The sequence below is a fragment of the Aquarana catesbeiana genome, linkage group LG03 (genome assembly GCF_042186555.1).
Source record: "Aquarana catesbeiana isolate 2022-GZ linkage group LG03, ASM4218655v1, whole genome shotgun sequence".
Taxonomy (NCBI): domain Eukaryota; kingdom Metazoa; phylum Chordata; class Amphibia; order Anura; family Ranidae; genus Aquarana; species Aquarana catesbeiana.
In genome coordinates, this window is record NC_133326.1 from 316,095,145 (window position 1) to 316,239,323 (window position 144,179).

Genomic DNA, 144,179 nt, shown 5'->3' on the forward strand with positions numbered 1-144,179 from the left:
TGGAAATAAATATGGCCTCAAGGTTGGTGGTCAGTAGGAGAAGCAGTAGAGCCCCTATTAGTAGGAGGAATAGTATCCCATCATTGGTATCAGTGGAAGAAATAGTGCCCCCTTGTTGTTGTCAGTGGGAGGAATAGTGCCTCAAATTGGTGGAAGGAATAGTGCCCCAAGGGCCAGATAAAGGCTGGCAAAGGGCCACAGTTTGGAGACCACTGTTTTAAGACCATAGCAGGTTTTACTTGTAATAACCCTTTGCTTTTCCTCATGTATTACACCCTTGCCAGTCAAGGGGTTATGGGTTAATACCCTTTGAACCTTTCTGTGTTTTATTAAAATGAGTTGCCTAAACTGTTATTATAGAAAAAAAATTACAATATGTGAAGATATACTTAAAAGCTTGCATCCCGATGAATGTTTTCCATTTTCTATCAATTAATCAGAAAACAATGATTGTAACTTTTTATTGATTTGAAAATATATATAAAACACACAAAAAAATTGTTGAAATGGTGCAGTATAATACTTAAACTATAACATCTCCGCATCCAGTACAGAGCAGTGCAAATTGTAAACCAGCGGCAGTAACATTGTTAGTTGGACTGGTTAACATATATTAAAAATATTTAGTCAATCTATAACACTGTTATAAGGCTGTAGTCAAAAATCATCATGAAGTTCTGTTGAAATCGTCAAAGTTACAGCCTGCAAAGAAAAAAGAAAGTGTACACGTCAGAAAATTTTTCAATACCAACAATTCACTGTGAAAGAGTTCTGAAAACAAATTTGCAAAAAAAGCGAATACTGTGTAATAGAGGTAGAAGTTGCACTAATACATATGAAGTAGACAAGCACATAAAATACAGTGAAAGGAGAAGTATTGAACTGATAATCTTATCTCTCTGGCACTCTGCTCTCTCCTGCTATCAGCATGCTGCTTGCACTGCGGAACAACTGATTAGCTCATTGCACTGCTTCTTTTTCCCCCAGTCTGAGCGCTTTTGTACAGGGGACTGAGAGAGGCTATTTCCAGGTCAGATCCAGGTACATACACTGCCTGCTTTTACCAACCTGCTTTCATTTGTGTCTTTTGTGCCTGAAGTTAGGCTTTAAAGCTGAATTTTACAGTTATGTATTTATTGATTATCATTAAATACATTTTAATGTAACTAGTGTAAGTACCCGAATCAGCCTCCTATAATCGCCTATACAGCAGCACACAGACTGGGAGAGGAAGGAGCAGTACTAGTTGCCAATCAGTCTCTACTGCATGCACATATGTCATGGGTGCTCAACCTGTGACCCTCCAGCTGTTGCAGAACTACAAGTCCCATCATGCCTCTGCATTTGGCAGTCATGATTCTACTGGCCCTTTGAGCACCCATGACATATCAAATAGAACCAAAAGAAGAAAATATTGGGACTTTTTTGGTGCTTCATAAAAGATAGAATACATTTCATTAAAAATTCATTATTTATTAGAAAAGACAAATCCATATAAAACAACTGGCAGTCTTGACAATATTCTGGTTATCCTTAATTATACAGCGGTAGTTAGAGTAACAATTCTTGACATGTTTGGCCTGTGGGGCTTCTTCAGGGGATACATTGTCTGCTAGTGGTCATAGCACTATATCGAATAGAAAACAAGATATGAATATCTACAACGTGTATGATATTACAATAGATTTGTTTTTTTACATATATTCAACAATGATGGACCAACATTGTTAAATATATGTAAAAAAAAAATACTGTAATATCATACATTCTATAGATATTCATATCTTGTTTTCTATTTAATATAGTGCTATGACCATTGGCGGACAATGTATCCGCTGAAGAAGCCCCATGGGCGAAACATGTCGGGAATTGTTACTCTAAGTACCGCTGTATAATTAGGAATAACCAGAGTAAAGTCAAGACTGGACATGGTTTTATATGGATTTGTCTTTTAGCATGTTTTGTAATAAATAATGAATTTTTAATGAAATGTATGCTAGCTTGTATGAAGCACCAAAAACTCCCAATATTTTCTTCTTTTGGCTCTATTTGTACGGGATGCTGTGCTGTATCTTGATGATGACTCGCCCACAATAATTAATGCCCATCCATGATATATGTTAACAGTAAACATAAATGGGGGGGGGGGGGGGGTAATTCACATATGTGCTTCTGCTCGCTTAACAGGCTTGGTAGTGTTTTTTAGGCAGGCTGCAATGGAGCTCAGGGACCCCGCTGAATTCCAAGACTGGCAGAGCAAAATTGCTAATTCTGTGAAACATAAAGATTCTCACAATGTATTTGAATTGTGTATTTATCTACTTGCCTGGAGTTCTGCCAACGTGAATCTGAAGACAGCTAAAGACTAGAGCTGGTCCATGCATCTGCCCCAGTTCTAAAACCCCCTTTGCCCCAGTGATATATTTACTTGTTAGCTCCAGGTCTGGCCAGTCACTGCGGAATCCCTTCCACTTTCATCTTTGCAGCAGGTCTGCTCAGGTAGAGTATTTTAGTGGTGATAGATCAAATTTTAGAAAGATAGCAGACCTATGGATTAGTGAACCTAAAGTCAATGTTTTTAGGTCTACTTTAACCACAGTTTTTCTGTTTGAGGAGTAGGGGTGTAATTAGGAATACTGGGAACCCTAGGATAGATAAATATTTTGATACATAAATAACCTTCACTGTTTTACCCCCAACATGTACTATATTATATAAATCTCTTTCCAGTCTGTGGGTTATAATTTTCCACCGGGTCCACCATTTTCTCCTGATTTGACAGAATTGGTATCAGTTTCTGTTCTCCCCATGATGTTTCAATTGTTGGCTGCACTATTCTTTTGTTTTTATGAATAACCCAATCATCTACAAGAGGTATGATATAGACTTGTTTGAGTACACTATTTTGACATGCATATATTGTGTTTTTCTTCCATATATTTTGAACTATATGGTCTGATATATTCTTCTATAATTTCAGAGTCTTTTTTTATTGCTTGCCTTACTGATGAAGTGGGCCCATAACCAATGAAACACGTTGAAGAGATAACAAGCAAATTACTCCATTTATGTTACTGAGAATGGGGAAATAATTATGCAATGTTTGCACCGAATGGCAGATGTATCTGTATTAGGCTATGATATTTACATGGAATTTTAACTTCTACATGTATTTTACCCACTTGCCAATAGGGATGAGCCCAATGTTTGCGTAGAATGTAAGTTCGACACGAACATTGGGTGTTCGCCTGTTTGCCAAATAGCAAACAATTTGGGGTGTTTGCAGCAAATTCGAAAGCCGCGGAACACCCTTTAAAAGTCTATGGGAGAAATCGAAAGTGCTAATTTTATAGGCGTCTATGCTTGGTATTGTTTGGGGACCCGGGTCCTGCCCCAGGGGACATGTATCAATGCAAAAAAAAGTTTTAAAAACGGATGTTTTTTTCGGGAGCAGTGATTTTAATAATGCATAAAGTGAAACAGTAAAAGTGAAATATTCCTTTAAATTTTGTACCTGGGGGGTGTCTATAGTATGCCTGTAAAATGGCACATGTTTCTCGTGTTTAGAACATTCCCTGCACAAAATGACATTTCTAAAGGAAAAAAAGGTCATTTAAAGCTACTCGCGGCTATAATGAATTGTCTATGGGAGAAATCAAAAGTGCTAATTTTAAAGGCTTATATGCATGGTATTGTCATAAAAAATGTTTGGGGACCTGGGTCCTGTCCCAGGGGACATGTATCGATGCAAAAAAAAGTTTTAAAAATGGCCGTTTTTCGGGAGCAGTGATTTTAATAATGCTTAAAGTGAAACAATAAAAGTGAAATATTCCTTTAAATTTCGTACCTGGGGGTTGTCTATAGTATGCCTGTAAAGGGGCGCATTTTTCCCGTGTTTAGAACAGTCCCTGCACAAAATGACATTTCTAAAGGAAAAAAACTAATTTAAAACTACTCATGGGCGTGACTTACGTATGCGTTCACTTCTTTCTCTTATTTATTTTACTTTTTATTTTTTTATTTTTACACTGTCCTTTAAAAAAAAAAAAATTGGGTCACTTTTATTCCTATTACAAGGAATGTAAACATCCCTTATAATAGAAAAAAAAGCATGACAGGACCTCTTAATTGTGAGATCTGGGGTCAAAAAGACTTCAGGTTCAGACTCAGACGGCCCGTCCATAGGGGATGTTCAGGCGCCCCCCCCCCCCCAATCTGTTTAAAGAAAAAAAGAAATTGTCACTTTAAGAGTGACCAGGCGCCGGTCCGCGGGGAATGAGGAGAGGACAGTGGGCGGTGAGTGTGTCTGAATCCTCATTCACTGACATCATCATGTGGGGGTGGAGTCGACTCTGGGATCAGAGGAGAGGACACTGAGCACTCGTCACTTCTGGGTCCCGGCCACAGTGGGGGGTGGACTGGAGTTGACCGGTGGAATCAGACGAGACGAGCGGCGCCGCGCCTTTGAACTGGTAAGTGTTGGGTGGCAGTGGCGGGCTGGGCAGGGATGCATTTGGCAGCATTTCATATGGCACAGTGGCTGCGTTTGATGAAGCACAGTGGGAGCAATTGATGGACACAGTGGCGGCAATTGATGGGCACAGTGGTGGCAATTGATGGGCACAGTGGCTGCGTTTTATGGGACACAGTGGCTGCATTTGATTGCACAGTGGCTGCGTTTTATGGGACACAGTGGCTGCATTTGATTGCACAGTGGCTGCGTTTGATGGGACAGTGGCGGCAATTGATGGCACAGTGGCTGCGTTTGATGACGCAGTGGCAGCAATTGATGGCACAGTGGCTGCATTTGATGGCACAGTGGCAGCAACTGAAGCACAGTGGCTGCGTTTTATAGTGGCACAGTGGCTGCATTTGATGGGGCACAGTGGATGCATTTGATGGCACAGTGGCTGTGTTTGATGGCACAGTGGCGCCAATTGATGGCACAGTGGCTGCGTTTGATGGCACAGTGGCGGCAATTGATGGGCACAGTGGCTGCGTTTTATAGGGCACAGTGGCTGCATTTTATGGGGCACAGTAGCTGCATTTTATGGGGAACAGTGGCTGCATTTGATGGCACAGTGGCGGCAATTGATGGGCACAGTGGCTGCATTTTATTGGCACAGTGGCTGTGTTTGATGGCACAGTGGCTGCGTTTTATGGGGCACAGTGGCTGCATTTTATGGGGCACAGTGGCTGCATTTGATGGCACAGTGGCTACGTTTGATGGTACAGTGGTGGCAATTGATGGCACAGTGGCGGCATTTGATGGCACAGTGGCTGAGTTTGATGGTACAGTGGTGCCAATTGATGGCACAAAGGCTGCGTTTGATTGCACAGTGGTGACAATTGATGGCACAGTGGCGGCAATTGATGGGCACAGTGGGAGCTAATGATGGGCACACTGGCAGCAATTGATGGCACAATGGCTGCGTTTGATGGCACAGTGGCGCAATTGATGGGCACAGTGTCTGCCTTTTATGGGGCACAGTGGCTGCGTGTTATGGGGCACAGTGGCTGCGTGTTATGGGGCACAGTGGCTGCGTGTTATGGGGCACGGTGGCTGCGTTTGATGGTACAGTGGTGGCAATTGATGGCACAGTGGCTGCGTTTGATGGCACAGTGGTGGCAATTGATGGGCACAGTAGGAGCAATTGATGGGCACAGTGGCGGCAATTGATGGGCACAGTGGCGGCAATTGATGGCACAGTGGCTGCATTTGATGGCACAGTGGCTGCGTTTGATAGCACAGTGGCGGCAATTGATGGGCACAGTGGGAGCAATTGATGGGCACACTGGCGGCAATTGATGACACAGTGGCTGTGTTTGATGGCACAGTGGCGGCAATAGATGGGCACAGTGTCTGCGTTTTATGGGGAACAGTGGATGCATTTTATGGCACAGTGGCTGCGTTTGATGGCATAGTGGCGGCAATTGATGGGCAGAGTGGCTGCTTTTGATGGGCACAGTGGCTGCGTTTGATGGGCACAGTGGCTGCGTTTGATGGCACAGTGGCTTCGTTTGATGGCACAGTGGCCGAAATTGATGGCACAGTGACTGCATTTGATGGCACAGTGACTGCGTTTGATGGCACAGTGGCTGCGTTTGATGGCACAGTGGCTGTGTTTGATGGCACAGTGGCTGCGATTGATGGTACAGTGAGGCTGCAATTGATGGGGTTTTTTTTTCAGAATTTCTCAGTTTGTTTGCGCCCCCCCCAAAAATTTTGAGCACCAGCCATCACTGGATCTCATATTTACACTAAAATGCAAATAAATAAATAAATAAATAAATAAATAAGTAAATGTAATTAAAAAAAAAAAAATTCCCCTTTAAGAGCATTGTGCGGAAGTAACTTTTGACGTCGCTTCCGCCCTCCAATGCTATGGAGCCGAGTGGAGGCCATTTTTCCCTCACTCAGCATCAAGGCTGTGAGGGGAGCAGACGCGATCGTCTCCACCGCTGCCGATGGCTACAGTAAGTGGCGGAGACGACCGGAGTGCGGTGGGTGGGGGTTCCCCCTTCCCCCCCCACTGATAAAAGTGATCTCGCCGCAACTCCACCGCTGAGACCACTTTTTTAGAAAGAGGACTGCCAGCCGTTTTTAAAAATACTGAGGTTATGGCAGCTAGCTGCTGCCATAAGAATAGCATTTAGCGTCAAAGTACCGACGTATAACGACGGCGGCTGCTCCTTAAGTGGTTAAAGTCTATTTTTTACCAAAAAATTGTGTTTGCAAAACCACTGCGCTAATATCATGTGATATAAAAAATTGAAACAATCACCATTTTATTACCTAGGGTCTCTGCTAAAAAAAGATGTATTATGTTTCGGGGGTTATAAGTAATTTTATAGCAAAAAATACTGATTTAAACTTGTAAACAAAAAGTGCCAGAAAAAGCCTGGTCTTCAAGTGGTTAATATTTGTATACTGCAAACAACACCCTTTAATCAGCAACACACTACAAATCTTTAAGAAAGCATGCCATAAATTCAAAATTTCCTCCTCACCGGGTCCACTAACACCCATCCACAACAACCCAGAATTCCCACCAGGTCTTTTGGATTCCTTCCTCTCAGAATTCTGGCCTCACACCGATGTGCTAGCTGAACACTTCTTCTCCAGGAACACTTTCCTAACCCTACCTGCACAGATGCCAGGACATTCCTTTCCGTTTTGGACATATGTCCAAATACGGCACTTCCTGAATAACCCCAAACACACTCCGATTCTAGACAACACACACCTTTCCAAGTTCTTTGTGCCAGAAAAGAACCGCAAAAGGCACCTGATCTCAGACATGTATTCCATACTGTTCTCAGACCACAGCCCAAAATCCAACATAGCAAGCATTAGATGGTAAAGGGAACTCTCCCTCAACCTCTCAGATGAGGAATGGGAAAATATATACTCTTATATCCATAAAGGCTCAATCAACGTTTCTGCACAGGAAAATGGCTTTAAAGTCTTTTCTACATGGTACAAGACACTCCTTTAATTACACAAAATTTCTCCCATCACACCCCCCAACTGTTGGAGATGCTCAGATGAAGAAGGATCACTCCTTCATTTATACTGGTCGTGTCCCTTACTCCAAAACTTTTGGAAAGACGTCCATCGCCACATGACTCAAATTACCACCTATCTGATAGACTTTACCCCGGCTCAAATGCTTTTACACCATTTCTCCATCCCCCAAAAAATCATCATCGCTCCCTAGCCCTGCACCTCTTGAACGCTGCGAAAATGTGTATTCCAGTCCAATGGAAATCGACCAATCCCCCAACCAATGTGAATTGGATCAGACGCATAGATAAAATTGCAGAATTGGAAGATCTGGTGCATCAAGCTAAAGACACGCCCTCCAAATTCCGGAAAACTTGGTCTTGCTGGCAGCACTTCCAAACGACTGATGAATACTCCCACTTACTTTCTCAGTATTATCTGAGGATATACCTTGTCAGGTCGGAGGAGGAGGAAAGACCCACCCTTTTCCCCTCTCATCTTTACCTTTTCATCTCCCATTTCCCTCCCCCCTTTTCTATTTACCATTTTAACAGTCCCCTCTATAGAGACAGATATTTCACCCATCCCCTCTCCGCACTTACTACCTCCCCGGCTAATTATTCCCAATATCTTACCCCTCTCCCACAAGGAGTTTCTTCTGCTAACCCACCTACCTCCCCATTCACATAACAGAATCCCCCCACCAGCTTACTTGAGCAATTTGACCACTGATTAAGCCTGCTAGAATCGCCTTTCTCTGTGTGGGTTGCTAGAGGTCCGGTGACCGCAACCCTACAAGGAAATAACCTATAGACAATAGGCTACTAATCACCGAAAACACAATGTAACCAATATTTAACATTAGACAATCAACCCAGGAAAACACCCCACACAATGAGCCCGCACATGATTGTTCCTTACCCCAACATTCTACACGATCTATACCCCGCCTACACAGCTAACACAAATGTTTTACACAAGACATAAAGGTTAAAAGTTACTCTCCCTAGTAGGCTGAGGCACAACCATAGGGAAACTTCAACACGCTGTTTAAACACAGTATCCAAGACCTCCATGTAACTACTCTATGTCTTTTGGGCACAGTCACCCATATTGTCAACTGTTTTTGCCACACCCTGTTTATGTATATTGTACACTTACTAATGTTAATTCTGATATCTGGTATTAATACGTTGTACACAAGAAAAGAGTTCCCCTAGGTGGACTTTACCGGCACTTGCATAAAAAAGAAAAAATAGAAGTAAAGACTATAGTACATAATAAAAGAATATATATTTTATTCAATTGGAAAATACAAATATTAAAAACAAAGTGGATATCATGGGTAACAAAGCAGTACTACTTAGTAAACATAATGTACAATCAAGCAGTAAGCAATGATGAAAAGGAACCAGAAGACTCTTATCAAGCCCGACGCGTTTCGGGGTATTTAATATTTCTAGGGTCCTTCTTCAGGGGCATAGTTGAAAAGAGGGGTTCATCTAAATTAATTGAAAAAATGAAAAAATGAGAGTGTGTAGACAAGGGTCAAATGATGGAAGAGTTGTCACTAGATATCCAATAGAAGGTTTGAATGATCCATTGATCACCTACCTGGAAGAATTTTCAATAACTGCTTATGGAAGGGAGTCTAAAACGAAAAACCAATGAGAAAGAGCAGGGTGTGGAGGTGGGCAGTTATGATGTAACAGATATAGGTGCTAATTCTTAGATGGTACAAGCTGCAAGAAGGTAGGCAGCAATCTCCATAAAGGAGTATGACACTGTGCCCATCCCGCCCGACCCGGGCGTGCGCAAGCCAGAGCGATATGCTGAGGTCACAGGAAGGCGCCCCTATGAAATGAAAAATTAAGGTACCTTAAAAGGAGTTCAATGTATGTGAATGGATGCAAAAATGACAAACCAAAATTAGTATGAAAAAAATATATATTACAATAAAGTGCCTGTTGTCAAATTTTCACATATAAGTAACATGCTGGTTAAAGCAGTGCAGCAGGAAAGGCACTGAATAAAAGTTCAAAAAAGATATAACTTACAGAAAACTGGGGTAATAAGAGTATATATATATATATATATGTGTCATAATTGTAAAGTAGATGTGTGCATTATAAAGAAAATTAATAACTAGAAATATATATTGAAAATATATGTCCAGGAGTAAGTACATAAATCGTAAAGAATTTATGGTTAAAAAGCTGGAGTACTATAGAAAAGTTTGGCATAGTAGTATATAGCCAGTATGTAAAAGGCAAATGTGGTGCTAAAGAAGCCATATGTATAAGTTCCCCATAGCCTGCAGGAAATGGAATAGAAGCCATGGCAGGTTAGGAAGTGGTAAAAAGGGCCAAAACAATGCAACCATATAGCTGAAAATAAATGAATACTAAAGAAGAAAGTATAATGCATTTATAATACTGATCCTTGGAAAGGAGAAGGAGGAGGGAGAAGTAAATAGACATACCTTGGGAGGACAAAAAATGTGAGCACGGCCGACCACGCAATCCGGCATCCGGCATGTAAAACGCCTTGGCAGGGGATGAGTGGGGCCGGTTTAAGTATAGGACGGGCTCCAATCAGCTGGCGTCAGAATGACGCACAGCTGTATAGTAGAGACCGTCAGTGCCTTTCCTGCTGCACTGCTTTAACCAGCATGTTACTTATATGTGAAAATTTGACAACAGGCACTTTATTGTAATATATATTTTTTTCATACTAATTTTGGTTTGTCATTTTTGCATCCATTCACATACATTGAACTCCTTTTAAGGTACCTTAATTTTTCATTTCATAGGGGCGCCTTCCTGTGACCTCAGCATATCGCTCTGGCTTGCGCACGCCCGGGTCGGGCGGGATGGGCACAGTGTCATACTCCTTTATGGAGATTGCTGCCTACCTTCTTGCAGCTTGTACCATCTAAGAATTAGCTCCTATATCTGTTACATCATAACTGCCCACCTCCACACCCTGCTCTTTCTCATTGGTTTTTCGTTTTAGACTCCCTTCCATAAGCAGTTATTGAAAATTCTTCCAGGTAGGTGATCAATGGATCATTCAAACCTTCTATTGGATATCTAGTGACAACTCTTCCATCATTTGACCCTTGTCTACACACTCTCATTTTTTCATTTTTTCAATTAATTTAGATGAACCCCTCTTTTCAACTATGCCTCTGAAGAAGGACCCTAGAAATATTAAATACCCCGAAACGCGTCGGGCTTGATAAGAGTCTTCTGGTTCCTTTTCATCATTGCTTACTGCTTGATTGTACATTATGTTTACTAAGTAGTACTGCTTTGTTACCCATGATATCCACTTTGTTTTTAATATTTGTATTTTCCAATTGAATAAAATATATATTCTTTTATTATGTACTATAGTCTTTACTTCTATTTTTTCTTTTTTATGCAAGTGCCGGTAAAGTCCACCTAGGGGAACTCTTTTCTTGTGTTTATGTACTTTTGGACGTGGCACGGCTTTCCTCCTAAACAAGTTGGTCTCCCCTTTCTCTGTCCATTAATACGTTGTACTGGACTTTATATACCATACAACCGTTTCTCTTTATGTACCCTATCTCTTGTTTACAATCAAAATCGGTTTGGGGAAAAAAAAAAATTATAAATAAAATGTTACTTTTTATTCAAACTTTTTTGTGGTAACAATAAAGTCCTATTAGTGTTTCTTAGGTTGTTTTTTTTTTTTGAGGCACAAAAAGAAGTGAGAGGAGATTTCTTCAAGGCGGGAGGAATCCCCCTCTTGGAAAACTGTTACCAGAACAGGTGTCCTCGTTTGAAGATTTCAACTTTATTTCTGTCACTTTCTATGACAGCTATAACATTTTGGATTTCATATCCCTTTCTGCTTGGGTGACATTGGCCACCTGGACAAATAAAGAGGTAAATCTTCCTAGTGAGAGTGGGACACAAAACAAAAACTCACTAAGGTTTTAACTTTTCTCTACTATCTAAACAAGAGAAACGTTTTGGCTATAAGTATACTTTAACATTTTCTTTATAAAAAGTTTGTTCCACACTTCAAACATCATTGCATGGACAGTCTATACCAGTTATACCAACCTGAAAATCTCTGATGAATGTTAGGAAAAATGTAACAAAGCCAAAAGCTACAATCCATTCACAAACAGCACTTGCTTGGTGATACGGGGATGGCTAGAGAGGGAAAGAAGAGTGAGAGACGATTATGGGGGGGGGGGGGGGGGATATGCATCAAGGAATATATAGTATGTTCATAATGTTCATGAAAATGAAAAGCTATTCTACTTTTTGTCAAACTGAACAGTTATTTGCATTTCCAGTGCAGCCTTGGTCCATAAAACCAGGAGGTCTATCTAAAAAAACGTTTTGCCTTTTTCCCTGGATTTAGCACTTTTGATTTTTGGGCCATTTAGAAAACCTTTTTTTATAGCATTATTTTGCATTCCACTCCACTTTGTTGTATGTTTTGTTTTCAAACATGTTTTTTTTTTTTGTTTCATGAAATTTTACAATTTTCTCATATTTATAAATCAACAATTTAATTCTAAAGATAAAGCTTACAGCTTTTCCCCTACTTTAAACTGAAGAAAATTACTGTCTTTGATAACAACCATGGTAAAACACGTCCCCCCTTTCAGGGCACCATAGGAGAGTAAGATATATATTATATATATTATATATATATATATATATATATATATATATATATATATATATATATATATATATATATATAGTCATGACCCTATGACCAAGAAGAGACAAGTGAATCACATAAACACGCGACAAGACTTACAACATAAATATACCTGAAGTGTGCCTTGGTGGTCTGGTCGGTATGCCAAGAAAAGGGAGCATACAGAAGATAAGTAATGGGTAGTTTGTGAAGAAGGATGTGTTGAGAAGTGCCCTGAAAAAGGGAAGGGCGGGAGGGTATCGCACACTGGAACCAACAATGAGTATGGGCGAGTGGGCTGCTTAAATACCCTCCGGGCTCCTCCTATAAATTCAGCCCACCATACTGTCCTTCTTATTTATGGTCGAGGCCCTATGACTGAGAGAGATGTGAATCACATAAACACGCGACAAGACTTACAACATAAATAGACCTGAAGTGTGCCTTGGTGGTCTGGTCGGTATTCCAAGAAAAGAGGGCAAAAGACTCAGATAGGGAAATAACTCTTTATTGATTTATTGTGGTTATTGAGCCAGCTTGGTGGAGGCTAGTGCCATTTCTTCTTGAGGATTTGGGATGTAGGTGGCAAAGCAAGCAAACTTCCATCGGCCTAGTTTCTTGATTATGTGGTCTGGTACTCCATGTTAGGAGGCAGCTGAGGCTGCTCCAATCCCGAAGGAATGTCCAGAGAACTGACTGGGTTTGAAACCCAAGTTGCTTAGGAGGATCCTGACATGCTTGACAAATTGGCAGCCACTGAGGGGGCTGGTTAGAAAGGGTAGCAATCACTAGGCACCAGGCGTTGTTAGTCTGAAATAGGTTGATGTCAACCCCTGGCCGGTTTGTTGCATTTTGCTGACTGTGAGATGAAGGGTGCAATGGTTCGGAAAGCGAGTCAGGTGGCGTCGGAGCAATGTCTGACTGCCGGAGCCGATGACGATAAATTCGCTAGGTCGTAGGAAACCATAGATGGCCGCTCGGATGACTAGGCTGGGCAAAGCCCCAAAGGGGGAACAAGTAAGGATTTCAGACATGTCCCTGAAGATGGCACTCGTGATAGGTAGGCATTTGCCACTGGCTTCAGGTTGGTGCTTCTGTATGCCTCGTAGGATTGACTTGACTGCGTGGGCCGAGAATACTGACGGTTTACTGGGGGCCTGTAATGGTAGAAAATGCTGGACAGCGGCTAGGTATAGTATGATGGTGTTGTGAGCAAGGGCTAGCTGGGTATGGCAATATGATATGAAGGCTAGGACGTGTCTAACGTCGCCTATCGCTGCTCCTGGGCAAGAGGCCAAAAACTTGCGGTAAGTGTTTCAAGCAGTGTGATAGGCCTTCAATGTGTTGCGTGCCAAGGATTGGTTGATGAGCTGGGTTGCATTGGCAAGGTGCGATTTTAATCCATCGACAGCAACAACCAGGGTGGGACAGGAGTAGTCGTTGGGTTGGCTCCAGGCTCCTGCTGGAAAAACAAGGTAAGGTTGAAACGGGACAGCGCATCAGCAGCGATATTGTATTTACCTGTAATATGTCTACAGTGTTGACGGAGTGACAGCTGCACGAGCCTGTGCAGGAAGGACATGATGGGGAGTGACTTGGATCTACCTTTGTTAATGATGTTGGCCGTGGCCTGATTGTCTGTGGTGAAAAGCACCGTCTGTTTTGTCCACATGTGGCCCCAGACCTGGGCAGCTGCGACATTAAGATTAAGAGAATTTCTGGGGGCCAAGATTTGGCAAACCAGTGGCGGCCGTGAAGCCGGTGGAGGCTGCTGCATCGGTGGCCACCTGTGGTGACTTATCTGACACTGCCGGAATGAACATTGAAATGCCGTTCCAGCTGGTGAGGAACTTGTCCCACATAGCCAAGTCTGCTACTGCTGCTTGATCTAGTTTGAGAATTCGGTCTTGTACTCGTGTGAGAAAGACTAAATGCTGTGATATGAAGGACCGTCCTTGAGGAATAATCCTCATCGCAAAGTTCATCATCCCTAGTAAGGACTGCAACTGCCTCCTGGTGTACCCTTACGACTGGGTGAAGTCGTGGATAGTTGCCCTAATATGTACTAGTTTGTCAAGAGGCTGGCTAACTTGCATAGCTTGTGTGTCAAGAGTGACACCTAAAAAGGTAATGGAATGTGCTGGTCCTTCTACTTTGTGCTCGGCTATGGGCATGTTGAGGTTGTTCAAAACTATTCTTAACTTGTCTAGATCTGCCGGGGGTGTGCCTGGTTGCTCGATAAGCAGGAAGTCGTCAAGGTAGTGGATGACCAAGTGACAGCGGGCCTGGTGAGAAAAAATACACGTGAGGGCCTGAGCGAAAATGTTGAACAGCCACGGGCTGCTCTTGGACCCGAAGGTCAACTTGGTGGCGAAGTAGTAGGACTCCCTCCACTTAATACCGTGCCACCGCCAGAGGGAAGGTTTGATAGGGAGGAGCTTGAACGCATCAGATATATCTGCTTTGGATAGCCAGGTGACGGGAACTATCCCAATGATGGTTTGGTTGGCCAAGTCAACTGAGGCATACTTGAGGGAAAACTCCTTGGAGGGAATCAGGGAGTTCAGGCTGGGGATGTGAGAAGAATGAGGCGCAGACAAGTCATACACTAAGCGGAGTTTATTACTGAACTTGCCATTGACAAGCCCAATAGGGCTGACTCTCCAGACTGGGAAAGGTGACTGTGCGAAGGGGCCGATAATAAAGGCTTTATCCACTTCTGACTGCAGTAAGTAGTCAATTGCTTGTTTGTCGATGGCTGCTGACTGGAGGTTCCTGCATTTGTGTGTAGTGAGGGGTAAAGTGATGAGACTGGTGTGGAACCCTTCTGTGAAGCTGTGCACCAGGAATATGGCCAGTGAGGGAGTGGGGTGTGTAGAGAGGTAGAACCCCAACCAGCTAGCATCTATGCGGCCTAGTCAGGACTTTCCCTCCTGTTTGACAGGTGGTGCTTGGATGAGCTTTATGGCATGCTGTGCAAATATGGAGTAGCCTGCACTGGCTATGCAAATGGGGGCTCCTCCTAGAGAAAAGATAGGCCATCCTAGTCTATCCGCTGGTCGTGACTGACCGGGGGCCGGGAGGCCTTGACTGGTGCCAGAGGAGAAAGGAGGGAAATAGGGGTGTCTTGTAGTCACTTCAGATCACCAATTCGCCATGTGGGTAGCGTACTGGCAAATGGTGCACAGCGGTGAGTGGAGGCCTGTGAAATGGTGGCAGAATAGCTTTGTGTCAAAAACGCTCCAGCCTGTCTTGACCTGGAACTGGCTGAGCTTGGCGGCTGCCTTGGCCGAAAATGAGCGGTGGTAGTCATAAAAGGCATCCCCTCCATACTTGTACCCTAGGTCTGTGACAGAATGGAGATATAAGTCCAGCTCTCCCCCCCTGTTGGGGATGGCTGAGCAGACAACATCCCTGAACATCCCGAAAGCCAAAACGAGTTTGGTGACTGTAAGTTTGTGGGTGAGCCTGGGGTCTTTCGACTTAATGACCACCGAGATGTCCCCCCAGGCATATGCTTTGTTGTCGGCTACATTGTGCACCAAAATCAGCAGAAATGCTAAATTTACGTCCTTGCCCTCCAAGATGTCCTTCCTGAGGCTGGCAGGGACAAGGTGAGCAGGGTGGACAGTAGAAGAGGATTCTGGCGTACCTGCAGGAGGGGATGCCAATGCCCTGACCACGACTGGGTCAGGGAGGGTCGTGGGAGGGCGAGCCTCCAGGGCTGTGACTCTGGTCTGCACATCAGTAACTGTTGTGGACAGTGAGGAGACCATGGAGTGCAGCTGGGAGATTGCCCCGGATATGGACTGCAAGGATGCCTGAGGCAGCGCTGGATCCTGTAGCAGCTGTCGGCGGGAAGAGTAGCCTGAATAGCTCTGCCTTCCTGGCCATAGCAGGGTAGGGGATGGCGTTGCATCTAAGCTCAGCTATGATCTTGGGAATGGTCCAAGTTCAGAGGGACTGCAGACTGCCATTCTCTGAGCCCGTAGAGGGTGACAGAGGGGCGGGTGTGAGGTCATCACTGCCAGACTGCAACATGACTCCGACTGTAAAAAATAAGAGGGATGCAAGTGTTATGAAGAGATGTAGTTTTGGATGGAAGGCAAGTGGGGCACAGTGACTGGTTTTTGGAGAAGGATCGGTGAACTACACACCTGAGTGACACCCCAGCAGCGAGGTCCTGGCACGGATCGAGACTGGGCCGACCGGAAACCTGTGATGAGGGTGACATAAGAGTAACATGTGTGTTCCTTTAGCTGAGAAGAAAAATGACCTACCCTTGCTATGGTATTGGCCTTGGTGGAATGCGACTGTATGTTCTTCCCCCTTTTTTTTTTACCTGAGGATAAACAACCAACCTGGTGTTGGATGAAAAACCTGAACTCTGCTCATCCAGTTATACATTTATTAAAGATAAATGTATAACTGGATGTTGTTACGTGTATGCAAGGCTGATTGGGTGCCCCCGTAGTGTGTTTGTGATCTGGTTTGTGGCCCGAATGTTTTGACGCTACTGGAGATGAGCTGACGTTGCGTGCTTGCGAAGGTCACTATGAGTGCTTTAGGCTGCTGCGACGAAATTGCGTGATTGCAAGGGTCTCAGTCTGGTGTGCTGCGACGATATTGCATGGTTGCAAGGGCCTCAGTCTGGTTTGCTGAGACGATATTGCATGGTCACAAGGGTCTCGATGTGTGTGATGTTAGTTTTGAGATGGTACTGGGTCCCGGTGAGTGTCCTGCTGCTGGGATGATATTGCGTGATTGCAAGGGTCTCAATGAGTATGAAGTTTGTTTCGAGATGATATTGCGTGGTTGCAAGGGTCTCTGCGAGTGTCAGGGTGCTGAGACGGTATTGCGCTTGCAAGGGTCTCGTACGAGTGTCAGGTTGTTGGGCTGAGACTGCGTGGTGGCAAAGGGGGTTTATATATCATATACCGTATCTCACAAAAGTGAGTACACCCCTCACAATTTTGTAAATATTTTATTCTATCTTTTCATGTGACAACCCCGAAGAAATTACACTTTGCTACAATGTAAAGTAGTGAGTGTACCGCTTATTATATCTTTTCATGTGACAACCCCGAAGAAATTACACTTTGCTACAATGTAAAGTAGTGAGTGTACAGCTTGTATAACAGTGTAAATTTGCTGTCCCCTCAAAATAACTCAACACACAGGCATTAATGTCTAAACCACTGGCAACAAAAGTGAGTACACCCCTAAGTGAAAATGTCCAAATTGGGCCCAATTAGCCATCCCCCCCCCCGATGTCATGTGACTTGTTAGTGTTACAAGGTCTCAGGTGTAAATGGGGAGCAGGTGTGTTACATTTGGTGTTATTGCTCTCACTCTCTCATACTGGTCACTGGAAGTGCAACATGGCACCTCATGGCATAGAACTCTCTGAGGAGCTGGAAAAGAATTGTTGCTCCACATAAAGATGGCCTAGGCTATGAGAAGATTGCCAAGACCCTGAAACTGAGCTGCAGCATGGTGGCCAAGACCATACAGCGGTTTAGCAGGTCAGGTTCCACTCAGAACAGGCCTCGCCATGGTCAACCAAAGAAGTTGAGTGTACATGCTTAGCATCATATCCAGAGGTTGTCTTTGGGAAATAGACGTATGAGTGCTGCCATCATTGCTGCAGAGGTTGAAGGGGTGGGGGGGTCAGCCTGTCAGTCCCCATACCATATGTCGCACACAGCATCAAATTGATCTGCATGGCTCGTCCCAGAAGGAAGCCTCTTCTAAAGCACAAGAATGCACAAGAAAACCCACAGTTTGCTGAAGACAATCAGACTAAGGACATAGTTTCCTGGAACCAGATAAACCTATTTGGTTCAGATGGTGTCAAGTGTGTGTGTGGCGGCAACCAGGTGAGGAGATCCCTGTTCTGTCTATGTTTACCATGATTCCGGGTGGCCAGCAGACTCCCGCAGCATGCGGCGGGTGTGCGCCCGCTGTATCTAATGCATGGACCGATGTACAGGTACGTCGGTTCGCGCAGTCGGGCCACCCTGCCGCAGTATATGTCCGGAAGTGGTTAAGGAAGAATGGGCTACATCCAGGCTCACCTGCCCTCTATCTATCCATTAGAATGCATGTGCTTCCACTGTGGAGGCTCTCATAAATTTACAAGAGTTAGGACTGTAGAGAAATTGGGGGTACCTTGGAGCGGCATGTATTTGCATATGTGTGCTAACTAAATCCCTGTTTTTAATGCAAACTGTTAGACAGAATAATTCAGTTAGTAGCAGATTTTATGAGCTGGGAATTTTGCCTGAAGAATTGGAATGCTGAATTACTAGTTTAGGATAACAGAGGCAATATAACTACCGTTATATCAACTTTAAATCCTTCTTAATGAAAAAGCTTTAAAGTATAACTAAAGGCAACCATTTTAGATAGAGTAGGGGAGGGTTTAACCCCTGTCCTTTTTTTGCCATCTGTGTCCCATTGTCTACCGGAGTACAGACTGCAATAACAACCTGACTAGTGTTCTAATCCCACTCCAATCAATCCGCATATATAAAATATGTTACCTTTAGTTATACTTAAAGTATACAGTATGTGAACCCTCATCTTGTAAAATAACCCTTTCAGTTTAAAATACAAATGCAAGGCAAAACATTTGTATATATATCTATCTATATATATATATAGATAGATATATCTATCTATATATATAGATAGATATATACACACACACACACACACACAGTATATAAATAATTATAAACACTTTTTTTTCATTTCTTATATGTGATGACATAACCTCTCTGTTCTCAGCAGCATAAGGGACTTAGAGAAGTTGGGGCAGAGACTGCAGGTGGCGAGGGGTGTCAGTAGGAGGCAGAAAGAGAGCAATACATTGGTCTTCCCTGTGAAGAGCTGTGCAAGGGGGGGTGTCAGCAGTGATCTTGCCCTTTGGAGGACAGGCAGGGAGGCTGTTCTCCCAGCACAGCCAGAAAATGGACCATGCTGGGATGGTTGAGCTTCTATATTTAAAATAGGAAAGCAGGAGGACTGACAGGATCACCAGGTATTTCGCACAAAAGAAGAAATACAAAGAGAATACTTTTTAACACGGTGGACATGGTGCAGCAGACATAAATCAGCAATATGAAATGCTGGGGTAATAAACACTTCAATGTTAATGCTTACTAAATATAAATACACACCTGTACTCCATATTCACATTTAAATGTCCCAATGCCTGCAAATGATGCACATGCAATCACTGTTAGATGGATTCACTAAGGAACAATACAGGAGAATGAGTGTTTCTTATAGATACACAGAAACATTTCTACCCATAGAAATGAAAGGAAATCTGTCAAGATAGAAATATTATTGAAACAATTTCTGTCTTAGTTCTAAAACTGCAAGCTCAGGGCTTGCCATCTATATCTTGGATTTACTAGAGATCCCTAACACTGATCAAAAATGCAGGATCAGAGTTTTCAGAATTCTTTTGTTTGTTCTAGGTTAGTGACTCACTAGAAAAAGGAAAATTTATTATCAAATACTTACCGTAATTTTCCTTTCCTGATGGACTCCATGGCAGCCTACGTGTGGGTTAACCCCGCCTCCTCTCCAATGCTATAGGACCCCCTACCCTATAAGATTGAGCTCGCCTGTACAGACTGTGTTCCGTAACTAGCCTACTCTTTGACCGATGGGTGGGAACTCCGTCTGCCATGGAGTCCATCAGGAAAGGAAAATTACGGTAAGTATTTGATAATAAATTTTCCTTTTTCCTGACAGACTCCATGGCAGCCTACGTGTGGGAAATAACTAGCAATTCCACACGGGTGGGTATGCTGAACAGCAATAAATATAATTTGACCCGTCAACTGACAGGATTTATAAACCAGAGCTCACAGAAGAAAGCGAAGCAGGCTCAGTAAAGTAATCTGACACTAAGGTTTTAATAGGGGCCCTTGAGGCAGCATGCAGATAACGCCTGAACACACGTACCGGGCTGCTGCCCATGAAGCCGCTATACCCTTGGTGGAACATGCCGTCACCGCCTCCGGAAGAGTCAGGATCCTATCTCTATAAGGCTGATGAACGAACTGTACAGTTCTGGACGAGGCTTGATTCAGTTTGTTACTGCCGAAGTGCAGGATGGACAGGTAGACAGAATGTTCAAAAGGAAGGAAGTAGCTTGTAGGTATACCTTCAGAATTTCGTCTATGACCAGAGGATAGGACGATTTCCTGGATCCTATGGAACCTTGCGGTAATTCTTGGATTTGAGCTGAGCATGGGAATAAGGACCAACTGGTCCGGGAAGAAGGACAGAAAAAGTTTCTTCGTAACCTAGGAACATGACCTCCGAGATCCTCTAGCCAAGGTAATGGCTACTATGACATTGATTTTAGTTAAAAAGGCCTCCAATAAAAAACGGGGAGGACCCCATATTACTGAGTTCAGACAGTGAGCCAATGACAAGGGAAGGTCTCAATTGGGAAATCTTGGTCTCCTTTTTGAGGGCTAAGCTTTAGCTGCCCATGTAACGACTGGTGGACTAAAGGGTAAACAGCCCGCGAAGTTCTGGAGAAGGCCGACAAGGCTGAGACTTGGACCCTAAGAGAGCTGATGGATAGAGATAAATCTAGGCCGAAAAAGCTGAAGATGTCCTGAGCTTTTGGATTTCTACATGACCTGCTCAGAGAATGAGAACTCAACCGACTTGCCCTGAATTCTGCTGTCGACCTAATTCATGCTCGTCCCAGTAGAGTTCATGAGAGTGGCAGTCACCCTTGGAGGGCATCTGAGCCGGACAAGGGTGCAGAACTGTCCCTTGAGAAAGAAGGTCCAGCCTGAGAGGGAGAGGCACCGGATCCCGGAAGCTGAGCTGGCTCAGGAGGGGGAGTCAAGGCCGATTGGCCAGTAAGGGGCTACTGCCACCACTTTGACTGCTTCCTCATGAAATCTTCGTAAGTACCTGAGGATTATTGGGAGTGATAGAAAAGGCGTATGCCCTCTTGAAGCTCAAACGATCTGTCAGGGCAACCACTCCAAAGGCCTAGCTGTAATGGCCCTGGGTTGTAACACCTCACCAGCTTGAGGTTGCCTGTGAAGAAAAAAGAAAAAGATCCACTTCGGGATTGACTCCTAGGAACAGAATTCACTTGAATGTCTGCACACGAGAAGACAATTCTTTAGTGTCTGTGCGCAGGAATCCAATCAGACGATCTTGATTCGGGGAATATAGGCCATTGAAATGCCGTTCAGGCTCTTCTGGGCCCAAGATATGATGGGCTCGATCTTCCGGCATAGTGTGGAGCTTCGAGTGCCCCTATGACTCTCCACATAGAAGATCGCTATTGTGTCGTTCATTCTTTATAATACTGACTCTCCCTTCCGGAGATGGGAGAAGAACTGAAGGGCACACTAGGCTGTCCGAAGATCCAGGACATTCTAGCCCGGGTTGAGAAGACGCGTACCCAACTTGCCTTAAGCCAGATCCTAACTGCAGAGGGCTCCCCAACCGGTACCGCTGGCATCAGTCGCGACTTTGACCATGAGATGGGGCAACGAAGTGGCAATTGAGCAGATTTTGCGCTGAAGACACCAGAAGAGGCTGCTCCACGTCATTGATATGTAAATAGGTTGACTGTTGCCCCTTGATCTCCCTCGCTTCAGAAAACCTGACTGGAGCGGGTATAACCTCTGCAGGGACCACTTGACCATAGGGGTCGTGTAGACCGTTGAGGCGGTAGTTTTTTTTTTTGTTTTTTTTTTAGGAGCCACCTGAAGCTGGTCAGGGTGGAGATAATCAGTTCCCTGAGAACCAGCAACTGGTCTTTGTGTTAGGATAGCAAGACGAGGTCATCGAAATAGTGATAAAGATGTACCCCTCTCGTTTAAATGAGGGCCACTATGGCCGGAGAAAATCTTTTTTTTCTTTTTTTTTTTTTTTTAATGAGAAGACACGTGTGAGGTCATCAGCCCGATAAGGAAGAAGAAGAACTGTAGATGGTCTCGCCCAATTTGGAACTAGAGGTAAACATATTTTAAGTCGATTGGGATTAGCCAATGTCCTGGCCGTATAGAAGGTCGACAGAGCCTTCCAACGTATCTACAAATTTTATATACTTGTATAGGTAAGATAGATCTATTACTAGACACAAAAACTGTTACTTTTGTGTTCAGAAGAGGGGAAAGTATACCCCCTGGAATTCTTCGTCTCTCGGGGCGTGTACAGTAACGCCTGCTCCTGCTCTTCCAACTGAGTTAGCAGAGTGGAATAAATCTGGGGAAAGGGGTATTAGTGAAGGACCATGTGTGGCTCGATAAAACCATCTTGACAGCCCAGTAACCAATGATGGAGGCCACCCAGACGTGCCGGAAGAGGAGCAGACGAGCCTCCCCGCCCGAACTGCCTGGACGGGCGTAACCCAAAAGATTTGGCTGGTTCCCGACCATCAGACGCCTTACTCTTAGCGGGTTTTATGGAAGGATGCTTGCACTCTACTCCAGTTCTTTGGGAAGACCCAGCTAGGCCTTAAAACACAAGCTTCTCACGAGCGTTCAACACCTCCCGTACTGGGGACTCTTCCAACCGAGCAGATGCTTAATCTGGGGAAGGCGTATCTATAAGGCCCGTTGAACCATGACCGAGGATCATTTAGTCCAGGCCAACAGGTGAAGCAGATTGACGCCAGCTTCAGCTCCTTAACTGCTGAACTTCTGGAGAACTCTTCCGAAGCTCCCCTGAGTACGAAGACTGCAATCTCTGTCCAGGCTTCCATAACCTTTGGACATAGCTGCTAGGGCAGGGTTACAAGCCATACCGGCAAACCTGTAAGCTTCCTTGAGATCTTGATCTGACTTCTCTCAAGCCTGTCCTGCAGGACATGGCATCTTCTAAGGTCGAACAACCTGTAATGTCAGACGCAACAACGCTGCATTTATAAGGGGAGTGTTTCCCAGCCACTTCACTTCTTCTGTCTTGAAGGGATACACTCTGGAGGTATTGTTTGATGTGGAAGTTTTCTTGTCCACTTAGTTGCATTCCTCATCCTTCAGTCCGTGAGGAGCAGAAAGAGGTGCTTAAAGAACTACTATGCTTAGGGGGGAGGAAGGGTCTACTCACTTAAGGGCTTCCTTAATCGCTTTGACTCGTGGAGGAACCAGAGAGACATCAGAGCTTCCGACACATTCATCCCCTTCCAACTTGATGTCAGAAGAATCCGGAGAAGCAGCGTAGGGCTGGGAAGGACCCGAAACCTTTTGGCTATGCCAGCCAAGGAGCCGAGTGGGATGGACAACTCCCTCCATGTGAGGGATGTATCCCATCTCCTAGGGATTGCTTCCTCACCCCTTTCACAAGAGACTCCATAATCTTGTTTTCCGTCTCTTATCCCCAACCGCCCAGGCATAACAGTGGTCACATATAGACTTGCCTTCCGAGACTCATGTCCCACATCTCCAGCAGGCTCTGCCATCCGAGCGGCTGATAGGGCGGTGGGTACGGTGACTGGAGGAGGAATGGCAACATTTCCTCTAGATGGAGGAGGAATGGCAACATCTCCTCTAGATGGAGGAGGAATGGCAACATCTCCTCTGGATGGAGGAGGAATGGCAACATCTCCTCTGGATGGAGGAGGAATGGCAACATCTCCTCTGGATGGAGGAGGAATGGCAACATCTCCTCTGGATGGAGGAGGAATGGCAACATCTCCTCTGGATGAAGGAGGAATGGCAACATCTCCTCTGGATGGAGGAGGAATGGCAACATCTCCTCTGGATGGAGGAGGAATGGCAACATCTCTTCTTGTTGCAGGAGGAATGGCAACATCTCCTCTAGTTGTAGGAGGAATGGCAACATCTCCTCTAGTTGGAGGAGGAATGTTGACATCTCCTCTTGTAAATGTTGTGGCCTGGCAAGGTCTCTGTCATCTGATCTGAAAAGGGCTGAAAAAAGAATGGGGGGGGACAAAACGCAATCTCAATCCCTTTAACCAACACCGACCAGGCTGGGGGAAGTTGCCGCTCACTGAGGGAAATCCTGTTCTTGACAGGAGATGACAGACAATCAAATCCCCCGCCTGAGTGACGTCACTGCTCCTCCACCACGCGCCTGCGCCGTGGGAGACAGCCGTACGGCGCCTGTGCGGCCGCCGGAAGATTCGCCACTCCGCGCACGCGCAAGCCAAGCCTCGTTTTCACGAAGGCCCAGCGCATGCGCAGAACGACCTCGGCGGCCGCTACCCGGAAGCACCGCAGCGGCCTGGAACGCAGAAGCATTCTGAATGCCATGAGGGGACACAGAGGTACCGGGGAGTACTGCGGAGAACCGGGAGACAAACAACATAATAGTATAGACAAAGAAACGACTGCCATGGAAGAAGTAAGAAATTTGCAGACCTTGCCAGCCGATGATGCATCCACCTTCAGGCATAATGAGGCATCCACCCTCCACGAGTGAGGTATCTTAGTGCCATGAAAGCTACTCGCCCGCTCATAGCTGGGCCCTGAACCACACCGTACAATGGTATGCTAGATTCTGGAACAATCCGACCGGACGCCAACAGGAACAATCGTGATGTAGGTCCATGGAGGAGGACAAAACAGGAACACAGTCTGTACAGGTGAGCTCAATCTTATAGGGTAGGGGGTCCTATAGCATTGGAGAGGAGGCGGGGTTAACCCACACGTAGGCTGCCATGGAGTCTGTCAGGAAATCCAGGTTTCGAATCACAGCCCTGGTAATTGCTTCTTAAAAACAAGTTATTCATAACATCTCCCATATTTCTATCATCATACAGTAAGTTCACTTTAAACTGTGAAGGAGCTCAGGCAAAATTTGGATTCTCAGAAATAGACATACGATGTTACCCATAACTATTCATGTTTTTGAATTAGCTGAAAATGCCATACAAATGTTAAGGGTATATCCAGTGGCATAGTAACAGGGGTAGCAGATGTTGTAATTGTAATTGGGCCCCTATTACCTTGAAACTGTGGGGCCTACTTAGCTATATCCAACTATCTTAAGCAAGTATGCAGCTAAATCACCTTTTCTAGAGAAGAGGGATTATGCTGTGCAATACAAAGAAGCTTTAGGTTGTTATGAGGATTGGTATTTTATGTAAAAGGAGTAATGAAGTGGCCATATCAGTTTCATGGGAATTTACTGGGGATCAGAATATTAAACATAAAGCACTGTGTATGGGGTTCTGACTCCTTTCCTTCACTGGGGACTAGAGCCATCAAACTGTGCCACTGGGTACAACTACACCTGCTGAGACCAATACCTTAGTATGTAGCCACTTGGTCTGCTGTATCATAATGTCAATCTCACTAATGCATCTTTAAGCCATTATAAAAACTGTACCAAATGTGGTATATTGCTTTCAGAGGTCATAAGTAAGCTGCATAGCAGCTAAATGGTTGGCTAAGACTATAATTATGCTAACTTCATACCCTATTGATAAATATACCCCTAATGTGCATAGGTGTTATCTGTGATAGCATGTCCTTATTCAAAAGTCAAAACCAAATTGCTTTAACCACTTCAGCCCCGGACGGTCTTACCCCCTTCCTGACCAGAGCACTTTTTACAATTTGGCACTGCGCTGCTTTAACTGGTAATTGCGCAATCATGCAATGCCGCACCCAAGCTAAATTTGCGTCTTTTTTCCCCACAAATAGAGCTTTCTTTGGTGGTATGTGATCACCTCTGTGGTTTTTATTTTTTGCGATATAAACGAAAAAAGACCGAAATACTGAAAAAAATTATATTTTCTACTTTTTGCTATAAAAAAATACAATAAACTCAATTTTAGTCAAACATTTAGGCCAAAAAGCATTTAGCCACATGTCTCAGGTAAAAAAAAATTCAATAAGCTTATATTTATTGGTTTGCGCAAAAGTTATAGCGTCTACCAATTAGGGTACATCCGATTTTTTTTTAGCTTTTAGTTTATGACTGCCTATCTAATTTCTTGAGATGCTAAAATGGCAAGGCAGTACAACCCCCCCCCCCCCCCCAAATGACCTAATTTTGGAAAGTAGACACCCCAAAGAATTTGCTGAGAGGCATGTTGAGCACATTGCATATTTTATTTTTTTGTCAAAAGTGACTGAAAAATGACAAAAGAAAAAAGAAATTTACACAAGTTGTCACTAAATGATATATTGCTCAAACATGCCATGGGCATATGTAAAATTACACCCCAAAATACATTCTGCTGCTTCTCCTGAGTATGGTGATACCACATGTGTGGGACTTTTTGGCAGTCTAGCCGTGTCTAGCCCCAAGCTATTGCAGATCTCGCTTTTTGTCACAAAGTTTTGAAAATTGAAAAAAAAAATTCCCAAGCAAATGAGAGCTGCAAAATACTCACCATGCCTCTTTGCAAATAGCTTGGGATGTCTACTTTCCAAAATGGGGTCAATTGGGGGGGGGGGGGGTTTGTGCTATCTGGGCATTTAATCGCCTCCGAAACTGTGATAGACAGTAAGGAGTGAAATAAAAAATATACGCCCTTAGAAAGCCTGAAGGCTGTGCTTGGTTTTCGCGGTCTTGTACGGGGCTAGACTGCCAAAAAGTCCCTCACATGGGCGTACTCAGGAGAAGCAGCAGAATGTATTTTGGGGTGTAATTTCACATATACCCATGGCATGTTTGAGCAATAGATCTCTAATATCTAAGATCTCATCCCAGTCTAAAGCTGGATACACACTATACAATTTTCTGGATACACACTATACAATTTTCTGTAGATTTTTTCTTTCAGATTTACCAAAACCATATAATATGAGGTCAAACCTTAAGAGTTTCAATTTGTATGCAATCAGGCAGGCCCTTGCACTACATTGGTTTTGGGAAATCTAAAGGAAATCAGACAACAAAAGTTGTATAGTGTGTATGGGGTCTTAGTCTGTAGTTTTCAATATTGAGTTGGCCCACCCTTTGCAGCTATAACAGCTTCAACTATTTTGGGAAGGCTGTCCACAAGGTTTGCATATGGGAATGTTTGACCATTCTTCCAGAAGCGCATTTGTGAGGCCAGGCACTGATTTTGGACGAGAAGACCTGGCTCTCAGAGGTGTTCTATCAGGCTGAGGTCAGGACTGTGTGGGCCAGTCAAGTTCCTCCACCCCAAACTCGCTTATCCATGTGAAGCTAATATAGCTGCAACGGGTGGGCCAACTCAATATTGAACACTACCAACTAAGAATGGGATGCCATTAAAGTTCATATGAATGGCAGGCATCCCAATACTTTTGACAATATAGTGTACAGTCAACCCCCCCCCCAAAAAATTTTCAGGGGTTATGTTCCTAGAGCACCCGCAAATTGTAAAAAAAAGTGCAGGGTGTTTGGGCTGCATCTTAGGACTTTATGAAGAACAAAACAAAAAACACAAGAACACTCAGTGAAACACTGAAGATAGTAAACTGTTATGATGCGGGAATGCTGGTTCGCATCTGCCAGATGCATCACAGGGCAGCAGCAAGGAGAAATGAATAACGCTCTCGGAAAAAATACGCAAATGACGAACGAGGCAAACAAGGCCACAAACTCTGAATATATATATATGAATATATAAAACTATACCCATAACTGACAAACACAACAAATCAATTGCTAGAGTAAACTAGAAAAATTAAACACAGTGTATTTAAAGCAAAACTATACTGCATTTGAGCACCACAAATGCTACTTACTAGATATATACTTGAGTATAGGCCGACCCGAATATAAGCCGAGGCACCTAATTTTACCACAAAAACGGGGTATAAGCCTAGGGTGGGAAAATGCAGCAGCTACTGGGTAAACAATGCCCATCTGCAGCCTCACTGTGCCCATTTGCAGTATAATTGTGACCATTTGCAGTCTAATTGTGCCCATTTGCAGTCTCACTAAGAACATTTGTAGCCTAATTGTGCCCATCTGTATTCCATATGTATTGATTACTAAAACTGCTGTGTTATGCATTCTGTTCGGCCGTCCATTGTAACAAAGCCCGTCTCTTCCTCATCTGTGATAGACGGAATGCTGATTCAGTTTCCCAGCATTGTATCAGTGTTCCTCTATCACAGACCAGGAGGAGGCGGGGCTTTGTTACAATGGACAGCTGAACAGACTGCATAACACAGCGGGAGACACACACTGTTATGAAAGGTATGGCTCACTCGAGTATAAGCCGAGGGGGGGGGGGGGGGTTTCAGCCTAAAAAATTGGCTGAAAAACTCAGCTTATACTTGAGTATATACGGTAATTCATTTTTAATATTCAAAGCAAACTCCCTCATCCATCCATGTCTCCATGCTCTATTTTGCTTAGAAATCACTGTGAAAAACACCCCCTAGCATTTCCAGCCGTGGCCATCTTGAGTAAGGGCAGACGATTTTTGAAGCATTTACTTTCTGGAAATCCATCTGCCCTTAGTTCAGGCTTGCAGGCAGAAGGGTGTGCTTAGGTAAGAAACCCCCTCCTGAAGACTCCTGGGGTGTATTACATCATGTGCCTAGGCCTGGAAAGCAAAAAGCAACTGAAGAAATGTAAAATAAAAAAATGTAAAGCTAGTAAATATGATATACTTTCCTATCTATTTACTAATGCTAGCAGCTTAACAACTTGCGGACCGCCCGCTGTCGTTATACATCGGTATTTTGACGTAGAATACCGGGGTTATGGCAGCAGATAGCTGCCATAACCCCGGTGTATTCTTAAATGGCGGACAGTCCTCTTTCTAAAAAAAATTGGTCTCCGCGGCGGATTCACCGCAAAATCACTTCTATCGGGGGCGGGAGAGGGCCCCCTGTTGCGCTCCAATCGTCTCTGCTGCTTACCAGAGCTGTCGTAGCAGCAGAGCCAATCATGTGCTCTCCCTTCTGAGACATGGAGCTGAGTGAGGGAAAGATAGCACCCTCTCTGGATGATGGAAGCGACGTCAAACGTCACTTCCGCCCAATGGTCTTAAAGGGAAAATTTTATTTTTTATTTTTATTGCATTTAAGTGTAAATGTGAGATTTAAGGTCTTTTCGACCCCAGATCGCACATTTAAGAGGTCCTGTCATGCTTTTTTTTCTATTACAAGGGATGTTTACATTCCTTGTAATAGGAATAAAAGTGACCCAAAAAATTTCTTTATAAAGGACAGTGTAAAAATCAAAAATCAAAAATAAATAAATAAGAAAAAAATTAAAAATTTAAAGCGTCCCGTTTCCGCCGAGCTTGCACGCAGAAGCGAACGCATACGTAAGTTGTGCCTGCATATGAAAACAGTGTTCAAACAACACATGTAAGGTATTGCCATGATCGTTAGAGTGAGAGCAATACTTCTAGAAAAATACCTACTCTGTAACTCAAAACTGGTAACCTGTAGGAATTTTTAAACTACGCCTATGGAGATTTTTATAGGTCAAAGTTTGTCGCCATTCTACAAGCAATTTTGAAGCATGACATGTTGGTTATCAATTTACTCGGCGTTACATTATCTTTCATATTATAAAAAAATTTGGGCTAACTTAACTGTTGTCTTATTTTTTAATTCAAAAAAGTGTATTTTTTCCCAAAAAATTGCACTTGTAAGACCTCTGTGCAAATACGGTGGGACATAAAGTATTGCAACAACCACCATTTTATTCTCTAGGGTGCCTGAAAAGAATATATATAATGTTTGGGGGTTGTAAGTAATATTCTAGCCAAAAAAAATTATTTTACCTTGTAAACACCAAGTTTGAAAAATAGGCATGGTCCTTAAGTGGTTAAGGATTAAAAATAATTAATGTCGATTGAGAGAGTGAAGTTCCACTTTAATGAAGTTATTTTACTATCTATCCAAGCAAGTACATTGCTATAGAACAAATCCGGTTAATAGAAAACATGTTGTCTTCAAGTCATTTTTATATTGTGTATAATATGATGATTGATATTACAATATAATGGAAAGGATACTGGGAAATACGGCAAGGCATGATAGTACAGAAATAGACATTCGTATATGGCATATTACTCTTCTGTTCCATTCTGGACATGACTTGTAGGAGATAATAGACTGAAGCAAAATGTAGATGACACCACAGCCAAATGTTGCAAGGGCTCCTGCATCATGAACTTTTGTAACAGAAGTCTCCTGAAAGAAATTGAAATGTACATAGTTATATGGTGTTTGTAGTGTGCTAATATATTATAGTGTAGTCATCTAAATGTACAGTAAAAAAATACATAAGGTGATTATTATATTAGAAATATTTTGGGAAAAAGTGAGAAATACTGTGAAATCCTCATTTAGGGCTGGTAGAGGGTGCTGCTTCTAAATTTTAGAAAATTAACAAATCATAGGAATGTTAAGTATTAAGCGGGAATAACTGTAACATCAACACATAAAGCAAGATTATATGGGATATGTCAAGAGAGACTTATGGAAGCTGCCATAGCCAGATTGGTTTGAGAGTCTGTCATACTGATCCTCCATTGACTACACATTGTATCCTTGACCTGGAACAAATAGATTGATAAGAAAAAATATATGAACCCCTTGGAATAAACTGGTTTTCAGTAGTAATTTGCCATAAAATGTGATCTGATCTTCGTCACAACCGTGGGCAAACACATTGTGCTTATAGCAGGGTTCCACCCAAAAGTGCAACTTCTGCTTTAAGGTATCCTGACTCCCTGACAGGATATCTTCCCAAACAATTCAACTTTTGTTTCATCAGTGCCCAAAACATTTTCCAAGTAGCGTTGCGGTTTGCAAGGTGCTCTTTGGCAAACTTAAGGTGCGCAGTAATGTGTTTTTTAGAGAGCAGTGGCTTCTATGCAGTGTTCTGCCATGCCGTACCTGTTCAATTACATACTTATGGTAGACTCATGAACAGGGATGTTTGCCTGGTAGCGTCTTTCTAGGCTGTACCCTTCACCCAGTTGCATTTAAGGCAACGTTTGCCTGAAACAAGCAGGCTTTGTTTTTCAACCTCCCTATGCACCTCTCCGGCCAAGAAAGTAACTCCTTAGCTTGGCGAGTTTTCATTCCAGCCTTCACAATCAGGAAGTCATTTCTACCACACCCATGGAGGGTGATAACAGCAGATGCCAGCCTCTCAGGCTGGGGAGGAGTGTTCTAATCCCTCACAGTTCAAGAAAAATTGTCACCCATAGAAAGCTAAGCTCCCTAACACTGTCCATGCCACCCTGCTGTTCACATCCTGGGAGTTGACAATTGGAAGGCAGGCAACTTCAGCCGCCACTACCTGGACCAAGGGGTATAGGCCCTTGATTCCAACATCTTCAGTTTCCTATGTAAGAAATGGGGAACACCAGATGTGGACATTCTGGCTTCCAGGTATAACAACAAGTTACCCCTGTTTGTAGCCAGGACCAAGGATTCTCTAACACTGGTATCGGATGCTTTGATAATTCCCTGTACCCTGCCCCACTTCATAAACGTCTTTCGTCCAGTGCGAATCCTGCCTTGCCCGTATTGCATAATAGAGCAAGAATAGAAACTGATGATTATCATTGCACCAAACTGACCCAGGAGAACCTGGCACACAAATACAATCCCAGACTTTTTCCAAACAGGCCAGACCTTCTGTCTCAGGACCCTTTGTACCATCCTGCTTCTCAGTCACTGAGTTTATTGGCATAGCTGTTAAAAAACAGGTCTTGAGCAACAAAGGGTTTCTCTGATTCTTTCATTCCCACATTGCTCAAAGTCAGAAAATTCACTTTCTGAAAAATGTACTATCATACCCGGAAACCTATACACTTATATACAGGCATTTTAACTCCAGATAATTCTCTGTGCCTTACATTCTGGTCTTGCTTTAATGGGGCTTAACTAGAATTTGGTCTAAGTAGTCTTAAAACCTCTGGCTTCTTCCTTCCTTGTAAAGACCTTTATTCCAGTTTTTTCTTGGACTACATCATCCTTACAGCAACCTGTGCTTCCTTGGGATCTTACTTTGGTTCTCTCTGTCCTGTGGAAACCACCCTTTGAACTTATCAGGAAACTCTTTTAATAATCTTTCCTGCAAAGTGGCCTTCTTAGTGGTATCACGTCTCTCAGACATATCTCTGAACTAGTGGCTGTCTCTAAGGAAACATTCCTGATCCTTCAAATAGAAAAAGTAGTCTTACATCAAGACCTACCTTTCTGTCTAAGGCAGTATCTAACTTTCACCTTCATGAAGACATTGTCTTTCCCTCTTTTGTGTCCTGCTCCTAAGCATTGTTCTTCATTGTGTGGATGTTGTCAGAGCTGTCAGAGTTCATTATTATAATTGTTTTGCTCTAACTCTTGTATAATGGTTTGGGGTTGGGATGGGGGTCAAAGGTGTAAGACAGTAGGGAGTCTTTTAGCAACATTTCTTAATCCTACATGCCTGAACTAACTCACTGCCATGCATGCTTAGGAACCCTTGCTACTCAGTCTGGGCTGGTTTCATTAAGGAAGGATGGCAATAGTTTTTTGATGCAATAAAATGTAAGAAAGTGTGTGTGTGTGTGAGTGTGTGTTGGTGGTAGAGGGGTGCACACACTCTATGAGATATTTGCTTAGGGTCCCTTATTGTTTTCAATGGTCCTGGTAGAACATCATTCTACAAATCTTAATTACAAATAATATACCATGCTGTCAGTGTTTTACTGATTGGTAACAATTACATCTTCAAATGTCTTTTCCCCAAGGTTTTAGTTAGTATAGATGACATAAACTATCTAAGAGAAATATATTACACACGTATCCTGTTAAATATTCCTAAAGTAGTCAAAACTTGTGGTTCTGTACCTAATTTCTATGAAACTTACCTGAAAAGAAGCCACAATGCCCATTCCAATGCAGCCAATTATTCCAATTGCCAAAGACACGGAGTTGAAATATCTACACAGAAATGCAGATCTATTATTTTGTTCCAGGACTATCTTATATCGTACATACATTGTTGCTGCACCTGATGAAAGAAAACACAATAACAATTCAAAATCCATTACAAAGAAAATCATTTTTAGCAAAGTTATAAAACATGCAAAATATACTGTATGATCAAATAAAATTGACCATGTGTTAAGAAACATCTAGTACTCATTAGAGAATAGCGGTCACATTCACCTGTTCTATACTCCAGTGTCATGTCTTTACCACTGTATGAAGATGCTGGCTTCCTGCTTCCGCTGACACAGCAGCCAGTCACAGAGAGGGTGCTTAAAGAGCTAGCATATGGGATGCTCAGTGTTCAAGCAACACGCCAGAAAGCTAGCAGCTAGACAAATTATTTCTCAAGTGTTTCCCCGTGCCTCCTAGTGTCTTTTTGACCTCTAGTGTTGCCAGTGTCCATCCAGCCTGTATCCAGTGTGCCTCCAGTGATCCCTCGCTTTCCCCAGTGTCATCAGTTTCATTCCAGCCAATTCCAGTCTTGGGTTTCCAGTGTATCCCAGCCTGCTTCCAGCTTTGTGTTCCCAGTGTATCCAAATCTGCTTTCAGCCTTGTGCTCCCAATGTATTCTAGCTTTCACCCAGCTGTGCAATCCACGTGAACCCTGAACTATACATTGTGCCTGTGATCCCGAGCCTACTCCTATGATCTTTGGGTTCTGCAGCCTGTATCCTGCTTCTGGGACCCCTTGCTCTCCTTCCAGCATCCAGTCTTCTTTCACTACCGCATCTCCCTCTGCATGCTTGTCAGTCTTCTGCTCCTCAGCACAGGTTTCCCTGTGAGCTCCTGCCAGCCTCTCAACACCAGCACCTGAGCACTCCTACCTGTGTTTCTCCTTTGTGCCTCTGTGTGCATCCATGCACTTCTATCATTTGGGACTGTGTTACCTACAGCCTTGTGAATCCAGTGCTGTAAGTAACTTTTACCTGTGCTCAGTAGCTGCCTACTCAGGTAAGTCAGAGGGCCGCTACCTAGGAATTCCCAGCAGCTTAACATCTCCACCTTTTAGAAGTTCTGTTGAAGACAAAGCAGTTCCTGTACCTTGACCCTTCCTAGGGCTCTCGCTACTGCTAATCAAGGGGACAAGGGACAGGAGTGTGTAATGCATAGTAAGAGTCAGGAGTACAAAACAAAAAGAGTGTAGGACTCAGAGGCATGTAATGCACAGTGTAGGGGTCAGGAGCATGCGAAATTCGCCCCACAAGCAATACTCTCCCCCACTTTACCCTTTCAGAAAAAAATCCCACTCCCTCCTCTCCAAAAACAAAGCCAGCACTAATTTGCATACTGACCCCCCCCCCCAGTAAATCTTCTTTCCCCCTCCCAGAACAAATCCCACGCAAATCTTCTTCCCCCTTTCTCAGCACAAGTCCTCCTCCACCCTCCCCAAATCCCCAGTCCCAGTACAATTACCCCTTCTTCCCTGTCCTAGCACTTATCCCCATGTCCCTCACAGCACAAATCCTTTTTCCCCCCATTCTCCACTCCCAGCACAACAAATCCCCCCAAATTTCTTTTCCCAGCAAAAATTCTCTCACGCTGTAAGCACAAATCCCCCCCCCATCCCTCTTCTAGCACAGATCCTTATCCTCCCAGCATAAATTATTTTCCCTCTTCTAGCACAAATCTTCTTCCACCCCCCAAATCCCCCCTCCATCTGCATTTCCATGCTCGTTTCCTGCACCGTGTTAAAAACACACTGCAGTTGGGATTTGCAGCAGATGTTAATGTTAACTTAACGACACCCCAAACACTGGTCGCAAATGCAGTGAGTTTGCTCACATGGTAAAGTTATATCATGCAATCCAGTTGCCGTGCGGTATTTAAAGCAGTGCATGCACTACTTTTGGTGCGGTCTGGCATGCTTTCAGCCCATTCAAATGAATGGGCTAAAATCGTACTGCACCCAGGTCACATGTGAATTGCACAGAATGCACAGCACGATCCTGTGTAAATTCATGGTGTAAACCAGCCCTGTGCCCTGGAGTCCACACTTGGCTCAACTAACTTGGCAGGGGGGCACTAGTTTGGGCAATTGCACTGCATCTCTTGTGGGGTGCCTGGGGCCGTCCCCTTTGTGGCAGCCAGCATCTCTTTGACTTGAGGGAGAGAGAATATATGGTAGGGGGTGCTTTGGGAGGGGAGAAGATTTGTGCTGGGGGGGTAAAGGGGAATCGATTTCATATCCAACCCCCCTTGTTACACAAGTCCTCTTCAATCCTAAATTGTCTCCTTTAACATATTCTCTCCCCCACCCCCAAATCACTCCAAGTGAACTTTGTAGGCTTGCCATCCATACATAAATATACTGTAAATATCCAAGTACAATTACATATAAAAGTGGTGTTATGCCGTGTACGCACGAGCGGACTTTCGATGGACTGAACTCCGAAGGACTTTTTGACGGACTTTCGATGGAGTTCCGACGCAACGGACTTGCCTACACACAATCACACCAAAGTCCGACTGATTCGAACATGATGATGTACGATCGGACTAGAATAAGGAAGTTCATAGCCAGTAGCCAATAGCTGCCCTTGCGTCGTTTTGGTCTGTTGGACTAGCATACAGACAAACGGATTTTTCGACCGAAAAGATTTGAAACATGTTCTATTTATAAAGTCCGTCTGATTTTTCTACAGCAAAGGTCCGATGAAACCCACACATGATCGAATTGTCCGGTGCATTCATTCCATCGGACCTTTGCTGTCGAAAAGTCCGGTCGTGTGTACACGGCATTAGAAAAGTGTTCTGAGTTACCCCATCTGTTCTGCATTCTTGTTTTCAGACAATCAGCATTCCATTGGCAACCCCCTTGACCTTAGAGACATGGAGACTCATTTCCCAAGCTACTGGGGTGTCCTCTTTAGGTGATAGTCACTGCTGGAGCCCAGTTAAAGGGAACTTCAGGACACAAAGTAGCTAAAGCAGGTAATATGGGGAAGTTGGTACAAGTGTCAAATGTCAAGTATGCACACTGGGGTGTACCGCACATGAGCAGTCCTCTGCCAGTGTGAGTGTCTATGTTGGGTCACCTTGCCAGAGAGCAATGCTTTTTATACTGAGACAGATGTGTAGGAAGGAAAAGTGGCTTAGGAGGTATTGGGAAGGTAGTGTCTGACTGTTGGCAACTTGTGGGTCATAAGTGCAGCATTAAAGCGTTTGTTAACCCCAAAAAAAAAATATGGTGCTCCTGTCCGTTTAATGTGAAAGCTGCAGCTTGGTGCTTTTGCTTTTTGCCTTACTTCTCTGTATCTCTTATAATACCTGTTTGATCCTGCCAGCTCCTGTCTTCCCCCTGAGAACAGACCACGATTATCATGGCTGCTAAGCCAAGATACCGTTGTCTAAATGCGTGTCTGCGTCATCCGCAGGTCTCCGCTCTGCCTGTTTTCAGCTCCCCCCTCCTTCCCTTCCCTCTGCCTGTCAACATTTAGTCTAGAGTGAGAAAGGACAATCTCCTACACTCCCAGCCACGCCCCTTTCCGCCCTTCTCCTCTCCTCTCCTCCCCTCTCCCCTCTCCTCTCATACACACTGCATTGACGGCCAAAGGGAAGAAGATAAGAGATTCCCTCCTACTCAGCTCCCTTGGCTCAGATATGGAGATGAAATAGGACAATTGAGAGAGCTAAAAAATGCTAATAAAAGGCATTTACACTCTTCAATAAGAAGAAGATGCTGCAATGCTTAGGGAACCATGTACTGTGTGCCTGATTATTGGGGGCAATTGGGTTAACAACCACTTTAAGGCTCATTGATCTCCGAGTATCAGGTGCATATCAGGTTCCATAGGCTCTGGCAATGCTGTGATGAGTGGAGGTACACTCTGTGGTGGACTGATTGGATCCTCAGTTGTATAGAGTGCTCAGAAAGCTGTTGTCAGTTTGCACTTGAAAGGCACCCATGTCCAAGAACAGCGAACCCCTTGGACACTCAGCGCTGTTCCGGCAGAGTGGTGTGCCTGCTCTCTGCCTCCTCCTCTGTGTACAGGAAAACTTCACAGCAGGAGGAGGAGGAGGGGGCAGGTTCAGTGCACTCTGCTTCTGAACTGAGTGTGTATGTGTGTCAGAGAAAGCAGGCTGCCATACAAAGTACTTGCAGCATGTGGGACCCAAGACACCCCGCACAAGCCACGGGTGTTGTGGGACTCAGCCCTGATTCGCCGGGACTCCGGGACATGGATCAAATCCTGAGATGGTCCCGGCGAATCAGAGATGGTTGGGAGGTATGTATCAGTGTCAATCAGTGCAGCATATCAGTGCCGTCTATCAGTGCCGTCTATCAGTGCCTGTCAGTGCTGCATATCAGTGCTCATCAGTGCAGCCTTATCAGTGCCCATCAGTGCAGCCTCATCAGTGCTGCCTCATCAGTGCAGCGTGCAGCCTCAACAGTGCCCATCAGTGCAGCCTTAGTGAAGTGAAAAATTACTTGTTTGCAAAATTGTATAACAGAAATGAAGAAAAAGTATTTTTTTCCTTCCAATTTTTGGTCTTTTTTTGTTTGTTTAGCAAAAAATAAAAAACCCAGTGGTGATTAAATACCACCAAAACAAAGCTCTATCCATCTCAAAATAATAATAACAATTTAAGATGGATACAGTGTTGCATGACCATGCAACAGCACGATAGCGCTGGAAGCTAAAAATTGGCCCGGGCAGGAAGGGGGTGAAAGTGCCCAGGCCAAAGTATTGACGTTTTATAGCACCGAATAACTCAGGATCATTTCAGAGTGGTCGTTAGCACCTTCTGCCTGTGAACTGATTGTGTGTTTACGTCTGTGTTCTGACCCAGCCTGTTTGACTCTGACTGTTCCCTAAAACTCTGTTGCTGACTCTGGTTTGTGACCTGACCTTGCCTCCTGTCTGCTGTTCCGATGCCTTCTCTGCTCGTCCGATACTGACCTTGGCCTGGCTCTGACTCCACTCCTGGTTTATGATTCTGTACCTCTGCCGCCCAGTTGTTGCCAACTTCTGCCCACCTGACCACACACCTGAGATCCTGCACCTGCCAGCTTTCCTGCTGCAGTCTTCAGCTCTCCATTTGATACAAGATCTCCTGGTCCGGATCCCTACAGGCACCCATGTCACTATGTGCCATGTTACACCCTGTCATCTACCCCAGGGGAAATGGGATAAAAGGTGTAAGGTAAGCGCTCTCATCAAATGACTGAAAAAAAAACACTGAGGTCAACTCACCAACTAAGGGTTATAATCGTAAGTCACCGCTGCTCACGGTTCAACAACACTGTCTCACCCTTTCGGGTGGGGTCACTCAACAAAAAATCCAATGTACAATAGAGCAAAATCTGAGGGTCAAAGATGACCACCCAGCCAAGTCGTTGTAAACTGAGAACCAAGTGCAGTATTTAGAAAAATGAAAAAGACCAACAACCCTCCAAATGGCCACAAATTGGGACAATGTTGTTACAACACACACACAAAAGAGAGGCCACACATACACAAACAAATGGACCCAGGGTCATGCACACATCTGCAATTATTCAGACAAGCAATAATGGCACAATTGATGTTCATTCAAACTGGAACAGACCAAACAGGTAAGAACACAGACTAAGGGCCCTCTCTGAGCTTAAATCCTATAGCAACTGCATTTCAACTACTGTGCAATGGTCCACCTGTAAATTAATCTTCCAGCCATGGCCATTAACAGTAGATGGAAACTGAGTCCAGCAGCAGGCATTATGGAATTAGGGAATTATGACCACCAAAAAGGCATCTCGCTCTAACACGCTGTGTATGGGAACCGTGGTACTGAGATCATCATGGCACTATTGATGAATATATTGTTGAGCTTCTTTATCTAGCACTCAACAATAATTACTTCCAGTTTATGGGGAACAACTACCAGAAGATTAGAGGCACCTCTAGTGGGGCCCCAAGGGCACCTGCTTATGCCTGCCTCCATTAATTAATTAATTAAAATGTAGTGTAGCACCCTCTACCTAGTGTAGGTGCTAGAGTGAGTTTTTTTGTAGAGCAGGTAAATTTAGGCAGGCCTAGCCAAAAGCTAGGCTTGTTTGTTTCGATCTGGGGGCTGGGAGTAGCCTAGAGTAGGCTGGTGACTCACAGATAGCATTATCTTTCAGTTACCTCTCTTCTGCTTCGAGAGGCTTCTAGAAGGAAGGTGGGTAAGAAGGGTGGAGCTGTCTGGGATGTTCTAAGGAGCCCTGACCAATCCCGAACTTGAATTGGCAGGGGGCAGGCCGCCTTCAAGTGTAAGTTCACCTTTACAGAAAATTTTTTAAGGTGAATTTACACAGGTCCCCCACCTCGCTCCCGCTGACCTGGACCGTCGTAATCTCCGGTTCTAAGCCCAGGTATATCCTCACCAGGAGCCCGGGGCTTAGAAATCCTCTTTCCATCCTCGCGTCTTCTGCATACCTGACAGGTCTGGCTATGCGGCTGCTGATTGGTCGGTGCCGCCCAAGTGACGGCGCTAACAAGTTAGAATGCTCCAAAACATCCCCCTTACAAGGCAAGTCTTGGACATTCAGCTCAGAGGATTTCTAAGGGCCGGACACCTGGCACGGATATACCGAGGCTTAGAACCGGAGGTTGCGGTGGTCCAGATTTTTCTGTAAAGGTGAACTTACCCTTTAAATACTGAGATTCAGACCAGCTGGGGAGGAGTTGTTCAGGTGGAAGAACTGGAGATGGAGTATTAGGCCGTCGGGGCATTATAGGAAGCCCCCTACTCTGGTGGGGGGGGTGACCTTGGGCCAGGGGATCAGAGCTGAATGGGAACCTCATACAACCCAACGGGTGTCCTGAACAGCAGTGGGAGAATATTGCCGGGCAAGTCTCCAGGAGGTATCCACCAGGTGTTGGTGAGTGACAGGCACAGCTGGGAGAGCTGGGAGAGGCATGCTGGAGCAGACTGGGAGTGTGCAGTCTGAGATGGATGTAGAGCCAGCGGGAGAGACTGTGATGTTACTGGCAGTGAAGACAGGCCGCTGCAGCCAGGAGGGCTGTTAGGGTCTGCAAAGGGCTGACTGGAATCAGTAGTCCGCCAAAGAGGGCAGCTAGCACCAGAACTTTCTTTGCTACACTATAGGGGTCCGTGGTCCCTGCCTGTAATAAAGCACTCTGCTAAGGCCTGGCTGAAACCACTGCCAGGTCTAACCATGTGCTAGCTGCACCTGAAGAACTGTGCTGGAGGGAGAAGGAAAGATAGTCTGCAGCAAGTGTTGTGCAGGAGGAGAGTGTCTAAATTGTCCCAAGCCATTCAAGAAGCTTTTTCTGGGCATCTCATAACTGCCTTAACCCATAGCTCCCAACTGTCCCTAACTTCGAGGGACTGTCCCTGATTTGGAGCAATGTCCCTCTGTCCCTCTTTCCTTCTCATTTGGCCCTCATTTTGGTCTGATCTATATAGTTGTATATAAAATGCACTTTTTATCTTTCAAAAAAGTGTTTCCCAGTGCTAAACATTTCATCCAAATTTCTTAATAGCTGCATTTGTAAATTTTAAAAGCCAGTATAAAGGAATAGTAATGGTAAAAAAAAAAAGCCCTTGTGGATTTAATTAACTTTTTTTTGGTTAATTCTCCTTAAAGGGGATGTGAGCGCGTCCTATGCCTACATACGTTTGCTGGTAAGTGTCCCTCATTCCCATCTCAAAATGTTGGGAGGTATGTTAACCCCATCCAAGTTCTAATACCTCAATAAAATACAAAAAAACAAAGCTGATGGACTTTTCATCGTCTAATGCCCCGTACACACGATAGGATTTTCCGACGGAAAAATGTTTGATAGGAGCTTGTTGTCGGAAATTCCGACCGTGTGTAGGCTCCATTGGACAATTTCTATCACAATTTCCATCACACAAAATTTGAGAGCTGGTTCCCAAATTTTCCGACAACAAAATCCGTTGTCAGAAATTCCGATCATGTGTATACAATTCCAACGCACAAAGTTCCACGCATGCTCAGAATCAAGCAGAAGAGCAGCACTGGCTATTGAACTTCATTTTTCTCGGCTCGTCACACGTGTTGTACAACACCGTGTTCTTGAGGTTCGGAATTTCCGACCAACTTTGTTTGACCGTGTATATGCAAGACAAGTTTGAGCCAACATCTGTCGGAAAAAGTCCATGGATTTTGTTGTCGGAAAATCCTATCGTGTGTACGAGGCATTAGGGTGTCTGGAAGTGAATGCTGGGCAGGGTGACAGGTGGGCCACATCACTCAGCAGCCCCTAGGGGGAACCACTACAGTAGTATTAAACCCTCAAAGTTTCTTAGCTTAACACACTGAACAGAAACATTCCCCAGTAAACCATTTGTTAAAATTCTTACACTAGCAAAGCTTTAAAGGTGGACAGTGCAGTCTGGAGTCAGCCTGTTAGTTTGGAGAGGGGAAGCCATCCTATACTACGGCGATGTGTGTTTCCATTGATGCGTACAGTGTAGGGAGACACAACTCCCTGCATGCAACGGTGGTTCCATAGGTCACTGGAAGAGAAAGGAGCCATCCTGAAGCAGGAAACCTGGATCAACGGTCAGTGTGTCAACTTATACTGGAACATAAGCAAGGATTAAAAGATGAAGAAGCTGCATACCCAGTAAATGATTAAATCAGCTGCTGAAAATGCTTAAAAATTGAGGGTTTAATATCACTTTAATGTGAACCATGTCAATAAAGTGTTGACATGCATGGGCAAGAGAGGAGAGGTGACCCCTTGCTGGGGTGGTCCTCAGCAGACAGTGTAAGGGGTCAAGCAAGCTTCAGTGCTTTAGCCAATTTTTTAGAACTTTTTTTTCTGCTGATAGTCCACAGGCTGTACAGTGAGGCCCGGAACGAAAAGGAAAGAAGAAGAGAATAGTGCAGGGCCGGGCATGACAGTGTGTCTAGTGACACACACAGGGTTAAGTTGGCCAGGTTGTAGTGGGGTGGAGCCAGCAGGAAACTTTAGGGGTGGGGTCATATAAGAGGAGGGGCGGAGCTGGGACGGAGTCAGTGGAGAAGGAAGAGACACGAGGAGGCAGATTTTCTCTGCTCCTCTACAACAATGGCCGACATCGACGCTATATTGGCTCGTTTGCGGCAGGCGGCAGCATCCAAGGGACCGGAGTGGCTCCAGAGTCAGGTCGCAGGGCTCTTTGAGGTAGAAGCAGGCGGATCGGCGGACGGAGGTGAGGGGACTGCCCGTGCGCGGAAGTCGCGGCCGCCGACGCGGTATTCGCCTGGACCCGACGGACGGACGGGTCGCCAGGCACGTAGCCCAAGGGGAGAAGAGTCAGCCCCTCCAGCCAAGAGGAGCCAGCCGATGGCGGATGCAAGGCCCGGGAAAAACACACGCCGCGGCCGCAGCGCGGTGGGCGGGGCTACGGGTCAAGATGGCGCCGCTTCACTTAGAACAGGACCCAGGCGTGCAGATAGAGAGAACACCCCTGCAGCTTCGTACGAGCCGAGGGGGGAGGACAGAAGTGGGAGAAGTGCAGCTACAGGGCCCAGGACGGGGAGGAGAAGCACCGCTGACAACGCAGGTGGCAATCGGTCGCCTGGCGGGGAGAGGGAACTCCACAGGGACGGTCGGAGGAAGGAGCAGGCCGGCCCGGTCACAACCATTTCAGGGCGGCGTGGAATTCAGGCGGGAAGCAGAGCTGCAGAGGTCGGACGAGGCATGGGTCAACGGGTGCATACGGCCTCCAGGAGGGATGCGCCTGGGGGGCTCACCACGCCGGCGAGCCCATCCCAGGGGGACCGGTCCGAAGATGAGGAGTTGGAAGAAGGCGAGGTGGAAGCGCACCAGCAGGACACGGCGGTGGAAACCAGACCAGCGGCTGTCGGGAGGTCTCCAGGTCAGCCCGGTAAGTCCAATGACAATGTAGATTTTACTACTGCTTTACAAAATATGTGGGGGGTAGTTAACCCAGGTACAGCAGGGGCAGTAACCCGACCACCACGGGTGTCGCAGGGTCAGGACCACCAAGTGGCGGGACAAGGATCCGCCAGTTCGGGGTCAGGGGGACAACTGAGTGAGCTGTTGGAGGGCCTAAAGGCGCTAGTAGGACGTTTTGGGGAGCTACCTACCCAGGCGGCCACAAGGGGAGTGCCGCAGGTAATCGGCGTGGGGGCATTAGCGGGTGGGGAGGTGGAACCTTCCACGGGGGTGTCTGCTGATAAGGCCCTTGAGTCGAGTAGGGCTAAAGAGAAGCCGGGGGAAAACGGGGCAACAGAGGCGGCGGGTAGGGCGGACATAGTCAGGATTGCAGATGCAGCAAAATGCGAGATATATGTCTGTTTTGAGGGCCCGCTGGGTGCACATCTGAAGCAGGAGGTTAGGGAAAAGATTCAAAAGGGGGAATACGTGGAAATATTTTCCTTGTTGCCGTTGGAAAAGTTCAACCTGGACAGGGTTAGGCCTGATGACTCCAAGAAGGAAGATGAGGAGAAGAGGAGGTACAGGTTGATTCCGCGGACGTTTGTCAATTGGTTACAAGCGTTCGCTATCATGGCCAGCGTCATTGGCGAAAAGAATCCGGAGCATTGCTCTGGGTTGTTTTGTTATATGGATGCTATTGGGGAGGCACACAGAGTTTATGGTGGAACGGCTTGGCTGCGTTAGGACGAGCAGTTCCGACAACGCAGAGCGGTTCGCCCGGCCCTGCGTTGGGACCATAAGGACATCAGCCTTTGGATGAGACTTATGTCCTCGGCTAGGGCCTCTCCTCAGTTTTTTCAAGGGGGGGCCGGGGGTGCACACTCCTCAGGACTACCGGCCGGCAAGAAATGGGGAGTGTGTTGGCAATACAACGAAGGACACTGCAAGTTTGGGGGGTCGTGCAAATTCAAGCACGAATGCTCAGGATGTGGGGGAGCTCACACACTGGCCAGATGCTTTAAAAAAGGAAAACGTACCGGGGAGCCTGTTAACAAGAGGGATGACGCCGGTGAAGGTGGAAAGGATGCTGCCTTTCCTAAGTAAGTATCCGGATAGGGAGGCGGCATCGTTGCTTACTGCGGGTTTTCGGGAGGGGTTTAAAATACCTTGCGCCTTGGAGGCTGTTCCCCCTATGGCAAGGAATTTGAAATCAGCATTGCAACACCCAAGGGTGGTGGGAGAGAAGTTGGAAAAAGAAGTGACATTAGGCCGCATGGTAGGGCCATTTAAAAATAAGCCCTTACCGGATCTGGTGGTGTCCCCGTTGGGAGTAGTGCCCAAAAAAGAGGCGAATAAGTTCAGATTAATTCATCATTTATCCTTTCCAAAAGGGGGCTCGGTCAATGATTTCATCGACCCTGATGCCTGCGCGGTGTCCTATACTTCTTTTGATGCGGCGGTGCGGTGGGTTCGGAGGTTTGGACAAGGGGCGCTCATGGCGAAATCTGACATAGAAGCGGCGTTTCGGCTACTGCCAGTGCATCCGGACAGTTTTCGGCTGCTGGGTTGCCACTGGCAAGATCAGTTTTACGTCGATAAATGTATGCCCATGGGTTGTTCCATTTCTTGCGCCATGTTCGAGGCGTTCAGTTCCTTTTTGGAGTGGGTGGTTAGGGATGTATCAGGGCTGGATTTGGTTATCCATTATTTGGACGACTTCCTGTGTATAGGTCCTCCTTCATCCAGTGTGTGTGCGATTTTACTGTCAACGTTGCAGCACATTGCGGGAAGGTTCGGAGTGCCACTGGCAGCCGAAAAGACAGAAGGCCCGACAACCGAAATTAGTTTTCTGGGCATAGTAATTGACTCCATAGCAATGGAATGCAGATTGCCGCAAAGGAAGTTATTGGATTTACAGAAGGAAATCCGGGAGATTCACGGAAGGCGGAAGGTGCAGTTGCGGACACTGCAGTCGTTGCTAGGTAAGCTAAATTTCGCTTGTAGGATCATACCCATGGGTAGGGTGTTTTGTCGGCGGCTGTCAGCAGCCACGGCAGGAGTTAAAGCCCCAACTCATTTTATCAGGCTGACGAGGGAACATCGGGAGGACCTGAAGGTATGGTATCAATTTCTGTCAGTTTACAACGGAAGATCAGTGTGGATGTCAGGTCCGGTAAGTAACTTCGATGTGGAACTTGTTACGGACGCGGCAGGTTCTACTGGTTACGGGGCTTATTTTCAAGGGCAATGGAGCGCAGGGCCGTGGCCACAATCATGGGTGGAAGCGGGGTTTCTTCGGAACCTGGTACTACTGGAATTATTTCCGGTGGTGCTGGCGATGGAGTTATGGGGGCGGTCTTGTCGGAATTTAAAGTTGAGAATTAACTGTGACAACATGGGGGTTGTGCAGGTGGTCAATCGCATGTCAGCGTCTTCCCAACCTGTCATTAGACTAATGCGACAGTTGGTATTGCGGTGCTTGCAATTGAATACCTTTATATATGCGGTACACATACCAGGGGTTGATAATACACTGGCTGATTCGCTGTCTCGCTTTCAGTGGGACAAGTTCAGGGAATTAGCCCCGGCAGCGGAAAAGGAAGGGATTCCTTGCCCGGAGTGGATCTGGGAGCTGGCATTGGAGTCGCCGCAGGATGGATTCAGCAGTCAGTGAGTAAGTCCACCTGGATGGCCTATATGAAGGTATGGAGAGAATGGGAAGGTTTACGGCAAGAAATTGGGATAGACAAGGATGGGTTTGAAGCGAGATTGTTGGTCTTGTATTTCGTGTCCAGAAATATGGAAAATGGGGTGGGGGTGTCTTCTATTGAAAAGAAAATAGCGGCCTTGTCATTCCTTTTCAAGCTAAAAAGGTGGGAAGATTGGACAAAAGATTTTTGGGTTAGGCAAGCCATAAAAGGGTACAAGAGAGGAAAAAGAACAAAAGATGAAAGAAGGCCTGTCACTTTTAAAAACCTGGTGGCCATTTGTGAACAGTTAAGGTTAGTATGTTCTTCAAGTTATGAATGTTTGCTGTTTACGGCAGCTTTCTCGTTGGTTTTTTTTGGGGCGTTCAGAATTGGGGAGCTTGTGAGCCCAGCACGGGGGGATGCGGGTGGCATTATGGTACAGGACGTTAGGTTACACGGGGATAAAGTGTGCTTGAGACTGCAGAGGTCAAAAACCGATCAGACAGGTAAAGGAGTGGATGTATGGGTGTACGCTCTGCCAGGATCCACGGTATGCCCGGTAAGGGCGGTCGAGGAACTGGCGCAGGTACGGCCAATGGGGGATGGGCCATTTTTGCGTCACGAAGACGGGTCTTACCTATCAAAATTCCAATTTGTAGCAGTGTTTAGGAAATGTTTGAGGAAGTTGGGTTTGGATGGGAAGGCTTACGCTTCACACTCCTTCCGCATTGGGGCGGCTACTGAAGCTGCCAGATGCGGGTTGGATGAGGCAGCAGTGAGGAGGATCGGTAGATGGGAATCGAGGAGGTTCCGCACCTACGTACGACCTCAAATGATTGTGGAATAACGTAAAAAAAAAAAAAAAAAAAAGGGGAGAATTGAATAAAGTGTTTAAAAAAAAAAAAAAAAAATGATGATGAATGACGTTACCTTGGTGTGATTTTATTACAGGGAGAGGTGCTCCGCGCCTCGTCTGGATTCTTGGGCACTCTTATGTGTGTTGGGGGGCCAGGAGAGGTGATGCGAGACCGGACGGGAGGCAGCTGGGAGTATCGAGGAGAGAGGCATACATCAGGTGGCTGGGGAGACCGGGGATGATGTGGGGCAGAGTGGTCACGGAGGTGGAGCGTTATGCTTGGTTGGACAGACCCCCTGATGTGTTGGTGATCCATGCAGGAGGGAACGATCTAGGGGTACGCACGGTGAGAGATATACTAGCAAGTGTTAAGGCGGATTTGTTATATATTCGCACGGTCTTTCCCAATACTCTGCTGGTATGGTCCGACATGGTGGCACGCACCACCTGGCGGATGGCAAGGTCTGTGGAACGGCTGAACAAGGCACGCATTCGCATTAATAAAGTTGTGGGGAGGTTTTTGGTAAAACAAGGGGGCTTGGTGATAAGACACAGAGAGCTGGAAATTAATGTAGGCCTGTACTTACGCAGGGATGGTGTTCACCTCACAGACGTGGGGACTGATCTGTGGACCATGGGTCTGCAAGAAGGAATCCAAAGGGCACTGAGTGTGTGGAGGGGCCCTTAAGGATAAGGTTTCATCCTTTCGGGCTGTGGCTGTGTTTTTGCTGTTGGTCGGTGACGGTAGCGGTAAACAAAATGTGGTAAAAAGGGGTGGGGGGTCATCGATAGTATGGCCCCTCCGGTGTATTCCCGAAATGGAATACCGGTACGGTTACACTGCGGGCAAGGGGTTGTCTCCGAGCGGTACAGCTGGAGGCCTATCAAGTTGGAATGGTTCCCGCGTGTAAGTTTTGATATGTGGAAAAAGGGTGGAGCTCCGTCATTGACCAACAGATTGCAGTTAATAACATGTTGTTTGCACTAAAGTTATATGTTATTTATATATTTAAGGTTATTGGAGTTATTTATTCAGTTTGTTTAATAAATAGGCTGTTATGGCCATTTTAAAACTCCAATAGATTGGTGTGGTCTCGTTAATTTAAATAAGAAAAGGGGGTTGGTAAAATGGTATAGCAGTAAGAGAAAATAAGTGGGGTATATCTGGAATACACTTGTCAAGTGAGGCCCGGAACGAAAAGGAAAGAAGAAGAGAATAGTGCAGGGCCGGGCATGACAGTGTGTCTAGTGACACACACAGGGTTAAGTTGGCCAGGTTGTAGTGGGGTGGAGCCAGCAGGAAACTTTAGGGGTGGGGTCATATAAGAGGAGGGGCGGAGCTGGGACGGAGTCAGTGGAGAAGGAAGAGACACGAGGAGGCAGATTTTCCCACCCTCCCTCCCTATTAGGCTTGTTGTTAGTGTGGTTAATGTGTGTGTTTATTTTTCAGATTCGGAGGAAGTGGTCGTCATGACAGCTGTGGTCTGGCTGTGTTTTTGCTGTTGGTCGGTGACGGTAGCGGTAAACAAAATGTGGTAAAAAGGGGTGGGGGGTCATCGATAGTATGGCCCCTCCGGTGTATTCCCGAAATGGAATACCGGTACGGTTACACTGCGGGCAAGGGGTTGTCTCCGAGCGGTACAGCTGGAGGCCTATCAAGTTGGAATGGTTCCCGCGTGTAAGTTTTGATATGTGGAAAAAGGGTGGAGCTCCGTCATTGACCAACAGATTGCAGTTAATAACATGTTGTTTGCACTAAAGTTATATGTTATTTATATATTTAAGGTTATTGGAGTTATTTATTCAGTTTGTTTAATAAATAGGCTGTTATGGCCATTTTAAAACTCCAATAGATTGGTGTGGTCTCGTTAATTTAAATAAGAAAAGGGGGTTGGTAAAATGGTATAGCAGTAAGAGAAAATAAGTGGGGTATATCTGGAATACACTTGTCATGTACAGTGATGGACAAATTATACTTTTGTGTAACTCTTTGCAGGCTAGTAAAATGATGATGATAAATAATTAGGAGTTCATTTGTGCTCTAAATTCATCTAATCGGTATCTGCCAGCTATGAAAGCACAACAGTTGTTTCATTAGTATGTCTTCATTATAAAATTTCATTCATTTTACTTTAATGACTATTTTTATTAGCACCAGCAGTCATGATGTTACAGTATATGTAGTAATGGCCAGCAGAGGACTGCTTATCAATGATGGAGAGATCTGAAAAATCCTAAGGCTAGGAAAATTAAATCGCATAAGTACATAATACGAGATCTAAAACGTGGCATCACAAGACAGACATTGATCAACTCAAATAGCTCAGGTCTTAGACATGGACATGTCTTGCAGATATGCCAGACTAGATGGTAATAGTGAAGGGACTGGCACTTGAACACAGGGATTTTGTGGTCTTTTAGTATTGCCTTTGTTGGTTTCCTGGTTGAATTTAGTGCATGTAGATGTACAAAGGACTTATAGTGGACCTGAACTCGAAAAGTGAAGACTTGCTATCTTGTAGGAAACGTTTAATATGTTAATTGTACCTAGGTAGTGGCAGAAAAAAAAAGATTCACCTTTTGTCTTGAATTCCTCCTGAAAAGTAACAGTACACTTTCTGCTAGGTGAGGGCACCTAGGCACTCCTGTGCCCATAGCCTTAACTGTCGGAGATCGAAGGCACTTCTACCTCAAATTGCTAGTTTTATGAGATTTTGATGGACATTTGGTGATTTCACAACTGTGCTTTTCACCTTGCTGGAAGATATGACATTAGAAAACAAAAGCCCTGCCTACAGTAAGATGGTGGTCTTCACACAGAGATACAGGACAAAACAAGGCATGACTGTAGGATAACAGATGTAATTAACATGCCCTTCTGCCACCACTAAAAACCCTTACCCCAATAATTCAGACCACACCGATATTGGAGTATAAAAGGCCGTAGCAGCCTATTTTATTTAAACAAATATACCTTAGAATATCAACACTATGGATATAAAACATATCCAACATAAAACAGCAAAACAACAACATCTGTTAAACAACCTGTCTAATTTCTCAAGCGTTGGTCTGAGCAATATCTTCATAATCATCAGTGTCCAATAACAAAAACTTACCCTGCGGTCCCATCAAATTTGTCACATAGGCCTCAAGCCGACAAGCTGGCTCAGAGACTACCAATGACCGCAGAGCCCCATTATCACTTCCCGGTTAACCTCCATTAACCGGGAACCACCATCATGAGCCATATCAACGCTGGCTCCCAAAAAAACTCTTACTTTTTGCCATCTTTTTTCTCTTGCCCAGACCAACGCCCGCCCCTGCCACGACGTATCTGCGACCATCACCTGTAGAAGAAACAATACAATACCCTACATCCTAACAATACTTTACCAATATAAGGGAGGGTGGGTGGGAACTTTCTTCAGGAAAACTGTTACTCCCCCCAGGGCGGGATGAACTTATAAAGACCCTCCTAGTGCCTCCCCCTCGGTTAACTAATATACACTCCCCCTCTGTGTTAACTCCACTGCTGCCACAGTCATGTACTCCCTCCACCTATGCATTACATGCTGTGTTCCGGTCCTTTCTTGACTGTAGGATAACAGATGTAATTAACATGCCCTTCTGCCACCACTAAAAACCCTTACCCCAATAATTCAGACCACACCGATATTGGAGTATAAAAGGCCGTAGCAGCCTATTTTATTTAAACAAATATACCTTAGAATATCAACACTATGGATATAAAACATATCCAACATAAAACAGCAAAACAACAACATCTGTTAAACAACCTGTCTAATTTCTCAAGCGTTGGTCTGAGCAATATCTTCATAATCATCAGTGTCCAATAACAAAAACTTACCCTGCGGTCCCATCAAATTTGTCACATAGGCCTCAAGCCGACAAGCTGGCTCAGAGACTACCAATGACCGCAGAGCCCCATTATCACTTCCCGGTTAACCTCCATTAACCGGGAACCACCATCATGAGCCATATCAACGCTGGCTCCCAAAAAAACTCTTACTTTTTGCCATCTTTTTTCTCTTGCCCAGACCAACGCCCGCCACAGCACACGAGAATAAAACCTTATTCTTGTGTGCCCCTCCACACCCGAAGTGCTCACTGTATGCCATCTTGTAAACCTAAAGCCCACAAGTCTATACCCACTTCGTTCAAGTGAACCCCATCAGACCTTAAATACCTCCAGGTTTCAAACTCAAGTTCAAGGTGTCTCACCGTTAAACCACCATTATTAATCACAAACTTGCTCACTTCTCTGTTTATTTTTCTCCGTGCCCTGTTCACACCTCCTACCGACCTAGCCATCCTCCATGATGTCTGCGCCACCATGTCGGACCAGACAATCACCATCTTAGGAAAAGCTTCCTTCAACTGCCAAACGTCCTACTTTATGTCCCGTTTAATGTCTACCATGGCCCTAACGCACAAGTCATTGCCGCCTAAATGAATAACTAATACGTTCGGCGGCCTATCTCGTTGTGCATACCGATGAACCTCAGCAACCAACCTTCCCCACAACATGCCGGGGAACCCCAACCACTTGATACATGCCTCCCGTTTGCTGAAACCCAATTGCCTACCCTCAAAAACGTGCATCACCTCTCCGTGCCCCCCAGGACACGTAAGAATGGCCCATGATCCAGACCATCCTCAGCAACGAATCTGAAACAGAAGAAAAGAAAAACAACCGAACAATAAAAAACTCCTATATACCACCTTCTTTACCACATCCCCATAACAGTGATCCCATAACCGAGATCCCATAACAGAGATCCCATAACAGAGATCCCATAACAGAGATCCCATAACAGTGATCCCATAACAGAGATCCCAAAACAGAGATCCCAAAACAGAGATCCCATAACAGAGATCCCAGAACAGTGATCCCATAACAGAGATCCCATAACAGTGATCCCATAACAGAGATCCCAAAACAGTGATCCCATAACAGAGATCCCAGAACAGTGATCCCATAACAGAGATACCATAACAGAGATACCATAACAGTGATCCCATAACAGAGATCCCATAACGGTGCATGCATACCGTTTCTGACTGCTTCCGTAGCTGCTCCTATCCTAAACGAATAGGACGAGAAATCATTCTCATCCAGGCCCAAACCCCGTATGCATTTTGTAAAAACTGCCGCAAATTGAAATCTAGATAAAAATTCACCACTTAAATGTACCAAAAAAGGGGCCCGGTCGTTCTGAACGAACTTTTAAAAAATTCCCGAACTGCTTCTACCGGGCATAATTGTGATCCCTTCACTGGGTAAACTTGCACCAGTCTTTAGAGTACGCTGCCCATGTAGACCCACTCACCGACTTCCTTATCCATCCCGCGATGAGGCCAATGTTATCCCCCACAGCCATTCGGGACAAGGTACTCCTTGCTGCTCCGCCTCCGGCGCCAACTCCCGAAACCTGTCCCACTGAAAGTGATACAACGCATCAGCTATCCCATTTTCCACCCCTGGTAAGTGTACCGCATGAATGAAAACATTCAACTGCAGACAGCGCAATACTAAGTGTTGCAATAACCTGATCACTGGCGTGGATGATGCCGTAATCCCATTGATAACTTGCACCACCCCCAAATTGTCCCCATGGAAACGCACCTTCAGATCCCTGAATGATGTTCCCCACAGCTCCACTGCCAGCACTACCGGAAACAACTCCAGCAGCACCAGATTCTTCGTGAATCCTGCCTCCACCCATGCTTGGAGCCATGGTCCTGCACTCCATTGTCCCTGAAAAAATGCCCCAAAACCTGTGGAACCTGCGGCATCCGTGAATAGTTCCAGGTCAAAGTTGCTGACTGGACCAGACATCCACAGTGCCCTACCGTTAAAAGCTTCCAAAACATATACCACACTCTCAAATCTGCCCTGTGCGTTTCTCTTAATCGCACGAAATGTCACGGTGATTCTATTCCACTCGTGCTAGACGCAAGCCCGCGACTAAACACCCTCCCCATCGGTAATATGCGGCGTGCAAAATTCAGCTTGCCCAATACTGACTGTAGTGTCCTTAACTGCACTTTCTTTAAACCCAAAAGCCCTGCAATTTCTCTATTCAGATCTTCCCGCTTATCGTCCGGCAGCCTGCATTCCATTGCGTCCGAATCTATGAAACAATGCCCAAAAAAAAAAAAAAAAAACTGGATGACCGTTCACGGTCCCTCCGTCTTATCAGCAGCCAATGGAATGCCAAATCTATCTGCGATGTGCTCCAGCGTGGCTAACAGCACCACACAAATCCTGGAGGCCGCCGGACCTATACAAAGAAAAATCGTCTGGGTGTTGAATAACAGAATTCACCCCCGACACATCCCGCACAACCCATTCCACGATGGAGCTAAAGTGTTCAAATATTGCGCACGATATTGAGCAGCCCATGGGTAAGCTATTGTCCACTTAGAATTCATTGTTCCAATGACAACCTAGTAGCCTAAAACTATCCTGGTGCACCGGCAGTAGTCTGAAAGCAGATTCCACATCCGCTTTCGCCATCAGGGCCCCCTAACCGTAACGACGGACCCATCCCACTGCCGCGTCGAATGAAGTATAGGTCACGGAGCACGCCCCCTGATCTATAGCATCGATCACTGACCCCCCTTTTTGGGAAAGATAGGTGATGAATTAGCCTAAATTTACCAGGTTCCTTTTTTTTTTTTTTTTTGGTACCACCCCCAGCTGCGAGACCACCAGATCGTCAAACGGCGCCGCTGGAAATGGGCCACCCATCCGCCCCAATGCAACTTCCTTCCTTAGTTTCTCCAAAAAACATCCGGATGTTGCATTGCTGACCGCAAATTGCGTGGAACCGGTGGAATTACCGTCAACTCGCATGGGATCTTAAAGCCAACCGAAAAAACCTACCTCCAACAATTGAGCTGCTGCCCTGTCCGGATACCTACCTAGAAACGGTCGCATCCTTTCCACCTTCACTGGGGTCCTCCCTTTTGTTTGCAGTCTCTCCTGTACGTGCTTTTCCCTGCTTGGAACCTCTGGACCCGGGGTGAGATCCCCCCGCCCTGAACACTCGTGTTTATCCTTACATGCGACTCCAACCTGCATGTCCCGGTGTTGTATAGCCAACAAACCCCTTTTCTATTTCCGACCGAATGTCCCTGGGACGAAGGTCCACTGCCCCCCCTCTGAAAAAACTGATTGGGGGCCCTCACCGTCGTCATCAATTTCATCCAGAGGCTGATGTCCTTGTGATCCCAACGCAGAGCCGGCCTGACCACCCTCCGTTGTCAGAATTGTTCGTCATACCTCAACCATGCTGTTCCCCCATAAACTCTGTACGCCTCACCAAATAGCATCTTGATAACAAAACAGTGCCGAACAATGCTCGGGTTGTTTTTCCCCTATCACACTTGCCATAATCGCAAACGCTTGCAACCAGTTAGCAAACGTTCTAGGGATCAAACGATATCTCCTCTTCTCCTCATCCTCCTTCTTAGAGCCATGCGGCTTAACTCTATCAAGATTAAATTTTTTCAATGGTAGCAGTGAAAAAATTTCCACATACTCACCTTTTCACAGTTTTTCACGCACTACTTGTTTTAAGTGCGACCCTAACGGTCCCTCATAGCAAACATAGACCTCGCATTTTGCCGCGTCAGCCAACCTTGTTATGTCCTGCCTGCCAGCTGCCTCCGCTGATTTTTCCGTCCCTTCCGCGGCCCCACTCCCTGTCACCGCTGGGCTGGGCAATGCGACTGCGGCCTGCACCACCGGCCCTCCACTTTTTTCTGCTCCACCTGCAACCCCCGGCGGAACCCATGCCGCCGCCGGGCCCGTGCGACCCTTTTCTGCCGCTTCAAAACGCTGTAAGAGCTCTTTTATGCCTGCCAAGAAAACCCCCTAAGCCAGAGGCCCCCCGTTTGTATCATTCACTCTGCCAGCTTCACTCACACCTGCAACCCCCAGCCCCCCACTACTCGGCAGACCTGCAACAGAAATCATGACATTAGACTCACCAGGCTGCACAGGCGTAGCCTCATCAGCCGGACTTCTGTTCTCCACCGCTGTTGTCCTCCTGGAGGGGGGGGGGGGGCCGCCTCTTCCTCCGACCCGGACCGCTCATCCTCCCCAATGTGCTCTCCTTCTTCCTCCTCAGCCGATGAATGCCCACCCGGCCTGGACACCAAGGTTGCCGTGGAAACCGCGGCCGTACACCCCCGCCTCCACGTATCCCATCTGCCTGTCGTTTTTTGCTGTACCTTGCCCGGACCGGTGTTGGGAACCACAGTCCTGCCGTCAGGTACTATCGCTGCTCTACCCGGCCGTCCTCTCTCGCTTGTACTGCGACCCCCTGCCGTGGAACCAGAAGGCCCAGGGATCTCTCCTCGTGCACCGCTGCGCACATCCGACTCCCTGACTCTGGGGGCGGGGCTAACGCTTCTCTCCACTCTGGCTGTGCTAGGCCGCTGCGCCGCTCCCGCTACATCCCGCTGACCGCCATTCGGTCCACCTTCGGTTCTCCCCCGTCCCTCCCGTTCGCTTGCCACTCTATTTGGCGGTGGGACCGCTGAGGGACCGGAGTGAGTCCCAGGCTGCCGCTGTTCAGGGGAAAACCTCTCTGGGGGCCGCGACCGCCGAGTCCTAGTGTCGCTCGTTACCCCCCTGCTAGATGCAGGCTCTGTTCCCCTCACTGCTTCCTCTAAGGTGTCCTGGAGCCAGGCTGCCCCTCTCACCATTGCTTCTACTCTCATCTGCTCCATCAGGCGCTCCAGGTCAGCCATGCTGCTCTTCAGGGAACTTTCTTCAGGAAAACTGTTACTCCCCCCAGGGCGGGATGAACTTATAAAGACCCTCCTAGTGCCTCCCCCTCGGTTAACTAATATACACTCCCCCTCTGTGTTAACTCCACTGCTGCCACAGTCATGTACTCCCTCCACCTATGCATTACATGCTGTGTTCCGGTCCTTTCTGTACTGGTGACTAGTCCTTTGCCCTCTGCCTGCCATTTTTTGGGCACAGCTTCTGGAATTCAGTTCATTTTTAACAGTGAGATGAACTCATACCTACTTCTAGTTAAATAGGAACTCTGGTCTCCCTTACAGTTGGTCCTGCTTCCCTCTCTCTGGCAGCTCCACCTTTAAAATCTTTGCGTGCCAGAATGTGCCAAAATCTCCTGGCCTTCAGGACCCAGCAGCAGAGACAGGGGGTTTGCCGCATATACACGATCTTTCAAAAGTATTGGGACTCCTGCCTTTACACGCACATGAACTTTAATGGCATCCCAGTCTTCGTTCGTAGGGTTCAATATTGAAATGGCCCACCCTTTGCAGATATAAGAGCTTCAACTCTTCTGGGAAGGCTGTCCACAAGGTTTAGGAGTGTTTCTATGGAAATGTTTGACCATTCCTCCAGAAGCGCATTTGTGAAGTCAGGCACTGATGTTGGATGAGAAGGCCTGGATCGCAGTCTCTGCTCAAATTCATCCCAAAATTGTTCTATCGGGTTGAGGTCAGGACTCTGTGCAGGCCAGTCAAGTTCCTCCACCCCAAACTCGCTCATCCATGTCTTTATGGACCCTGCTTTGTGCACTGGTCCGAATCATTTAGTGGAGGGGGGATTATGGTGTGGGGTTGTTTTTCAGGGGTTGGTCTTGGCCCCCTAGTTCCAGTGAAGGGAACACTTAAGGCATCAGCATACCAAGACATTTTGGACTATTTCATGCTCCCAGCTTTGTGGGAACAGTTTTGGGATGGCCCCTTCCTGTTCCAACATGACTGCAAACTTCTTATGATTGCACACATGCAAGCTCAATCTGAACTGCGCTCTGTGTGTCCACTGAAAGCCCCACCCCCCACTCCCTCATCACTATTTGTTTGACAGTGGCAGGAGCCAATGGCTCTCGTTGCTCTCACTGAGTCCAGTGAGGACATAGAGCAGCGTTGCTGCTCTCAGGCACAGTGCTCGATCTAGATCAGGCTCAGGTAAGTATTTAGGGGTGGGGGGACTGACAATAGAAGGTTTTTTTATGTAAATGCAGAGACTGCATTAAGGTAAAAAACCTTCAACCTCTACAATAGGGTGACCAGACGTCCCCAGTTTCCGAGGACAGTCCCCGGACTGACCATACAGTCCCCGGAGGAAGTTTGTCCCCGTTTTTGTTCCCGCTTTGCAGGGCCGGGGAAGTCTGGTCACCGACAGTTCGAGAGAAGAGACTGCTTTTTCCTGTCCATAGGACAGGAGAATCAGTCTGCATATTAGGGGCCGGTGGCTGCAGCTAAGCGGAGTGTCTCTGACACTCGTCTCACACACAGCTCAATGAGTTCACTCCCCATCCCAGCAACTGACAGGAGGTGAGCGATGCATACAGCTCCTCCTCCTGTCCCTGTTCCCCCTGTGTCTGCCCGGTCCCCCGCACACTCTCCTATCCCGACATACAGCTGTGTGCAGGACAGGGAGGGGAGATGTGCGCGGGAAATATGAAGAATATCAGCAATACATTCCAAGCTGTGTGAAGTATGCCTGCGACACCAACATCCAGCCTCCCCCCTCCAATGAGTGAGCTCTGCATTTAAACTTTGATCAGTGAACTGTCCCTATCTCCCTCCCTTCTCTCCTCTATCTCCCTCCCCCTTTGTTCTTCCAATTTCCATTTAGCACTTTTATGCAGCAAATACTTTGATTGCTTTTTTTTTTTTTTTTCAATCAGTACACTGAAAAAAAAAATATGATCCAATTCCCCCATCTACACATTCCAGTGGATGGGGGAATCCTCCCACTGTGGACCAGTGGCCAAACAACCAGGGTTGCGGTCCTGCCTCTGTAATAGACAGCACTGGTCTCTAGTCTCTGTCTCAGTGGTAGCACATTAGGACCCAGTGCTGGTTACTTTATGGGGTTGATGGGCACATGTGCAGAAGCACGAGTACAATTGGTTGTAAACAGCTGAGCCTTCCACAGGTCGCTTAGCAGCGGTAGCACTGCCTAGCCATCTCTGACATGCTGATCAGGATGCGATCCAGGTGATGCTCCCAGTCGGATCTAATATTAAATAAAATAGTAATTTAATTGATCAGAGCCCCAACTTTACTGGCATGGAGCCCACATGGCTGCTAAACATATTTTTGATATATACAGTATGATTGTACTTTTGATTCCTATAAATACTGTGTTTATTAGATCCGACTGGGAGCGTCACCTGGATCACATCTCGATTGGCATGACAATAGTACTGCTTCCAGGTGACCGACGTGGGACTCAGCTGTCTACAACCAATAGTGCCAGCCCTCCCCCGCATGCAGCCATCAGACCCATAATGTAACCAGACTGCCACCGGTGCCATGGAGATAGAGAAGTCAGAGCAGCACTATCAAAAGCCTAATGGCAGCAGAACGCCAGGGCCTGATCACAAGTGTGACCTTTGCAACCCTGGTAATTCTGCCACTGCGTTGGACCCTTATATGGAGTTCCCTGGTGTGCTGGTGACATATATATTAATTTCTGTCACCGTAGGGAGGGTCCAAGATGTAGGAAGGGAGCCCACTGCAGAACACATGAAAAGGCACTGCTGCGGGGGCCATAAAAAAAGGGCCCCGCAACAGGAGTAAAGAGCCCCAGGATCAGTGGGGAGGGCCATTGGACCAGAGAAAAGGGCCCCGGGACCAAATAAATTAGGGGGGCCCACCAAGGTTTTTTTGCACCAGGGCCTTGAAGGTTCTAGTTACACCTCTGGATAATCCTACTCTATATTTAAGTTAAGTCCCACTGGGCCCATTGGGGCTTGGGCTGTCTCGGATGGTGGGGGGGGGGGGTTTCGAGCGCTGCTGGATTATACAGAGTGGGGATCTCCCACTTAGGGCTCCTTCTCATGGACGTGTCCCTTTATGGAGCCCGCTCTGCTCAGCGGGGGATCACTCCGTCGATCCCCGCTGAGCAGGCAGATGACAGGTCCGTCGCTGCACCTGTCAGAGCGCCGCTCTTCCCTATGCGGGATTGGATGATGGCAGACCGTAGAGTCTGTCGTCACCCGATTCCATCCGAAGACGGATGGAAAAGTAGGTTTTTCCTCCGTCACACTTTTTTGGATCGGAGCGGGTCGGATGTCAGTGGACATGTCATCGCTGACATCCGACGCTCCATAGAGGTCTATGGAGCGTCCGTTCAGGTCCGCCTAAAAAACTGACAGGTGGACCTGAATGGATCGTCCGTGTGAAAGAGGCCTTACTCAACTGTCAGAGGAAGTCCCGCCTCCTGGACTGCCTCCTATGATAGGCAGCACACTGGTGATGTCTTTTAAAGGAGGCAGGACATTGTCTGAGAACAGTAAACAGGAGATCCCCGCTCTGTATAATCCATCTCCTCTCCTCTAGGTAAGGCTGCATTTATGGACACTAAACAGGCTGCATTTATGGGCACTGGACAGGCTGCATCTATGGGCACTGAACAGGCTGCATTTATGGGCACTGAACAGGCTGCATTTATGGGCACTGAACAGGCTGAGCTGATGGCTGCTGAGCTGCTGTGCACTGAACAGGCTAAGCCGCTGTGCACTGAACAGGCTGAGCTGCTGTGCACTGAACAGGCTGAGCTTCTGGTCACTGAACAGGCTGCATTGATGGGCACTAAACAGGCTGCATTGATGGGCACTGAGCAGGCTGAACTAATGGTCACTGAGCAGGCTGCATTGATGGGCACTGAGCAGGCAGCATCGATGGGCACTGAGCAGGCTGCATTGATGGGCACTGAACAGGTTGCATTGATGGACACTAAACAGGCTGAGCTGCTGGGCACTGAACAGGCTGCATTGATGGGCACTGAACTGTCTGCATTGATGGGCACTGAACAGGCTGAGCTAATGGACACTGAGCAGGCTGAGCTGATGGGCACTGAACAGGCTGAGCTGATGGGCACTGAACAGGCTGAGCTGATGGGCACTGAACAGGCTGAGCTGATGGGCACTGAACCGGCTGAGCTGATGGGCACTGAACCGGCTGAGCTGATGGGCACTGAAAAGGCTGAGCTGATGGGCACTGAACAGGCTGAGATGATGGGCACTGAACAGGCTGAGATGATGGGCACTGAACAGGCTGCATTGATGGGCACTGATCATGTGGCATTGATGGGCACTGATCAGGCTGCATTGATGGGCACTGATCAGGCTGCATTGATGGGCAATGATCTGGCTGAGCTAATGGGCACTGAACAGGCTGCATTGATGGGCAATGAACAGGCTGCATTGATGGGCACTGAACAGGCTGCATTGATGGGCACTGATCAAACTGAGCTAATGGGCACTGAACAGGCTGAGTTTATGGGCACTGAACAGGCTGAGCTGATGGACACTGAACAGGCTGAGCTGATGGACACTGAACAGGTTGCATTGATGGGCACTGAACAAGCCGAGATGATGGGCACTGAACTGGCTGCATTGATGGGCACTGATCAGACTGGGCTAATGGGCACTGAACAGACTGCATTGATGGGCACTGAACAGGCTGCATTGATGGGCACTGAACAGGCTGCATTGATGGGTACTGAACAGGCTGAATTGATGGACACTGAACAAGCTGAGGTGATGGGCTCTGGTGAGGTTGCATTGATTGGCACTGGTGAGGCTGCATTGATTGGCACTGGTGAGGCCGCGTTGATTAGCACTGGTGAGGCTGCATTGATTGGATTTGGTGAGGCTGCATTGATTGGCATTAGTGATGTTGCATTGATTGGAACTGGTGAGGCTGCATTGATTGGCACTGGTGAGGCTGCGTTGATTAGCACTGTTGAGGCTGCATTGATTGGATTTGGTGAGGCTGCATTGATTGGCATTAGTGAGGCTGCATTGATTGGCATTAGTGAGGCTGCACTGATTGGCACTGGCGAGGCTGTATTGATGGGCACTGGTGAGGCTGCATTGATGGGCACTGATGAGGCTGCATTGATGGGCACTGATGAGGCCGCGCTGATGAGCACTGGTGAGTATAATACACTCTTCAAATGTGCTTTAAAATGCATGGTTTTATGAACAAGAAAATGACGTTATGCGGTTGGGCTGGCATAATAATGCTTTGGGGCTGGTATGAAATGATTTCCAGAAATAACGTATATATCATACAATCATTACATAAACACATACCACATACACTGCATATATAATTTGAGGAAAATATGCTTATAAAATAAAGTGAGAGCAGAAAAAAACAGAATGGAAACAAGGTACTGTACAAGTACAACAGAAGAAACGAATAAAGTGTAAAAAGCAATGAAAACATGGGTTTAGAATATCGGGAGACAGAAGATGTTTGAACAGCTGAATGCTAATGAAAAACAACAGAGGGCAAATATAGAAGAACAAACAGAAACAGAGAAGCATGGCAGAGGCAAACAGGCAAAATGACTTGCGTCATGCAACAAAGAAACAACAGGGTACCATGTGGGAAAGCTGCAACAACACACAAACCAGCACAAAACTGCCAAGCAAAAAATAAACTAGATATTAAAAAATAGCCAAAATCACAGAAATAGAAAAAAAAACAGGGGATGCAGATCAACATAAGAAATACATGCAATTGGTAACTTTATTTCGTTTATAACCAGAAAAAACTTACCTAACATAGCAGTCACACTAATCATAAATCCAAAAAGTCCACTCTCTGGAATACATGTGCCTGTATCACTAGAAAACAGAAGAATCGTAAATACATTTAGAAAATAATATTATGATTGGTATTTAACGTTTCTGTCCCTAGCCCTCAAATTTAAAGTGATTAGTATCAGTGTTTAACAAGAAATATAAATAAAATAAATTGAATGGTTATCACAGACTCTTTCCAGTTTTTAGATATTGATGTTACAGTGATGTCTAATGTAAATAACCCTTTCCAATGTATATTCAGTAACTCTCTATGCACATAGAGGCAACCAAATAGTTCTCATTACATAGACCGTCTTTTTTTATATCAGATTTTGTGTATAAAAGATTCGGATTTTGTGCAGATAGGTCTGGGAAAACAGATCTTGGGGTGGAAAGCATTTGGCTTAGACTACTGGGATATTTTCCTTGTATTTTGCCTATGTATTGCTGTAATTGCCCATTTGTTTCCCATGTATTCTCTGTTGCCCACTTGTGTTCCACTGTGGCACTGCCTCCCCCCTCCTCTCCTTCCCACAGAATCTTACAATCACAGAGTTAATAAAAGTCTGCAGTATTAGTTTATTGTTGAATGCCAGGTTTTTTAGCAATGTTTAAATAATGGTATCTCTTATCAATTAATGTCTTATCTTAGCATAGATCATAGCACAGATGAGAATTACACTCTTCTTTCTGATATACCAAGTTTTTAGTCCTGAACATAATAAATTAAGAAATAAATTGTGGTTGTGTGTGTGTGTGTGTATCTCACTCTCTATAGATAGATAGATACTATATAATGTATATATATCTATATAGATCTATGTATATATATATATAGATCTATATAGATATATATACAGTGGGGACGGAAAGTATTCCGACCCCCTTACATTTTTCACTCTTTGTTATATTGCAGCCATTTGCTAAAATCATTTAAGTTCATTTTTTTCCTCATTACTGTACACGCAGCACCCCATATTGACAGAAAAACACAGAATTGTTGACATTTTTGCAGATTTATTAAAAAGGAAAAACTGAAATATCACATGGTCCCAAGTATTCAGACCCTTTGCTCAGTATTTAGTAGAAGCACCCTTTTGATCTAATACAGCCATGAGTCTTTTGGGAAAGATGCAACAAGTTTTTCACACCTGGATTTGGGGATCCTCTGCCATTCCTCCTTGCAGATCCTCTCCAGTTCTGTCAGGTTGGATGGTAAACGTTGGTGGACAGCCATTTTTAGGTCTCTCCAGAGATGCTCAATTGGGTTTAAGTCAGGGCTCTGGCTGGGCCATTCAAGAACAGTCACTGAGTTGTTGTGAAGCCACTCCTTGTTGTTATTTTAGCTGTTTGCTTAGGGTCATTGTCTTGTTGGAAGGTAAACCTTCGGCCCAGTCTGAGGTCCTGAGCATTTTGGAGAAAGTTTTCGTCCAGGATATTCCTGTACTTGGCCGCATTCATCTTTCCCTCAAGTGCAACCAGTCGTCCTGTCCCAGCAGCTGAAAAACACCCCCACAGCATGATGCTGCCACCACCATGCTTCACTGTTGGCACTATATTGGACAGGTGATGAGCAGTGCCTGGTTTTCTCCACACATACCGCTTAGAATTAAGGCCAAAAAGTTCTATTTTGGTCTCATCAGACCAAAGAATCTTATTTCTCCCCATCTTGAAGTCCTTCGGTTGTTTTTTAGCAAACTCCATGCGGGCTTTCATGTGTCTTGCACTGAGGAGAGGCTTCCGTCGGGCCACTCTGCCATAAAGACCCGACTGGTGGAGGGCTGCAGTGATGGTTGACTTTCTACAACTTTCTCCCATCTCCCGACTGCATCTCTGGAGCTCAGCCACAGTCATCTTTGGGTTCTTCTTTACCTCTCTCACCAAGGCTCTTCTCCCCCGATAGCTCAGTTTGGCCGGACGGCCAGCTCTAGGAAGGGTTCTGGTCATCCCAAACGTCTTCCATTTCAGGATTATGGAGGCTACTGTGCTCTTAGGAACCTTAAGTGCAGCAGAAATGTTTTTGTAACCTTGGCCAGATCTGTGCCTTGCCCTAATTCTGTCTCTGAGCTCTTCAGGCAGTTCCTTTGACCTCATGATTCTCATTTGCTCTGACATGCACTGTGAGCTGTAAGGTCTTATATAGACAGGTGTGTGGCTTTCCTAATCAAGTCCAATCAGTATAATCAAACACAGCTGGACTCAAATGAAGGTGTAGAACCATCTCAATATATATATATATATATATATATATATATATATATATATATATATATATATATATATTTATATACACAAACAGACACACACACACACAAATGGCTTTATCAACGTAGTTACAGATTTCCCTATATGCAAAGCTCAGTAGTACAGTAGTACAATGCAGCTGAAAAGATCAGAAGATTTTGGATAACTCACAATCTGAAAAAAAGTCACATATTGCTCAATCTAAACTTTTGGCTGCACTTTCAATTCAATCTTAGCTTCATAAAACCACACTCATTTGTGCCTCCCAAACTAGATATCATCCAGCATAGTACAGCAAAGATTAGGGGGAAAACATATTTTTTGAGTTTTCTAATTGTAAAATCTAATTGAATATTTTAGATTAATACACTTTCTGTTATTAGTGTCACCCTTAGTAGGTCAGATGGTTTGTATTCTTTATATGTACTGAGATATTTTCATATCCTTCCTATGCAGATGGTCCTCTGATAGCTCAGCTTCTGATCTCACTTCCCTAATGTTTTGGGTTCACAACTCTTTTTCTGTCATTTCTCCTTTCACTTCCTTATACTTACTATTGATAAATCAAAACTACAAATTTTTATGTCATGTCTCTCTATCTGCCTGCCTGAAACAGCAATTTCCTTTTGATATTGCCCCAAAAAACCCATCTTCCCAAGCTTGTTGTCAATGTTGACTAATCAGAAGTGCCCTGATCCATCCAAGAAGCCCTAGAGAATAAAGAGGGAGAAAAGCAGGAATATTAAATCCCCGTACCGCTAAACTGGCTGCGTGGGCACTGACATCGCATTACCCACAGGAGGTAAGTAAAGCGGGGATCGAGAAGGGGGAGGGTTTATAATGTTAGTTCACCTTTCTTTTCTGAAAAGATGACCCAACACTCTAAAGCCTCGTACACACGATCAGATTTTCCGCAGACAAAACGTCTGACTTTTGTCCGAAGGGAGTTGGCCAGGAACTTGTCTTGCATACAAATGGAACACAATTGTCGGCCAACAATTGTTCAGCTCTTTAGCGCCACCCTTTGGGCACCTTCTGCTATTGTTCTGTTTTGTAAGCATTGATTCCGAGCATGCGTGTTTTGTACTTTGGACTTTTGTCTGACGAACTTGTGTACACACGATCGGAAAATCTGACAACAGACCGTTGTCCGTGGAAAATTTATAAGTGTGCCAGCCGTTGTCCACGGAAAATCCGACAGTTATCCGATGGAGCGTACAAAAAAGTCGGATTTTAGGCCAACAGTCTGTCAACACAAAGTTCCCGGCGGAAAATCCGATCCTGTGTATGAGGCTTTAGGGTAATATTTGATTTTGCTGTCTAACTTAAAGTGGAGTTCCACCCACTTTTACAACTCTTCAGCATCCCTCACTAAACTATGCACTGTAAACAAATTGGATATTTTTTTATTTTTTTTCTCAGCACCTACTGTATATCTGCTGTATTCATTTTTCACTTCCTCCTCCCTGGCCGCGGCCCATTGCATCATTTCCTGTTTGCAATGCCTTCTGGGAAGGGTCGGCAACTTCCTCTGAAACTGCCGTTGCTATGGAAACCTGACCTGAAACCTATTACACTGCTTGTGCTGCACTGAGCATGTGTGAGATCTGCAAGGATGAGATCCAGGAAGAAATACAGTCTGGCTTTAGATGCCCACACTTAAGATGGCCACGGCCTGCTGTAAGTTTATAAAATAACAAACTACTGCTATAAACTAACAAAACAGACCTTAGTTTACAGACTAACTTTACTAGAATACATTAAGCTTGTGTATTATAGGGGTATTTTTATTTAAAAATATCATTTCGGCCGGAACACCACTTTAAATCTAACCATATCCTGTCCTTTCTAGCGTAAAGTGAACCTGTACTTTTTTTTTTTTTAAAGTTTAATAAAAAAAAGACATGCCTAAAAGCAGACACCAAAATATACCAGATGTGACCTATTTTAGCAAAAAAGCCTCTAGTATGAAACTCTGATTTTTTAAAATTTTTTACTGGGGTCTTACTTTTTATCCCTATAAGCCACCGCTGAGGCTATTCCATAGCACAACATGCAATGTTAAATTGTGTTTCCATTTTCACTATCAAACTAGGATAAAAACTACTTTATATTTGTTACATGATCTCATTCACATAGAATAATTTATTAAACATCTGCTTACATTATTATATTTTGTATGTTATACTTACCTGCTCTGTGGAATGGTTTTGCACAGAGCAGCCCCGATCCTCCTCTTCTCGGGTCCCTCGTCGGTGATCTTGGCCCCTCCCTCCTGCCGAGTGCCCCCAGTGCAAGCAGCTTGCAATGGGGGCACCTAAGCAGGCTCTTTCCTGAGCCACGGCTCTGCATGTCCATTCACACACAGAGCCGTGTCTCTCTCCTCATTGGCTCACTGCCTGTGATTGACAGTTGCGGGAGCCAATGGCGCCTGCTGTTGTTTCAGTCATTGAGGAGGGAGTCTCCTCGGAGAGCCGAGGCTCTCGTGCACAGCACAGGAGGAACATTGGGCTCAGGTAAGTATTGGGGGGGGGGGGGCTGGGGGGCCACTGCACAGAGGAGCCCAGATAGCAAGCACTTATGCTGCAAGTTTGAAAATGACTTGCTAAGCTATTGCTAGATTTGCCAGGCTTCACAAGTTTGTTGCACAATTGCAGCAAATCCACATTGCATGACTCCAGATCAACTTTCTTTGCAAACATTCTGCAAGTCTGCTGCAAGTTCTGGTTCAGTTATGTTGTGCAATAGTCATCCCACCACAGGGGTCACTGTGGCTGAATTTTCATGCTGTAGACTTGTTGAGCTCTTGCTGTAGCCTCACTATTGCAACTTTGCTCTTGCCAGAGACCTGCCACACAAATTTGCTACAAATTGGATATTGGAGTCAACTAGAACTTGTGCTTCAAATGCTCTGCAAGTGTACAACTTGCCAGTGAAAATGTGCAGCAAGTTAACAGACTTGCTATTCAACACTGCCACAAATGTGTGGCAAGTTATCCTTGCTATCTGGGAGGGTTTTTACTTTCATGTATAGAATGAAGGCCTCTTGAGCCCCCCCCCAGGGAAAGAGAGCCTTGACTGATGGAGGCATGGCCAGGTGCAGGACAAGGTGGCTGAGTGATCACCAAGGATTGATTGTTATGGGGGATGGGCTGGGCCTGAGCTCAGGCAAATCTGGGTCTTTCGAGGAACGTGGCTGGAAGTGCTGGGAAGAACTGATGACCCTGTCCCTCTACCATGGAGACTGAGCTCCTGCTGGCCAGGGTCCACGAACTGCCCTGCAAGGTTAGGCAGACTGGCTGTTTGCCCTCCTCTCCCCTGAGGTGGCTTGCTCTCTCCCCGCCTCCTGCAGACTCTGCTGCGGGGTCCCCGGCTCCCAGGGCCCAGAGGCGGGCCCGCCCGCCATCCCGTTTAAGCCCTAGTCCTTCTAGGGACACTTACATGCCTGCCTGCCCTCCCCACTCCCCCAAAGCCACTGCTGAGCCGAGTGCCGGCTCTTCCCCTCCTAGGAGGCCCAGAGATTCCCCCCACCAGTGTCTGCTGCAGCCTGGGTCTCCGCCCGCTATCCACGCTCCCTGAGCCCTAGTGCCATGCTACGGACCGCCTGGGCTCCTCCAGCTGCCTCTTCCCCTGGCTGCCTCCCTGTGTGCGGCCAGACAGGAGCTGCAGCGCTCCCCACACCTGTCCCAAACTCACGGGTGCCCACTGCTGCCGTACCTGGGACTGCCCCCGCGGTGGGGTGGTGGCTGAGGTGTTTCACAAAGATCCTCTCAAGTGTCATCTGCCAGGGCAGCCCATCCCATGGCTCACCGTCCAGGAGTCTCTGCAGGGTCCCCTCACATCTCCCTGCGGGCGGTTCCTTGGCTCTCCCAGCAACTGCGCTGTTGCTCCCAGTGGCTCATTCTCTCCTTGGGCCCAGCAGGGCGGGAGATTTAAATGTGCCAGTGCACTCTGCTCAGCCTGTGCTGCCTGCTCCGCATGTCCCTGCACCTGGCTGGGTGGGAGATCACACTGCATCCCATGCTGCCCACCCAATGCTTATGTCTCCTGACTGCCCAGGTCTCCCTGCGCCCAGCTGGGCGGGAGACCGCGGCTCCATACCTGCCACCCACCCCTGCCAGCTGACTCCTGTACACCAGAATCTCCCTGCGCCGAGCTGGGTGGGAGACAGTCGAGCTGCTCCGGCTGTCCTCCCCTCATTGCGAACCCCTGCATACCTGCGCCCGGCTGGGCGGGAGATTCCCGCGGGCTGCCTGCCACCGCAGCCCAGCCTCGGTCTGCTACACGGCCTCATCTCCCTGCGCTCGGCAGGGCGGGAGATTCCTGCTCCAGTCCCGGGATGTCGACTGCACCTGCCACGAGTCCTCTGTCTGGAGTCCACGATTGCTCTTGTTGCTACTCAGCTGCTGTTCTTGGCCACCCGGGCTCCTCAGGGTAGGTGGTCGGACCTCCACCCCTAGACCTCTCCTTCTGTCATCATCCTCCTGCCTCGCCAGGCACCACCATTGCTCTAGGAGATAGACATCACAGGCCCCTGCCAGCCCCTACCACGGTTGATCCTGCACCGGACGTTCTGCCTGGATCTGCTGCTGGTCGTCCTTCTTCAGCTCTGCCTATGTGCATCAGTGAGTACGACTGTGATTTAATTTGGGGTAGGTCTAGTGACGCTGCCGTATCAAGCCCGCCAGACGAACACATAGCTACGGTCGTAAAAACGGTGCTGTCCCGCATGGGGGTATCGGGTCCGGTGGTTAGTTCGGGTTCCGTCTCTGGTGGCTCTCTGTGGGCGGTTTCGCCTACTGGCACGCACTTGGCGGAGGAGTAAAGGACGAGATCTGGCAATGCGAATTTATTGATTTTCTTGCGCTTGTCCCTCCTGACAGATCTCGTCGTGTTGACGTTGCGGCACAGGGCGACAAATCCAAACAGCTTCCTCATACGTTCGGGAACTGGCTGCAATGGTTCTGTGCTTATGCCGGACTGCTATGTGAGCAGTTCCTGGAGTTGGCCGCATCTCTCTTTTGCTACTTAGACCTTATTTGGGGTGCATATAAGGTTTAGGGGCCAGTGTTGGTTTCACTACGACAACCAGTTTCGCCGAAAAATGGCGACACGTAAGGAGTTTTTTGATTGCCAAGATGGTAGCCTGTGGTTATTGCTGATGTGTCCCCACAGGCCTTCGTCCTATCAGTCCCCGGCCGGCGCTCCCTCCGGAGCGTCGGCTGCCCCCAGAAAAGGTTTATGCTGGCTGTTCAATGAGAGCCACTGCAAGTGGTACACCGCGTGCCGTTCTAAGCAACAATCCTCCCTATGCGGGGGCAGTCACCCCACCAGCAGGTGTTTCCGGAAGGGAAAGCAACCACTTTCCAGGCCGGGAGCCAAGCCGGACCTTTCTAAACTAGAGGACGCCAGTGAATGTCTTAGAGATGCTTCCCTGGCTAGACTGGTACCCCATTCATAGGGAGGCCTTGATCTTGAGGGACGGCTTGGACCGTGGTTTTTGGATACCCTTCACTGCTTCCGATGTGCCTACCATGGCGTCTAATTTGAAATCCTCTGTTCAATTTGAGTCCATTGTGGCCAAGAAGCTTCAGAAGGAGCTGGATTTGGGGTGTATGACAGGCCCATTTGATCTCCCCCCTTTCCACAATCTGCGGGTGTGTCCCCTTGGTGTGGTCCCGAAAAAGGCGGAGGGAAAATTTCACCTTATCCACCACCTGTCCTACCCTTCTGGCTCCTCGGTAAGGACGGCATTGATAAGGAGGAATCCAGGGTCCACTACGCCTCTTTCGACAAGGCACTTCACTTGATCAGCGCTGCCGGTCAGTCGGCTTTGCTGGCCAAGGCGGACATTAAGTCCGCCTTCCGCCTCCTCCCGGTCCACCAGGAGTGCTTCCACCTACTGGGCTGCTACTTTCAAGGAAACTACTTTTTTGACATGTGCCTTTTCATGGGCTGTGCCATTTCTTGTTATTTCTTCAAGCTCTTCAGTAGCTTCTTTGAATGGGTAGTTGCCCAAGAGGCTGGTTTCCATTCCGTATTACATTACTTAGTGTGTCAGCAGCTTCTCTCTGTTTTTCAGGACATCTGCGAACGGTTTGCCGTTCCACTGTCAGCTGACAAGACCGAGGGCCCCGTGACGGTTTTAGACTTTTTGGGCATAGAAATAGACATGGTGGCAATGGTTTTTCGGCTGCCCAGCGACAGGCTGGCCAGGCTCCGCTCCCTGGTCCGCTTGGCAAAAGGGCCAAAAAACTGCAGTTGAAACAGCTTCAGTCAGTGCTGGGTCACTTGGTCTTTGCCTGTAGAGTCATCTGAATGGGGAGGGCTTTCTGTAGACACTTGGATGGGCCATGAAGGGGGTGGCTGCCCCCCACCATTATGTCTGCATCACCAAGCCAATGCGAAACGACTTGGGGATATAGCTATCCTTTCTCCAGTCCTACAATGGCCAGTCTTGTTGGCTACGGGAGGAGGTACCGAACTCACAGCTGGAGCTATACACTGACGCAGCAGGCTCCTGTGGTTTCGGCGCCTTTTTCCAAGGGGTGAGCCGAGTGTTGGCCGACCTCATGGGCCCGCATGGATTTGTTGCGCAACTTCACACTGCTGGAGCTCTTCCCGATCAGTGTCGCCATCGAGCTGTGGGGCAAATGGTTGCATGATCGCCAAGTGGTTTCTGGTCTGATAACATGAGCATGGTGCAGGTGGTTGACCAATAGTCAGCTAGCTCCCCTCCAGTTGTGTCGCTACTGCGTTTTTTGGTTTTAAAATGCTTGCAGTTTAACATTTGTTTTAGAGCTAGGCATGTTTCCGGGACGGCTAACGATATCGCTGATGTTCTCTCTTGTTTACAGCTCAAACGCTTTCTGTCCCTGGCCCCGTCGGCTTCCCTGGTGTCCGGCCTACTTGTGGAACCTCGTCTTCCGATGTTTGCTAGACCTCATCCGGGCGTCGCTGTCCCCGCGGACATGGGCGTCTTATTGTCAAGTGTGGGATGAATGGATCCAAGTGTCGGGCGTTGAGTTTTTAATCTCGTCTCAACATGACAGACACATGGCTTTGTTTTCTTACCTTGTTTATTTACTACAGAAAGGTTCTTCGGGTTCCACGGTTTCATCTATGTCTGCATTGTCCTTTTGGTTTCAGCTTCTTGGGTGGGAAGACATCACAAAAGTATTTCCTGTCCGACGGGTCCTGCGGGGCTGGAGACGCGCTACCCATTCCCCGATTCCCGGCGCCCGGTTTCCCTTCATATCCTTTCCAGTATCCTTTCCCTGTTGCGGTCTGTGTGCTCCTCTACGTTCGAGACCCTCCTTTTTCAAGTGGCTTTCTCCTGGGCGTTTTTCGGTGCCTTTCGCATTGGCGAATTGGTTTCCAAATCCACTACCTCGGCGGGCGGCATTCTGACGGAGGATGTATCCTTCTCTGAGTGCTGTGTGTCGGTGTTATGGCGTACATCAAAAACTGACAGCTTTGGCAAGGGAAGAAGGGTCGTCCTGTACCCATTCAGGGCCCCTTTTGCCCTGTTTCGCTAGTCTCCCCCTTCATGTCCGCATGACCCCCACCCCCCACCTTCTTTGTCCAATTTTTGCGGGGTTTCTTTCGTTGCCTTGAGAAACTGGGTCTCTCTTCCCATGATTTTGCGACCCACTCTTTTCGCATCGGTGCTGCCAGCGCTGCTTCTGGTATGGGTTTCTCAGACACGGAACTCCAGCGTCTGGGTAGGTGGGAATACTCTCATTTTTCTTTGTACATCCGCCCACACCTCCTGTTTTAATTTTCAGGTTGTTACACGGTTCTAATCTGGATAGTTGGAGATTCTTTCATCTACTGGGCCACTAGTCGGTCGGAAGTTCGGAGCTACGGGAAGAATTTGGGTTTCACCCATAATCTCGCCAGGATCCGCTGGCTTGGGTGCTGTGGGTTATGCTGGCCTCAGGTTCTTCCAGAGTGTTTGCAACCTCGTGCTCATGTTTCCGGCCCCTGCATCTTGATTCTTCATGCTGGAGGGAATGACGTGGGTTATACACGTTCCCTGGACTTAATCTCCGAGGCATCGCCCAGTGTTATGCAGCCTATACTAACTTGCTCCTCATCTGGTCTGAAATCATGCCTCGCTTGCTATGGGCCCGGGAGATACCGGGCCCCCGCCTGGAACGCTTCCGTCTCAAGGTTAACGCCCAGGTCACCAAGTTTGTTCGGCAGATCGGGGGGTTTGTGATCCGGCACAAGGATTTGGAGGGTGCTAATGATGATCTGTTGAGATTGGATTGGAGTTCACCTTAATGATATCGGTTTGGATATCTTTAACCTTGGCCTTCAGCGTGGTGTGGAACAGGCACTGGCTGCGGTAGGGCGCTCGTCAGTTATCCACTGACAGACGGGTGGGGGTTTCTTGACCTTGCCAGCATAAAAGTGGCTGTAATGGGCTATGGCCTTGATGGAAATAGCAAGTAGGCGGCCTGTTCAGCACTTATGGTAAGGACAGGCCTTTTGTAATTGCGTGCTCACAGTACAACTGTGACTGGCACCGGTTTAAAAGGGTTCACATGTTATGTGTTGGATTTTAATAAACCTGTTGCCTTGCCCTTTCCAACCTAATGGTTGTAAGTGTTTTTATTTAATGGGGTGAAGGGGCAAGGGTGAAGGTTTTCTATACATTTATGTTACATTTAATTTGTACCGGGCCCATTGCGCCTCAGCATTCATGCATGAAGGTGAAAACCCTTGAGCTTTTAGAACAACTTTCATAACAGATTTTGCCCCCCCATAAATTTCAGTGGGTTTGCCAAATTTCAAACAGGATTCATCAGGCAAATCCCACCATCCCTAATATACACATCAGTACACACATAAGGTATAATCAGCACTAATGCTGTAAATAATAATTTAATGAGCTTAAATACCATTGCTGCAGTATTATGTACGTATACAATCTTTCACTGTGTCCTAGTTTTGTGTTTTTATTTCTTTATCCCGCTTTAGGAAGCTACATGTCACCCTGTAAATAGCTGAATAAAGCCTGAGCAAGTCTCATGTAATGACGGCATGTAGGGAAAAATTATAATGCATATACTCTTTTACCCTTTTAAAATGTCCTAATGGCAGCATTGCAGTAAGGCTGAGCAAGCCAAATGTTTAGCCTTGTAGTTCCAGTGTGTATACTGTGTTCTCTAACAATAAAGGGACACATAGGCATTATATAGTAGCCAGGCATTAGGTATTAGAAAGAAAGTTGAAAGATCTTTCTTACACTGAGTACTGATTCAACATAATGTTTTTTTTTTCTCAAATTATGGTAATAGTAGGTTAAATAGATGGAATTGGCTTGGTAGGTAGGCTCAAAGCCTTTAACCTGCCTTGGGCTGTTAGGTTTTAATTAGGAATACACCTCTTTAGCATCTCAGAACGTTAGGAGCTATGCTGCCTTAATCTTGGTGGGGATAACGGCAGTTGGTCAAAGATGATTTTTAGCTTGTTTGACCATAATTATCTACATTCTGTATTCTTTCATGCTTTAACAACAGGCATTCCTACTGAATGGTTGAAGTATATTTAAAGCACAGATTTCAGTGAACATAGGTTATATCTTGATGGCAGCAAAACCACATTGTTATCTCCTATGAACTTAGCCACAGAACTATTTCCCCATTGTTTGAAATCCGTTTTGAAGATCTCAGCAGTACGCATTTCATACATGAGATCTGCAGTAGCATTTAAAAAAAAAACTCACCCAAAGGTTAGTGTGAAACTCAGCGCAAAAAAAAGGTGGTGAAAAACCGCACACACTCCAGAGTCTGATTAGTGATTTGAAAGCGACATCAGAAAAATATATATGTATATATATAGGGATATGAATATAACTTATAAGTGTAAGAAAGTAAATCTTGAACAAATGTTCAGGGGGGTGAGCCCCTTTGAATGAGTCTCTGGTATAACTACTGCAGATAGTGGCGAGGCTGCTTCAGGCATGGGCTGGGGACCCGAGGACTGTAAGGATGAGAAGGAGGGAGAAAAAAAAAAAAGAGAGAAGCGCCAGGCCAGCCCTAGTGCAGCATTATTTTATTATAAAAAGGCAAATTGATTCCAGTAAAAGATGCACTATATAGTGCTCAGTAGGTAGAGGCTTGTCACGTTCAGCAACGGACCAACACTGCCACAATCCCTGTGATTTGTGATCCACGAGCGCCGTCTAACAGTGGGGAACTGCAGCTTCGAGGGAATTTGGGAGGACGCCAGCCAGGTGACTCAGCAAGGAGGTGATCTAGAGCTTCAGGTAAGAGAGCTGTCTACCATTGTGGTGGGCCAATCAAAACACTTTTCAGAGGTACGGCCACGTTTCCTTGATCAGTCAACTCGGGAGGACGCAGGCTGGGTGACTCAGCAAGGAGGTGATCCGGAGCTTTCAGGCAAGAGAGCTGCCTACCACTGTGGTGGGTCAATCAGAATGTGTTTCGGAGGCACGGCCACGCCTCCTTCATCAGCTGATGATGGAGGCGTGGCCGTGCCTCCGAAACGCGTTCTGATTGGCCCACTACAGTGGTAGGCGTCTCTCTTGTCTGACAGTTCTGGATCACCTCCCTACTGAGTCACCCTGCCTGTATCCTCCCGAGTTCGCTCGAGGCTGCAGTTCTCCGCTGTTCGTGGATCACACATCACAGGGATTCAAGCGGCAGTGTTGGTCCTTTTCTGCACGTGACAAGCCTCTACCTACTGAGCACTATATAGTGCATCTTTTACTGGAATCAATTTGCCTTTTTATAATAAAATAATGCTGACTAGGACTGGCCTGGCGCTTCTTTTTTTTTTCTCCTTCAGTAGCATTTTTTTAGCAAGAGAAAACTTTAAAACATTTAAATGTGTTCCTTTTGAAAAAGTACTTTTATTGAAAAATTTACATAAGCTTTAGTAAGTGTACATAACTATAATGCTTGCATGTATATGCAAAATGTAAATACAAGGCAGCACATTCATCTCAAGATTTCTACACAATTCTATAGTCGGTCTGTCTTGTGTATCCACATATTAATAGATAACTCTTTTCTCCTGCTTGGCACTTGGGGAAAAAAACAAGAGCTGTCCAGGTAAAATCAAGTTCAAAATCTGTCACAAATGTATTGCGTCTTTGATGCCTCCTTCCCTCCTTGCATAGATTCACCAATTTTATAAAGCTTCTTCCTGCACAGTAATGCCGCGTACACACGAGTGGAATTTCCGACAGAAAAAGTCTGATGGGAGCTTTCCATCGTATACTCCGAACTTGTGTATGCCCTATCGGACTTTTCCGTCGAAAATTCAGATGGACTTAGATAGAGAACATGTTCTATATTTTTCGAACGGAACAAATTACTATCTGAAAAAAACGCTTCTGGTGAGGAAAAACTACAGAAAAGACTCCCCAAATTGATCATCTTTGTATGTCTCTGCAAACGTTTTTGAGGCCCGTTCTCGAAGGGAAGCAACCCATGGGATATATTTCTAATAGATTGTTATTTCTAGCTTTGAGTGATACCTATTGAAATTATCAGTTGGGTAAGGTTCATTTTTTCAGTAGCTTCATGGTCATTTTCTTTGTTTTCATGTCCTTCTGTAAAAAAGAGCTTTGCAGGCTCTTTTAACCCTTTATTCGGCCGCTAGTGGGGGTTAAAAGTGCCCCGCTAGTGCTTGAAAAGCGCCGCAAAACGATGGTAAAGCGCCACTAAAACTAGTGGCACTTTACCGCCGAAGCCCGTGAGTTGGCAATGTGAAAAGGCTCGCATTGGTTTCAGCAACACAACCCTCATACTGACTGGTTTAAAGGGGAGATCATCACCTGGTCCCAAGATTGCCTCTATAAATGTCTTACTGCACCTGCCTCATCATGAATTTAACCTTTGCAGACTTACTACCCTGCTATGCAGACTTTGCTGACATGTTTTCTCAAAAAGCTGCATCATTTCTTCCTCATAATTGGTCATAATTCTAGTGAATTACTCCCATTTTAGCTAATTATAGATTCCAGTATACTACACAGAAAAAAAACCTGCAGCAACCAAAAATGTTATATATTTTAGTGTGATATATACAGTATCTCACAAAAGTGAGTACACCTCTCACATTTTTGTAAATATTTTATTCTATCTTTTCATGTGACAACACTGAAGAAATGACACTTTGCTACAATGTAAAGTAGTGAGTGTACAGCTTGTATAATAGTGTACATTTGCTGTCCCCTCAAAATAACTCAACACACAGCCATTAATGTCTAAACCGCTGGCAACAAAAGTGAGTACACCCAAAGTGAAAATGTCCAAATTGGGCCCAATTAGCCATTTTCCCTCCCTGATGTCATGTGACTCGTTAGTGTTACAAGGTCTCAGGTGTGATTGGGGAGCAGGTGTGTTAAATTTGGTGTTACCACTCTCACTCTCTCATACTGGTCACTGGAAGTGCAACATGGTACCTCATGGCAAAGAAATCTCTGAGAATCTGAAAAAAAGAATTGTTGCTCTACATAAAGATGGCCTAGGCTATAAGAAGATTGCCAAGACCCTGAAACAGAGCTGCAGCATGGTGGCCAAGACCATACAGGACAGATTTCACTCAGAACAGGCCTCGCCATGGTCAACCAAAGAAGTTGAGTTTACGTGCTCAGCGTCATAGCCAGAGGTTGTCTTTGGGAAATAGACGTATGAGTGCTGCCAGCATTGCTGCAGAGGTTGGAGGGGTGGGAGGTCAGCCTGTCAGTGCTTAGGCCATACGCCACACACTCCATCAAATTGGTCTGCATGGCTGTCGTCCCAGAAGGAACCCTCTTCTAAAGATGATGCACAAGAAAGCCTGCAAACAGATTGCTGAAAACAAGCAGACTAAGAGTATGGATTACTGGAACATGTCCTGTGGTCCGATGAGACCAAGATAAACTCATTTGGTTCAGATGGTGGCAAGCATGTATGGTGGCAACCAGGTGAGGAATACAAAGACAAGTATGTCTTGCCTACAGTCAAGCATGGTGATGGGAGTGTCATGGTCTGGGGCTGCATGAGTGCTGCCGCCACTGGAGAGCTACAGTTCATTGAGGAAACCATGAATGCCAACATGTACTGTGACATACTGAAGCAAAGCTTGATCCCCTCCCTTCGGAGACTGGGACACAGGGCAGTATTGCAACATGATAATGACCTCAAACACACCTCCAAGATAACCATTGCCTTGCTAAAGAAGCTGAGGGTAAAGGTGATGGACTGGTCAAGTATGTCTCCAGACCTAAACCCTATTAAGCATCTGTGGGGCATCCTCAAATGGAAGTTGGAGGAGCGCAAGGTCTCTAACATCCACCAGCTCCATGATATAGTCATGGAGGAGTGGAAGAGGACTCCAGTGGCAACCTGTGAAGCTCTGGTGAACATGCCCAAGAGGGTTAAGGCAGTGCTGGAAAAGAATGGTGGCCACACAAAATATTGACACTTTGGGCCGAATTTGGACATTGGCCCCAAAGTCCAAATTGGGCCCAATGTCCAATGTCCCGTGAGATACTGTATGTGTTGATGCCGCTCTGCACTGTCATGACTGTCAGACTGTAATCTGAATGCTTACCTCCCAAGCATAAATTCTCCCTCCTCGAAGTAGAAATGCTCCCCCCTGCTGAAATCCCCCCTCCCAGCACAAGTACACATCCTCTCGCCCTCCACTCCCACCTCCCAGGACAAATTCCCCCCCAATCTCCCCTCCTAGCACAATCCCTCCCCAATTACCCCTTCTAGCATAAATCCCCCTAATCATCCCTACTAGCCCCCCCCCCCCCCAAAAAAAAATTCCCTTCTAGCACAAATCTCCTTCCTCCTCTACCGTATCACCTCTTCTAGCACAAATGTTCCTTCTAACACAAATCATCTTCCTCCAGCACAAATCCCCCTAAACCACCACTCCTAACACCCCTCCCCAAATTTCCCCTTCTAGAGCAATATTTACCCCCTGCCCAGAATTTCTCCCACCCCTCACAAGTCCCTTCCCCCCAATCTTCTTGCGGCACCCCTACACCTCACATGATATCACAGATCCCAGAGCCCACCCCTTGTCCTAGCCCTTCTGGCAAAAGTCAGAATCAGCTCACAACCACCTGAGAAATACATTGTGACTAAGCCTAAATGAGAGGAAGAACATGAAAGGGACTTGTCTGAGACAAGAGACTCGGGAGAAATGCAGCGGGAGGGGGTTATCAGATAAAATGTTCCAGACAAAGCAGATGTCTCCTTGCTAGCTGTGTTGTTGGATGGCCATGAAGGGAGGTGGGGTGGTCTGTAGGACTTCACAACTAGGTTTAGACAACACATAGGAAGACAGGGCAAAGTATTAAATGTACTTTGTTCCCTGGCGAACAGAACACATAATTAAAAATAGAAGTGAGACTTCTACATTAACCATCTCTCATTCCAAAGCCTTGTTCGTTTTTGTCAGCCACTCGTGATTAACTCACATATCTGCTGAATCACCCTTCTGCTTTTTGCATTAGCTTTACCACTTTCTGTGTCACTTGCTCACTAAAAAATGTAATGAAGATGGTGCATTGTACAATGAAAAGACTACAGGTGGAGGTGACACTGGAGGTAGCACAAAGTGTGTAAACTTTCTGGCTGCTTAATATGGCAGGGGCATGAAAAATCACAAGACTGCCTGATAAACATTTCAAATCCTTTGGAGGGTAAAATTGTTCACAGGCTGTTAAGACTGGAGTTTACCATTCAATAAATCAAATGGCTTCAGTCATAAAAAGATTTGCTTTACCTATACACTAACTTGAAAAAGAAAAAGATCATTTGACTACCCAGACATTTTGAGGTTGGCCTAAGGGCACTTGGTGCCTTCATATCGCAGTTGTGTCCAGACGTAGGTCTATGTGTGAAAACTGTTTGGGTTGGCCCATGTAATTATGTAGAGATGGAAAGGGATTTTCTGCCTTTGAGTTGCACAGGAGGTTCACTTTATAAACCTATGACTACTAGGTTTGCCACCTGCCCAGGATTCATCAGGACAGTTCAGGTTTTGAATCACGTGTCTGGGTTTCAGACTGCCTGAAACCCGGACACATTATCAGACCAGACTGTGGCTCCCCATTAACTGAGTACCACAACCGCTGAGTGTATAGGCATGTGCACACCTTAATCAGCAGGGTTGCCAACTACCCAGAGGGCTGGCTGCAGTTGTCTGTGACACTCTCTCTCACACTGCCCAGAGCCAGGACAGCCCCCCCACCCCGCAGGGATGGGAGAGGAGAGGGGGCTCGATCTGTTCCTCATCCTCCTGCCACTACCCCTCTGTATCTGCCCTGGGGATTGGAATGTGGGCAGGAAATTCGAAGCCCAGCAGACAGCAGATATATTGTGGATGAAAGGTGACGATGCCTGAGTATCCATCCTCGGATGAGTGAGCTCACCATCCACTGTCGGTGACTGAAGTCTCCCCCTCCCTCTCGTTTCTCTCCTGCCCCAGCAAGTGAGTACACTAAGGTAAGGGGGGCTCAGATGTAAGGGGTGCTCTGGGGACCCTGATGTAAGGGGCTTTCAAAATTCTGATTTAAGGGGGAATGCTGGGAGCAGATGTAAGCGGGGGCTTTGGTGAGCAGAAACCCCCTTACATCAGAGTTACCCCTCCACAGTGTTGCCCCCCCCCAATTGAAATTGCTGTGCGCTGATAAAGTGTTTGGGTTTGGGCTTGAAGAAAAGGTGGCAACCCTAGTGACTACTGGTGTGACCTAGTCCTGAGCTATTTCACACTTTCTTTTGCTGACCTATTCTTGTTCATGTGATTACTTTCTTACTCAGTGTATTGTGTAATATCGGTTTTTCTTACTGTCTCTTGATTGTCTGCCTCCATGGAGTTCTTTCAACATGATCTTGAATTTCAACATCTTGCCTCATCTTTTGGTTCTACATTTTGGTAATGCACTGGTTTTAACCACTTGCTTACTGGGCACCTGAACCACCCTCCTGCCAAGACCAATTTTCAGCTTTTAGCGCTGTCACTCTTTGAATGACAATTGCACGGTCATTTAACACTTTCCCACAAATAGAGCTTTCTTTTGGTGGTATTTGATCACCTGTGGGTTTTTAATTTTTTGTTAAAAAAATTTAAAGGCCAAATATTTATATTTTTAATATTTATATATTATATTTTGTTAATAAATTTTGCAAAGGTAGTTTTTCTCCTTCATCGATGTACGCTGATGAGGCTACACTGATGGGCACTGATAGGCTGCACTGATAGGCTGCAGTGATGGGCACTGATAAGGTGACACTGATGGGCACTGATAAGGTGGCACTAATAGGCGGCACTGGTGGGCACTGATGAGGTGGCACTGAGAGGTGGCATTGGTGGGCACTAAGAGGTGGCACTGATGGGCGGCACTGAAGGGCATTGATAGGTGGCACTGAAGGGCACTAATAGGTGGCACTAATAGCTGGCACTGATGGGTGGCAGTGATAGTGATGGGCACTGCTGGGTGGCAGTGATGGGCACTGATCGGCACTGGTAGGTGACACTGATAGTCAGCACTGCTAGGTGGCACTGATGAGGCACTGATTGGCACCACTGGTGGGCATTGATAGGTGGCACTTGTGGGCACTGATAAGTGGCACTGATTGCTGGCACTTACATACTGTGGGCACTGATTCGAGGCACTGGCAGGCGGTATTGATGGGCACATATGAGGCTCTTCCTCTTCGGGACCGATGTCCCTTCAAAAACGATTACCGATCCCCTGTTTACATCAGGTGATCAGCTGTCATTGGCTGACAGCTGATCACGTGGTAAGGGGTCGGGATCAGCCCCATACTCAGATCTGTGATCACCCGAGTCTCATTGACTCTCATTGCCCTTCAGGGGGGCGTGGCGAGCCTGCAAAGGGGAGGACGTCAATAGACGTACTCCCGGCAAAGCAGATACGCGCTGTAACCGTCTTTCGGCTATAGCGCGGATCTGAAGCAGTTAAACTAGTTATAATGTAGAGTTATGCTGTACAAATTGCTAACATTTTGAAATTTTTCTCTAGGAACTGTGAGAAGTTTGTAGAGATCACAAGTTTAAGACGTTTCATAAGCAACATCTCTGTTGCAGTGTATGCTAATTTCGGTTTTTTTACTGACCTTCTCTTTTGTAGCACAGGGCACACTAAAAAAGGGACTCAACTAACTCTGCTGTATATGTCCCTTACAGCCAACACCTCCAGAGGTGATGACTGGTGATCCAAATGATCTCCTTTTTATAACGTCATCACATTAACAGTGAAAATAAAGGTTTTGTAATGAATCTGCGCTGTCATAACACGTGTGGCCGCTGGCAAACAAAGTTTGATATACCCAAACCTAAACACTTATAATATCATGAAATTATGCAGCAACAGTGAATATAATAAAAACATACAAAAAATAAGTAAATAAACAGTGTTTTTTTTTTAACTCTGTTTATTGAGATTTTATATATGACATACAACATTCGGGTTGTGTCAACGTGACACTAGCCCGATCCATGGCCATGCAGGGCCCAAGAATACAAGCAGTTACATTTCTGACTAACATAGTCCAACTGTCTACCATACATATTCCAAACGTCCCTCCCTCTCCCCCCTTATATCCAGTGTTTGACAGGAAACTAATGCTAAATCTCTCTACTGATAGATGGGATAGTCTATTGCGTTAATCACTACTCTATATGCCAGGATAGTTAACTTGCAAATTTATATACTAATCTGTGTCCTTTCAGGCATGTCTTGGTGATGATTAAACTCCACCCATTAACCTACAGTATTCTTATGCCCTGTACACACGGTCGGATTTTCCGACGGAAAAAGTGAGATTGGATTGTGTTGTCGGAAATTCCGATCGTGTGTGGGCTCCATCTGACTTTTTCCGTCGGAATTTCCGACACACAAAGTTTGAGAGCAAGATATAAAATTTTCCGACAACAAAATCCAATCGTTTAAATTCCGATCGTGTGTACACAAATCCGACGCACAAAGTGCCAGGCATGCTCAGAATAAATTAAGAGACGAAAGCTATTGGCTACTGCCCCGTTTAAAGTCCCGACGTACATGTTTTACGTCACCGCGTTCAGAACGATCAAATTTTCCGACAACTTTGTGCGACCATGTGTATGCAAGACAAGTTTGGCACAAAATCCGTCAGAAAAAATCCGACTGATTTTGTGGTCGGAATGTCCGATCAATGTCCGATCATGTGTACAAGGTATTAGAGTTATACCACGCCTGGCACACTTTATTATTATTATTATACAGGATTTATATAGCGCCAACAGTTTACGCAGCGCTTTACAATATAAAAGGGAGACAATACAGCTATAATACAATAAAATACAAGAGGATTAAGAGGGCCCTGCTCAGCAGATCTTACAATCTAATAGAGTGGGGCAGGTGGTACAAGAGGTTGTAACTGTGGGGAATGAGCTGATGGAAGTGGTAAAAGATTAGTTAGAGAAGTGATAGGCCTTCCTGAAGAGATGAGTTTTCTGGGATCACCTGAAGGAAGCAGAGTAGGGGATAGCTGGACAGGTGGAAGTAGCGAGTTCCAGAGGATGGGAGAGGCTCTGGAGAAATCCTGGAAACGAGCATGAGAGGAAGAGACGAGAGAACTTGAGAGTAGGAGTTCTTGAGAAGAGCAGAGAGGACTATTTGGGTGATATTTGGAGACAAGATTGGTGATGTAGCTCGGGGCAGAGTTGTGAATGGCTTTGTATGTTGTGGTTAGTATTTTGAATTTAATTCGCTGGGTGATTGGGTGCCAGTGTAGGGATTGGAGGAGAGGGTTGGCAGACACTGAGCGATTGGTAAGGTGGATAAGTCTAGCAGCAGCATTCATGATAGACTGAAGAGGGGATAGCCTATGGAGAGGCAGGCCAATGAGAAGGGAGTTGCAATAGTCAAGGCGAGTAAGATTACCAACACCCAGGTCTCTCCAAATGGGAAAGGGACCTAAACTGTCAGTTTAGCGATCTGAAAAAACAACACGTCCTTAAATTCACACATAAATCATCAATTTGCACCAAAATCCAAGAGACCAACTACAAAATCCTCACACGTTGGTACAGAACCCCAGCCCTACTGCACAAACTCTTTCCCACGTCGTCAGACCTTTGCTGGCGATGCCAACAGGAAAAAGGCACCCTGCTACATATTTTCTGGGCGTGCCCCCTGATCCAAGACTTCTGGAGAGAAGTCCGCCGGATCACGCAGAAATTCACAAACCGCACAGTCCCAGATGACCCGGCGTACTTCTTACTACATGCAAACGACACCCCAGCACGCATATATAAAAAATCAGTAATACGCCATTTACTAGACGCAGCCAAAGCTTGCATCCCACTTAACTGGAAATCACAACACCCACCGACAATTGGCTTATGGCTCCAAAAGGTAGATGACATTAGCAAAATGGAGGGTCTCATCCTCACAAGCCAAAACAGACAAGAGACATACTCCAAAACATGGCAATCATGGAATATTTTTAAATACTCAGAGGAAGGGCAAGCCCTCAGGGAACAATAAACTGGTATGTCAGATAGCCAACATCTAGCTTTCAAAGCATACAGTATACCTTATTATGAACCCACCGAGCGGAAATAGAGATTCATGTTCGTAAATTCCCCTTATCCCTCCCCCCCCTTCCCACCTTCCCCACACCCCCTCCATTTTCTCCCCTCCCCCCTACCTCTCTATTCTTACTACTTTCTAGGGCACTGCCCACTCTTAACTACCTATTCCCCACTCCAGCTATCTTAAAAAGAGGGGGAATGGGGCCCACGGAGTCATCGCACCCTGATTTGATGCGAGCTGAAACACGAGATAAATATAGGGAAATGAGGAGATATATCAGCAACCAACGAAAGCAACTCTACAGGTAGACATAAGCATGAGCATCATTCGTCATTTATGCTACCCAACACCAACCAACATCAGTTTAAGATGTCAATTAGATAATCACACCCAAATGCTGTAACCTACACCAAAGTACTTATGCTTGTATTTGTACTGTTGTCACTCTGATTATGCTGTTGATGCGGTCTCTGTGGACCTTTTTTCCTATTTATAAATAAAAAAACAAAAAACAAAAAAAAACAAGGGAGTGAATGAGGAGCTTGGTGGTTTCATTTGTTAAAAAAGGGGTGAATTTTAGAGATGTTACGGAGGTGAATTCTACAAACTTTTGACAACGATTGGATCTGAGGCCGAATTACACCTAGTATCAAACTTATCAAACTTCTTCCTGCATCCCCTGGCCCCGTATGTAGCTTTGTAGTAAGGCATCATGGAGTTTACCAGGCCCTTCCAGAAGATTACGTCCGGAGCCCTCGGTTTCTACCAGTTAAGTAGTATGGCCGTCCTCCCATACAAAAGTAGAATATTAAGCAGAGTTCTCAGGGATCTAGATGGTATCACCTCATCTACCAGGCCCAATAGACAAACCCTCACAGCCAACGGTATGAGTATTACCAGGAGGTCCAAGATACAAGTGGTGACTTCAGACCAAAATTGCTGGATTTGGGGACACTGCCAGAAAACATGATCAGCATTAGCGGGCGAAAAGGAGCATCTCCAGCACGCAGCCAAGACCGTGTGAAAAATTTTAGCTAACCTAGCTGGGGTATAGTAACTCCTATGGAGAAATTGAAATTGGATCAATCCATCTCTAAAGGGCTGCTTCCATAAGTCACCCCAATTCTCTCCTTGTATGTCAGGAACCTCTGCTTTCCACTTTTCCCTACACCTAGATAAGGCCTGTTGCGTCTTTTTGAAAAATTCTTTGTACGTCACTGAAAGGGGTTTGGCCAGTTCCTCTACTGTCAGCAAAGTTTCAAGATCTGAGGGCAGAGACTCCACTTTAAACTCCCAAAACTGTATCTGAAAGGCATGCCGGAGTTGAAAGAAACGAAATAGGTAAAAATAAGCCGGGTCGTGTCTCGCTTTCAGTTGGGAAAAAGTCAAAAGGTCCCCAAAACAGGTTATGTCCTTCAATGTTTTTATCCCCTTGATTGCCCAATTCATGGGATCTGGTAGATTATAAAAATGTGACAATGTGGGGTTCATCCACAGAGGGACGGACGGGGTGACTCCCCGATAACCAGGACACGCCAATTTCACTGCAGCTTCCCATGCTCTTATAGTGGCCTAGTGTTTAATGTGTCAAGCATGAAGTCTCTCTTATCTCCCAGCTGCTGTACAATTCTGGGTCATCAACGGCTTTCTTAGTGACTTGTTCTGTTCAAAAATAAACCTTTTTTTGAATTACTACACTATGACTGGCTGTATGTTTGTTCCTTGGTGAGCTCTATCTGTTTCAGTGGGAGTTGCCTTTTGCTGTTACCTAAGAGGAGTGATTCCAGAGTGGAAGTGCATGCACCTGGGGACAGGGGCAGTTCCGGGGGGGGGGCAATGGGTCAACTGGCCCCCCGAGAAAAGAGCAGGCTGTGCTTATGCCAAACCCCATCAGGACATAGGGCAGCAGCGCCAAAGCTGACAGGCTCTTTGAAGGCAGAGCCACAGCTGCGGAGGATTTCCACCCCTTCTTCTCCTCCTTGAGCTGAGCAGCTCTCATTCACCCAGCAATGCCCGCTCCTATTGGTTACATTCAGGGCCAATGGTTGGGAAACTAACACCAAGAGGATTATGGGACATGTAGTGCCAGATACCAGCAGGCCCAGGACGATTCCCCGAGAGTGCACTGCAGCCCCCAACATGCCGGGAGAGCGGGAGAAGGGGAGAGGAGGACCATGAGAGGAGAAGAGGGACCAAGAGGGACCACGAGAGTGTCGGGTGGAGGGAGCCAGAGAGAAAGTGCCAGTGATTTTACTACATATCCACCAAGGTAAGAACTTACCTCCAGGTGGAGGGATGAGGGGGGGGTGACGGCTTCCATAGAGGTACAGGACCTTATCACTGGCTGCTCCCACTCTGTTCTCCCTTCCACCTGGCTGCTCCCACCCTGTGCTCCCTTCCACCTGGCTGCTCCCACTATGTCCTCCCAACCACCTGGCTGCTCCCACTCTGTAATTCCCCTCCACCTGGCTACATCCACCCTGTCCTCCCCTCCACCTGGCTGCTCCCACCCTGTCCTCCCCTCCACCTGGCTGCTCCCGGCCTGTCTTCCCCTCCACCTGGCTGCTCCCGGCCTGTCCTCCCCTCCACCTAGCTGCATCCACCCTGTCCTCCCCTCCACCTGGCTGCTCCCACTCTGTCCTCCCTTCCACCTGGCTGCTCCCACCCTGTGCTCCCTTCCACCTGGCTGCTCCCACTATGTCCTCCCCTCCACCTGGCTGCTCCCACTCTGTCCTCCCCTCCACCTGGCTACATTCACCCTGTCCTCCCCTCCACCTGGCTGCTCCCACCCTGTCCTCCCCTCCACCTGGCTGCTCCCAGCCTGTCCTCCCCTCCACCTGGCTGCATCCACCCTGTCCTCCCCTCCACCTGGCTACATCCACCCTGTCCTCCCCTCCACCTGGCTGCTCCCACCCTGTCCTCCCCTCCACCTGGCTGCATCCACCCTGTCCTCCCCTCCACCTGGCTGCATCCACCCTGTCCTCCCCTCCACCTGGCTGCTCCCACTCTGTCCTCCCCTCCACATGGCTGCTCCCACCCTCTCCTCCCCTCCACCTGGCTGCTCCCACCCTGTAATCCCTTCCACCTGGATGCTCCCACTCTGTCCTCCTTTCCACCTGGCTGCTCCCACTCTGTCCTCCCTTCCACCTGGCTGCTCCCACCCTGTGCTCCCTTCCACCTGGTTTCCTCCCACCCTGTCCTCCCCTCCACCTGGCTGCTCCCACCCTGTCCTCCCTTCCACCTGGCTGCTCCCACCCTGTCCTCCCTCTACCTGGCTGCATCCACCCTGTCCTCCCCTCCACATGGCTGCATCCACCCTGTCCTCCCCTCCACTTGGCTGCTCCCACTCTGTCCTCCCCTCCACCTGGCTGCACCCACCCTGTCCTCCCCTCCAGCTGGCTGCTCCCACTTTGTCCTCCCCTCCATCTGGCTACATCCACCCTGTCCTCCCTCCACCTGGCTGCTCCCACCCTGTCCTCCCCTCCACCTGGCTGCTCCCAGCCTGTCCTCCCCTCCACCTGGCTGCATCCACCCTGTCCTCCTCTCCACTTGGCTGCATCCACCCTGTCCTCCCCTCCACCTGGCTGCTCCCACTCTGTCCTCCCCTCCACATGGCTGCATCCACCCTGTCCTCTCCTCCACCAGGCTGCTCCCACCCTCTCCTCCCCTCCACCTGGCTGCTCCCACCCTGTAATCCCTTCCACCTGGATGCTCCCACTCTGTCCTCCTTTCCATCTGGCTGCTCCCACTCTGTCCTCCCTTCCACCTGGCTGCTCCCACCCTGTGCTCCCTTCCACCTGGTTTCCTCCCACCCTGTCCTTCCCTCCACCTGGCTGCTCCCACCCTGTCCTCCCTTCCACCTGGCTGCTCCCACCCTGTCCTCCCTCTACCTGGCTGCATCCACCCTGTCCTCCCCTCCACCTGGCTGCATCCACCCTATCCTCCCCTCCACGTGGCTGCTCCCACTCTGTCCTCCCCTCCACCTGGCTGCACCCACCCTGTCCTCCCCTCCACCTGGCTGCTCCCACTTTGTCCTCCCCTCCACCTGGCTGCATCCACTCTGTCCTCCCCTCCACCTGGCTGCTCCCACCCTGTCCTCCCCTCCACCTGGCTGCTCCCACCCTGTCCTCCCCTCCATCTGGCTGCTCCCACTCTGTCCTTCCCTCCACCTGGCTGCTCCCACCCTGTCCTCCCTTCCACCTGGCTGCTCCCACTCTGTCCTTTATTCCACCTTGCTACTTCCACTCTGTCCTCCCTTCCACCTGGCTGCTCCCACTCTGTCCTCCCTTCCACCTGGCTGCTCCCACTCTGTCCTCCCCTCTACCTGGCTGCATCCACCCTGTCCTCCCCTCCACCTGGCTGCAATCACCAATACTTTTTCAAGACACTGTGTATTTATGTGTGTGTGTGCATATATAATTGTATTTTATAGTTGCCCCCCCTACTTTTGTCCCTGTCCCCCATGTGCCCCCCCTAAATATGAAAGCTGGAGATGCTACTGTCTCTCACCGCCCCCTGCATCAACGCATATCTGCATCTAAAAGAAGACTGCCATTACTGTGCAGGTGCAGGCAGCAGAGAGATGACATCATCTCACTGCCCGGCCTCACTCTGGAACAACAGGGACACTGTAAATGGCCACTGGCAAGTGACAATCTGCATCTGGTGACAGGCAACTGTGGCAAGTGACAAGCTGCATCTGATAACAGGTGACGTAGCAAGTGACAATCCCCATCTGGTGGCAGACGACGTAGCAAGTGACAATCCCCATCTGGTGGCAAGCGACGGTGGCAAGTGACACACCTAGGGCTCCCACTGATTCTGCATTATGGTGAGTTGAACTATTTCATTTTATATAACAATGTAATAATAGAAACAATGCGCTTCAATCATCCTGACACCATATTAACCATGGTGCCGTGATGATTGAAGCACCAACACCAGCCATTGCCTGCAAAAATTTTGGCAGTGCCCCTCCCGAGATTAGACTCTGGATCTGCCCCTGTCTGGGGAAGATCTGTGCCCAAGAAACATCCTGTGCCCGCTGTACCTTGTACAGCTCATGGTTTGGTGAGTGTGCATTTTTAATAGGGTGGTGACTTTCTGTGTTTCTGTTACACTACAAGGATCTGCTGGATGGTGGAAGATCTATTTTATTTTTCTATATATGGACCTTGAGTAATTAAACCCCCCTATTGTTTTCAGCCAAGGAAGCTGCTATCTTTGCCTTTGTTTAATTTACAACTGCACATGTGATCAGTTATGACACCAGCCATTGGATGGTTTGACAATTAGGTTGAGAGCATAACCAATGGGAGTGTTACATTTCCAGCACAAGCCGTAAATGAAACTGTTTTATGGATGGGTGTGCTTCAGCTTTAAAAAGGAGCTCCAGACCCCCCCCCCCCCCGAAAAAACTTAAAGTCAGCAGCTACAATCAGTGGTGTATTTAGGTTTTGTGCTGCCCTAGGCCTGACTAGACTCATGCCCCCCTAATTTAAATATGACCCGCCCTTTCCTGTCAAGGCCACACACCCTTTCTGTTTAAGACCCACCTGATCATCTGTAAACCACACCCCTTCCTCTTTAGGGTCCACCTCTTCCTCTCTGTACATTAAAAGTGGGTACCAAGTGCCTACTTGTAAGCTCCTTGAGGGCAGGGACCGATTTGAATGTACAATGCAGGCCTCAAAATTAAAGTAATGAGCCACTAGCCAGACCTCAAGAGTTACTCACCACCACTTGCCCCACCCAACCCCTACCCTGCCCCACCCCTAAACCAGTTCTCATAAATTATCTCATGAGGCGACATTGTAAGGCCCCTTTCACATGGGGTTGATCCATTTTGACGGACACCGCTAGCTCAGCGGGGATCACTCCATTGATCCCCGCTAAGCAGGTGGATGACAGGTATATCCCTGCTCACTGTACTGAGACGGACCTGTTAGAGCCCCACTCTCCTCTATGGGGAGATCGGATGTCACCTGGTGCGGTAAAACATGGTGTCACCCCACCTCAGTCCCTAGGATCAGTAATGCATAATGGCCAACAGGCCCTCTTTCCAGACCCAGCGAAACAGCAGCAGTGATCTCTCGGGCTGGATGTTCGCTCATCCTGTGTTGTGTAGCACTCTCTCTGGTGGGGCTGGGCAGCGTGGCGCTCTCTCTGGTGGTGCTTGACAGCGTGGCGCTCTCTCTGGTGGGGCTGGGCAGCGTGGCGCGCTCTCTGGTGGGGCTGGACAGCGTGGCGCGCTCTCTGGTGGGGCTGGACAGCGTGGCGTTCTCTCTGGTGGTGCTGGGCAGCGCGGCTCTCTCTCTCTGGTGGAGCTGGGCAACGCGGTGTTCTCTCTGGTGGCGCTGAGCAGCGTGGCGCTCTCTCTGGTGGCACTGGGCAGTATGGCACTCTCTCTGGTGGTACTGGGCAGCGCGGCTCTCTCTCTCTGGTGGTGCTGGGCAGCGTGGCGTTCTCTCTGGTGGCACTGGGCAGTGTTGCGTTCTCTCTGGTGGTGCTGGGCAGCATGGCGCTCTCTCTGGTGGTGCTGGGCAGTGTGGCGCTATCTCTGACTTCCCCCAGCACAGTCCTATCTTTCTTTTTCCTGTCTCCTGTAACTGTTCTTACTCCCTCAGCTTGTTCCCAGGATCTCTCTCTCTTCCCCCCAGCAGAGTGCATGCTAGGGGGTGTAGCCTGCTCCCTCTGGAGAACAATGGGCCACCAATCTCCTGGGACTATGTACAACAAAATGATCCAAAACTCGATGGGTTAAAAGGGAAAGTAATCTCAAAATAGGCAACAGAACATAGACATGAATAGTTTATTCAGTAGTAAGCATATAAACCAATCCTGTTTTCAATGCAAAAGGAGATTGGGAGAAATGAAAGGGAAAGTAAATGGTTTAACCACTTCCCGCCCAAAGACATCATATGACGTCTTTGACTTTCAGTGGGAATATCTGAATGATGCCTGCAGCTACAGGCATCATTCAGATATCCTTGTTTTTAGCCGGCGATTCTGTGCACCATAAGAACGATCAAGCGGTAGAACCACCCCCCCTCCCGCTGCCATCCCGTGCTTCTCCAGGCTTTCCCATGCCATCGGGGACCTGGAGAAAGAATCGGCCACCGGATGACGACCATAGAGATTTCTCTATGACCGTCGGAGGCCCAGGCGCGACGTTATGACGTCACGTCCGGGCCGCGGATGTAAACAAAGCCGCGATCACAGCTGGTAAGCATGAGGAGCTAGGATTGGAGGTAGAAGTGTGGTCACAGGAATAGCCTGTGGTCACAGGAATAGTCATCAACAGGCAGGCAGTGAGGTACTAAATCAACGGCAGAGCTAAAGTCAGGAACAGAGCCGGAGTCAGGAGTAAAGCGACAGTCAGAAGCAGGATCCAAGATCAGGTTAGGGGCAAGCTGGGTCAGCAACAAGGGATACATACAGGAAAAACGCAGGATGCAGGAAACAGCCGAAAGACCAGGCAGTACTTAAGCATGAGCTTAAGCGCGCGACCCGCCCCCTGCTATCAGTGTTTTTTAAAACCCAGAGGTAATCAAATACCACCAAAAGAAAGGTCTATTTGTGGGGAAAAAAATTATAAAAATTTCATTTGGGTACAGTGTTACATGACCTCGCAATTGTCATCCAAAGAGTGAGAGCGCTAAAGTATGAAAATTGGTCTGGGCAGGAGGGGGGTTTAAGTGCCCGGTAAGCAAGTGGTTAAAGGTCCAGTACTTCTGGTAAGCAGTAATTTCTTACTGTAGGTGGCAGCCTCATATTGTGTCTAATACACAGGGGATTGGAGTGGACTGTATATCACTGTGTTTGAAGTCCATGAGTAGAATATTATTCACAAGATCCTGGCACTGCTATCTACTTATCATCCTGTTTTATCCTGTTTTATTCATCACCTTTCCACTAAGGAGGACTTTTTTCTGTTTGATGTTTCATTGTGTATGTGTATGTTAAGTGCAACTCTGTCCTATACTAAGACTGTTTATGTGATACCACACATTAGAGTCGCAGCTGTCCTATATAGCTTCAAATACGGATTCCATTAAGAGCGTTTTTTATTATATATATAATTATTAGGGGCCAGGGCTGGATGACTCATCCTAGCAGCTCTCTGGTGCCTCCCCCTGTTTCTGGGATGTTGGAGAATGTTCTAGAACTAGTGGGTGGAGGCTAGGAGGGGCTGATATGAATATGTATGGCACCTCAGCCGATCCCCAGGAGTGGGCTGGCAGGGGACTGAGAAATTCCCATAAATAGACATGGGCCATGCCAGCAGGGGAGTGGATGGAGTGGGTGGAAGATGGAGATGGAGCACTGAGGAGAGGCTGTCGGTGGCACTTGAGGAACCCCTGCTGGGGAGGGGTTTTACTTCGGGTTGGAGCTCGGGATAGCTGGCTTGGAAGGATCCCACCATAGGAGGCAACTGGAGTGATTCATGCCTGAAGAAGCAGTGGGAAAGGGCAAGCAGAGACAGTGAGTAATATCAGCACAGTGCAGTGACAACGCAAGGAAAAAGACTGTCAGCTGTAGCAGTGATCTCTGAAGACAGCGGTGTGCTTAAGGTCCCTTTCACACGGGTGGACCGTTTAGGTCCGCCTGTCAGTTTTTTCGGCAGACCTGAACGGACGCTCCATACAGGACCCGCTCCGATCCGCTAAAGTGTGATGGAGGAAAACCCTACTTTTCCATCCGTCTGCGGATCGGATGAAAACGGACTCTAAGGTCCGTCTTCATCCGATCCCCCATAGAGGAGAGCGGCGCTCTGACAGGTCGGTCCCTGCACAGTGTGCAGAGACAGACCTGTCATCTGCCTGCTCAGCAGGGATCGACGGAGCGATCCCCTGCTGAGCAAAGCGGAGGCCATACACGGACATGTCCATGTGAAAGGGCCATCTGTCTTCATCTTGGGGAGTCTCCATGGAAGTGTGTGCCAGGCAGGAGGACTAGGGAAGCAAGCAGGCAGGTGGGCTGGTATCTTCTGCAGCAGTAGAACTGGGCTCAGGGTCTACTCTACATGAAGGCAGAAGGAGATGCTGTTCACTCCATATTATGCCACTACTGGAAGTTGCTGAATTAACAATAAAGACTGTTAGTTTCCCTGGAGTGATCAGCAGGAGCTGTACATGTGAACCAAGTTTGTGCAGGAGGAAGGAAGACATTTTTTTGCAAATAAGTAGAAAATTGTCCCCTTTGTTCATAATTCTTGACATTTTTCAAGTTGGGCATCCCATAATTCCCTACCCCCTACAAGTTATCAACCCCTAATAAAACACCAACAACACGCCAAGGACTGTTTTCTGTGTCGGAATGCATAAAGGAAATGGTATGTGCCTGGTTGTGTAGCAGTGGGGAATTCTAACTCAGCAGCTCCTACGTGGGGTGTGCTACAGTCAAAATCCCACCAATGCAATATCAGAGTATAAGAAGTAGTGCAAACACAATGTATACACATGTACATATGCACACAGGAAATCCACTACTGAAGTTATGTCAGAACAATGAAGCCTGTTATTCACTACGAGAACATGTTTAGGCACGTCTGCTGGACCAGAATTCCAGTGCCATTTTTTGGTGCCCAGCAACCATGCAAGTGAAGCATGGAGCCACGCTAATTTGCATTTATGTGATCATTCAATAAAAGAAGCTTTGCACTTCATGACCAACTTGTGATGTGTGCAGTTGACATATCTTATCTATTTAAGCCTAACAAAGTCACGCAATGATAATATGTATATCTTTTTATTACCTTATCTCAATTTTCACTACAGAACAGACCTTCAAAAACATCACCTACAGTGCCTTGAAAAAGTATTCATACCCCTTGAAATTTTCCACATTTTGTCATGGTACAACCAAAAACATAACTGTATTTTATTGGGATTTTTACAAATAAATATGTGAAAAGTGTAGTGCATTTGTATTTGGCCCCCTTTACTCTGATACCCCTAACTAAAATCTAGTGGAACCAACTGCCTTCAGAAGTCACCTAATTAGCAAATAGAGTCCACCTGTGTGCAATTTAACCACTTTTTTAACCACAGCCTCTTTTTGAGATGTGTTTTTTTTTTTTTGCTAGAAAATTACTTAGAACCCCCAAACATTATACATTTTTTTCCCTAACACCCTAGAGAATAAAATGGTGGTCATTGCAATACTTTCTGTCACACTGTATTTGCGCAGCGGTCTTACAAGAGCATTTCTTGGGGAAAAAATACACGTTTTTGAATGAAAAAATAAGACACCAGTAAAGTTAGCCCAATTTTTTTATATATTGCGAAAGATAATGTTACGCCGAGTAAATTGATACCCAACATGTCACGCTTCAAAAATACGCCCGCTTGTGGAATAGCGACAAACTTTTACCCTTAAATAATATTTCCATAGGTGACGTTTAAAGAATTCTACAGCTTGCATGTTTTAAGTTACAGAGGAGGTCTAGGGCTAGAATTATTGCTCTCGCTCTACTGATCGTGGCGATACCTCACATGTCTGGTTTGAACACCGTTTTCATATGCGGGTGCTACTCATGTATGCATTCGCTTCTGCACGCAAGCTCAGCGGGACGGGGTGCATTTAAAATTTTTTTTTTTTCTTATTTATTTCACCTTTTATTTACTTTTTTACACTGTTTTTTTTTTTTTTAAATGTAAACATCCCTTGTAATAGAAAAAAAACATGACAGGACCTCTTAAATATGAGATCTGGGGTCAAAAAGACCTCAGATCTCATATTTACACTTAAATCCAATAAAAAAAATTGTAATTTAAAAAATAATTAAAAAAATGGCCCTTTAAGAGCTGTGGGCAGAAGTGACGTTTTGACGTCACTTCTACCCTGCATCGTTATGGAGACGGGTGGGGGCCATCTACCCCTCACTCCTCTCCATGCTCAGCCATGGTGAAGATCCGATTGCCTCCGCCACTGCCGACGGATCCGGTAAGCGGCGGAGGGCACTGGAGCGCGGCGGAGGGCCCTCTTCCGCCGCTGATAAAAGTGATCTTGCGGTGAATCTGCCGCAGAGACCACCCTTATCAGAAACCGGACCACCGGCCGAACACGAGAATACCAGGTTATCTCAGCTAGCTGCTGCCATAACAACGATATCCCCCATCAAAGTTAGGACGTATATCGGCGTGCGGCGGTCCAGAAGTGGTTAATCTCAGTATAAATTCAACTGTTCTGTGAAGCCCTCAGAGGTTTGTTAGAGAACCTTAGTGAACAAACAGCACCATGAAGGCCAAGGAACACACCAGACAGGTCAGGGATAGATTTGTGGAGAAGTCTAAAGCAGGGTTAGGTTATAAAAAAAAATATCCCAAGCTTTGAACATCTCATGGAGCACTATTCAATCCATCATCCAAAAAAGGAAAGAGTATGGCACAACTGCAAACCTACCAAGATATGGCCATCCACCTAAACTGACAGGCCAGGCAAGGAGAGCATTAGTCAGAGAAGAAGCCAAGAGGCCCAAGTTAACTCTGGAGGAGCTGCAGAGATCCACAGCTCAGGTGGGAGAATCTGTCCACAGGACAACTATTAGTTGTGCACTCCACAAATATGGCCTTTATGGAAGAGTGGCAAGAAGAAAGCCATTGTTGAAAGAAAGCCATATGAAGTCCCATTTGAAGTTTGCAAGAAGCCATGTTGGGGACACAGCAAACATGTGGAAGAAGGTGCTCTGGTCAGATGAGACCAAAACTGAACTTTTTGGCCTAAAATCAAAACGCTTTGTGTGGTGGAAAACTTACACTGCACATCACCCTAAACACACCATCCTCACCGTGAAACATGGTGGTAGCAGCATCATTTTGTGGGGATGCTTTTCTTCAACAGGCACAGGGAAGCTGGTCAGAGTTGATGGGAAGATGAATGGAGCCAAATACAGTGAAATCTTAGAAGAAAACCTGTTAAGAGTCTGCAAAAGACTTGAGACTGGGGCGGAGGTTCACCTTCCAGCAGGGCAACAACCCTAAACATACAGCCAACGCTACAATGGAATGGTTTAGATCAAAGCATATTCATGTGTTAAAATGGCCCAGTCAAAGTCCAGACCTAAATCCAATTGAGAATCTGTGGCAAGACTTGAAAATTGCTGTTCGCAGATGCTCTCCATCCAATCTGACAGAGCTTGAGCTATTTTGTAAAGAAGAATGGGCAAAAAAAACCACTCTAGATTTGCAAAGCTGGTAGTGACATACCCAAAAACACTTGCAGCTGTAATTGTATTGGAGGGCTGAATACAAATGCACGCCACACTTTTCACATATTTATTTGTAAACAAAATTCCACTTCACAATTATGTACCACTTTGTGTTGGTCTATCACAAAATCCCAATAAAATACATTTACATTTTTGGTATGAATAGTTTTTCAAGGCACTGTATATCAGATTATATTGTGCAGTTTGTAGGGTACACTACAGGCTTCCTGGCAGCTTTAATTAAAAGTTTTCGTAGAGTGTAAGTGAGATCAAAAATAATCACAATTGCAAATCCCATGGAAAGCATGCATAGAGTAATAAAGAACCAAAGGAGAATTGCAATCCATGATATATCTTTGGGTTTTAAAGAAACTGTTTCTAAAAGAAAAATGGTAGCTGCCATCAGGGGCGTTGCTAGGTCTACAAAAGATCTGGGGCTGGAGCCCATAGCAGCGTAGTAAAGAAAGTCATATGCTTGGGCGGGCATACACATGTATATACAGTAATACAGTGTATATATATCCCCAGAGAGCCCCCCACTTACATCAGGGTCCCCAGAGAGCCTCCTCTACATCAGAGTCCCCAGAGAATCTCCCACTTAAAATCAGGGTCCCCAGAGAACCTCCCCTCCCCTTGAGACCCCTGCAGAGACTCGGGGCTGTGGGCCCCAGATTCGGGGCTATAGCCCCAAAAGCCACCCCCTAGCGACGCCACTGGCTGCCATTGCACACATACTTCTAAAAATATTGGTTGCCTGGCTGTTATGCTGACCCCCTGGCTTTACTGACCCAGAACAAGGTTATTTGTGTAGCGCAAACCCCCTAGCTGGTCCCGCTAGCTTGTCCCAGTTCCACACAGACACACAGTAGCATCCACATATCTGGCTCAACATATAATCTAGGGGGTTGCTTTTCTGAATTTATTGCAGTGTAACTTGGTCATGTCATAGGGAGCTGTGGGATATTTCAGATTGTTGAACAGTAGTAAGAGGACATCCTCTCTTTGCAGCTACTTCTTATTGAAGTCCCTTAGCAACAGTTCTTGGCAAATGGACAGCAGTGGGGCATCAACGCAATGTCCCAGGCTGGGCGAACCTCCATATAAAAGGGAGTTAAAAAATTGCATTCACCCAGGAATTGCTCTCAGGTCTGTACTCACAAGTGCTTGGGTGTCTCTCTCAGCGTCAGACAGACAGCTTATTGAACCCACCATATTCATAGTGATAGCATTTTCGCCTTTTATTATTGTCATTATTGAGGAATTCATGCATTTTATTATTTGATGAATTATTATTTATTAGCAGCACCTTTGCCACTTTCTGATGATTATATGCACTTTTGCCGGTGCTGATAATTATATGCAATAAAAATTTGTAGGCTGCTTCTTTTGCTTCAATTTCCCTGACAGCCTAGCACCTAACTAGGAGGATGCTACACTTTCAAAAGTCAGTAAGCAATTGTAAACACCCTTCTCCCACCCACCCACCCAGAAAACTGTTGGCTGAACATTGGCTGTCAGAAGCTGGCAAGGGGGATTCGACTATCCAAGCTGTTAGCTGCAGGCTAACCTAAAAAAATCAGTGTGTGACTTTAGTAAAGGTTTGCTGTACATGAAACTCTTAACTGAATGCAACTGCCAAGGTACCGTACCATTACCAAATAAAAGGTGAAGTCCAAAAGTAGACAATCACATTTCACAGATTACATTGGTTTATGGGAATCTGTCAAAGGAAAAAAAGTATGGATTAAAAAAATGGAGTTATGTAAAAGACAAGTGCTAGTAGCTCATTTGCTGGATAAAGCAAAAAAAATCTTTAAACAGATAAGTCTTATAAAAAACATGTTTATTAATTAAATCAGTCAGAGTACACTGACATACCTGAAAGAATGATAATGGCTCTTTGCGCCAAGTGCTCCTCATTCAGGTATTTCATACTGGCTCAGCTTGATTTTGCTCTTCCAGGGGGCCCACTTAGGAAAACCATTGGCAGATATGGATGCCACAGTGACAGTGCTTGCCAGAGAATACAGGCACCATACCTCTCGGAGCATGCAGCAAATAAACACTTCACTAGCCACTTGAACATGTTGAGCCATCTAGCTCAATACACCAATTACACGACAGAATCTAAGAGTACTTTGTAGGCATTAGGCACAAACACCCAAACAACTGTAATATTCTATTCTTTGGAAAATATATATATATCCTATTCTTACTATCCTATGCTTATGGTGAAACAAGAATTCAGAATTCTCCTGATACAGAGACTGCATGTTTAAAATAATAATATATGTTCAGTAGTTTAGGAGGAAAGGATGATAAATAGTGGCGTTTATTTCTTTTACTTTCAAGGTTATATGAAATACAGGAATACCTTTGGATGTTGGACTTAAAAAGATAGCTTCTGCAGAGGAAAAGTTTCATAGTAATGGAGGTTGTGGGCATCTCAGTGTTTGGCTTCCCTTCTCCTCTCAGCCAAGTGTGCACTTCCTCTTTCTTTCACTGGAATCACACACAATGGTGTCCGTTTATGAAGCAGTAAACAGCGGCGTTCCCCAGGATCGCCACTGATCACAGTCCATAAACAGTTTATGAAACAGAGATAATCGGGGGAGAAGTGTTTGAACATGTTCTCCCACGGATGATCTCCACACACTGAGAATCCTCATTAACTGACACAGTAACGGCCAGTTTATGAAGCTGCGATCTCAGCACTTCACTGGCGATCTGTGTCAGAATTCACACTCCCAGATTCACCAGCTCAGAGGTGGAGAATCGGGGAGTGAAGAGAGAATCCCGGGGGATGGGGGATCTGAGGAGGAAAGAGGAAGATTATTAACTATATATATTTATTTATATATATATATATATATATATATATATATATATATATAAAATGTGTGTATGCTTATATGTATATATATATATATATATATATATATATATATATATATATATATATATATAAAATGTGTGTGTGTATATATATATATGTATATATAACACGTGTGAGGGTATATATATATATAAAAGGGGGACTTGTTATTTTATTAACATTAACCACGCCGTCTGTCAGTGTACTGAGCGGTGATAATTTATCACTGCTTAATAAACTGACATCTATGTGTTTCTGTGAATTTCTGGTACTGTAATCTCATAAAGTCTCACGAGATTCCAGTATCAGGGGCCGTTCTCCTATGTTGGAAGCGTTTGTAGATCGCTTCACTCCTCCAAAGATGAAGCGATCTACTCTGCTTCATGAACAGGCACACAGAGGAGAAAGATCACTGTGAATGCCAGATAATGAAGCAGTGAATAGATTTCACTGCTTCATAAACGGACACCATTGTGCACAATATCCCCAGAGGATGGAAGAATGACTGGCTTCTACAGTCTGCACTGGGGAGTAAGGTGATATGACCAGAGGGAGGAGGAAGTGGGCAGAAAGCCAGAAACACAGTAATCGGCCTGTCTCCTTTCTGTGTATCATTGCTAAGTTGACAAGGGGGAGTAGGAACAGAGCAGTGGTAAATATGCAGTGACACACTTGGTAGCTGGCAAAAAGGTTCAGTGTCTGGGGTGTTGGGTTTCGGTGTCAGGGGTGCTGAGAGGAAGGGAAGTTAAGAGTCAGGGTTGCTGGGAAGTTCAGTGTCAGAGATGCTGGGAGGCAGGAAGGTTCAGAGTCTGGAGTTTAGGTGGGTGCAGTCTTAGTGGGTACTGGGTTCTCAATAGCACCAAATACAAAAGCTACAGGGAGACTTTTCCCTGACTGAGAGCCACCAGATATGGCGAAGGCTCCAGATTTATACCCTATCTATGATTAAAATGTAAAATCAAATATTCACTTTTACATTGTGTTTCACTTATTTCCAGCCTACTCTTAATCTGAATGATCTTGAAGTTTGTGACTTACTTTGTGAAGATCCTCGCACACCTGTTCACTATGCCTTGTGGGTAGTAACTGCTCTGTCACAGAATTCACAGGGCTTGCCTTCTAAACTACTGATTTGAGGAGTTTCAGGAGGCACAGTCAGTACAGGAATCACTGTTTGCAGGCAGCAAGGTACCATGGGATGTATAGTCCTTAGAAATTGGAATTAAACAGCAGAGGAGAAGCTGCAAAGCATTTAGGGATTCTGAGAAATTGTGGAAAAGAGATGGACAGCAGACAGGCAGCACTCACAACGTGAAAGGAAATTTGTCAAGTAATCTTTTAATGATTTTTCAAAAAAGAGAAATTTTGTAAATTCAATTTCTTGGAATACAGTACAGGACACAGGCAACATATTCATACACCATAGGTTATAGGCTCATACCTTCTGGTGATTGGAAACTGGCTATAACCCTACCCTCATTCCATGAATCCTCAGTATTGTAGCAAACAATGCTGAGTAAACCAAGGAAAGGAAGGGGGTGGTCTTTGTCCAAGACCACTTTGTACTTCAAGATATAGAATTTACATGTAAGTCAAAATTCATTTTATCTTAATAGTACAGTACAGGACACAGGCAACATATTTAACCACTTGCTGCCCGCCATATAGTAAAATTACGTCAGCAAAGTGGTTGCGATATACTGACAGGGCGTCATATGATGTGGTCAGGATAACAAGCCGCTGGGCGCGCATCACCTCGATCGTTGTTGCGGCGTGTCAGTCTGACACACCGCAACTCCAATCTAGGTAAAGAGTCTCTGATGGAGACTCTTTACCACGTGGTCAGCTGTGTCCAATCATGGCTGATCACGACGTAAACAGGAAGAGCTGTTTATCGGCTTTTCCTCCCTCGCGTCTGACAGACACGAGTAGAGGAGAGCTGATCGGCTGCTCCTTTGACAGGGGGGTCTGCGCTGATTGTTTATCAGCGCAGCCCCCCCTCAGATGCCCACCCAGGACCACCAGGGATGCCACCAGGGATGACCAGCAATACTGACCACCAGGTATGGCATCCCTGGTGGCCATGGGTGGCAATGTGTGCCCCCACATGATGCCAATGTGTGCCCACACATGATGCCAATCAGTGCCCACCAGCAATACCTGCCAGTGCCTCCTAATCAGTGATGCCAATCAGTGCCATCTATCAATGTCAATCAGTGCCACTCATCAGTGTCACCTATCAGTGCCCATCCATGCCCATCAGTGCCCACCTATCAGTGCACATCAGTGCCACCAATAAGTACCCATCATTACCGCCTTTTAGTGCCCATTTGTTCCACCTGTGAGTGCCCATCTCTGCTGCATATTAGTGCCACCTAACAGTGCCCATAAGTGCTGCCTATTAGTGCTCATCAGTGTCGCATATCAGTGCCCATCATCAGTGCCCATCAGTGCCACCTCATCAGTGCCACCTTATCAGTGCCCAGCAGTGCAGCCTCATCAGTGCCCATCAGTGAAGGAGAAAACATACTTATTTACAAAATTTTATAGCAGAAACGAAGAAGAACTTTTTTTTTCAAAATTTTCGGACTTTTTTTATTTGTTTAGCAAAAAATAAAAACTGCAGAGGTGATCAAATACCACCAAAAGAAAGCTCTATTTGTGGGAAGAAAATTATAAAAATGTTGTTTGGGTACAGCTTAGCATGACCTCGCAATTGTCATTTAAACAGTGACAGAGCTGAAAATTGGCATGGGCAGGAAGGGGGGAAGTGCTCTGTATTGAAGTGGTTAAACACCATAGGACATCCCCAAACAAGGGTGGAACAAAACTAGGCAAACAGTACTGTGCCAACAACCAGCCCCAAATCTACAGTGATCAAAAGACCCTAGTTAAAAATGCCTCTGCGAGAGCCTTGCGATCAAACTCTTCATCCACAGAAGATTGGACATCGGCTTGGTAAAACTTTGAGAAAGTATGGATAGAAGAGCATGCAGTGGCCTTACACAGTTGGACTACAGAGGCTTGGGGCCAAAATGCCCAGGAAGTATCTGTATGTTATAAAGGACAACCGCGCTTAGGAAAGGGGGTGAAAAATAATATATAGGTTGCTGCCTCCCCTAATAGGGCTCCCCTGGGGGAACTCTAAATGATAAAAAACAGACAATGGGAAAGGGGGTGTATGGCGCTACCCAGTGGTAATGAACAAGAGATGTATAAGGGAGAGATAGGAGGACTACACAGTGGGTGTGTGAACCTCACCAGTGCAAAATACATGCAATTCCAACTTGCAATAGAATATAAGTGACTCTTATATAAATGTACCTGTGGAGTATGTGTGGGTGTGTAAAGAACAACACATATACCCTGTAAACATGTACGTGAGTTGCCGTGCAGGGTGACCCCTACCGGTAGCCAACAGAGCACGACCCAAAAATGCCTGGTATATGTGTATACACGGAGCTGTGAGGTCAATGAGTGACAAATAGGTCCCAGTCGTTTGCATAGCAAAAACTACATGAAATACATAGGAAGTATTACGCACAGTAAAAAAAATGAGTGAATATCTGGTAGTAATAAGCCCAACTACCAAGTTAATACAGTCAAAATTAATAAAATGAAAAGATAAACATATCTAAAAATATTGTGTCAGAAAATCCCAAATATAATATTCCCAATAAGGGAAGTGATACAGTCCCAAAGTTCCAATTAACTCCAGAAACAATTGTGCATCCGTTTATGTGGTGAATACATGACAGTTCATATAAGATATAAATCTGGAAATGCTCAGGTGTATAGCAGAAAAATTAAGGTGACTTGAGTGCTCCCAGTGCCTCCAGGTGAGTTTTGTGCTCCCCCACAAGGGTCCCCACTCACCGGATCCAGCCACCCCAATGGGGCAATGTGCATGTAACCACACTCAGTACGACCAGTTCACCACGATATCTGCTGTAGTTGTAATCCTCTGGCTCCAGGTAGATTAAGCGTATTCCTCAATAAGCCCCTAGTTAAAAGGCTGAAATCTTCAGCCATCCCCAGAGAGCTGTGTCCTTTCACTGTTTCAGACTTAGCAAATATGATTTAAAGAACTTAGTACTTAGTAAAGTTTAATACAGTAGGTTGGATCTTTTATATTGCAAATGCATATATCATTTTCCTTATGATTGATTTTACCTTAAAAGATGAGGAAACTTTCAAGTACCATTTTCTGAACATTTAGAACACATAAATTGAAAAATTTCCAAGTGGGATATTTAAAAATGGACATGGAAAAGTCTATAACTGAAAAAAACATCAAAACATTAAATAAAGTGTACCACGTCTTATGGAGTTTATGTATAAGCAAAACTGTGAGTCAGGATTAAGGAGCACGTATGTATAAAAAGAAAAAAAGCTCTCTGGCTAAGCATTTTAAACATTTCCATGCATTATGTGCTAAAGGTTTCAAATTTAATGGAATATTTAGTACATGCTCAGGGAAAGGAGTTGGAGTAAGTTACATTGCCCCATCTAGACCCCATGTGAAAGTCCCAGTGGAAAGTAGAGACCCTGGATGTCCTCCTACATATACATGTAGCACCCTCTAGTGTGTGCTACTAGTAGTGACAGTGTAGGGAGAATATAGCTGGTTCTGGGTTAGACCTGAGTCATAGAATTCGGTCAGGGTTACTAGAGGCCATGGCTGATTGACTCATCCTGGCAGCTCTCTGATACCTCCCCCGTTTCCAGAGCATTGGGGAATGTGAACTAGTGGGTGGGAGTGAAGAGGAGCTGTCTTGAATATTTATGGACCCTTGGCCACTCCCCAGGAGTGGGCCTGGCAGGGTACTAAGGAAACCCCATAAATAGGCATGAGCCATGCCAGCAGGAGAGTAGAGTGGGAAATAGAGAAGCAGTGCTGAGGGAGTCTGTCAGTGGCCCTTGGGGAGCCACTTACCGAGGAGGGTTGCCTCAGGCTGGAGCTTGGGATACCTGGCCTGGAAGGATTCCACCACAGAAGGCAGTTGGAGGGATTCATGCCGGAGAGGCAGTGGGAGAGAGCAAGAAGAGACAGCGAGTAGATCAGCACAGTGTAGGGACAAAGACAAGGGCAGAGACTATCAGTTGTAACAGTGCTCTCTTGAAGACCGTGGTGTGCCAAGTCTTAATCTAACCTTGCCCTGGGAAATCTCCATGTGTGAGTCAGTCAGGAGGACTGTGAGGAAGAGCCACCTGGTGCAGCTGGTGGCAGCTAGGTGGGCTAGCTTTCTGCAATCAAGTGGAGCTGGGATCAGTGGCCACAGGCAAGCAAATAGGAATGTGTTATGCTGTTTACTCCATTTGTGCTACTTTGCCAAAGGGGCTGCCTGTAATGGGCCTTTGCTGAACTAGTGATATACTGCTAGTTTCACCAGGAGTGAGCAGCAGGTGCTGTACAAATGAACCAAGGTTGCACAGGAGGAAGGAGGAAGAAGATCTGTATAAATAGTTGAGTTTATATTTTTCATGTTGGCCATACTATAATTCCTTACCCCATCCAAGTTATCATCCCCTAATAAAACTACAAAAACAAGCTAAGGACTGACTTCTGTGTCTGAGCAAATGAAGGAAATGCTAAGAGACTATCGTGCAGCAGTGGGGGAAACCTAACTCAGCAGCTTTGATGAGGGGTGTGCTACATACAGTAATCCTTGATAAAAAGCATTATATGACTCTCTTACTGTCTGTATAAGGAGTCACTACTATCTGGTAAGTCTTCTAACTATCCAAAGAATAAAGAGCATGGAGGTGGATACATCAAAGGACGTATTAATACAGATTTTACATTTTACTTTTGTGCAGAGTCTTTCACAGATATTTTCACATGATTCACTATACTGTATGTCTGGATGTTCACTTTGCATGAATATCGTTTTTCTGATAGTATGGTTTAAATTGATATTTTTACATTATAATTTTAATATTTGATATAAGCCTTGGTTTATACCCTTTTTAGTAATCATAGACATGGCCCAAGCCAGAATTTTCCTTCCTTGGGAAAAAATTACTTCCCTAAGGTCCACTTAGCAGACAGTCAGATCCAAAAAGCACACCCCAGTTAGCTTCTGCATGAAGATTCTAGGCCACACTGTAGAACCCTCTGAAACTGTTTTCTTTGCCCAGTTTCACTCCAGACCTCTTCAATCCAACATCCACAAACCATGAAACAAGCAAATCTAATCCCTGAGTCGTCCAATGCTTTGGTACAGCCAGAAAAAGCTCTCCCTTGCATGGTGGAGCTCCTATTCTGTCAGGGTACAGTTGGACTTTGCTATAGAAGTTGCCTACATAAACCAACAGGTAGGCACCAGAAGTCAAGCTACCTTTACAGAAACAAGTCTGGTACTCTCCTAGGCAGAAATTCACATTCTAACTCGCCATCTACGTCCCTCAAGAGGACACTTGGCACACAAACTTCATATGTCACCAATGCATAGACCCTGAGGAATGGCCTCTGCACTCTGAGATCTTCTGAAATCTTTGTCAGCAGTGGGTGATACCAAATCTGGACATCCTGGCCTCCGGGTTCACCAACAAACTGTGGAGATTATCTGGTCTTAGTTACAAATAGAATAGTAGATGCCCTGGAGATTCCTTGTTCTCAATTCAGACTGACTTATGCATTCCCTATGATGAATATCCTCCCCTGACTTCTGTGCAAGATAGTGGAGGATAGGGTTCCAGTAATTCTCATTGCACTAAATTGGTTCACAAGTACATGGTACAAAGTAATAATCACACTTCTGGCAGACAAGTCTTGGCCTCTTACAAACAGACTGAGCATACTGGCCTAAGGCCCTATGTTTAATCCTGCTTCCTAGCAGGTGGCTCTAACAGCATGACTATTGAAACCTTGAAGGATAGGCATATTTGTGACTTTGTTATTTCTACTTTTTTCAAGAAAATCCAACTCCTGAAACAGTTATCATTGAATATGGAAGGCTTACTATGCCTGGTGCAAGAACAGACTGCTGAACCCCACGGAATACTCTGCCTCTCACATTTTGGCCCATCTTCAGTCTGGTCTCCTCGCAGAAAGATACAGCATAAATTGAAGTATTTTAATATGCCCGTGTGCATGCAGCCTTATTATGCATGGGCTACAATCTGGTACTGCATATGTCAAAGATTCAGCATGATGAAAAATTATAACCATAACCCATTGTTTTCTGCTTGTTGTATAGTGATAACCCATGCTTCTCTACAGCTTCATGCTAATGACCGTAAAAAGATTACCTTCAGTATCTCACAACCAGTACACCCCTAACATTTTTGTAAATATTTTATTATATCTTTTCATGTGACAACGCTGAAGAAATTCCACTTTGCTACAATGTAAAGTAGTGAGGGTACAGCTTGTATAACAGAATAAATTTGCTGTCCCCTCAAAATAACGTAACACACAGCCATTAACGTCTTAACCGCTGGCAACGTACACCCCTTATTGAAAATTTCCAAATTGGGACCAATTAGCCAATTTCCTTCCCCAGTGTCATGTGACTCGTTAGTGTTACAAGGTCTCAGGTTTTGTATGGGGAGCAGGTGTATTCAATTTGGTGTTATCGCTCTCACTCTCTCATACTGGTCACTGGAATTTCAACATGGCACCTTGTGGCAAATAACTCTCTGAGGATCTAAAAAAATAATTGTTTCTCTACATAAAGATGGCCTAGGCTATAAGAAGATTGCCAAGACCCTGAAACTGAGCTGCAGCACGGTGGCCAAGACCATACAGCGATTTAACAGGACAGGTTCCACTCAGAATAGGCCTAGCCATGGTTGACCAAAGAAGTTGCGTGCACGTGCTCAGCATCATATCCAGAGGTTGTCTTTGGAAAATAGACGTATAAGTACTGCCAGCATTGCTGGAGAGGTTGAAGGGGTGGGGGGGTCAGCCTGTCAGTGCTCAGACCATACGCCTCACATTACATCAAGTTGGTCTGCATGGCTGTCGTCCCAGAAGGAAACCTCTTCTAAAGATGATGCACAAGAAAGCTCACAAACAGTTTGCTGAAGACAAGCAGACTAAGGACATGGATTACTGGAACCATGTTCTTTGGTCTGATGAGACCAAGATAAACTTATTTGGTTCAGATGGTGTCAAGCGTGTGTGGCAGCAACCAGGTGAGGAGTACAAAGACAAGTGCCAACATGTACTGTGACATACTGAAGCAGAGCATGATCCCCTCATTTTGGAGGCTGGGCCGCAGGGCAGTATTCCAACATGATAATAACCCCAAACACACCTCCAAGACGACCACTGCCTTGCTAAAGAAGCTGAGGATAAAGGTGATGGACTGGCCAAGCATGTCTCCAGACCTAAACCCTACTGAGCATCTGTGGGGCATCCTCAAACAGGAGGTGGAGGAGTGCAAGGTCTCTAACATCCAACAGCTCCGTGATGTTGTCATGGAGGAGTGGAAGAAGACTCCAATGGCAACCTGTGAAGCTCTGGTGAACTCCATGCCCAAGAGGGTTAAGGCAATGCTGGAAAATAATCGTGGCCACACAATATATTGACACTTTGGGCCCGATTTGGACATTTTCACTTAGGGGTGTACTCACTTTTGTTGCCAGCGGTTTAGACATTAATGGCTGTGTGTTGAGTTATTTTGAGGGGACAGCAAATTATACAGCTTATACGAGCTGTACAGTTACTACTTTTCATTGTAGCAAAGTGTCATTTCTTCAGTGTTGTCACATGAAAAGATATAATAAAATATTTACAAAAATGTGAGGGGTGTACTCACTTTTGTTAGATACTGTATCATGAAAGTAGGGTAAAAAGATCCTGCATAATAAATCAAAGTATGGTTTGTAAAGTGCCTACGCTTACATACGTACAGGTGCATATTCATTTAAAAGCATAAGTCCTCCTTTTTTTGCAAGCTAAGATTTAAGTTATGAGTATACACGTTTACACACATACGGTATAGTACGATATGTTTAGATCTAATGATTTACATCAATGGTCATATCTAAAATGTCAACGTCAATGCAGAACCATAAAGGAAACTGTGTTGACAAATCCTGCTTGTGATGCAACTACAAAACCGTCAACAAAAAACACTGATGTGATTTACACTTTCACACAGAAAGAGAGAACAATCTTTATACAAATCACACAACACTGATCATGAATGAAATAGGTACGCAGCAGGGGAGATTTACTAAACCTGGTGCACTAGGAATGCGGTGCAGCTTTGCATGGTAGCCAATCAGCTCATAATTTCAGTTTGTTAAATTAATCGTTCACAATAAAACCTGGAAGCTGATTGGTTTCTATGCAGAGCTGCACCAGATTTTGCGTACTCCAGTTTTAGTAAATAAACCCCAATATTCACAGTAAGTACAGATATGAATAAGCGATGCTTAAAGAGTTCCCCCACACGCCCCAGTATGACTTATCCCACATACCCCAGGTAAGACTTACCTTATGTAAGGTACAAACGGCACCACATGTCCCTCTAGTACAGCGAAAATGTAAGAGGCGATGAATGCTGCGGAGGACCAAACCACCAGTATACATGGTAACAAGGCTGCACTCTCTGTACACCAACTCATGGGGACTCCTGCCTTTGTAACCAGCAGGCAGCAGCAACCTCTGTGCTCAAAGAGGAAGTTTCCGTCTCAGCTACAAGTCAAACACTCGCTTTCAAATAAAACTATAATGCTGGAAACTAAACAAAATGTATTCCTTTAAGTTTTTGAGCACAGACCACTTTTCATGTGACCTGCCAGTATGCAGTTTCATTTCACCTAACTTTTTCTGTCCCCTTCCTTAAACTTCCTTTTTCTCTCATTGCATGTATTTTTGCTTGAGTACTGATCCTTTTTCAGCAATGTTCCGAAAGTAACATTAACAAGTCACGCCTCCTCATGCAATAAAGGAATTTTCTTCCTCGCTGCTCGTAGACAACCGACATGTAAAAAGGGAGTCAGCAAAAAAAAAAAAAAAATGGCCAAGGAAGTTAAACATAAATATCTACAGGACAGGACATAGTCTTATCTGTGCATAAAATGTCTGTGTATAAATACATATACAGAGAGGGAGAGAGACTAGCACATTTCTTCTTAATCTGATTCCCACAGCAGCGACAGGAATCTCTACCCTTTGTTAAGACTTGAATGCTAATATAAAAGCTTAATTGAAATGTGTGCGAAAAGTGTTCTCGCTGAAGAATTGATAACCAACAGCCATTTTACAAACCACTTTCCTGGAACAAATGCCAAACGATAGCTTTTGGCTTTTGTGTACTTCCAGTTGCATGCCAGTACTATGAGTCAGTGGGTTATTACACGCTGTATCATCACTGTTTTCACTCTTTAAAATAGATGTAAATCCGAATCAGATGGCATTTTCTTTTCTAACCTCTGTGTATCATAAAAACTATTTTTTTGCTCCATAAAATACGGTTTTCACAGTTTTTTCCTCATAGTGTCATCTGCACAAAATTGCTTGGGACAAGGTTTCTATTTAGACAACAATAGAATTAGGCAGTGTTTAGTACCGCAGCACTTCTGGCAGACAGGTAAGACTTTTTGTTCAGTAAAATTCAAGCTTCAGTAGTGAACATTATACTTCTACAGACCGGCTGCTCATGTATACACCAGGGCGATCTAGATGGGCATGCACCTCAAAAAACAAAACAAAAAAACAGCACACATGCCTCATTGAGTATGTTCATATTTTGTTAGAAAGGATAAAGGCATGTGTCAGGCACATCAGCAGGAAGACTGCTTGTAGGCAGGGCCTAAACTGGGTACCTCAATTTTGGAGTAATCAACCACACACTTCGGAAAAACACAGTTCCTTTATATGTACCCCTATCGTAGCACAGAACAAACAGGTGGACACTCTTTAGCACAGATAAATGAATATATTCAGTATTTGCAGCACAATGTAGGGTTGTATAGTCTTGCATGCACCAACTGTGTTAACAGAGGGCATCTTCAGCTGGTGGGGGTAGCATTCCTTAAGAAGAAGAATTTAGGACAAAGTAGCACCTCTCACTTCCTCCACATCTCCATTCCCAAAACTGGAGGCTTAGCAATAACAACAGAACCTGCCCTGCTCTGTCTCTACTCCTCAGGAACCTTTCCTACACTTTGCGCTCTCCCACACAAGTTGGTCTCTGTCCTGACCATTCACTCGCCAGAAGCATGCCAAAGTGACATAGGTTCCCTTATTTTAAAGGTTCCCTCACTCAAGAGTTCAGTGTCCAACAAGACCACTTCTCCAGTCGAGGCACTGTATGGAATCTCTAAGGTCTCAGTTCTTTTATGAGCCTTCCCTTCACATGTGATAATGGCAGAGCGTTACCTCCAGGTGGGAAGGCTAACGGCACCTGCCTACATGCATTCTTCCTCACTGGATTACAACAGATCAATGATCCAGATCTTTATACATATACACTCACCGGCCACTTTATTACACCTTGCTAATATTGGGTTGGATCCCACTTTTTCTTCATGTAGCGCTGGTAGATTTTTCAATCTACCGCTTATAGGTAAATTTAGTGGGTCATCTGTTCTGTACATAGTTCAGATTCAATCTAATGTTAGATTAGCCTCTGTTCCAGCTTGGCTGTGTTGCGTGCAGTTCCACATTGTGCCTGTGGGTGTCGTTGTCATCATAGGTCAGTGTTGGAAAGCAACAAGCTGAAGTGTATGAGTGCTCTTCTATCCTGGAGATAACTCAGCGGAGGTGGTCCTCCGAGTTGCATTCTGGGAGAGAGTATTTATGGGACAGACGCCATGTTTCGGAGAGTCTTTTTGCCTCGTGGCCCTCCTGGCCTAGAGGTATGTGTCAGTGAGTTCTATCTCATAGCCCTCCGGCCTGGAGGGTTGCGTTGCTGCAGCCGTGCGGGTAGACCCAGAAGCCTGTCTGGGGCCTGCTATAGCTGGGATGGTCCTGTGCTATCTGTCCTGCGGGACGAAGCCGGACAATCTGGAAGATCCAGGGGAGGACCCATCTTGGAAGAGACCATGCAAGGCTGGTCTTGAGAAGGGCCTGGTGACTCGATTGGAGGACATATCCTAAACTACCCTATCGCATAAGTACTGCCAGGTGGGCTTAAAGGTTCTGGTACTGTGTTTGCTTTTCATCGAAAACTACTACATCCTGTGGCAGAGGATCGTATGAGTTTGTTTCATTCAAGTCTGTGGCAGAGACATTTTGTTCGTGCTGCGTTCCGGCTGCTGGGTTAGTGAGAGAGACCTATCCGGGCGGGCAGAGATTTAATCCTGAGCTGAGGATATATTCATTCTAAAGATTTAAATTCCTTGATGCTACGCCAAGAAAAAGTATTTGAACTTCCCTGCAACTCTCCTTCTACCTCTTTCCTGCTACTTCTTCCAGTTATCTCCCATTAAAGCATTGGAAAAGTACTCAAGTGACTGGTGCCTACATTGTCTTATAGTAAGCTCAACGGGGACCCCTAGACCCGGTATTGTTGAAATTACAGGTAACAAGGTGACGGTAACAGCCCGCTTTAAATCAGCAGCTCCACCGTGAGTTAGTGCTACATGTGGGGGCATCGTCCGGGATTGTTTGCCGTTACCCTAAACAGCCCTGAGAAGTATTTCACTGAGAGTCTATACTAGAAGAGGTTTCTGGACTTTGTCACTTTTTCCAGGAAAAGAAGGAGTTAAATTGCAGGACTTTATTTCTGACTGCGTAGGCTGCAGGTGAGAAGTAAAAGCCCCGGAGCTACGTGATCAGAGGAACAAGTGGGAGGAGCCGCATCTACTTGTTGCCGCGTGGGGCGCGGGTATATGTGTCTGGCGCCAAAGGAGAAGAGAGGCCTCGTGATTGTGTTGAGAGGATCAGAGTACAGCCATGTCTTCTTTCCCATTGGTACCGTCAACTATGGGGTCCAAGATGTTCCCTACGAGTACCGCTGCAAGTGCTATGCTGACCGGAACCCTGCTGATAGATACCGGCATTTGTTTGAAGCCGCAGGGGCGGTTCGTACTATACACATTTTTGCTTTGCCAAAAGTGTGAAGGACTGGCCATACATCTCCGTCCATTTGTCCGATGTTTGCAGTGCGAATATTTGTTCACAGCGGAGCAACCTACAACGTCGTCCTGTGCTTATCGTGTGGATTGGGCTACAGGTATCGCCACAGTGGAAACCGCTGCCATTGCTGTTGGAGAGCAACAGGCCGTGACCTCGTCTGCTACCGAGAGTGTTTCAGAGGGAGATGTCGCTATTACCGCTTCATCAGCGGACATCACCTTTATTTCTACTTCTACCGCGCCTATCCCTGTTGCACCTGTCCAAAGGAAGGTGGGATATGTGAAAGCTTCCCGCGGCCGTGGTCGAGGCCTACCCAGAGACTACCCGAACCAGAGAAATATATGTATCCGGAGAAGTCCACGTTAGGAACGGGTGAGAGATCAAAGGGGAACATATCTGTTACTCTTTGTAAATATTTGCCAGCGGAAGAGTTGAAAGACTCGGAGATAGATTCTATGTCAGATCTCTCCGGTGATGATGATTTGTTTGAGACAATGTCACAGGAACTATTGTGGGCACAGGGTGAAGATGTTGCTTCTGCCCTAACTTTCTCAGAATGGACAGCCCTGGATTCTGGGAAGACATCGCCTTGTGTGGAGCCGCACAGTACTACTAAAGAGACATTGTCTAAAGTTGCTAGTTTGCTTGAGTTTGAGCCGACACCTGTCGGATCTATGGTGCGTAAATCACCGAATTCTTGTGTGCCTCCTGGTTTGGGGAAAAATAGAACTTTGCCTAGACTTGCCCGTTTACAGAGAATGCTCACTAAACGAGTTGCCACAGAATATGGTCTGGAATTTCCTTACGTTACTCAGGAAATTATGCAGGAAATTGAGACCAACCGGGAACAATGGTACCGTGAAGCTGTTTGGGACTATTTGTCAGTACAAAAACCTTTCCGGAAAGCTGGGTATTCTGTTACAATGGATGAACGTTTCAATGGATGTTTGCTGCATTGGAACTATGGTCGGCACATCTATGCTGACAAGGTGGTCATTTGCAGACCGGGAAAAGATGACATTGTTTACTTTATCACCACTGTGGATAAGCAAGGGAAGAAACTGACATTACCAGATCCCCAGTTTTATTGGTGATTATGCAAAGGGACTGTTGTCTTCTATTTCCTTTAAAAAAAAAAAAAAAAAAAAAGAACTTTGGGGTATATAGCTAGATAGTGTCAGTGTTTAGAGATCTCCGTGGTCAAGAGATTATATTCATCTCAGCACTTTCAAATCCAAAGATTTTTTGCTAGCTGGATTTCTTTATCGAAAAAGATATAATTTACCCAAAGATAGGGATGGACTGTTCAAGTTATTTTAGTTCATTTCCATTAAAAGGAAAATGTGTGGAAAGAGAGTGTCATTCTTTTGTTGGAATGAGGCTTTGCTCCTAAATTATTTAGTGATGATACTGTACATTTTTGTGTGTGTCTAACTTTGTTTCTTTCAGGAACAATCAGATCTCCTATCAAGCTGTTATGCCCTGTACACACGGTCGGACATTGATCGGACATTCCCGACAACAAAATCCATGGATTTTTTCCGACGGATGTCGGCTCAAACTTGTCTTGCATACACACGGTCACACAAAGTTGTCGGAAAATCTGATCATTCTGAACGCTGTGATGTAAAACACGTACGTCGGGACTATAAACGGGGCAGTAGCCAATAGCTTTCATCTCTTTATTTATTCTGAGCATGCGTGGCACTTTGTGCGTCAGATTTGTGTACACACGATCGGAATTTCCGACAACGAATTTTGTTGTCGGAAAATTTTATAGCCTGCTCTCAAACTTTGTGTGTCGGAAAATCCGATGGAAAATATGTGATGGAGCCCACACACGGTCGGAATTTCCGACAACGAGGTCCTATCACACATTTTCCGTCGGAAAATCTGACAGTGTGTACAGGGCATTAGGCTTTTCAGCTAGGTAGATAGTGGAGTTTTGTGACATGTCTGATGTGAATATGTTATTGTATAGATGTTGAAACTGTAATATTTCTATACTGTATTTTCTTCTTTTTCATCCAAGTTCTAAATTCAAATACCTACTCTCAGGCTTGAGAGTTATATTTTGACAGACGTTGAGGACAACGTCTATTGTAGTGGGGGGAGTATGTAGCGCTGGTAGATTTTTCAATCTACCGCTTATAGGTAAATTTAGTGGGTCATCTGTTCTGTACATAGTTCAGATTCAATTTAATGTTAGATTAGCCTCCGTTCCAGCTTGGCTGTGTTGCGTGCAGTTCCACATTGTGCCTGTGGGTGTCGTTGTCATCATAGGTCAGTGTTGGAAAGCAACAAGCTGAAGTGTATGAGTGCTCTTCTATCCTTGAGATAACTCGGCGGGGGTGGTCCTCGAGTTGCATTCTGGGAGAGAGTATTTATGGGACAGACGCCATGTTTCAGAGAGTCTTTTTGCCTCGTGGCCCTCCTGGCCTAGAGGTATGTGTCAGTGAGTTCTATCTCATAGCCCTCCGGCCTGGAGGGTTGCGTTGCTGCAGCCGTGCGGGTAGACCCAGAAGCCTGTCTGGGGCCTGCTATAGCTGGGATGGTCCTGTGCTGTCTGTCCTGCGGAAAGAAGCCGGACAATCTGGAAGATCCAGGGGAGGACCCATCTTGGAAGAGACCATGCAAGGCTGGTCTTAAGAAGGGCCTGGTGACTTGATTGGAGGACATATCCTAAACTACCCTATCGCACAAGTACTGCCGGATCGGCTTAAAGGTTCTGGTACTGTGTTTGCTTTTCATTGAAAACTACTACATCCTGTGGCAGAGGATCGTATGAGTTTGTTTCATTCAAGTCTGTGGCAGAGACTTTTTGTTCGTGCTGCGTTCCGGCTGCTGGGTTAGTGAGAGAGACCTATCCGGGCGGGCAGAGATTTAATCCTGAGCTGAGGATATATTCATTCTAAAGATTTAAATTCCTTGATGCTACGCCAAGAAAAGGTATTTGAACTTCCCTGCAACTCTCCTTCTACCTCTTTCCTGCTACTTCTTCCAGTTATCTCCCATTAAAGCATTGGAAAAGTACTCAAGTGACTGGTGCCTACATTGTCTTATAGTAAGCTCAACGGGGACCCCTAGACCCGGTATTGGTGAAATTACAGGTAACAAGGTGATGGTAACAGCCTGCTTTAAATCAGCAGCTCCACCGTGAGTTAGTGCTACATTCAGAACTGCCTTAATTGTTCGTGGCATAGATTCAACAAGGTGTCGGAAGCATTCCTCTCAGATTTTGGTCCCTATTGACATGATGGCATCATGCAGTTGCTGCAGATTTGTTGGCTGCACATCCATGATGTGAATCTCCCATTCCATTACATCCCAAAGGTGCTCTATTGGATTGAGATCCGGTGACTATGGAGGCCATTGGAGTGCAGTGATGTCATTGTCATGTTCAAGAAACCAGTTTGAGATGATTTGAGCCTTGCGACATGGTGCATATCCTGCTGGAAGTAGCCATCAGAAGATGGGTACACTGTAGTCATAAAGGAATGGACATGTGGACATGGTCAGCGACAATACTCAGGTAGGCCATGGCATTTAACCACTTGCCACCTGCCATATAGCAATATGACATTGGCAAAGTGGTTGCGATATCCTGACCGGACGTCATATGACGTCGCCAGGATATCAAGCCGCTGTGCGCCCCCAGGTGCATGCATCGCAGCGATCGTTGTTGCGGTGTGTCAGTCTGACACACCGCAACTCCAATCTAGGTAAAGTGGAGAGCCGATCGGCTGCTCTCCTGACAGGGGCGGTCTGTGCTGATCGTTTATCAGCGCAGCCCCCCCCACGGATGCCCCCCCAGGACCACCAGGATGCCGCCACTACCACCAGGGATGGCCACCACACTGGACCACCAGGTATGCCACCCTAGACCACCAGGGAAATGCCAATCAGTGCCCAGGCAGCTGCCAATCAGTGCGAATGTAAAATGGCTGCCAATGCCAGTGCCACCAGTGACGCCTATCAGTTAAATCTATCAGTGCCACCCATAAGTAACCATCAGTGCAGCCTTTAAGTGCCCATCAGTGTCACCTATCAGTGCCAATCAGTGCCCACCAGTGCCACGTATGAGTGCCCATCAGTGCCGCCTATCAATGCCCATCAGTGCTGCATATCAGTGCCCATCAGTGCCGCCTATCATTGCCCATTGTCTGTGCCCATCAGTGCCACCTCATCAGTGCCCATCAGTGAAGGAGAAAACTTACTTATTTACAAAATTTTATAACAAAAAACAAAGAAAAACTTTTTTTTCAAAATTTTCAGTCTTTTTTATTCGTTTAGCAAAAAATAAAAATCGCAGAGGTAATCAAATACCACCAAAAGAAAGCTCTATTTGTGGGAACAAAATGATAAAAAATTTTTGTCATTTAAAAAGTGACAGCGCTGAAAGCTAAAAATTGGCCTGGGCAGGAAGGTGCGAAAATGCCCTGTATTCAAGTGGTTAAACAATGCTTAGTTGGTACCAAGGGGCCCAAAGTGTGCCAAGAAAATATCTCCCACACCATTGCACTGCCACCACCAGCCTGAACCGTTGATACAAGGCAGGATGGATCCATGCTTTCATGTTGTTTACACCAAATCCTGACCCTACCATCTGAATGTTGCAGCTAAAATCAAGACTCATCAGCCCAGGCAACGTTTTTTTCATTCTTCTATTGTCCATTTCTGGTGAGCCTGTGCAATTGTAGCCTCAGTTTCCTGTTCTTAGCTGACGGGAGTGGCACCCGGTGTGGTCTTCTGCTGCTGTAGCCCATCTGCTTCAAGGTCTGATGTGTTGTGTTTTCAGAGATGGTATTCTGTATACCTTGGTTGTAACAAGTGGTAATTTGAGTTACTGTTGGCTTTATATCATCTCAAACCCGTCAGCCCAATCTCCTCTGACCTCTGGCTCAACAAGGCATTTTCGTCCGCACAACTGCCGCTCATTGGATGTTTTCTCTTTTTCGGACCATTCTCTGTAAACCCTAGAGATGGTTGTGCATGAAAATCCCAGTAGATCAGCAGTTTTTTGGAAATATTTAGACCAGCCCCATCTGGCACCAACAACCATGCCACGTTTAAAGTCACTTAAATCCCCTTTGTTCCCCATTCTGATGCTTGGTTTAAACTTCAGCAAGTCGTCTTCATCATGTCTAGATGCCTAAATGCATGGAGTTGCTGCCATGTGATTGGCCGATTAGCAATTTGTGTTACCAAGCAATTGAACGGGTGTACCTAATAAAGTGTCCAGTGAGTGTATATATATTGTGGAGAGTCGACCCTGTGTCACTGCGTATATTAGTATAGTTTTTTTTACCTTTTTTCTGTCAGTAAATTTTGTAACTAAGTAATTTTTCGCCTTCACTGATGTGCGCTGATGAGGTGGTACTGATGGGCACTGATAGGCTGAACTGGTGGGCATTGATGAGCTGGCACTTATGGACACTGATGAGGCGGCACTTATGGGCACTGATGAGGAGGCACTAATATGCCACAATTATGGGCACTGATATGTGGCATTGATGAGCACTGATGGGCACTGTTAGGTGGCACTGATGGGCACCAATAGGCGGCACTGGTGGGCACTGATACGCAGCAGTGGCGGAAACGGTTAGGCGGCATGGATAGGCAGTACAGATGGGCACTGATGGGCGACACTGATGGGCAATGATGGACAGCAATGATAGGCAGCACTGATAGGCAGCACTAATTGCCAGCACTGACTGGCATGGCTAATGGGCACTGATTTGTGGCACTTGTGGGCAGTGTGGGCACTGATTGCTGCCACTGGTGGGCTCTGATCACTGTCATTGGTGGGCACTATATGCTGGCATTGGTGGACACTGTATGCTGGCATTGGTGGGCACGTTTTTTTCTTTATTTGTGGCACTTTATTGATATCTTGTAATCAGGGCACTGATGATCAGTGCCCTGATTACTTCCCTAGCTGTCCCCCTGTGAGGAGATGCCGCTGATCGGCTCTCCTCTCCTCGCACTCTGTCAGTGTAAGGCGAGGAGAGCCGATTACCGGCATCTCCGTGTTTACATGTGACTGGCTGTGATTGGACACAGCCGATCACATGGTTAAAGAGCCGCGGACGCGGCTCTTTACACAGATCGGTGTCGCACCATGTCCTAGCAACACGGTGCAGCCACGATCGCTGCGGTGCGTGCCCCCGCGGGCAAGCGAGAGCAGCCGTTCTGTGCGGCCGTCCTATGAGAGAGGCCCAGAGCAAGAGCTGCACCGCTCCGCTGTCATATGACGGTGGGCGGGCGGCACTGGCTAGGAGAGGGAGGCTACAGCTGGCTGCATGAGCATATGCTCTGAGGAGCAACCCAAAGGCCTAGGCATGAGGCCTGAAGCAGCGGTGCTGCAAGAGAGTAAGCCACGAGGCTGAAGGTTTGAACTATACAGTAATGGTGGAACCCCCTGCGAGGGAAAATGCTGTTATTATCTTTGAACTGTTTCCTTTAAATAAAAGTGGGCAGCCAAGCCTTTAAAACACAGTCTGGGCTAACAAGTGTTCCTGAAATTGCATGCACCACTTGAGTATAATCACCCAACATCTTACAATATATACTGTATATATATTCTGACTCCGATTGTTGTGAAGCGATTTATCCCTTGTGACACCTCTATGCCTGGCCTGCATAAGATATAATCACTGAGGACAATCCTCATCAGATAGTTTGAACTCACCAAATACTGATTCCATCCACAGAGGTGCTTTTATTCTGAACATCAGGTTACAGCAGATGACAGGATACAAACAGATCAGGTTGTAGTATTTATGCGGTCAAAATATGATATTGTCTGTAGCTTACAATGCAGAATACATTTGCCCTGCTACATAGTTGCCAACATTGTAAAAAAAAAATGTGGGACACTTTTGTGGCTGTAGGAGGAGCCGTACAATAATTAGGGGGTGGGGCATTCGTTTGTAGGCGTGGCTTAGGAAAAATATACAAGTGCTGTGCGCGAAGCGCATCGCGGTGACAAATGGGCATGGTTTACACTACATAGTGGGCGTGGCTTAAATGGGCGTGGCTCAAGAGGGTGTGGTTAGAGTCTGAGATGAATGAGGGATGGAGAGGGAGAGAGGGGGAGAGGGGGAGAGGGAAATGATGGGACAGCAGCCCCAGATCCTACACAATAAAAATATGTGTATTCTAGAAAGTTTAACAATCAGCAGATAAAGATACTCCAAACACCTGGTGTTAGCACTTCAATCATCCCGGCACCATGGTTGGTATGGTGTCAGGATGATTGAAGTGCATTATTTCTATTATTACATTGTAATATAAAATGAAATCATTCAACTCACCATAATGCAGAATCAGTGGGATCCCTGAGCGTGTCACTAGCCACGTTGCCTGCCACCAGGCGTCCGTCCTTGCGTCAGATGTCCCAGCAGAGTCCGTCCTTGCATCAGGTACCCCCAGCGGAGCCCCCCCTTACATCAGATGTCCCCAGCGGAGCCCCCCCTCACACCAGGAGTCCCCAGCGGAGCCCCCCTCACACCAGGAGTTCCCGGCGGAGCCCCCCCTCACACCAGAAGTCCCCGGCGGAGCCCCCCCTCACATCAGGAGTCCCCGGCGGAGCTCCCCCTCACATCAGGTGTCCCCAGTGGAGCCCCCCTCACATCAGGTGTCCCCGGTGGAGCCCCCCCTCACATCAAGTGTCCCCGGTGGAGCCCCCCCTCACATCAGGTGTCCCCGGTGGAGCCCCCCCTCACATCAGGTGTCCCCTGGCGGAGCTCCCCCTCACATCAGGTGTCCCCGGCAGAGCCCTCCCTCACATTAGGTGTCCCCAGTGGAGCCCCCCTCACATTAGGTGTCCCCAGTGGAGCCCCCCCTCACATTAGGTGTCCCCAGAGGAGCCCCCTCACATTAGGTGTCTCCGGTGGAGCCCCCCCTCACATTAGGTGTCCCCGGTGGAGCCCCCCCTCACATTAGGTGTCCCCGGTGGAGCCCCCCTCACATTAGGTGTCCCCAGTGGAGCCCCCCCTCACATCAGGAGTCCCCAGCGGAGCTCCCCCTCACATCAGGAGTCCCCGGCGGAGCTCCCCTTCACATCAGGTGTCCCCAGCGGAGCCCCCCTCACATCAAGTGTCCACGGTGGAGCCCCCCCTCACATCAGGTGTCCCCAGTGGAGCCCCCCTCACATCAGGTGTCCCCGGCGGAGCTCCCCCTCACATCAGGTGTCCCCAGTGGAGCCCCCCTCACATTAGGTGTCCCCAGTGGAGCCCCCCTCACATCAGGTGTCCCCAGTGGACCCCCCCTCACATCAGGTGTCCCCAGTGGACCCCCCCTCACATCAGGTGTCCCCAGTGGAGCCCCCCTTGCATAAGTGTGTGTCCCCAGTGGAGCCCCCCCCTCACATCAGTAGTCCCACAGCGGTGCGCCCCCACCACCTCAGAGGTGTCCCAAGCATGGCTAGAACCCCCGCCCCTTTCCATATCAGACTGGCAGTGGGGCGGGGGGGTAGGCGGGGTGAGGCGGGGCGAGGCGGAGCGGGGCGGAGGGTGGGCGGCGATGCAGGAGCTCCATCTAGCCCCATCCCAGCCATCTTCCTGAACTTCAATAAAATGGCGGAGCCCCCCCTCACACCAGGAGTCCCCGGCGGAGCCCCCTCTCACATCAGGAGTCCCCGGCGGAGCCCCCCTCACATCAGGAGTCCCCGGCAGAGCTCCCCCTCACATCAGGTGTCCCCAGTGGAGCACTCCCTCACATCAGGTGTCCCCGGTGGAGCCCCCCTCACATCAAGTGTCCCCGGTGGAGCCCCCCCTCACTTCAGGTGTCCCCGGTGGAGCCCCCCCTCACATCAGGTGTCCCCGGCGGAGCTCCCCCTCACATCAGGTGTCCCCGGCAGAGCCCTCCCTCACATTAGGTGTCTCCAGTGGAGCCCCCCCTCACATTAGGTGTCCCCAGTGGAGCCCCCCTCACATTAGGTGTCCCCGGTGGAGCCCCCCTCACATTAGGTGTCCCCGGTGGAGCCCCCCCTCACATTAGGTGTCCCCGGTGGAGCCCCCCCTCACATTAGGTGTCCCCGGTGGAGCCCCCCCTCACATTAGGTGTCCCCGGTGGAGCCCCCCCTCACATTAGGTGTCCCCGGTGGAGCCCCCCCCTCACATTAGGTGTCCCGGTGGAGCCCCCCCTCACATTAGGTGTCCCCAGTGGAGCCCCCCCTCACATCAGGAGTCCCCGGCGGAGCTCCCCCTCACATCAGGAGTCCCCGGCGGAGCTCCCCTTCACATCAGGTGTCCCCAGCGGAGCCCCCCTCACATAAAGTGTCCCCGGTGGAGCCCCCCCTCACATCAGGTGTCCCCAGTGGAGCCCCCCTCACATCAGGTGTCCCCAACGGAGCTCCCCCTCACATCAGGTGTCCCCAGTGGAGCCCCCCTCACATTAGGTGTCCCCAGTGGAGCCCCCCTCACATTAGGTGTCCCCAGTGGAGCCCCCCCTCACATTAGGTGTTCCCAGTGGAGCTCCCCCTCACATTAGGTGTCCCCAGTGGAGCCCCCCCTCACATTAAGTGTCCCCAGTGGAGCCCCCCCTCACATTAGGTGTCTCCGGTGGAGCCCCCCCTCACATTAGGTGTCCCCGGTGGAGCTCCCCCTCACATTAGGTGTCCCCGGTGGAGCCCCCCTCACATTAGGTGTCCCCAGTGGAGCCCCCCCTCACATAAGGAGTCCCCAGCGGAGCTCCCCCTCACATCAGGAGTCCCCGGCGGAGCTCCCCTTCACATCAGGTGTCCCCAGCGGAGCCCCCCTCACATCAAGTGTCCCCGGTGGAGCCCCCCCTCACATCAGGTGTCCCCAGTGGAGCTCCCCCTCACATCAGGTGTCCCCAGGGGAGCTCCCCCTCACATCAGGTGTCCCCAGTGGAGCCCCCCTCACATTAGGTGTCCCCAGTGGAGCCCCCCCTCACATTAGGTGTCCCCAGTGGAGCTCCCCCTCACATTAGGTGTCCCCAGTGGAGCCCCCCCTCACATTAGGTGTCCCCAGTGGAGCCCCCCTCACATCAGGTGTCCCCAGTGGACCCCCCCTCACATCAGGTGTCCCCAGTGGAGCCCCCCTTGCATAAGTGTGTGTCCCCAGTGGAGCCCCCCCTCACATCAGTAGTCCCACAGCGGTGCGCCCCCACCACCTCAGAGGTGTCCCAAGCATGGCTAGAACCCCCGCCCCTTTCCATATCAGACTGGCAGTGGGGCGGGGGGGTAGGCGGGGTGAGGCGGGGCGAGGCGGAGCGGGGCGGAGGGTGGGCGGCGATGCAGGAGCTCCATCTAGCCCCATCCCAGCCATCTTCCTGAACTTCAACAAAATGGCGGAGCCCCCCCTCACACCAGGAGTCCCCGGCGGAGCCCCCGCTCACATCAGGAGTCCCCGGCAGAGCCCCCCTCACATCAGGAGTCCCCGGCGGAGCTCCCCCTCACATCAGGTGTCCCCAGTGGAGCACTCCCTCACATCAGGTGTCCCCGGTGGAGCCCCCCCTCACATCAGGTGTCCCCGGTGGAGCCCCCCCTCACATCAGGTGTCCCCGGTGGAGCCCCCCCTCACATCAGGTGTCCCCGGCGGAGCTCCCCCTCACATCAGGTGTCCCCGGCAGAGCCCTCCCTCACATTAGGTGTCTCCAGTGGAGCCCCCCCTCACATTAGGTGTCCCCAGTGGAGCCCCCCCTCACATTAGGTGTCCCCGGTGGAGCCCCCCCTCACATTAGGTGTCCCCGGTGGAGCCCCCCCTCACATTAGGTGTCCCCGGTGGAGCCCCCCCTCACATTAGGTGTCCCCGGTGGAGCCCCCCCTCACATTAGGTGTCCCCAGTGGAGCCCCCCCTCACATCAGGAGTCCCCAGCGGAGCTCCCCCTCCAATCAGGAGTCCCCGGCGGAGCTCCCCTTCACATCAGGTGTCCCCAGCGGAGCCCCCCTCACATCAGGTGTCCCCGGTGGAGCCCCCCCTCACATCAGGTGTCCCCAGTGGAGCCCCCCTCACATCTGGTGTCCCCGGCGGAGCTCCCCCTCACATCAGGTGTCCCCAGTGGAGCCCCCCTCACATTAGGTGTCCCCAGTGGAGCCCCCCCTCACATTAGGTGTCCCCAGTGGAGCTCCCCCTCACATTAGGTGTCCCCAGTGGAGCCCCCCTCACATCAGGTGTCCCCAGTGGACCCCCCCTCACATCAGGTGTCCCCAGTGGAGCCCCCCTTGCATCAGTGTGTGTCCCCAGTGGAGCCCCCCCTCACATCAGTAGTCCCACAGCGGTGCGCCCCCACCACCTCAGAGGTGTCCCAAGCATGACTAGAACCCCCGCCCCTTTCCATATCAGACTGGCAGTGGGGCGGGGGGGGTAGGCGGGGTGAGGCGGGGCGAGGCGGAGCGGGGCGGAGGGTGGGCGGCGACGCAGGAGCTCCATCTAGCCCCCTCCCAGCCATCTTCCTGAACTTCAATAAAATGGCGGCTTTCTCGGGACATTTCCCAGGACACCACAAATTTGGGAATGGAGTCCAAGTCCCGGGAAATCCGGGACAGTTGGCAACTATGCTGCTACATATGGCTTGTAGCTGCATCCATGACACAGGAAGCACAATCTCAGGAAGAAGGGTGGAGCATTACATACAAAAGGAAGTGTGTCATAACATAAGGGAAGGGAACATGAGAAACAAGTGCATTACCACAAAAGATCACTAGATGGTAGCATGTGAACTAAATATAAAGCATCCATAGAAAATGGTTAAAGTGGATGTAAACCCGAAAATGTTATTTTTTTTTTTTTTATGTCATAATGTAGAGTATAAGATTTCCTATCATTTGAGCCCAGTCTTGCCACAAAGAGTTAATCCAGCTCTGAGCAATCCTCTTTTATTGTTCAGTGAGATAAATCTTGACAGAGAAAAACTTTGTCAAATCCTCCCCCTTGCTGTGAGTGACAGGTGATTTACATATCTCGTGCACTACCTAATACATCCATTATTTTTTAATTCCCTCCCACTCCTTTCTTCAGAAGCTCTGCAAGGATTGGCTGTTCCACACCTCAGCATGATTTGGCATGCTGAAGTCATGTGGTTACTTTCCTGTCTTTTCATTGGATGTTAGAGATCATAGTAGAAGTTCAGTGTAAGAAATACACAGGAGAAATGCATATTGACAAGGGGAGTGTAGAGGTGGGCGGGGAGTATACTGACATCACGACTCCACCCACCGAGCTCCAGACAACAGACCCTCCCACAGAATATGCAGTTTTTCGGGTCTCATAACAGACAGAGGGGAGACATTTGACAGGTAAAGATACATGCAGGAGGCATGTATATCCTTATAGATAACCCCTATGGTGGTAGTTTAGAAAGGATAACATTGGGTTTACATCAACTTTAAGGAACAATCTATATAAATTCTATGCCCCGTTGGGGCAGCACTATATATATATATATATATATATATATATATATATATTTATTATTATTATTATTATTATACAGGATTTATATAGCGCCAACAGTTTGCACAGCGCTTTACAACATGAGGGCAGACAGTACACTTACAATACAAATCAATACAGGAGGGATCAGAGGGCCCTGCTCGTTAGAGCTTACAATCTAGAAGGGAGGGTCAAATGGAAACAAAAGGTAATAACTGTGGGGGATGAGCTGATGGAAAAAATGAAAATACAGTTGTTAAGTGTGGGTAAGATAGGCTTCTCTGAAGAGAAGGGTTTTCAGGGATCGTCTAAAAGCTAATAGAGTAGGAGATAAGCGGACAGATTGGGGTAGGGCATTCCATAGGATTGGAGAGGCTTTGGAAAAGTCCTGGAGGCGAGCATGGGAGGAAGTGACGAGGGAGCTAGAGAGCAGGAGATCTTGAGAGGAACGAAGAGAACGAGTAGGTTGGTATTTAGAGACTAAGCTAGTGATGTAGCTGGGGGTGAAATTGTGGATGGCTTTGTACGTAGTTGTTAGAATATTAAATTTAATTCTTTGGCCGAGCGGAAGCCAGTGGAGGGATTGAAGAGGTGATAGACTATGTAGAGGTAAGCCAATGAGAAGCGAGTTGCAGTAGTCGAGGCGAGAGATGACCAGCGAGTGAATTAAGAGCTTTGTTGTGTCATTGGTTAGAAAGGGGCCTATTTTGGAGATGTTGCGGAGGTTGAGGCGGCAGGATTTGGACAGTGATTGGATGTGTTGCTTGAAGGAGAGTTCAGAGTCTAGGACTACACCTAGAACCTTGGCATGTGGGGATGGGCTTATAGTTGTGCCATCGATTTTGACAGAGAGATCAGGGGAAGGGGCATATGCGGGAGGAAAAATTATAAGTTCGGTTTTGGATAGATTGAGTTTGAGGAAGTGGTGTGACATCCAGACTGATATATCTGATAGTAAATTAGTGATACGTGAGGAGACAGAGGGAGTGAGCTGAGGGGTAGAGAAATAGATTTGGGTGTCGTCAGTGTAGAGGTGGTATTGGAAGCCATGAGAGGCTATCAGTTGACCCAGGGAGGCGGTGTAGATTGAAAGTAGGAGAGGTCCAAGAACAGAACCCTGGGGGACCCCAACAGAGGAAGGAAGAGGAGAGGAGGAAGTAGAGTTGTAAGAAACACTAAAGGTGCAGTTGGATAAGTAGGAAGAGAACCAGCAAAGTGTACAGTCACAGAGACCAAAGGCATGTCGTTTTTTGAGGAGGAGGGGGTGGTAAACCGTATCAAAGGCAGCAGAGAGGTCCAGGAGTAGGAGTACAGAATAGTGTCGATTGGTTTTGGCCGTTAGTAGATCGTTTGTTAGTTTTAGGAGAGCAGTTTCTGTGGAGTGTTGAGGACGAAATCCAGACTGAAGGGGATCAAGAAGGTTATTATCAGCGAGGTGGACGCTCAGTCTGTTGTAGACCAGACATTCGAGGAGTTTGGATAAGAAGGGGAGCAAGCTGATGGGGCGTAGGTTGTTAAGATTGGATGGGTCCAGCGAGGACTTTTTAAGTATGGGTCTGACAAGTGCATGTTTTAGAGAGTTGGGGAAGATGCCAGAAGAGAGGGAGAGATTGAAGATGTGGATTAGAGAGTGTAGCATAGGGCCAGAGGGTGAACGTAGCATTTGTGAGGGAACGGGATCCAGAGGGCAGGTGGTAAGGTAGACATTAGCAAGTAGTTTAGCAACTTTGTCTGTAGTGGTGGGGTTGAAAGAGGGAAGTAATGATTGTGCCTGTGGGCATGAAGTGTAAAGCGCGGAGGGTATCGGAACAGTAGAGATCTCCGCGCGAATTGTATCAATCTTCTGTTTGAAGTGATTGGCGATATCCTGGGCAGTGAGTGAGTTGGCGGGTGGAGGCGGTGGAGGACGAAGTAGAGAGTTGAAGGTGGAGAAGAGTTGACGGGGACGGGATGATAAGTTGCCAATGAGAGTGGTAAAATAGGTCTGCTTGGCAGAGAGGAGGCTGGAATTATATTTTGGAGGGCAGATTTATATTGGTTGAAATCTCTCTGAGACTTAGTCTTACGCCACAGGAGCTCAAGAGCACGACTACGTTTTTTCAGACTTCTAGTATCATCTGTTTGCCAAGGTTGAAGGGGTCGGGGCTTGATTCTGTGTGTAGTGAGGGGGGCCAGTGAGTCCAGTGAGGCTAGAAGTGAAGCGTTGTAAACAGAAGTGGCTAGGTTGGTGCAGGATAGGAGTGAGATTTTGTAGTAGAGGTTGTTGATAGCAGAGTAGAGAAGAGAAGGGTTGAGATGACGTAGGTTTCTGCGGGTAACTTTAAGGCGGTTGGAGGGAGAGGAGGTGAAGGAAAGGGAGAGAGTGAAACTAATAAGGTGGTGATCAGAGAGAGGCAATGGATAGAGAGGTTGCATGGCGTGCAAAGGTGAGAGAAAATGAGGTCAAGGATATTGCCTTCTTAGTGAGTAGGAGCATGTATCCACTGCTTCAGGTCAAAGGAGGATGTTAGGCTGAGAAGTTTGGAAGTGGCAGGAGTGTTAGTATTAATAGGGATGTTGAAGTCCCAGAGAATGATTGTGGGGATTTCAGAAGAAAGAAAGTAGGGTAGCCAGGCAGAGAAGTCGTAAAGAATGGTTGATACTGGTCCAGGGGACTGTAGATCACAGCTATCCTTAGAGAGATTGGAGTGAAAAGACAAATACAGTGTGCTTCGAAAGAGGAGAGTGACAGAGAGGGAGGTGGCTGAAATACCTGAAAGGTGCTATGTGGGGCTAGGAGGATTCCGACACCTCCTCCCTTACGTCCACTGGATCTGGGGGAGTGAGTCCAGAGAAGACCACCATGGGATAGGGCAACAGAAGACGCAGTGTTGGATTCGTGGAGCCAGGTTTCGGTAATGGCGAGTAGGTTAAATGAGTTGGCGATAAAGAGGTCATGGAGAGAGGTGAGTTTGTTGCAGACAGAGCGGGAGTTCCAAAGGGCACAAGAGAAAGGGAGTCTGGTCTTGGGAAGAATAGAAATGGGAACTAAATTGTGTTGATTGCGGCTGCTGCCAAAGGGTGCAGGGTGATGGGTGCATGGGGTACAGTTAAATGATGGAGGCCCAGGGTTTGGGGATATATCTCCAGAGGTTAGGAGAAGCAAGAGGGTGAGGGAGGTAATATGGGAGTGGGATTTATATGAAGGGACATGCCCCAGGGTCTTGGAGATTTTTAGTGTGTGTGGATTTAGAATTAGCAGGAGTTGGTGGGTGCAGTAATAAGGAGAGGACAGAAGTGAGGGTGATATATATATGCTGTGGGGGGGAGAAGAGGGGTGAAGGAGAGATAGTTTAAGGATAGAGGACAGAGTTGTCAAAAGGAGTGGTAGAGAATGCATGTTACATGGAGAAAGAGCTAAAGGAGTAAACAAGGTCACCTGATGTCTGTGTGGTGGTTTTCAAAGTGTTTATCTTGTGTCCCTTCACTTTGTGCATTCACTGAAGTGCAGAGTCGCCACTTTGAGAAAGAACCAAGTTGCAAATGTGTATCACCTGCAAATGCTTCCCCCAAGAGAAGCTTATACTTATACTGATAAGGGTGGGGTGTGGGTGGATTTCAATTACCACTCAGGAGGTAATAAAGCCTGGCTGGTTAACAGGGCAAAATTCCTAATTCAAAAACAGACTAGCAAGAGGGCACTAAAGTTAAACGGGCCATACTTCTGGGTAAGACAAGGGAGATAATAAAGCATTGTAATGTGGACAGGTCTACAGACAGTTAAGTAAAAAAAACATACCAGCATTATTAGAGACACATAAGAAAAGCAGACAGCAGTGTTTCCGTTTTTGGGTGGAGTTGCAGCAGTAAGAGCATACCAGAGTTAAGAGATATAGGAGACAGTTTTCACTAATGCGATTCTAGCTGGAGTTGCAGCAGTAAGAGCATACCAGAGTTAAGAGACATAGGAGACAGTTTTCACTAATGCGATTCTTGTTCATTCACAATAGTCCCTGCCCTCAAGGAGCTTACAATCCAAGGTCCCAAGCTCACATACATGCATAAGCACACACATACTAAGGACAATTTGGACAGGAGCCAGTTATCCTACCAGCAACTTTTAGTAGAGAAAAGACCAATGCAAGCACTGGGAAAATATGCAAACTCCATGCACGACCAGGATTCAAACTGTGCAGCCCAGAAGTGCTAACCAGTAAGTCACTGTGCTGCCCTTGTAGTCACCATCAGGGGCTCATGTGTCAGGATGACGAAGCAGGAGCATAGTTAAGTGAGAGCTGACACTCCCAAAACAGGAAGTAATTGAACAAGGACCTTCATCGTCAGATCACCACCTTTTTTTTTTTATGAAAGCTGCAGATTCAAAAAGTTTGAAAAAACTTGAAACCGTGCCAAACGAGTGACCCTCTGTGTTCACTCTGCAGAAGGACAGCCACTTGGCAAGGAACCTGAAAGCTAGCAGCAATCACTGTAGTAGTTATGTCTACTACACCGATTTCCAGCTTCCACAGCAATCAGCCAGGCATGGCAATTATATACTTACCATTTGTCAAAGCTGGATCAATGTAACCATGCAAAAAAGGCAATACCTAAGATCCAATGCATAAGGTATGTGGACACAATAATAAAATGCATTAAGTATGGTTCGATGACACTTCTTGTGTTTCAAACCGACCTGAGTGGATTCGTTGATCTAAGGGTGTCATAAAATGTAATGTCTAAGTGCCTTTGTGTTTGCTTTTTGAGAGGCTGGGTGTACTGCTTTCCAGGATAAATGACAAGTACAATGTGTGCAGAATCGAACAGTAACTGTTTTTTTTCTTAATATTTCTGGCCCTTCTTTATCACAATCATCAGCAACATCACAAGTAATAGAGCCCAAATTTTAAACAATCTTTTGGATAAAATCATTAAAGCTTACCTATAAAAGGCCTGCCCAGGCTTTCCCCTGCCTTAATGTAGCTGTTTTTTGGCTTTCCAGATTAACTAAAAATGTAAATGAAAAGCCTAACACTGACTATACACAGTCAGATTTTGATCTGCCAGTTTACCAAACTTTCCTAATTGTACATTACAGGACATAAGCTCTTTAAGTCTTAGACCACTGGTTTATGAAGCTGCCTTTATGTGAGTGGACACTGACAAACATCAATATTATGGTGATGGCCTACAAGATTCACTTTGCTAAATAACCAGAATGGGCCTCCATTCGGTACACATGAGGATGACCCGCTGGCCCATTGGTCTGCGGACCTTCCTTTTCCTTTGTGGATGCCCTTTTTAAGTGGCATGCCTTTTCGGAGAATCCTTGCATACCTATATCAATAATGACATGGAGGAGAGGAGTACCCTTTTGCCCCAGAAGAAGGCAAAAGCTTCTGCCAGTAAGCCTTTGACCCATGAAAAAAGCCCCTTATCATTTTTCCAAGATCTTGGAGTCCAAATCAAGCCTGGAATGAATCTCCACCACATAAACTTTGCATGCACACCCGCCATGTCTGGGAGCAATTGCTCATTTCAATGAGGGGGCATGCCCTTGTCAAAGTGAGGTGATGTATGTCAGCCATAGGTGTGCACAGCCTATTGCATTAAGGTGTGCACCTCAAGGCTCAAAACACATTTGTGTGTGCATTTGTATATATACACACTGACAATATCAGTAGAGTAGTGGCTGGTGTCAGTAGGGCAGTGAATGGTGTCTATAGTTTGTTTGTATTATATTATTTTTGACATTTTTCTTTCCAAATTTTTTAGGACCCCCGTTAGGGGGCTTTGGTGAAATATCAGGGGTTTTAACAGGGGGAATCTGCACCACACAGGGTGATTAGGGTGTGCCCAGGCACACCTGGCACACCCTGTGCGCACGCCTATGATGTCAGCCTTTGCAGCCACATTTGGCCATAGTGGTTTTCAGGACATTTGAGGCTTGTGGGTTCAGAATATTGTATCCAGGGGCTACAAACTAGATTTTCAGTCACTGCCTCCACCCTCATTCATCCTGTCAAATTTGCAAATCAGCTTCTCTTCAAAGACCTGTGGATCTTACTGCCGCTCTAATGTGACTTCTCTCTAAAGGGGTCATAACTATTGTCCCAGCACAGGAAAGACTCCAGGGTTTCTACTCAAACCTGCTCACAGTTCTCGTCCCGCATTGGATCTAAACTATCTCAACAAATTCCTTCAGGTTTGAAAATTCTATATGGAATCTGCCCATTTGGTCATTGCCTTCCTTCACCCAGGATATTTCCTATTTGTGTTTTTCTGTGGGCACACAGCATTACCAGTTTGTTGCCCTTTCCTTTGGCCTTGTTTACTGTGCCTTGGTTATTCATCAAGATGCTTGCCCCTGTTCTTGCTCATAGCTTCGATCTGAAGACATTCCATGGAATATCTGAATTATTTCCTGCTGAGGAAATAAGCTCAGGTTCTGTCTGCCAACATCCATCCCCCCCCCCCCCATGTTGAGGGCATGCGGCCTGGTATGGTTCAGGAGGGGGGTGCTCGCTCGTCCCCACCCCCTTTCCTGGCCTGCCAGGCTGCGTGCTCAGATAAGGGTCTAGTATAGATTTTGGGGGGACCTTCCTTGCCGAAAAAACGCCATTAAAATCCATACCAGACCGAAGGGCCTGGTATGATCTTGGAGGGGGAACCCATGGCGTTTTTTTTTACATTTTGGCATGGAATTCCCCTTCAAGATCTTCAGAGCACAAGTCGCATGCCAAAGTCGGATCAGTTAAGACAGGGATCCGACTTTGATCCTACTTCAGTGATATTCAATGGGCTGAAGTAGGATCAAAGTCGGACCAAAGTAGTGCAGGGAGCATTTTCAAAGTCGGACCAGTTAAGACGGCTCTGATAGGGAAACATTGATTTTTACACGTCATGCAACATGAACTCCCAATGTCAGAGCGTTTGTCATACCAGTGTGAACCCGGCCTTACCACAACTATGGAAGAGGATATCATACCTGAATAATACATTCAATTTGTATCAAATCAGACAGGCTTTTTCACTACATAACTGCTGGTAGATCTAAAGCAGATTGTACAATCAAATTGTACAGAAAATGGATGGAAGGTGGTATAGCAATGAGGGAGGTGTGGTAGAGTGGTGAACATGCCTTGTCACACCCTCTTCTGTGATGCAGCAAGGAAGTGCATGATGGGATATGATCTACAGGAAGTGATGGAATATAAAAACATTTTAAAAAATTCAAACAGATAGAAGTTCAAAGCTGCTATAGATTATGTAATGGAAAGACAAGCACATTGGGATGGCTATAGGGTTGCCACCTTTTCTTCTAGCCAAACCTGAACACTTTAGAGGCGCGCGGCTATTTTTTTTTTTTTTTTTTATTGTTCTTAGTATGCACTAAGCATATATTTTGTGATTAAATAACATTTCTAATCATTTATTAAGTTATTCCTGACTTTCCAAATTATTTGCTGTAGAAAGACACTATTTGGGCTTTGAAAGACTGTCTGTATACAAGGGTCAGTGTCACTACCCCCTACCCCATAATACAGGGTCAGTGTCACTAACCCCCCATATTACAGGGTCAGGGGTCAGTGTCATACCCCCATAATACAGGGTCAGCGTCACACCCCCATAGTACAGGGGTCAGTGTCACCCCCTTAATAATACAGACCCCACTAGGAGAGAGACCACCATTTGTGTCCCCTTATAACAGTGACCCCCCTTCCTTACAGACCCCCATTAGATCAGAAACCCCCCCTATATCAGTGCTCCCCTTAGAGGCCCCCAAAAAATATAAAAAAATGCAGCACACCCTCCTCCTATAATTATATTACTTCATATATTTCATATATTTCACATATGAATTAATGAATATAATTATAGGGGGGGGGTGCTGTATTTTTTACATTTTTTTTGAGGTGTGGGAACATATATCAGTGATGGCAGCACTATTTACTGAGTTTTTCATTCATTCATTTATCTTTTTTAGATCAGAGGCCCCTTATATCAGTGACCCCCTCCACCTCACCCTTAGAGACCAAGTAGTCTCTAAGGGGGGGGGGGTTGCTGATAAAAGGAGGCTTTGATACAATGAGGGGATCTCTGGGGGGTTGCTAATATAACCACTTGCCTTCCGGGCTTTTTCCTTCTTGCTCAGATCAATTTTCAGCTTTCAGCGCTGTCACACTTTGAATGACAATTGCGTAGTCATATTACACTGTACTCAAACAAAATTTTTCTCCTTTACTAATGAGCACAGATAGGCGGCAATGATGGGCACAGATAGGCGGCAATGATGGGCACTAAAGAGGCTGCAATGATATGTGACACTGATAGGTGGCAACGATGGGCACAGATAAAGTGGCACCGATAAGGCTACACTGATGTGCGACACTGAGGAGGCAATGATGGGCACAGATAGGCAGCAATGATGGGCACAGATAGGTGGCAATGATGGGCACAGATAGGCGGCAATGATGGGCACTGATGAAGTAGAACTTATAAGGCTACACTGATGTGTGACACTGATAGGCGGCAATGATCTGCACAGATAGGCGGCAATGATGGGCACTGATGAAGTGCCATTTATAAAGCTACACTGATGTGTGACACTGATAGGCAGCAATGGTGGGCACTGATGAAGTGGCACTTATAAGGCTTTTTCCTTCTTGCCCAGACCAATTTTCAGCTTTCAGCGCTGTCACACTTTGAATGACAATTGCGCAGTCATATTACACTGTACTCAAACACAATTTTTTTCCTTTACTGATGGGCACAGATAGGCGGCAATGATGGGCACAGATAGGCGGCAATGATGGGCACAAGTAGGCGGCAATGATGGGCTCTGATGAGGCTGCAATGATATGTGACACTGATAGGCAGCAATAATGGGCACAAATAGGCAGAAATGATGGGCACTGATGAAGTGGCATTGATAAGGCTCCACTGATGTGCGACACTGATAGGTGGCAATGATGGGCACAGATAGGTGGCATTTATGGGCACAGATAGGTGGAAACGATGGCCACAGATAGGTGGCAATGATGGCCACAGATAGGTGGTAATGATGGGCACTGATGAAGTGGCACTGATAAGGTTACACTGATGTGTGACACTGATAGGCGGCAATGATCAGCACAGATAGGCGGCAATGATGGGCACAGATGAAGTGGCACCTATAAGGCTACACTGATGTGCGACACAGATAGATGGCAATGATGGGCACAGATAGGCAGCACTTAAGGGGAACTGATGAAGTGCCACTTATAAGGCTACACTGATGTGTGACAGTGATAGGTGGCAATGATGGGCACAGATAGGTGGCAATGATGGGCACAAATAGGTGGCAATGATGGGCACAAATAGGCGGCAATAATGGGCACAGATAGGTGGCAATGATGGGCACAGATAAAGTAGAACTGATGAAGTGGCACCTATAAGGCTACACTGATGTGCGACACAGATAGACGGCAATTATGGGCACAGATAGGCAGCACTTAAGGGGAACTGATGAAGTGCCACTTATAAGGCTACCATAGGCGTGCGCACAGGGTGTGCCAGGTGTGCCCAGGCACACCCTAATAACCCTGTGCAGCACAGATTCCCCCTACTGCCCTCTCCCTTTCCTCCCACAGCGCTTCCGGCTTCCCTCCTCTCCTTTCCTGTTACTGTGGAGATGTTTTAGGATGAGTGGGGGAAGGGGCCGGTAAATATGTAATTTACCAGCCTCTTCCCTTTCTGAATGAACATTGTGAGTTATCGGTAATGTGCGTTTGAGCTTTGGGGTGCACACCCTAATGCAATAGGCTGCGCACACCTATGAAGGCTACACTGATGTGCGACAGTGATAGGTGGCAATGATGGGCACAGATAGGTGGCAATGATGGGCACAGATAGGCTGCAATGATAGGCACTGATGAAGTAGCACTTATAAGACTACACTGATGTGCAACACTGATAGGTGGCAATGATGGGCACAGATAGGCAGCAATGATGGGCACAGATAGGTGGCAATGATGGGCACTGAGGAAGTGACACTTATAAGGCTACACTGATGTGTAACACTGATAGGTGGCAATGATGGGCACAGATAGGCAGCAATGATGGGCACAGATAGGTGGCAATGATGGGCACTGAGGAAGTGACACTTATAAGGCTACACTGATGTGTAACACTGATAGGTGGCAATGATGGGCACAGATAGGCAGCAATGATGGGCACAGATAGGCGGCAATGATGGGCACTGATGAAGTGACACTTATAAGGCTACACTGATGTGTAACACTGATAGGCGGCAATGATTGGCACAGATAGGCGGCAATGATGGGCACTGATGAAGTGGCACTTATAAGGCTACACTGATAGGCGGCAATGATGGGCACTGATGAAGTGGCACTTATAAGGCTACACTGATGTGCGACACTGATAGGCGGCAATGATTGGCACTGACAGGCATCACTGATAAGGAAGGGGGCATTGATATAAGGGGGCTGCGAGCTAATGGGGTTCTCCAAGGGGGGTGCTTGGTTACCACACATTAGATGTGATTGGTTACCACACATTAAATCAGCAGTCAGTACTCCCTCTTAGAGACCCCCATTAGCTTACAGCCCCCCTTCCTTGGAGACCTCCAGAGATCAGAGAACCCCCCCCCCTATAACAGCGCCCCTGCCCTCTTTAACCACTTCAGCCCCGGAAGGTTTTACCCCCTTCCTGACCAGAGCACTTTTTACAATTTGGCACTGCGTTGCTTTAACTGCTAATTGCGTGGTCATGCAATGCTGTACCCAAACTAAATTTGCGTCCTTTTTTTCCCACAAATAGAGGTTTCTTTTGATGGTATTTTTGCGCTATAAACGGAAAAAGACCGGGAAATTTTAAAAAAAAATGATATTTTCTACTTTTTGTTATAAAAAAAATCCAATAAACTCAATTTTAGTCATACATTTAGGCCAAAATTTATTCGGCCACATGTCTTTGGTAAAAAAAAAAATCACTAAGCGTATATTTATTGGTTTGCGCAAAAGTTATAGCGTCTACAAACTAGGGTACATCTTCTGGAATTTCCACAGCTTTTAGTTTATGACTGATTGACTAATTTCTTGAGGTGCTAAAATGGGAGGGCAGTACAACCCCCCCCCCCCCAAATGACCCCATTTTGGAAAGTAGACACCCCGAGGAAATTGCTGAGAGGCATGTTGAGCCCATTGAATATTTAATTTTTTTGTGATTGAATAATGACAAAAAAATATATATATAAAAGTTGTCACTAAATGATATATTGCTCACATATGCCATGGTTATATGTGGAATTGCACCCCAAAATACAGTTTGCTGCTTCTCCTGAGTACGGAGTTACCACAAGTTTGGGACTTTTTGGAAGCCTAGCCACGTACGGGGCCCCCGAAAACCAAGCACCGCCTTCAGGATTTCTAAGGGCGTAAATTTTTAATTTCACTCCTCACTACCTATAACAGTTTTGAAGGCCATAAAATGCCCAGATGGCACAAATCCCCCCCCCCCCCCAAATGACCCCATTTTGGAAAGTAGACACTCCAAGCTATTTGCAGAGAGGCATGTTGAGTCCATGGAATATTTTATATTTTGCCACAAGTTGCGGGAAAATGACAAACTTTTTTTTTATTGCACAAAGTTGTCACTAAATGATGTATTGCTCACACAGGCCACGGGCATATAAGGAATTGCACCCCAAAATACATTCTGCTGCTTCTCCTGAGTACGGGGATACCACATGTGTGGGACTTTTTGGGAGCCTAGCTGCGTACATTTTTTGCGTTCACTCCTCACTACCTATCACAGTTTCGAAGGCCATAAAATGCCAAGATGGCACAAAATCCCCCCAAATGACCCCATTTTGGAAAGTAGACACCCCAAGCTATTTGCTGAGAGGCATGGTGAATATTTTGCAGCTCTCATTTGTTTTTGAAAATGAAGAAAGAAAAGAAAAATGTATTTTTTTTTTCTTTTTTCAATTTTCAAAACTTTGTGACAAAAAGCGAGGTCTGCAAAATACTCACCATACTTCTCAGCAAATAGCTTGGGGTGTCTACTTTCCATTGGGGGGGGGGGGGGGTTGTGCCATCTGGGCATTCCATGGCCTCTGAAACTGTGATAGGCAGTGAGGAGTGAAATCAAAAATTTACACCCTTAGAAACCCTGAAGGCGGTGCTTGGTTTTCAGGGTCCCGTACGCGGCTAGGCTTCCAAAACGTCTCACATATCTGGTATCCACGTACTCAGGAGAAACAACAGAATGTATTTTGGGGTGTAATTTCACATATGCCCATGGCACGTTTGAGCAATATATCATTCAGTGACAACTTTGTGCAAAAAAAAAAAATGTCTTTTTCCCGCAACTTGTGTCACAATATAAAATATTCCATGGACTCGACATGCCCCTCAGCATATAGCTTGGGGTGTCTACTTTCCAAAATGGGGTCATTTGGGGGGGGTTTGAACTGTCCTGGCATTTTATGCACAACATTTAGAAGCTTATGTCACACATCACCCACTCTTCTAACCACTTGAAGACAAAGCCCTTTCTAACACTTTTTGTTTACATGAAATTTTTTTTTTTTTTTTGCAAGAAAATTACTTTGAACCCCCAACATTATATATTTCTTTAAAGCAAATGCCCTACAGATTCAAATGGTGGGTGTTTCATTTTTTTTTTTCACACAGTATTTACGCAGCGATTTTTCAAACGCATTTTTTTTGGAAAAAACACACTTTTTTAATTTTAATGCACTAAAACACACTATATTGCCCAAATGTTTGATGAAATAAAAAAGATGATCTAAGGCCGAGTACATGGATACCAAACACGACATGCTTTAAAATTACGCACAAACGTGCAGTTGAGACAAACTACATACATTTTAAAAGCATTTAAAAACCTTTACAGGTTACCACTTTAGATTTACAGAGGAGGTCTACTGCTAAAATTACTGCCCTCGATCTGACCTTCGCAGTGATACCATACATGCATGGTGCAATTGCTGTTTACATTTGACGCGAGACCGACACTTGCATTCGCCTTTGCACGAGAGCAGGGGGGGACAGGGGTGCTTTTTTTTTTTTTTTTTTTAATTTATTTTTTTTTGCTTTTTTATCTTATTTTTAAACTGTTCCTTTCATTTTCTTTAATCATTTTTATTGTTATCTCAGGGAATGTAAATATCTCCTATGATAGCACTAGGTAGTGACAGGTACTTTTTTTTTTTTAAATTGGGGTCTATTAGACCCTATATCTCTCCTCTGCCCTCAAAGCATCTGACCACACCAAGATTGGTGTGATAAAATGCTTTCCCAATTTCCCAATGGCGCTGTTTACATCTGGCGAAATCTAAGTCATGAAATGCTCGTAGCTTCCGGTTTCTTAGGCCATAGAAATGATTGGAGCCATTCTGGTCTCTGATCAGCTCTATGGTCAGCTGGCCGAATCACCGGATGCATTCTCGGGTTCCCTGTTGGGACAGGAGAGCCAGAGAAAAACATGGAAGACAGTGGGGGTGGGGGGACATTCCCTCCCACTGCTTGTAAAAGCAGTCTAGAGGCTAATTACCAGCTAGGATTGCTTTTACATGTAAGCTGACCGCTGGCTGAAAAGAAAGATACCAATATGATACCTAAACTTGCAGGCATCATTCTGGCATAACCATTCAAAGTCCAGCAACATACTAGTACGTTGCTGGTCCTTGTTGGGCATATATTGTAATCTTTTTTTTCATGCAGCCTGTGGGCTGAACGAAAAAAAGAGATTGATCGGTGGGTATGCCCACCATTAGAATACCTCCCTTCATCCACCCACTTCTAATGATGGGCATACATGCACCATTTATATATGCCGAAGCATGGGGGCATCCGCCCCAAAAGTTATGAGCAAATCATTCCTCCACCCCTGCTGCCCCCATGCTTTGGCATATATGCTCTTTTTTTTAACTGTGGTGGCGAAATCACCCCCTACAGCGCTGGAGTCACGGCTTTATGTGTCGTGGGAGCAAACGCTGTTGCTGTCAAGATAAATAAAACCGAGCTGCAACTGAATGGCGTACCTGCTAAGCAAATGATGGTTAACAATAAAACAAAGTAACATTATAGTATAACAGTAAGACATACCATACCTGCAAAGCAAATACAAAAAAAAACATAGTAAAAAATAAAGCATTTTTTAACGCAACCTGTGCCTAAAATATATATATGCCGAAGCATGGGGACATCCACCCACAAAAGGTAGGAGCAAACCGCTCCTCCACCCCTGCTGCCCCCATGCTTTGGCATATATGCTCTTTTTTTTAACTGTGGTGGTGAAATCACCTCCGACAGCGCTGGAGTCACGGCTTTATGTATCGTGGGAGCAAACGCTGTTGCTATCAAGATAAATAAATCCGCGCTGCAGCTGAATGGCGTACCTGAAAACAAAAAAATGGTTAACAATAAAACACAGTAAACAGTAAAGTATAAAAATATTGCATACCTGAAAAGCAAATATGATAAAAGATAACAACAATAAAACATTGCAGAATAGAATACAGTAAAAAAGAGTAGAACAATAGAGAGAGAATAGAGAGAGAGAAAGAGAGAACAATAAAATGACAACTATTTTTGTTTTTTTTTATTTTATATGTTTTTTAAAAATGTTTTTTTGTTTGTTTGTTTTTTACACTTTTTTTTGTAACTTACGGCTTACTGCATTTGGATTGGGAAGGTGAGGTGGAGCACCATCTGGAAACAGAAGGGCTCTGATAATCTCTTCCTAGAATTTAAGGAAGGATCCAGTCCGTCCTGAAGCTCTGTATAGCACATGAGAGTTCAGCAAAGCCAAATGAAATAAATAAAGACACTTTCTTGTACCAGGCCTTTCTGGCCTTACGAGCAACTAGGTACGGCGCCAACAACTGGTCGTTGAGGTCCACCCCTCCCATGTTAAGGTTATATTCGTGGACACAGTGGGGTTTCTCCACAACACCAGTCGCCGTAGTAATTTGGACCGTCGTGTCTGCATGAAGGGAGGTAAGAACGAAAACATTCCTATTATACCTCCACTTCATAGCGAGCAAGTTATTACACTTCAAGCAGGCTCTCTCCCCCAGCCTAAGACAGGAATCTACAAGCCGCTGGGGAAAGCCCCGGCAATTAGGTCGCACGATATCACATGCTCCAATCTGATGATCAAACAAGTGACTAAAAAGTGGCACGCTTGTGTAATAATTGTCCACGTACAAGTGGTAACCCTTTCCGAATAAGGGTGACACCAAGTCCCACACTATCTTGCCAGCGCTTCCTATGTAGTCGGGGCAGTTTGTCGGCTCTATGTGACTATCTTTGCCCTCGTAAACCATAAAACTACATGTATAGCCTTTGGCCCTGTCACAGAGCTTATACATCTTGACCCCGTATCTGGCACGCTTGCTGGGAAGGTACTGTTTGAATGACAAGCGGCCAGAAAACTTAACCAGGGACTCATCAATGCAGACAACTTGCTGGGGAGTAAACAAGTCTGCAAAACGTTGGTTGAAGTGGTTTACAAGGGGCTGAATCTGGGCTGATCCCGCTAACACTGCTGGGGACGCTAGTATAGATCTGATCAGATCAGATATTGATCCGTTCAGATACTATACCACTAAGGGAGGTATATGCTGCGTGCGTGTTAGCGGTACTGGCACTAACCTGATGCTGTCTGGGGCGACGCAGACCCTATCTGACCCTAAAACCCAACTTATATCACCCGCCGGGCGATCAGGGGGTTAAACCTTTATTAGGTAATAAACGGTGGGTGTCCTGAAACTATAAAACACAAACTAACTAACCAGCATCACCCATAACAGTTATACGGTGATCACTGGTGAAAGGGTTAACTAGGGGGCAATCAGGGGGTTAAAACCTTTACTAGGTAGTATATGGGGGTATCTGACGCTATAAAAAGCTGACGGCGAACTTAAATACTTTAATAATATAAAAACCGTGGGGGCGTGGCCGGGATGTGAGCCGGGAAAGACGTGTCTCTCTGGAGCTCCGTGCACATCCGTTTCAAACATCCCTTTCTCCCACTGTCACAGGCCGGGACCGCAGCACAATACCTCCGGGGGGGCTCTGGACATTGCCGGGAAGATAGCCATGTCCTCAAAAGGTCGGGGTAAGTCCCTGAAAGACCCGAAATTACAGTGCTCGGGGAAGGGGCGGGCCGCAGATTCCCCCGGCGCCATCTTGCCCAAGGCGTCCGGAGCTCAGCACGAACGGGAGCAGGGACAGAGCCCGCGCACAGTGCCTGCAGCTATGCAATCTCCTGCTGGGGAACAAGAAGTGTCCCTCCATGATAATCTCGTGGCCGCAGCACCTGACACAATAACAAAACCCATCCTGGAAGCCATAGAAGGCTTTAAAACCATGCTGATGGTGCGGGTGGAGCATATGGCATCAGAATGCACACTGATCCGCCATGATCTGGACAAAATTAGAGGGCGGCTAACGGAGGCAGAGAATAGGATCGGAGAGGTGGAAGATCAGCAAGGGTCGCAAGCTGCTCAGATAGCGGACCTACACGCTGCAATGAAATCCCTGGTTCATAAAGTGGACGACGCCGAAAATAGACAAAGACGCAATAATATCTGGGTGGTAGGCCTCCCGGAGGGAGCCGAGGGCACGCGCCCTGCCACATTTGCTGAAACGCTGTTCAAAACCCTGCTGGGCCTGCCTGACATGCCTCCAACATATGTTGTTGAAAGGGCTCATAGAGTCCCCACCGGCCGCCGCCCAGAGGGTGCCCATCCTCGACCTTTTCTGGTGAGATTCTTAAATTTCCGAGACAGAGATATGATATTAGCAGAGGCCCGGAAACATCCAGAGCTGCCGTATGAAAATACCAAAGTAATGCTTTTTCCAGACTTTTCGGCTGAGGTGCAGAAACGTCGCAGATCCTTCAACGAGGTGAGACGCAGGTTGAGAGAGAAGGATATCAAGTATAGTATGTTATACCCCAGCAAGTTGCGGGTACCGCACAAAGGCTCGGTTCATTTCTTTGACACCCCAATGGAGGCCAACGACTGGATTGATGGACTATGACTTGATGAGATTCCTTAACATGCACCACCTGCTATCCATCTTACATAAATGCAAGAAGGGGGGGGGTTTAAATGCCTTATTGCTTGTGGTCCCTCCATACTCCGCTTACTTTTTCTTTTTCATTTTTTATTTTTCTAAGGAGGGGTAAGAAGGAGGAGGGGGGGAATTCAAATTCAAATTCAAATCCCTATCATAATCTGGGATGAATGTTGCACAACCTACTCCACGTATTTTGTCGCCTTTGACTGGTTTCGGGAGTTTGTTGCTGCCTTGATAGTAATAAAAACTCCTACCTGTGCAAGAGGGGGGAAAGATACTGTCTCCGGCATGAAGGCACGGAGCACAAGAGACATGAACATGAAGTTTTTCTAGACTGACGGACTCAGGTTTTTTTCTAATTTTGTTTTTCTGGTTGTTTTTGACCTTTTTTTTACGGTCACGCTTCCTACCTGATCAGAAACAAGTTACGGGTAAATGCTCGGTGTATAGTTCTTATTGTTTTTTGTTTTTCACCGCAGCAAGGGGTTATGCAGGGTATGAGTTGTTTTTTCTTTTAGGAATGTGCAGCGATCCAAGTGGGGTGTTGAGTGATGGTACCAAACTTATGTACAGACAGGGTGATGACATAGCCTGGTCGCGCCTAAGAAATGTTATGCTCCATGATAGTTTTTGTGATGTGATAATCTATAAATATGGCCGGGTCAATGGTTAACATAGTGTCTTGGAACGTCAGGGGCCTCAACGATAAATTCCGCAGGGCCCTGATGTTTCAATACTTGAAGCCACTTAAACCACAATTAGTATTTTTGCAGGAGACGCACCTAGATGTGAACAGGATTCTGTCGCTTCGCAGACCCTGGATTCAGCGAGCACTCCATGCAACTTACTCTACGTATGCTAGAGGGGTGGCTATCTTAATTAGTAAGTCATTACCATGCACAATCCATAATGTTATATCTGACCCAGGAGGTCGGTATCTAATTGTTGTGGCTGATCTCTATACACACAAAATGGTATTGGTCAATGTATATGTCCCTCCTCCTTTTCAGATTCAGATATTGTATGATCTGCTGGGTAGGCTGGCCCCCTTTATGCATCTCCCCCTGCTGATAGCAGGTGATTTCAATGCCATTCTGTGTGCCGCGATGGATTCATCTAATGCATCTAGGGCGGCATCGATTGATTTGGCCACATGGGCAGATACGGCATCCCTGACAGAGGTATGGCGCTGGAAGAACCCAATTACAAAGAGTTTTTCATATCTATCTAAAACACATAAGTCTTCTTCCCGGATAGACTTAGCATTTGCTAATTCACTCATGTTACAGCTGATAAAGGGTGCAAACTATCTGGCCGGGGGCCTATCAGATCATACACCACTATCTGTACACATGAGTCTGCCTTCCAGACTTAGAGGAGGAGCTTGGAGATTGAACCCGGGCTGGATAGAGGTAGAGTCAGTGGCATCGCAGGTGACACCTTATGTTTCTAGTTACTGGGAGGACAACCTGGGTTCAGCGTCTTTGCCCATTGTGTGGGATGCCTTTAAGGCGTGCATGCGGGGGCAATACATCTGGGCCATCAAACAAGCAAGGAAAAACTTGACTAAAGGATTCGTCAACCTTGGGTCTTACCATTAAATTAAAGACACAGACTGCGTGACATGGGTTTTATAAGGCCACAGCAGCCAATTTTATTAACCAAATAATAAATAACAAAAAAACATGAAAAAATTTAACACATACCCTTAATAACAAAATAATGTACAACAGCAAGAGGTCTTTGGGTGTCTTAAAAAAGGCACACTTTATAACTGTAAACGGTCTATATCCTCAGCTGTACCCCAACAGGCTCGAGGACACTCGGACAACACAACTACTTCCATATTCCCCTCCCCCAGGGGATTTATCTCCTGGGAGAACCACCGCTAACAAATGTAAGCGCCATCCTTAGATGGGCCCCACTACTCCTGTGACCATGTAAAATTTGTACTGACACCCAAAGACCCCTTGAACCGCCAACTGCTGTGACAAGTTCGAAAATACACCACAACATTACATTTTTACCGTAGACAACATGAGTTATATATATATTTTTTTTTTTTTTTTTTTTTAATTTATTCCTCATTTATTTATTGTTTTTATTATTCTTTTTTTTTTTTTTTTTATTCTTTTTTTTTTTTTTTTTTTTTTTTGAAAATAAGGTTGAATCACACAAACACCTTCACCCGTATTCCTAAAATACCAATACAACCCATACCTATCCAGCCTGCTGACTCCTAACACCAGGGCGGGAGGGTGGGAAGATGTCTCCTCTCCAAACTTCTCCGAATGATGCAGAATCCACCCCCTACACCAGACCCCAACCTCTGGATCCAGCCCCCACTGACTTCTACCTCCAATCAGGTAAGAGCTGAACTTATGCCCCACCACTGACCTGACTGACCGTTCCCTGACCCCTGTTCCTCCCATAGTCATGCATCCCCTCCGTCTATTCTCTCCTACGGGTCTCACTTGACTAAAGGATTCGTCAACCTTGGGTCTTACCATTAAATTAAAGACACAGACTGCGTGACATGGGTTTTATAAGGCCACAGCAGCCAATTTTATTAACCAAATAATAAATAACAAAAAAACATGAAAAAATTTAACACATACCCTTAATAACAAAATAATGTACAACAGCAAGAGGTCTTTGGGTGTCTTAAAAAAGGCACACTTTATAACTGTAAACGGTCTATATCCTCAGCTGTACCCCAACAGGCTCGAGGACACTCGGACAACACAACTACTTCCATATTCCCCTCCCCCAGGGGATTTATCTCCTGGGAGAACCACCGCTAACAAATGTAAGCGCCATCCTTAGATGGGCCCCACTACTCCTGTGACCATGTAAAATTTGTACTGACACCCAAAGACCCCTTGAACCGCCACGTGAGCTTGATTGAAAACCTCATTCAAGCGAATCCCTCCACACCTGCAACGCCCTTGCCACACCCTCCTGAAGATCCAAGGACCATATATCTATGCCCACTGCATTTAAGTGAACACCGTCGTCTCGCCAATAGCGAACAGACTGATCCTCCAGCTCCCTGTGTCGAACTACTATGCCCCCGAGCCGGGCCACAAACCTCCCAACCTCCCTATTCAACTTAATTCTGGCTTTGTTCACCCTGCCTACGGAGCGGGCGAACCGCCACACTTTTCTTGCCACAATATCTGACCACACAATAATGCAGCCGGGAAAATCCCGTAGCAGGCGCAAAATATCAAATTTGATATCCCTCACCAGATCCCTGGCAGCCCGCACCCCTAAATCATTGCCCCCTGCCTGTAAAACTAGAACATCTGGGGGCCTGTCAATTCTGGAAAAATAGTGAAATTCAGGAAGGACCTGGCCCCACATCATTCCACGAATACCCAACCATTTTAAGACAGCCTCACTCCGAGAAATGCCCAGTTGCCTCCCTTCAGGACGTACATCAGCCCTAACAGCCCCCCAGAACACGTATGAATCCCCCAGAATCCAGACCAGGCCAGGAGGAAGATCTGAAAGAAACACAAAAAAGGAACATAGAACCACACCCGCATACTCAATGCAACTTCAAAGCAAATGAGGGCGAACATAAATCCTAAAACGATCAG

The 144,179-nt window shown here is 46.4% G+C and overlaps 1 protein-coding gene across 4 annotated transcripts; it reads right to left on the reverse strand.

Moving 5' to 3' along the window:
- Nucleotides 1-447: 447 nt before the first annotated feature.
- DRAM1 (DNA damage regulated autophagy modulator 1) lies at nucleotides 448-108,022 on the reverse strand. Of its 4 annotated transcripts, none has more exons than XM_073620324.1 (7): nucleotides 107,490-108,019; nucleotides 61,098-61,165; nucleotides 32,979-33,121; nucleotides 30,126-30,303; nucleotides 19,381-19,439; nucleotides 11,602-11,694; nucleotides 448-702 (listed from the first exon to the last, which is right to left on the reverse strand). In XM_073620324.1, exons 1-7 carry the CDS (start codon nucleotides 107,618-107,620, stop codon nucleotides 658-660), a joined length of 717 nt encoding a protein of 238 aa, XP_073476425.1. In that variant the 5' UTR covers nucleotides 107,621-108,019; the 3' UTR covers nucleotides 448-657. The 4 variants fall into 4 exon arrangements, with proteins under 4 accessions (XP_073476425.1, XP_073476427.1, XP_073476424.1 ...); XM_073620325.1 differs by lacking the exons at nucleotides 448-702; nucleotides 11,602-11,694 and adding exons at nucleotides 13,669-16,245; nucleotides 16,354-16,412 and having other exon boundaries at nucleotides 107,490-108,021; XM_073620326.1 differs by lacking the exons at nucleotides 448-702; nucleotides 11,602-11,694 and adding an exon at nucleotides 12,278-13,658 and having other exon boundaries at nucleotides 107,490-108,021.
- Between the last annotated feature and the right edge of the window lie 36,157 nt (nucleotides 108,023-144,179).

Excerpts from the sequence above, each read along its gene's own strand:
- DRAM1 (XM_073620323.1), bottom strand. The coding sequence starts at position 107,620 with ATGAGTTGGTGTACAGAGAGTGCAGCCTTGTTACCATGTATACTGGTG. Across the intron at positions 61,166-107,489 it reads CCGTTTGTACCTTACATAAG|TGATACAGGCACATGTATTC; the intron begins GTAAGTCTTACC and ends TCTGTTTTCTAG. Across the intron at positions 33,122-61,097 it reads TAGTGTGACTGCTATGTTAG|GTGCAGCAACAATGTATGTA; the intron begins GTAAGTTTTTTC and ends TTCTTTCATCAG.